Below are 144,179 nucleotides of genomic sequence, written 5' to 3' on the forward strand. Positions count from 1 at the left end.
TCTGCAGTGGCAAGGGCTTCTGTGTGCAAATACCTGACAGCCTTTACCACATGGGGGGGACTGCTCTTGAGGGTCAGGGGATGAGGCCATCCGGTGGAGGATACTGTATATCCAGCTTCTTTATCACCCCAGCAGTGGGCGATGTGTTCTGTTGTGGCCATGCCCTCTTGCCATATGGCTGCAAATCAGCTCTGTCTGGCCTTATTTTCTGAGCTTCTAGTCTTCTTTCTTCTCTATCTTCCCTCAACCTTAGGGGTAGTGGTTACTCTCTGTAGTTATTAATTTCTGATACCTTAGAATTCTCTTTTAGCCTTTTTAATAGTTAGCTACTGTTATGAAGTTGTCCTGCTAAAATTCAAATGCTGAAGCCCTAACCTGACGGGCAGCTATACTGGGGGTAAAGAAGCAATGGAGGATGAGGTCATAGGATGGAGTCTTGATCCGACAGCATTAACATCCTTAGAAGAAGAGACTTAGGAGAGCATGCCTCCTGACCCCAGTGCACACAGGTGAGGACACGGGGAAAGGAGGCCGTCTGTGGAGCCAGGAAAAGAGTCCTCACCAAAATCCAAGTCAGCCCGAATCCTGATCTTGGATTCCTGACCTCCAGAACGGTGAGAGAATAAACTTCTATTGCTTAAGGCACCCAGTGTATGGTATTTTGTTGGGGTAGCAGACAAATGCAACTACCTTTTATCTAACTAAGAAATGTCTGTGGTCTTTTTCCGTTGTTGTTAAACTTGCAGGTGGGTTTTCGAGACTCTTGAGGAGATCCTGACAGTTACAGGAGGAGGTGGCCATGGGAAGGACAGAACGGGGATTTATCTATGAGTCTTCTTCTATCTACTGTTTTCCATTGGTCAAAGTTCTCAGTGTTCAAAGTATAGCTCTCTGAGGTATCTCCTATGCCCTTCAGGAACCTTTGGGTTAGCTACGTCAGTCAGGTCTGGCAGTGATGAGAAGAAGTGGAATTCAAGGGGTTATCTTAAGAGGCAGAGCATTGCCCTGGATCAGCTGGGATGAGTTCCACTTATACTTGATAGCCCCATGATAACTGGGTGGAGTCCTTACAGGGTTGGTCACCATGGTGGTGATGGAGACGTAGCAAGAGTCCAAAGGGGACCTTAAACAGGAGAGGAGAAGAAGACATATTTTGATTTGGGTGAGAGGCACAAGTTATGTCACACATATTCAGTGTATCTGAAACTTTCAGGGAAAAGCTTATATTATATATTATATATATATATATTTTTCTCCCAGTGGTCTACTCTCTTATAACATCTGATCTGCTGTCTGTCTTGTTAGTTCTGCTTTCTTCATTCCACTGTGGATAGTCCCATGATATCAGTTATGTAGTTTTTCTCCTGACCAGGTGATCTTCGCCCCTGTTTGAAAGATCATCTTAAATTTAGATAGTGGACCAAATTATACACAAGTGGAACTGGCTTGCATAGGAATGTTGCTCTATGCTTTAAATATTTTGTCTTCTTTAATATGCCACCGCCTGAAGGACATATGATTCTGAGTCAGTCTGTTCAAGACTGAGATGTGGCTCTAGTGGAATAAACCCAAGGACCAGGCTACTTGACATGGTTCCTGTCAGGGCAAAAGAGGTCTTCCGTGTCACCCAACTTTTTAAGACTACAGAACAAATAGAAATCTAAGGCTGTATCCAAAGTTAATAAAATACAAGAAAAAGAGGAATCAAGCATAGGTACTTTGTGAATTTAACAACCTAAGAAGGAATCAGAGATTGAAACTTGTAACAAAATCTTTTCCAAAAGTAGTTATAACAAAGATCTACTTAAGTGTCACATGCAGTGCTAGGGACACTGCAAATGACAAGATACAATTCATTTTCCTTGTACTCAAGAAAATGATAGAATTGTGTATAAGTCAGAATAAAACACATGATTACAACAGCATGAAAAGGGATATAATAGCATGTTGCGGAAATGCAGCTGTAGAATACATAATTTGTTACAGACATCTGTTATTTTTTGCCTGTCCAGTCACCGTTTCCTCTTCTGTTGGTTATAGCACTCTGATTTCCTTTTGGGAATTCACACTCCTTCATTCTCATTCTCATGTGTGTTGAATGGGTAAACATGTGATCCAAGTTGTGTCAATGGTAACTCATAATAGGATATGTCTGAGCTATGTAATAGAGAGTGCTCTCTTGTTCCTCTCTGTCTGTCTCTCTGTCTCTCTGTCTCTCTCTCTCTCTCTCTCTCTCTCTGTCTCTCTCTCTCAGTAACGTTGCAAGGACTATGGAAACTGCTGGTGGACAGTTTCCTCACCATGTAGAAAGAACCTACATTCATAACCTGGCTTCCCCAGTGGAAAGCTGAGGAAATAGTTGAAGAAAGAGAAACAGACACTATGTCTTTGGAGGTCTTGGATCCAACCATGATAGAAGTTGTGTCTGTCCCTGAAATTTTCAGCTGTGAGAGCTAATAAGACATGTTGTGTTTTGTTTCCTTAATTTCTGTTTGCTTTACTTATAACATTTTAATAGAAAGTATTGTGATCAATACATGAGTCAAACGGCAAAGACATCATTTTCAAACTTACCTGTGTATTAGAGTTAGCTGGAAAGGAAAAAATAATAATAAAAGACAGATGTCTGGGTCTTATGCATGCAGATTGGTTTGAACATGGAACACCATTGTTTCTCAGTTCTAAGCCTAAACAGACCTTGTGGACCTCTTTTCTCTCGGTTGTTCCTCTGCCTTCTCTGTAAGAACATGCACAAGTTAGCCATAAGGAGAGATAAGACATCTGTAACAGACCCGAGGCACCCCAGTTATCCCTGTTGGGACCTCAGACAGTTGAGAAAGCCAAACCACGATTAGAAGATCTGCTTAGTTAACCTACAGCTGACTAAAGATGGATGAATGAGCTTTGCCAAGCTCAACTTAGATCTGTAGAACTGCAATGCTAACTCATAGATTCCTAAGTGGGGTAAAAGCCATTGTTTTTAAGCCACTGAATTCTGAGGTGTTTTCTCATGCAGCTACAGCTAACTGATATACTCACATATAGTTCCACAAGGTGGACACATGATACATCTGGGACTCATAGTCTAGTCTTACGGCATTAGAGCTCATGTTCTTTTCCAACTCACTACTGTCTTGCTTCTTTTCTGCTGAGCCTTTTACTCATGGATTTTATAAATATAATCCTTCAGTGGGGAGAGAACCCTGAGATTTCCTCATTTTCAATAGAGATTACCTAGATTTTTTTTCAAACCATTTTCTTAACCTTGTCAGCACTTGTCATCTGTGCTTAGCATAGCGAATGGTTCTGAGCTACTTTTGCGATTCAGCTGTACAGACCAGGGACTAGTTCCCCTGAAATAAATATATTGCCAGGAGAGTTTGCCTGTCAGGAGAGGTTTACGACACGTTTCCGAAATACAAGGAGACGTCTCTAGTTAGAAACAACAGGTATGCTGAGGGTCTAGGCTCAGAAATCTTGGTTGATGGAGACTGCTCTTTAGGCAACATACTCTCCTTTGTAACTACTTGCGATTCAGAGGGAAACAAAGTGGGAGGAATAAAAGGGAATTTAAAGTTTCGGAGCTCTTTTATTATGCTAGAAATATTAACCCATGATCTATTTAATCCTCACAAAACAACTTTATGAGGTCTGTATTATTCACACATCTTCAAGATAAAACAAACCAATATTTAGTTTAATAGAAGTGCAGTATCTTATGCAAAATGCTCAGCTTGTTCATAAATGAAGCTAGAATGTGAACCTAGTTTTTATATTGCATGGCAGTTTGATAATCCAATTTCTGGTATGATTAAGTCTAATAGAACAAGTAACTCATGTACAGGGGATGTGCATTTCTTTCTCAGCCCAACTAGTTTTGTGACCTTGGAGCATTCCAATCTGGTCATTTTCTTCATCTGTTAAGTAAAGAAGGAACTGGTCCCAAAGCCTTTAGGCTCAAAACTAGATTCTCTCAATTGTTTCAATAATAACTTCAAAAGATCTATTTTTACAACACCCAAGAATGTGAATCCAAATTTCATATAATTTATTTAGTCTCATAAAAAATGTCAGTCTTCTCTGGTTTCTCCTAATGATATCTCACCTTCGTTGCTCAAAACAACATGAAATGGTTGTTCAGTGTTTCCCCCAACAGCTGCGATCAGAAGAAAACCAACAGCATTGAGTCAGGACAAACCTTCAAATGCATTTACTGTCCAGAATGTATTCTGTGTTCCCGAAGGGCAGGGAATACCCGATACTCACTAAAAGGCAAGCAGGGTGCCTTTGAAGAGTTTTTGTCTTGATATAATGAGATATTTTCCCAGGCTTTATTATCAGTTAACATTGCAAAATGTCATAGTATGTGAGAAGGAATTACAAAACCATTTTTATCCGTGCTTAGCTATGTGTCCATGCTTGCTTTTCATTGCATTTTTAGCAATAACCTTCCTTTACTTTCTGTACTTGATCCGCACTGCATTTGGAACATGCGTCAAGACTCCAACACTCAGGTTTGGAGCCACACCTCCCTCATATCTACTCCCGTTACCCTGGACAAATTATTTCCTACCTAGTAGAATAGGGCTAATAATAAGACCTACTAAGAGTGTTACAGCTGATGAGGTAAATAGATACAAAAGACTTGGGATAGAGCGGATAGTACATGTTCAGTTAAGTCTATTTGTTTGTATGCTTGTTTTGGAAGTCTAGCTCTCGGATCATATTTCTGATCACTGAAGATGGTGAAGAAGAGGCTTGGGGGTCACTGTTGGTGATCCGGAGGGGATTCATGCATTGAAGAAAGCACTGGTTACTTTCTCGGATCCCCTCCAAACTTGAAATTCCAATGGGAGGGGTGTTCCCTCCAAGTAGAAATACTTTTGCATCCAAACTCTACCTTGTACTTTCCATGGCAGACTCAGCAATCATGTTTCTGCTTTGAAAGTGTCTTCATTTGTACGAGGGGGTGTTAAATTCTCTGCAGTTTTCCTGAGGATTAGAAACAATGCGTTATCATTCTGAGTTTTAGCACTTGGCTGGCCCAAAGTATGTGTTAAAAAAAATGTAGCTCTTATAATTAGGTCTCCTGGCGTGGTGATACCTTCATTTCTGAGTCTTGGGGCTACAAACCTGGAAGTTCTTCCTGTAGAGAAACTTCACAAGGCAAATCAGTGGAGCATTCGCTTTTAAATACAACAAAGCAGCATGCAGGGCTGACTGCATCCCATTAGTCTTCAAAACAATTAAGCATAAAGCTAAATCAGGGTAAACTGCATTTCTGGGTTTAACTCCAACGTGATGAGTAACATCCGCAGCTCCAGGGGAACAGTTTATACTCTTCTGAAAAGCGCAACATGCTAGTGATTGGACTCTCTCCCTTTCCTTAACTAATATTTCTTTATTGTGTGGGAAGTTTTTCTTTTTTAGCATCATAGCCCGTGCTGGTGGGAATTTTTGCCTTCTCTTGCCTGAGTACTTTGTTTCCTAAAGGGAGGCTGAGAAGCAGAGAAACCAAATCCTCACCCAGTGCTTTCTCACCCAGAAGGTGGCTGAGCTCAGAGCCTCTGGAGGCGGAGGTGTGGCTTTGAGGAACACCCCTCCCATTGGAATTTCAAGTTTGGAGGGGATCCGAGAAAGTAACCAGTGCTTTCTTCAATGCATGAATCCCCTCCGGATCACCAACAGTGACCCCCAAGCCTCTTCTTCACCATCTTCAGTGATCAGAAATATGCTCTGAGAGCAAGACTTCCAGTAGGAAGAGAACTGAGTGTGTGTTGGGGTCAGAATGTTAACCGGGACAGAAAAAACATAAATCCGAGATCCTCAGAATCCATTTCAGTAGTCTAGATTTTAATTTCCTAACTGTTGCTGTCTGCAGATTTGGTAAGAAAGCCTAAAAACAAATAGGTTTAGGGATGCAATGTTTCTAAATTAGCAGAAGCCGTGAAAAATGTTATTAAGAAAACAAATGATTTTGAGAATCTAAATACATAAATTCAGTATAAATTTAAAGGAAGGCTTTTTTTTCATTTTAGTATATTAAGACAATGTCTTTGGTGGAGTTTGGTTTGCAATTTGAATGGTTAGGTTCATCATATTTCAATTAGAATCATCGAGAATCCAATATATACGTGGCACTCTGCTAGGGACTTTACAAAGGGTATCTCATTTAAATTATTCATCTCATCCCAGAGTGGAAAGAACACATTTTTAATTGGTCCTTCTCATATCTGGGAAGATATAATAATCCAGCGGTTCTCAAACTTCAGCATGAATTGGAATCACCTGGTGGATTGTTAAAACACAGGTGTTGGGGGCCCCGACCCTGGAGTCTCTGATCCAGAGGGATATGGACAGGGCCAGAGAATTTGAATTTCTAACAAGTCCCTAGATGATGCTGGTACTGTGGGGCCTGAGTCCACTGTCTCAGAAGTATCACCATAAGCCATGAGCCCTTGACACTTTAAAAAATAAGAAAAGCTCATTTAAGTCCACTTACCAGCTCGATAATGTTAAGCAAATTAATCTCTCAGAGCCTCGTTTTTATCATCTGGAAAATAGAAAGAAATTTCAATTTGAATGTGTTCTAAATGGTTACTAGATGTTGTCACTTCCGAGACAATTATTAAAATATTTATCGTCCCCTCTCCTCTTACAAAACCTGACAAAACACATTTATGCACAAAACACAGATGAAAAAAAATCAAAAAATATTCTTGTGCTATGAAGTTCTGGAAAAAGCAAGGACTTAGAATCAGATCTGGGTTCACATACTGTTTCTACCTCTCTTATCTTGGCCTCGTTACACTGTGTCCTTAAGTACAGTTTTTCCACCTCTGAACTGAGGATAATTTAGCCCTTTTGCTTCCGCCAAATGGACCTTTCCACCTGAATGTCCCAGAGGCACCGCGAACTCAATGGAAAACCAACCTCATTACCTTTCTCTGTATACACTCTGTTTCTCTTAAAATCTTTATTTTAGTAGGTCACAACATGATCCAACCACTTACCAAATGGAGAAGTCTTTGGGGGACTTTGTCCTTGGCTCTGTGTATCCAGTTGGCCTTACAAATTTCTTTCTAAACATTTCTCCAACAATTTATACTCTCCTGGAGCCCTAGTTCAGTTTTTCTCCATCTCTCTCCAAGCCATTTCCAGAGCCATGGGAGTTGAGAGTTGTCATTGTTTTGGGGAAACACAACATTTGATCCTCCTTTTGTGTTTAGGGAACTCTCTTACTCTTTTTAAAACATTTTTTAAAATGTTTATTTATTCTTGAGGGAGAGAGAGAAAGAGCACGAATGGGAGGAGGGGCAGAGAAAGAATCCAAAGCAGGCTCTGCACTGTCAGCACAAAGCTTGACATGGGGCTCAAACTCATGAACCGTGAGATCATGACCTGAGTTGAAGTCAGACACTCAACCAACTGAGCCACCCAGGCACCCCTAGAAGTCTCTTAATCTGAAACTGAAAGATCCAGGATGCTCGTTCCTATCTTCCCTCGCTGATGGGTCCCAGGATCTACTAATTAGGTGCACCCAGTTGACCAGGAGCTTAGAATATCAGGAAACAGGGACCCTGCCACCCTAATTCCAGTGATGATGGTTGTGGCAGTGGCCTCAACCAATTCCTAGAATGATTAATTGTGGTCCTAGCAGCAGATCTTACGCCCAGCATCAGAGATGGCGCAGACTATAATTTCTGTTTCCACTGACCTACACAGTGTTGTTTTCATGGGCTCAGTTCTGCCACAAAAGTAGGGTGACCCATTCTCTGGATTTCCCTGGATTTGAGAGGGTTCCCAGGGCTTTTGACCTTGACAACGGGGACAGTTGTGGACAAATCGAAATGAGAGTGTGGGACACAGAAGGGAAGTTTTGTCCAAGCCTAAGTCTCTGAAGCCATGTGTGAGATTCTTTGGTTTCCTTCAATGCGGACATTTCCTGCTTAAATTTGCCAGAGTCCTGTCGCTTGCAGCTAACGCTGGCCAATGTCAGATCCTGTGTGATCTCCACACTCCAGTCTCAGTAAACTGAAGTATTCTCCACCCGTGCTGTCAGGAAACACACTCTTCCAGGTTGCTCCTATGCCAAATCCATGAGATGACACCCTCGCACTTACTGATTCCCCGAAACACCTCCCAGCCTTGCCTGGGCAGAGATGTGCAGAGGCAGCTTGACTTCACACTCACCTCTACGTGTGGAATGCCCTTCCTTAGTGTGCATCTTAAGTCCTGTTGATTGAGGCTTGGGAAGATTCTCTATTAAAGGGTGGAAGCTCTTACAACCAGATGTTTTTAGCTCCAGCTGATTCATGGGGGATTTTAATCCCCTGAATGTTCCTAGTTATGTTTTCATGCCTAGTACACTTTGAAAATTTTCTATCACAGCCGGTTTAGAAGTAGGCTTTCTTATGTTTACATCTGGACTCCCGGTCCTGAGAGCACAGCAAGTGTTTGTAGTATGTTAGCGATAAATAAACAAAATGACTATGTAAAACAGGGCCCAGCCTGGACTTTGCACTGTTCACAGCGTGTTCATTAGCAGAGATTCCTTCTGGGGTGCATTCCTCTACAGAAGACACACAGTGGAGGAAACGAAAAATGAGATTATAGCCTATTTGAAATTGCCAGGCGACAGAGCTCCCAAGTAAGTGAAAATAGGGGGAAGAATGGACCCTGGGAGCCATGTGACTTTTTTTTTTAGAGACAGAAGGACTCTGCAGCTGACAGTCGGCGGTGTCACAATTGCACCCCAGGGTTTTGAGTAGTTTGATAGCATCATCATTTGGAACATGGTGACTCCATTCACACATGCAGCTCAGACATTTCTAAGTCCAGGCTGACAATAACTGAATCAATAGCAACATTTCTGGAAACACCAGGCCTTCTTTTGTGCCTTCCTCTCCCAGCTAATGGGTTTCTCCCAGCTAATGGGTTTGCTGTGTGGGTTCTTGATTATCAGTCGGTTAATCAATACAATTGCTTGCTAAAGTAGATGGTCATATTATATCTCTGTTGGATATGCTCAAAGTGCTTGTGGTTGATTTTCACTTCTTAAATTTCACTTTTCTTCAGAGAAGCCTTATGGTTCTTCTTATGTAAATTGCAATATTATGGGAAAAAAATCATAGTTTGGAGTCTAGATCTAGATTCATTTCTTTTAATTTTTTTAATGTTTATTTATTTTTGAGACAGAGGGAGACAAGGCACGAGTGGGGGATGGATAGAGAGAGAGAGGGAGACACAAAGTCTGAAACAGGCTCCGGGCTCTGAGCTGTCGGTACAGAGCATGACGTGGGGCTCGAACCCACAAACCGTGAGATCATGACCTGAGTCGAAGTCGGACGCCCAATCGACTGAGCCACCCAGGCGTCCCTAGATCTAGATTCATTTCTACATCTGTGACCTACAGGGTGTATATCCTTGGACAACTTTCTTGGTTTCTGTGAGCTTCCTTCTTCCCATGTATAAATTGCTGATTATAGGGAAGATTCAATCAAAGCACTGAATTTAGATGAAGTTAGCACAGCGGTACAGAATCTAGTATATTCATCATGACTATATTTTTACCATCCCTGAGAGGATGAGAATATGTCCATGATTAGAAGGGTCTTTACCGAGCAGCGGTTATTCCATTTGATCCTGTTTTCCATCCTTTTGCTCAACTGTCTGATGTGGTTGCACAGTGCGGGTGCAGAGGTGAGTCATTCTGAGTAGGAACACACGGTCCAGTGGAAGATCCAGACAATTGAACGCCTCGGTTTGGGTGTGCAAGGAGAAAGAAGGCCCTTGTACCGGCCTTGCCTGGTGTACCCAGCCCAGGAAGCCGCCAGAAACTGAACAGCAGAAGACCATTTAATTGTGGTTATTGAAGAAGAAGAGAGGGCTCTTACAGACAGAAAAGTGGGAGGACGGCATTCTAAAAGGAGGACCTTGTGAATGGCCAGGACCAGCACCTTGGTTGTCAGAAGGCCCTGACAAAGGGTGCTGGAGGGAGTGGTGGGAGGAAGAGAGGGAAGAGATGGTTCCAGGAGTTGGGGGATGCATCGAACACAATGAATACACAATGGAAACCTTCTGGTTTTCAGTCCAGGAGCTTTCTTTTTCTTTTCTTTCAGGGAATGACCCCCCCCCCCTTCTTTTAGGAAATGTTTCTTGTTACTGGCCCCACGTGTGCTCATAATCTACATAACATCTGTTTAGGAGGTAGGACTGCATGTGACCTATGTCTGGCCCATTAATGCCCTTTTGAAATAGTCCAGTGAGGAGGTTAGGAATATGTCACGGCAGTTAGGAATATAAGAGCACCGCACCTGAAAAACAAATAATCCAGTGAAGAAATGGGCAGAAGACATGAACAGACACTTCTGCAAAGAAGACATCCAGATGGCCAACAGACACATGAAAAGATGCTCAACGCCACTTCTCAGCAGGGAAATACAAATCAAAACCACACTCAGATACCACCCCACACTGGTCAGAGTGGCTAAAATGAACAAATCAGGAGACTCTAGATGCTGGCGAGGATATAGAGAAACGGGAACCCTCTTGCACTGTTGGTAGGAAGGCAAACTGGTGCAGCCGCTCTGAAAAACAGTGTGGAGGTTCCTCAAAAAATGAAAAATAGATCTACCCTATGACCCAGCAAAAGCACTGCTAGGAATTCACCCAAGGGATACAGGAGTGCTGACACATAGGGGCACATGTACCCCAAAGTTTATAGCAGCACTTTCAACAACAATAGCCAAATTATGGAAAGAGCCTAAATGTTCATCAGCTGACGAATGGATAAAGATGTGGTTTATACACACAATGGAATACTACCTGGCAATGAGAGAGAATGAAATCATGCCATTTGCAGCAACATGGATGGAACTGGAGGGTGTTATGCTAAGTGAAATAAGTCAGTCAGAGAAAGAGAGACACCATATGTTTTCACTCAATATGTGGATCCTGAGAAACTTAACAGAACACCATGGGGGAGGGGAAGGGGGGAAAAAAGTTACAGAGAGGGAGGGAGGCAAACTGTAACAGACTCTTAAATATTGAGAACAAAATGAGGGTTGATGGGGGGTGGGGGAGAGGGGAAAGTGGGTGATGGGCATTGAGGAGGGCACCTGCTGGGATGAGCACTGGGTATTGTATGGAAACCAATTTGACAATAAATAATATTTAATATTAAAAAACAAAATAGGGGCGCCTGGGTGGCGCAGTCGGTTAAGCGTCCGACTTCAGCCAGGTCACGATCTCGCGGTCCGTGAGTTCGAGCCCCGCGTCAGGCTCTGGGCTGATGGCTCGGAGCCTGGAGCCTGTTTCCGATTCTGTGTCTCCCTCTCTCTCTGCCCCTCCCCCGTTCATGCTCTGTCTCTCTCTGTCCCAAAAATAAATAAAAAACGTTGAAAAAAAAATTTAAAAAAAAATATAAATGTAAATGTAAATAAATAAATATTTTTTAAAAAGGAATACAAGAACCCAGTTGTTAGCAAATTGAGCAAGTCATGTAACCTCTATATACGTCAGTTTCCCCATCAGTAAACAGAGGATAATATTATCTGCCTTTTAAGACTATAGTATGCATTACATGAATAAACAAAAAAATCTTAAAGTTAAAAACTTTAGACAAAAAAAAATTAAAACAGTGGCAAGCATTTAAATAGTGCTCTATGAGGTTGATATTATTATTTACTGGATGTTTATCATAATTAAAGAAATGAGGTAAAGGGCCCCTTTTCTCTGCTTCTGGAGCTGTGTTCCAGGTGCTTCTGGGGCTCAAGTGCACTTGTCCTGAGGAAGAAGCCAGTCTTCTCCACCAGGGCAGACTGGAGGATGGACAGAGAAAGCACTCGGTCTGGTCCATGGACACATGTGGACTTGAAGGCGATCTAGCTCCCTTCTCTAGACCTTGAGATCCTTGAGCTACATTATTTTCCATCTTTTGATGCTTAATTACTCAGCAACTTTTTGTTCAGTGAGTTACTCAGTAATCCTTACAATGAACTCCCCTCCTGTGTTGGACCAAGTGAGATCTACTTAAACTAATACCACTTGTTACCAATAGTCTGTTACCCAGATAACACAGAAGATTTGGAGGCACTTCACGAAGAGTGTGACATAATCACAATCATGTGGCAGGAAATTCACTCTGAAAGTGGATAGGCAGGGGCCAGAGGCAAGAAGACAAGACAGAAAGTTACTGTAGGGCGAGCGAGACGTGGCTTGGCCTGTGGCCCTTGAGGGAGAACAGAAAGCAAGGGACACGTTGGAGATAGGATTGACAGAATGTGACAAATAACAGAGGATGATGGGAGGATTTGGTAGAAATTCACCATTTGTAAACGCTGAAATCTATGAACCCCCTTTCGTGTTTCAGTAAGCCAGCCTTGTGAACTCTATGCTCCCAACGCATATACACACACAGACAGTCCTCACTCTTGCCAGGTGGGGTGTTAATGAAAACTCACATATTTTGGAGCCATGTCTTTGATTTGCCTGGTTTCATGTGATGATCAGGGAAGTGGGCAATGTGAAGACACTGTTCTGATACATGCACAAGTTTCAGTTAACGCGGAGTTAACCCTGTGCAAAGTGGGAACTACGTGTGTGTGTGTGTATGTGTGTGTGTGTGTGTGTGTGTGTGTGTGTGTGAGAGAGAGAGAGAGAGAGAGAGAGATTCCTCAGCTTTGTGCAGACATAAGACTTACACTGTCCTTGTTTAATTTCTCCAAGAGGCTTTGGTTTAGAGGTGAGCTCCATGAAGATGGGGATTGGGCATTGGACACAGGATCCTCTAACATGTAGCATATCTGATATGACACAGAGGGTCTCTGGGGTTAGAGGTGGTAGGTGGCATGGCTCGCTTTCCTACTTTAGCAGAGAACATCTATGATAGGGTTTTGGCAATAATTGTACCTTTATGGACCAGATGATGATGGTTGTTGCTCTTGGAAGCTCAGGTTCAAAATATCCCTGTGGCCACCAGAGATACTCTGTGATCTATCAGATATCCATTAGTAGCATATCTTCCGTGGGTGGAGACGTGGGAGCAGTTTGCCCCAGGTTTAGGCATCAAGGGGGTACATTTTTTGCAGAGAATTTTAAATCAGTGGGATGCCTGGGTGGCTCAGTCAGTTGAGCGTCCGACTTTGGCTCATGTCATGATCTCGTGGTTCGTGGGTTGGAGCCCCGCACCAGGCTCTGTGCTGACAGCTCAGAGCCTGAATCCTGTTTCAGATTCTGTGTCTCCCTCTCTCTTTGTCCCTCCCCCACTCACACTCTGTCTCTTTCCATCTCTCAAAAATGAATAAATATTTAAAAAATTTTAAAAAAGAATTGTAAATCCATAATAAAATTAACAAAACATTAGTTGACCTTTGATTATCACCATGTAGCAGTAATTTTAAATGATCTCAGTGATGAAATACTCCCCCCCTGGGCCCAACCATTCTCACAGAGGTCCCCTCACCTCATGGTGTCACTGTTCCCTGCAACTAAGGACTTTGGCCGACAGAGAGGTTGGATGTTAACAAATCTTGGCTGCTGAGTCTGAGTGGTCAGGAGAGTGATTATAGCATTATCTAGTTGGGGGCAGCTGTTTTGGAACAAAAATGATGAGTATAGTTTTGGAAATGTTAAATTTGAGGTCATTATGAGCTATGCACAGAAATGTGCGCACATTTCTGTGTGCTGTGCCACTGCTACGGGAATTTGCAGCAGATTAATCATTTCAGCGGTGGGTTCCAATTGTTACGTAAACGCCTACTCTGTGCTGACCATTATACTATTGATACCTTTGTGCTTTTAAATATTTGTATTCCATACATGATACAGGTATATCTGTCCTTTTCTTTTTTCCCTACTCTTCTCTTTCTTTCATTTCTTCTTCCCCCCCCCACCCCGCCCACCATTTAGAAAAACTATAAAAAGAGAAAAGGGGGAGAATCTTTGTCTAAGGCTATTTGGCAAGAACTGGCCAGGCCAGATTTTAATTACCATCCGCTTGGCTCCTGGGCCTCTCTTCACGGGAAGATAGACTGTGGACTGGATTTCTAAGAAGCAGGCGGGTTTCAGAATGAAAAGAGGAGATAGGAAAGGGGACAGCCATCTGGGTTGAAAAATTAGCTTGGGAGAGAAGATGAAAAGAGTAAGCTTGGGAGAGTGAGAGGTCAGGCTTCTGTGAAGGAAGATTCATGCACATGTTTGACGTTTATCGATGAGAAACGCCTGCATGCCCATCCAGTATCAGTCCCTGGAGCTGTGAAGGAAGCACAATTATTATTTTTTTTTTTTTTGCCCTTGGCGAGATTACAGTCTACAGGTGGACACCGAGTCTCTTGCAGAGAATCGCTTAAGATACTGTGTGCTGAGTGTCATGGAAGAGAAAATCCCCACATTCCACGGGGACCTCAAAGGAGGTCTATGTAAAGGTTTGCCGACGGATACTCTCATCCAGCCTTAACAGCCAGGAGGGAGTTAGCCTCCAGACAAAGGAGGATGAGAAGCACTGAGATGACAGGAGATCAGGAGCAAAGGCAAGAAGGATGTAGCAGTAGAGGGCATATGATGGGAACGGAAGTCATCTGGTGTTGCAGGAGTGTTTAACACCAGGTATAGATAGCCAGGAAAATTAATACTGAAAACCAAGGGAGAGAAATTGGCGTTTAAGGAGTTCCTATTATGTACCTGTCAGAAACAACTTCCCCAGTCTGATTTAAGTAGTAATAATAGTTAACACTTTGTGAACACTTAATATTTGCAATTTTGTATCCAGACTTGTCCTATGCTTCATTTGGTATTACATCTATGTACTCACTTAACCTGTAATCTTTCCAAAGGAGTCTGGAGTGGATGAATGATAGCGCATTGAATGAATAGACATTTGTTAGCGTAACAACTATTTATCGAGCGCTTACCATATGCCCGGTACTATTCTAAGTGGTTTATCTAGATTTGCTCCTTTAATGGCCATAAAACACCTAGGACATAAAATACCTAGGACATAAAATACCTAAGCCACAACAATAGGCTTTGTTATGATTTCCATTTTGCAGGTGAAGGTGCTCTGACAAAGAAGTAAAGTCACTTGCCTGCGTTCACTTAGACGAAAGGAGTCCGAGCCATCTTTCAGGGAGAAGAGTCCGGCTTATGGTGTGTTCGCCATACGTCTGCTCTGCAATGCCTTACGTGACCTGTTTTCACTTTCCCAGAAGAGTCTACACGTACTTGCTTCTATCACTTCTCTCAAGTGGGCTCCTGAGAGCCGGGGCTCGCTGTTCCTAGGGCGCCATTGGTACCTTGTGCAAGTCTACACTGGGCAAACGTTCAGAGGAGTCTGCATGAAGACCACTAAAAGAAAAAAGATCAAGACCAGCCGTGTGCATCCGAACATGTCCCCACCAAACCCTGGGCTCTGCAGTTCTCTTTGAACCCCCAGGGGAGCACACCCTCACTTTTGTGACTTAAAACAGTGGCCAGTCCCAGGGCCATCTCTGAGAAGCCTCCACACCTAAACTTGCAGATCTTGACTCCTGGGATCCTTCCTGATAAAGAATTCACTCCTTCACCGGCATCTATATCTGGTGCCGGACTTTCAACTCCAGATACCTGCTGAAACTCGTTTCTTGAGGGACCCTCTCTCCCTTGACTGGAAAATAAACTCAACTTTGTTTTTAGATCTTTGTTTTATTCCTTCACAGGAGAAAACGTAAAAAGGAATGCTGTTATCACTTCATCCTCACCCCCAACCACCTGGGACTATTTTTATACTTGAAAATGTCGAGGCACAAAAAAGACGAAATAGAATTAATTCGTTGAAAGCCCCACGGCCATCTGTGTGTGTCAAGGCCAGGTACGGAATTCTAATCATCGGGTCATTTGTCAAGGAGCAAAGCGTGGATTCAGTACTTCAGACTCACCTGGACATTGTTGAAATGCAGAGCTCCGGGTCCACTCCCAATGTGCTAACTCAGTGTGGATGGGATTGAAGTCTAGGGTTCACACTTCTAGCGAGCTCCTCCAGAGTTTCTCACGCAGTCTACAATTTGTTAGCAATCTTTAATTAGGTCTCGGCCCGGCATGGCTTCCAGGAACTCTGATTCTCTGATGAGCCATGGTTCTTAATCTCCCTCCTTTTGGTTCCTGGCATAGACTTCCGTGTTCCTCAGACCCTGCGGTAGAAGACAAACCACCGGGATACCTCGTTAAACTGGAGATTCTGGCACAGGGTGTCTCCAACGGGGCTCAAGATCCAGCATTTCTGATAAGCTCCCAGGTGATGCTGAGGCTGCTGGGCCCCTGTGGCAGGATCAGAGGAGTGTTCCACAGATTCTCCTGCAAGGAAGGACTCACTGCCCAGCTGCGAACCATGTAGTTAAGTGGCAGCCTCACGTCAGCTCTTCGGCGTCTGCCCTAATCGTGAAACTGAAGTGATGGTCTTCGCAGAGCACCCTTCTCCCACCAATGACCAAGCTTGGTGTTGGTCCAAGGGTCTGGCATGTCCACCCACAATGAGACTCCTCTGCTCGGCAGTCTTCGCCCTGGACTCCCACTGAGTTGACAGAGACACTGCCCCGTGGGCATTTCACTCTGGCATTTCCTCGTCTTTCACATTCTGGACTTCAGGTCAGCAGTTGCTTTCCAGAGAACTCAGGAGACACATCTACAGTTCACACTTTGAGTAGCAAGGAGGTACGAGAAACCTTTCTCTCTACGTCTTGGCTTCCAAGCTCTGAAGCAGTGGTTGTTCTACTCAGTGCGGAATCTACTTTGACCTCATCTCTAGACTCAGGTACGAACTGAGACGAGCTCGAGAGACCGGGAGGGTGCCTGACCCACCACCATGCTCAACTGTCAGGGCCCCTCTGAAGCCTGCTCTGACTTAGGTCTGGTCCCACATTCTTGGAACACAAACTCTTTCTCATGCCTTTTGCAGGGGCTCACATTAGCAACAAAAGCTTTTTTACAAACGAAACCTCTTGATGAAAGACAGAAACACAATGGGTTCATGTAGAGCAGGTTGGCCTAAAGTGAGGAGAGCCACAGAGCTCAACCTCTGCCTACCTTCAATCCTGAGGTCTGCCTTTAGGACCTCAGGCTCAATTGGGTGCCATTTAGAAAACAATTCTTTTCCCACACTGGCTCCCAGGATAACAGGCAAGAACCATTTTTTACAGCCTCCTAATAGATACCTTGCTTGAAACTGCTGTTTAAGTCAAAACCACCAGTTTCCTTTCAATGAATTGGAAGGTAATGCAGTTTTAATTTTAAGTCCAATTATATCTTGAGAGATGAATGGTACAGGGCAAATCCTTGCTAGGGCCAAACGGGAGTGATAAATCATTCACTTACATGATCAGATTGCTTCCAAGCTCCTCTGGGCCTCTCAGAAAACAGAAAAGAATAGTTAAAACCAGCCTTTCCAGTGAAAACTAAAATGGAAGGAAAGGTCAAGGTAGACTTTGCTTGTATTGGTCAGGATATTTAAGTTATGCCATGATTAAACAAAATCTCAGTGGCTCATCAAACAATAGCCTTGTTGTTGGTCAGACTTCACATCAACCCAGTTCGTCCAGGGATCCTGCCCACAGCAGTGATTCAAGCATCTGCTCTCAGAGATTCCAATACAATACACACTGCGAGGTCACCACTACAGAGGGAAGGGGAGGTGGCGAATGGGGTGTAAAACTTCCACGTATAATTGATAGACTGCCAGCAGTCATATGGCCAAGGTTAACTTCCGGAGACAAGGAGGAACAATGCTACACCACGTGTTCAGAAGGAGACCTGGAAATAATAGGTTCAGATCACCAAGGGCTCCAATGACTACTGACTGCCTTTATGTCTGTGTTCCTGCTCTCCATATAAGAATGGGGCTGAGAGCAGAAACCACATATATTAACTGCCTACAATACATCACATTTTCGGTAGATACTTCGGGATTTAAACCTCTGAACAATGTTGTGGAATAGCGATGATTTCCCATGTTACAATTTGCTATGATCTGGAGAAGTTCAAGGCTCTTCCGAACACCAGACAGACAGCTGGTGAACGCAGTCCGGATGCTCACTCAGAGAGGTCTGACCCCGAAGCCCACATCCTTCTCATTATTCAGTGCTGCACTCTGCACGTGGAGATGTCCACGCTACATTGAATAAATCACATTTCCTATAGTTTCAGGTGCCAGGAGGTTGGGCATAGAGAAAAAGAGAAGGAAATAACCAAGCGGGAGAGGCTTGAGTAATGTAACGTAGCCTCTGTGGACACACCTACCATAATAACAATGGCCAATTACTGAGTTCCTACTATGTAGGTATCTAGCTAACAAAATGTGTTTCTAGGCACTATCTCAGTTCATCTTCCCTGTAACTCTGTGAGGCAAGTTCAAATTTTTGTTCTGCCATCTGATAGTGTTATGGCCTGGACCCATTTGTTAAACTCTTGGAAGCTTATCTCCTCTACCTATAAAATGTGGAATTTTTATATTTCCAGCATATTTTTCTTTTGAGAATGAAATTAACATTAAAAGGAAATGGGGTGTTCTATCTAAACTACCCCGAATGTACTAGGTACTAAGTAAAGATAGGCAGGGATTGGGATTGTATGGCAAGCAAACAGCTCAGGCTTTGGGATAAGAGAGAGTCTCAGTTCAAATTCCAGCCTTTTCACTTGGCTACTTAGGTAAATGGCTTAAGTCTTCTGGCCCTCCTGACTTAGGGTGAAGTCTTTGTAAAATGCAGATAATAATTTCAGTGTGAAGGAATGTTATGTGCATTGCACGAGATACCATAAGTGGTATTTCTTAGGGAATAATGGTACCCGATAAATGGTGCTACCCTTTACTCTGCTTTGTAATCATAGAGTCATAATGATTTTGAGAGAACATTCCACTGAGTTCAGTTCTTTGAAGTCTTTAAGAGAGGTTCCTGTCTTAAAGCAGAAAATACTTCGGTATTAACCAAGTAGCTCACGGCCCCCACACTCAATGTCTTGTTCACCTGGGCAAATCCTGACCCCACCCGGCAAAGTATATGCCTCTAAACCTTGTTTTCTGAGCTCAGCAACCACCTGTCTGAGGTGTTTCCGTGGGTAGCCATTTTTTTACTGTGAAAACCTGCCACTAACTCACCTTCTGTTCTGGAAGTCTGTAACCATCCTGCCATCCTCGTGAGGAGGAATATGAGAGAGAGTGTTCCTCCACTTCGGGATCCTTTGCAACCTTAGATTTCTAAAAAGGGATTTCCTATTGAGTAGAAAGAAGGAAAGCAACCAAAAAAAAAAAAAAAAAGATCACCATTGAGGGGCATGGGAGGAGGAGGAAAGATGTGGGCAAGCTCTTTGTCAATTCCAGAGCTCCAGAAGAGTCCGTCAAGGCAACAAGAACCACAGAGGTGGCAGCAACCAGAAGACAGCAGAAGTAAAGTTATGGTAACCAAAGGAGAGACTCATTCCTATAGACATGAGCTTCTGGAGATCAAAGGGGTCATGGAGTGTGAGGGGCCATTGTCTTAAAGGAGATCATCACAGATAAATATGTACCTGCTCCTGTGGACATGGTGACAATAGATTGGGATATTTAGAGAAGTATGGAGAACAGACCTTCAGAGACCTTTTGAGTGATGAAGGACATGAGTTCTTGACTTTAATTTTTTTACTGTTTATTTATGTTTGAGAGAGAAAGACAGAGTGTGAGCAGGGAAGGAGCACAGAGAGGGAGACACAGAATCTGAAGCAGTCTGTCTCCAGGGTCTGTAGCTGTCAGCACAGAGTCAGACGCAGGGCTCAAACTCACAAACTGCGGGACCATGATCTGAGCTGAAGTCAGAGGCTCAACCAACTAAGACACCCAGGTGCCTTGGGTTCTTGATTTTTAATGGTTTGTCCAACTATACTCATAGAGCCAGCTCTTCCCTCCAGTGGCTCAGCAAGTGGTATCGATGAGTTATGCCAGTACATAGTTCAGACACTGACATACCTCTGCACCAACAAATAACAAATCCATGTACCGTATGAGAACTCACTCATGCAAGACTTGTATATCCAAAGAAGGGAAAAGCATCATTCTGTTTTTGAATTTAAAACCTTTGAAAGTTTTTCTCATATTTGTCCTACTTATGATCTCCTGTATAGTATACCTGTGCCGAACTGCCTGAGCTAATGTCAAATTCGTCCCTTAGATGTGTTCTCCACCGAAATATAAGTACACCAGAACAAGAACCAAATCTATCTTGTCCACCATTATGTCCCACACCTACACTCCACTGGCATGTGAGAGATGGTTAACTGATCTTTTGGTGTGGACCAAGTGACTGAAAGACTAACTTAATGAATGATGAATGATGAATGATGAATGATGAATGAATGAATGAACTAACATAGGAAGATGGTTGGTCTAGGAAAGAAATACTCTAGCATTTTTTAAATGTATAACATTTTGAAGACTGGCAGTTAATTGTCTACCAACAGAGCCCTTGAAAACAAAATCTGATTTAGTCCTCAAGAGTGAAAATCAGGGCTGTCCTCAACTCTCAGCTCCTGGGCCCAATGAAGCGCCCCATATCAGCCACATTGGACTCCCTCACTCACGAGGAAAATGATCTGCCCTCTACATTTGATGTCTTAGCTTATCTGGCTCCCATCCCATCAACAAAGAAGCCCAGGGAAGGCTCTGCAAATGGACACAACAGAACTGAGATGGTATTTAAGTTGGAAGATGGGTCATTGATGCCAGAATAATTGTAAATCTATGGTAATAAAACTTCCAGGGGCGTTTTCTTTCTTCCTCTGGGTCCTGCTTCATTTTACCCACCCCTCTCCCAGAAATGAAATGGGGCAATTGCCACACATCTCTGGGTGATCTGGAGGTTAAGGATATAGGTTCCCCCTATCCCAAGCATGATACACAGTTCTATCTCAGATCACCAGGAGCTGGAGGGAATCGCATCTAATCTGGAGTCTGATGGATATGAGGTATGATTTATGTAGAGAGAGAGTAATAGGCAGGGATTTTAAAATTTGATGGAGAGCTGACGAAATTCAATAAAAATGGGCTTATTCGATAAAAATAAAAATTCTATAAAAGGCAAGTTTTACTATGTGTGAATGTTTTCATAAACATCTCTGAAGAGATAATGCTATACAGGTGAGCTTAATAAAAAAGGATTTTCCTTTTCATTCCTGCCAATCTGGCCCTTTCACAAAATCTCTGATGAGAGAGAAATACAGGCTTTGGGGGACTGTTCTTTCTTGCTTATCTACTTTCCTTTCTCAACCTTTCTAATCTTGCTCCCCCGCCTTTCAGTTGTTATTGAATTTTTTTCCAGGGGAAAGAATTTTGCTAGAAAGGATTTTACTCGAAAGAGCAAGTTAACTCGAATTGCTGACAAATGCATGGCACTCAACTGCGTAACAAGTCACCTGAGGCTAAAGGTGCCGCATCCTAATGAACCCAGGTATCCCTGGAGAGGCAGGAGGAGGAGGAGGTTGAGGAAAAAGCTGGAGAAGAAGCAATCACCCCGGAAAAAGTCCTGCAGTACAGGGTCTTGGTGAATGCACTGGCTTCGGAGCCGGGAATGCCTGGACTTCAGTCCTGAAGTCAGCTTCTGAGGATCTCTGTGATCACCGATGAGTCGCTCAATTCCTGAGTCTTAATTTCATCCTTTTGGAAGATGAACATGATTTGTTTCCTGCAGCCTGGCCGGAGGAATGAATCATGTGATGTACATAAAGCTCTGTGCTCAGAGTTCAGATGCAACAGTTCCCTATTCCAACAGGGAAAAGGTCAAACACCTCCAATTCCATCTCTGTTGTCAGAGCCAGAAAAGATGCTTGAAGGAAGTGGAGGGACACATCCTCTGCTCTAAGCTTGCTTTGGACAAGAACGAACCCTTAGCACACAAGAGAACTGAAACGTGCTGGAGTTATGAACTTGAAGTTTCCTTTGGATCCACGTGTCCCTTAGCTTGAGAAGTATAATCTGAAAAGGATTTGGATTCCCCGGTCTTGGCCTCCCCCTGAGGCTGTCCTGGGGGGTGACAGGGAGCCATTGATGGGGGAGAGGAGAAAGAAAACGGCTCAGGATGCCTAAGGGTTCTACCTGGGAAGCAGCATAGATGTTGATGCCTCCAGCTGATGGGGGGCCCAGGGGAGGAGCAGAGTTTGCTGAGAGATGATGAGCTTCAGTTCCGTCAGGCTGAGCCCTCACCCTGCAAATTCACATTATCTGGTACACTTCCCCACCTCCAAGGACAATCCCTACCGCAGCACACGCACGTTGTTTATAAAAGCAGTTCGTGGGGCGCCTGGGTGGCTCGGTCGGTTGAGCACCCAACTTCAGCTCAGGTCATGATCTCACGGTTTGTGGGTTCGAGCCCCACGCGGGGCCCTCTGCTGTCGGTGCAGAGCCCACTTCAGATACGCTATCTCCCTCTCTCTATGATCCTTCCCTACGTGCACTTCTCTCTCTCCAAAATAAATAACCATTTTTAAAAATAATAAAATAAAAGCAGTTCCTCTGCTGCCATGTGGTGGGCCCACACCTCAGTATCAGTCTTTGTGCCCGTTGCTCCTATCACCTTCCTTTTTCAGATGACTGTGTACTTGTCCTCCAAGTCAGTGACTAGAGGAGCATTTGTCCCATCCCTGAGTTTACTCTCTTCACTTTGCTCCACAGTCAATCAATCCATCGCCTTTTGGGCCAGGCACAACTTCTGCTCAGGGGATTATCCAAGAACACAGTTTCTCACCAAAGGTATCCTGTGTCAAAGAAAAATGGCACCAGAGAAGTCAAACAAAGGACACTTTACTCAAGACTACTGGGGTAGAGGAGAGACTGAAGACAACCTCACGGAAACAAAAGGGGGTCTGAAGTACTGGTATGAGCTGGCGGGAACGTACTGGAAGATGTTAGGAAAGGTTGGTCTATGTGACCAAGCCATGTGCGTTTGCTAGTTGGTGCCCATCCACTTCCAGTAAACTGAAAGGGGGGCTCTACCTCCTTCAGTTACTGCGTTTCGGAGGGTTGGCTCCCAGGCTCTTGAGAAAGACTTCACCCAGTGTAGTAATGCGGGCAGGAGGCTAGGAGAAGACTTACATCTCAAGGATCAGGAACGAATTTAGAACCGAATGTCTTCTAAAGCAAATGCTCTCAGAAAAGGAGGGCGAGGAGTCTAGCGTCACAAAGAAGCCCGTGTACAGTTCAGTCGGGCTGAGGGGAAGGGCGAGGCAATCTTAAACCCCTGCTCACCTTCTGGGAACTTCCCACATGAATGGTGTGCCGGGCACACTTGGCGGCTTTGCACCTTCCCCATCCAGTGACCCAGCACAGGGGTCTGGACCACCTTGAGATAGAACCGAAAATGCAAACATACACGGTAGAACCAACTGGCCATAATAAGTCTACTTTTCCCTTAGCGGAACATTCTCACCACTCCTCATGACATACTATTTTGCCATCCTTTATGGTCATCCTGGAGACCCCAACTTCCCAATGAGCTTGCCTCCTGTTTCCCTCAATAGACACTTCTGATTTTCACAGGCAGGTGCAACTCCCAGCTCCACCCCCCAGTTATAGCTGGTAATCATCAAACCAAGAGAATGTATGTAAAAATATGTAGTAGTGGGACGCCTGGGTGGCTCAGTCAGTTAAGCGGCTGACCTCGGCTCAGGTCATGATCTCGCAGTTTGTGAGTTCGAGCCCCGCATCAGGCTCTGAGCTGACAGCTCGGAGCCTGGATCCTGCTTCGGATTCTGTGTCTCCCTCTCTCTCTTCCCCTCCCCCGCTCATTCTTTCTATCTCTCTCTCTCTCTCAAAAATAAAGAAACATTCAAAAGAAAAATTTAAAAAATAATTAGTAGAGGGAATTTTTGAAAAGGTCATGGGACTTTTTGGTCATGAGGTGTAGGAGAGAGGAAATGCCAAGTAGAGTTCCCAGATTTCCATTTGGAGGAATAAAGACTTGTACGTCTAGTCTCCCACTATGAGTTATGGAACACAGGAAGGGAAGTTAAGTTTCAGGTGGAGAACTCAGAGATTCAATTTTTTTTTTTTAATTTTTTTTTTTCAACGTTTATTTATTTTTGGGACAGAGAGAGACAGAGCATGAACGGGGGAGGGGCAGAGAGAGAGGGAGACACAGAATCGGAAGCAGGCTCCAGGCTCTGAGCCATCAGCCCAGAGCCCGACGCGGGGCTCGAACTCACGGACCGCGAGATCGTGACCTGGCTGAAGTCGGACGCTTAACCGACTGCGCCACCCAGGCGCCCCAGAGATTCAATTTTCAACAAGACGAACTGGAATTTTCATTGAGTACATTTTTACCTTACTTTACCCAGACAAATATTTACTGTTATATCCTACGTCATGGCCTAATGACAGTTGGTAAAATCTCGGTGAGGTCCTGCTCTCTCCTCTGTGCTCTTAAGGACATTGCTTACCACTGCTGTTCTTACTGACATAACAGCCCACTCTCTTTTCTAATTGTTTCTCATGGGCACAGCCTACATGCCCACCTTTGATCTGTGGGTTTAAGAAAGGACCTTCTGGGCACCTGGGTGGCTCAGTCAGTTAAGTGTCTGACTCTTGATTTTCAGCTCGGGTCACGATCTCTCAGTTCATGAGTTCTAGCCCTGCATCAGGCTCCACGCTGACAGTGCGGAGCCTGCTTGGGATTCTCTTTCTCTCTGTCCCTCTCCCCTGCTCACACACTCTTTCTCCAAATAAACAAACATTAAAAAAAGAGAGAGGATCTTCATCTCCCATCTTCTATGGAAGTTTAAACAGTGATCAGTAAAAGAAAATGGAGCATGCCACGAATCTATAAAAACTTAGATTTCTGATGGCATTAATTTCCCTTGAATAGTTTCCAGGTTCCCTGCCAACAAATCAGAAGGGGTTTAACTTGCTCTTATAAAGCTTTCATTTAACATTGTACAGTCTACTCCTGAGTTCTCTGATTATCAAGCAAATATGTTATTTAGATCCCTTCTTATATAAGTCAAACACATTGGAGGTTTTCTCTCTATTTTATTATCAATTAGCACCTGTATCAGCTAGAAAAATTCTATCTTTCAATTTTATCCAATAATGTTGCTCATTAGTCACTTTAAAAGGGAAGCTGCTTTAGGAAAAGTTTGGGACTCTAGTAAATTGGTTTTTCATTCATTTTCTCAACAAATATATCTGTCAAACACAAAGGCTGCAGTAGTGAGTAAGACCCACTTTCTACCCTTATGAAATTCTAATTAAGAGGTAATCAATGTTTTACTATAGTTTATTAATCCACCCGCTTTTCTATCAGCTCAAGAATGACAGCACTTTAATTTATACGGTGTCTAATATTAGGAGAGAAGTGAGGTTCAGGCATGATAAAGTGGTATAATCCTCGACAACTAAGTAATACCCGAATCCCTCCTCTGGTAGATTCTTATTGTATCCAATGCTTCACACCCCGCAGCGTCCTGGCTTTCTGCCCTGCGACTTTGCAATTCCTCTCACTAGAGGCCACCCCACTGATGCTGGGTTTGCATGGGATTTGGGTCAAAAGTCCCAAGACTAGGCCTGAAGAAGTATGTAGCATCTCTGCTCACCTCTCTTGCACTTCTGCCATTATCACGAGAACACACAGCAGGGTAGCTGTTGGCCCAAGAGGAGAGCAGACATGTGGAGTAGATCTGGCCTGAATCTGAAGCTAGGCACCAACCCAACCAGCAAAGACATGATCGGCAATAACTAGTTTCTGTTTCAGGCCATTGACTTCGATCTGTTGTGTTATGGAACATTGTTGTGGCAACACTCTTCTGGTTTCCTACCTTCTTTCAAGGCTCTTGAGAGAGTCATGGGTGCGAGAAATGGTAGCAAGAAAGAAATTAAAGGGTTGCTGTCCCGTAGAGGAAGGGGCACCCATGAGCTCCGTTGGCCGGGTTGGCCTCTGGGGTTTAAAGTCTGAGAAGAGCTTCCTGCTTCCTCTGAATCCAGTTCAATAGCCTCATCAATTCAGCTTAGCCTGGATCAAGGAAGAATTAAGGGTAGACAATAAGAGGGGCAGGGAGAAGGCCAGCTCTGGAGGTGAGGGCCGCCTACGTCTGTGAAGGCAGTTGCCGATCTGACCCCTGGACAGCAGGCTGGGATGGCAATACAAGCATCTGCTTCCTCTCCCCTCCCCCTGCCTCTTCCTCTCTCCTCACAAGGACAGTCATCTCTGTCGACAGATACACGGATCAAAGGTCGAATGGTTTTCTGCCCGCGACGAGATGCCCGTTACCTTCTTGAGGCTAGCGCGCCTGCTTCTTTCTTATCTGGGGCCGACAGCAAAGAACACAGAAAGACGATGTGAAGATCTGTCAACCATCACCTTCCAACGTCTTCTCAGGCACAGACACGACATCCTTTACCTCTGGTTTCAGGCCACCTTTACCTCTGGTTTCAGGCTTCTTGAATCCGTTTTAAGGAAACATTAAGGAAAATGTCTAAATAGGACACGGGCTCTCTTTTGAGTCTTGTTGTCACAACACTGGCACTTGGTTTACTCAGCACAGATCCAAACCATCCATCCATCCCACTCAAAGGGGCCCGTTCCCACCCCTGCCAAAGCTTCTGACCGTGTGTCTTTGTCAGCACTCAGTGCTGGGTACTCAATAAATATGTGTTGAGTGTGAAACAGAAAGATATCCCCATTTTAACCATCACGGAGGGAGTAAATTCCATGACAGAAACTGAGGAGCATCTTTGGCTGAGGTGAGGGTTTGCTTTCGGGGCTCCGGGCAGGGGTACACATAGCATTCAGGTGGTGGCAGGCAAGGTGCTCCAAAGAAGAACACAGAGGGCAATTGAAGTGGACCTTGGCCAGGAATTGGGTGGGAATGCATGTCATTGGCTACTCCCTGAGCATGGGCTTCTGCCTGTGGCTTTGTGTTCAGAGCAAGGACCAAGCAGCTGCACTAGTCAGGCCACAGTGGGTGCAGTCCAGGGTCTGGAGCCGCGTGGGCCAAGTTCATGCCTTCTTCCTTGTCTGCTGTTGCTTGGTGAGCCAGTCTGTCTAATTCAGGAGTTCGGTGCAGGAAGGTCCACTGTCTTGTAGAAATAAGCATAGTTTTTAATCAGATGTACTAGCATCGAGGTATATTTTGATCTCCAGAGTCTTACTTCTCTATACTTCAATTAGAATTTTGGCAACACAGAAGACTGCTAGTCATAAGCACCATCAAACCTTCCAGGAAAGGATACCTTCCCGAGAGTGTTATTGCAAATATTCGATGGACACCTCTCCAGTCTATCCTGACACACAGAAGAAGTGAATACGTGTGAGCTGCTGCTTTCGGTGTTTTGTTAGAATTTCTGATATTTTTGTCACATTATTTCTGGTCTTGTCATCCATATGGGTAAATCAGGGAAACAGAAGCCTAGGTCATTCCCCTAAACTGTAACTCCAAGGAGGAGAAGGATCTGTTCCGGGAAGTGCTCTTGGGGATGTGAGACTTGTTCACTCGTTTTTTTTTTTTTTTTTTTTTTTTTTTTTTTTTAATTTCGAGTTAGTTAACATATGGTGTCGTATTACTTTCAGGAGTAGAAGTTAGTGATTCATCACTTCCATAGAACACCCAGTGTTCATCTCAGCAAGTGCCCTCCTTAATGCCCATCACCCTTTTAGCCCATCCTCCCACCCACCTCTCTCCATCAACCCTCAGTTTGTTCCCTGTATTGAAGAGTCTCTCATGGTTTGTCTCCCTCTCTGTTTTTACCTTATTTTATTTTTCCTTCCCTTCCCCTATGAACATCTGTTCTTTTTCTTAAATTCCACACATGAACAAAATCATATGATATTTGTCTTTCTCTGACTGACTTATTTTGCTTAGCATAATACTCTCTAGCTCCATCCATGTTGTTGCAAACAGCAAGATTTCATTCTTTTTGATGGCTGAGTAATATATATATATATATATATATACCCCACATCTTCTTTATCCATTTCTCAGTCAATGGACGTTTGGACTCTCCCCATAATTCGGCTATTCTTGATAGTGCTGCTATAAACATTGGGGTGTGTGTGCCCCTTTGAATACCATTTTTGTATCCTTTGGATAAATACCTAGTAATGCAATTGCTGGCTCATAGAAGAGTTCTGTTTTTAATTGTTTAATGAATCTCCATACTGTTTTCCAGAGTGGCTGCACCAATTTGCATTCCCACCAACAGTTCATTCTTAACATCTCTTCATGGAAAGAGACCACCATGTAGATTCAGGAAGATTCATACTTGGATCGCAGTTCTGACATTATCCAGCTTTAAGAACTGAGCCAAATTGCCCAGAAGTGCTGAGAGCTGACACTGATCAGGAAGTTATGGCCAGATATTGATCTAATGTATGAACAATTAATTTTCACCAACAATCTTTCAGATAAATTCTGTTTTTATTTCCATTTCTTAGATAATGAAAACCAACCAGAAAGTTATGGTTGCTCCCTGTTCTCTAAGGTGGCCCAGCCTCCAGAGACTGTAACTTTCATGTCTAAGTAACATATCCTCCCAACTTCCAATTTTTTTTCCCATGCAGTGGGGACAAGGTCCGCTTTACAGGGTTATTTGTGAGGACCAAATGCAAAAAAAGACACTGCCATACTGGTTGCCACATTCTGATTCCATTTAACAAATGGCTTGTATCATTAATTTCTTGGTTGCAAGCAAGAGAAGGCAACTCTGGCTGAGTCGAAAAGCTGTTTAGAAGAAAGATTTCTAGTAGCTGATAGAATTACTGGAAATCTGATAAGCAGGATACTCAAACAAGCAGGAAGCAGAGGAATTTGGAGTCCTGAAGGACAACCAGAAGACTACATTTAGGAAATGTTCATTTGGGAAGCTGGGAGAGACACCATCATCACTGTTTTCCAAAACACAGCCATGGCCAGAGACCACACTAGGCACCAGCACTCACAGCTGTGTGGAATCCAAAATTGTCTCTCCCGTCCTGTACCAACTGCCCTTAGGTAAGTCTTGAGTATGAAGCATCTGGCTATCAAGCTTAGAACCTGTGATCATGCTCTTGCTTTGAGGAGGGGAGGGGCTATTTTCTTCCATTTGTCTTCTGTAGTGAAGGTCACAGTTCTTTGTTTTTTGTTTTTTTTTTTTTAAATTTCCGACCAAGACTTAAGCGATGAAGGACTTCACCAAACAAGAAAATTCAAATACATCTGCTGACCCACCAAAAAATAAAAGCAGACATCTGCTACACAATGAGGTTGATGGTCAAGGTCATAGTGATCGGCCACAGCGTTGGCTCCTCAAGGCCGCCTTTCTCGGTGCCATTCTTGGTAAACCGCTCCTACAGCATTTCAGAGTCACCCTGCACTTGTCCGCAGTCACTTGAGTTTGGAGATCCCAGTGTCTGGAAACGATCTGTTGAACTCTCAGATTCCACCAGTGAAGTGTAAATCCCTTAGAAGCAAGAACTATCCCTTATTTTTTCTTGTTTGTAGTAAGCACCCAATGCCTGGCTCATGGTCAAAATTGAATGTTTATCAAATTAAACTGAATGTCAGGGATAAGAAAGGACATTTTTAGGTTAATTAATTAATTTATTTTTTAGTTTTGACATAAATGTCATAATGCACTAAAAAGATGACATTTGGTTTAGCCAAATGATACTGCTAATATTTGACTATTTTGACCTATATAAATGCAATTTTAAATGGTTCAACTATATATTTAATATTCACAGTGTAGGTCACACTGAGAAGCTGCCGTTGAAGCTTTGCTGTAATTATAAGAAAGTAGTCAGAGAAGGGGAAAGAGTCCTTATTGAACCTGTCTCTCCAGACAGCCTTATCTATCAATCTATCTATCTATCTATCCATCTATCCATCCATATCTCTTTATATCTCTGTTTCTATATATCTATATGTACTTATAGATACGTAGATATCTATGTAAGTAGTATATGGGTAAATATATCTATACACACTTCACTCTCCATATAGATATAGATTGATATCTCTGTATCTCTATCTCTCTCCATATCTGTATCCATTTAGGGGAAAAAAGCATTTTAGCAATTAATATCTCTTTTTCACAAAATAACTCATTCAATAAAAAGAGCATATTGTATGAGATGTTTTGAAATATTTCCATCATGGTGTGATTTTGTTGCCAAAAATAACGAAAATTGTGTCATCTGTAAGAAGTCTCATATTTTCACACTTTAACCCATTTAAAATATACATTCTATAAAATGAAATTGCAAGTATTAATTCTGTGTCCTTCCATTTCCCCTGCGGACTCAGCCTGGTCTCTCGAACACCTGCTGGCCCATCACTCTCTCCAGGGCAGTGCGAGCCCTCTTTTGGGACCAAAGACTGCCCACGTGCAGCCCTGCCTCTCTCCTTGGATTTTCTTTTGCCCAACTACCAGCCATGCCTCCCTGATCTATGCTCTTGTACCACGTGACCCTTTGTGACCACCTACTTCCACTGGCTATGTTGTTCCACACTCAAAGTGATCCCTTTGTATCTGACTCAGTCTCAGATTCAACTCAGTGGTTAAGTGGTATCTCTTCTGCACTGCTCAAATTTTCTGCTTCCCTCAGCCGGAAAGGGGGCTCCTTTCCTGGGTCCACAGAGCTCTACATCTGTAGTGCAAAAACTGTATCTTTTCACAACTGTTTGTTTCTGCTTCTCCCTACTGGCTCCATGTAGTAATACCTTTAGAGACAGGGACCTGCTCTTTTCTCATGTGTCAATTTGTCCCCTACAAAAGGGGCTTTATAAAAGGTTGATACTGGGCTCTGCTACTTAAAATGATCAAGAAACTATACTTTCTAGTTCTGCACCTCTACCCTACTCTCTCTTCAGCTTCTGCGTTTCAGAGTGTTCCATGAGCAGCCTCATTCTTGGCTTCCCCTTTAGGGTTTCGTTATGGACCACACCTCTGGTCCCTCAACTTTTGACTGTGTCCACTTCGACTCATCCTTTCCCAGAGGCATGACTTTCCCTCCGAGGACCCTCGCTGAGGCTCTGAAAATACCTGTTACTACATAGCACGTGTCCCCCAACAGCCAAGAGCTGTGGGTGGGAGCATGCTGAGTATTCTTCACACGGATTCCTGACCTTGTCCCTTGAGCTCTCTCCCAGGAGGAGCGGGAGGGAGCATCCCCCCGCTGCCACACACCTCTCAGGTCCTTTAAGACCCAGCACTGACCTTCCTGTGCCGTCCAATTTTCCACATTTGCGGTAATTTCTCTGACAGACGTACATAATAGTGTCTGTTTGTGTTCCTACGTGCTGTTTCCATTAAGCGGGGGCAGCGATGTCAAAAAAGCGTGCTACATTATTCAATTTTTATTGAATAGCCCGTGTCTGTTCTGTGGCAAAGATGATTACAACCGGCAGCATTATCATCATAATCAAATAAGTGAGGTCTCTGCTTCAACTGGGCCACTTGACATTTTGCACGTGTCTGTCTCTTTAACGTCACTTGAGAGAAGACGACTCAGTCTGCCGTGGTACCCAACTGATGGTTTAAAATAGCCCTGGATCTTTCAAGGAGCGGGGTGTCTGGTGTTGGCAGGGATAAGGTCATTCTCCGTGATGTCTTTCTCCGGGCTTCCATCCATGTTTCCATTTTTTCAAAATATGCTCCCATTTAGTTCAGCAATTCATAATTTACCAGGCGCTCCCAGGAGGATAGGTTTCATTGACATTTTGCTCTTACACATGCCTGCCCGGACTCATTGCACATGCTTCTCCTAGGGTTCTTGATAAAATTCAGTGTAACTATCCTTGGGAATTCTTAGCAACCTCAGTTCTCAGAGACACGCAATGACAAGTTTCAGCCTCGGGCAAGGAAGTTTATTTGGCAGAAAGAATGTGAGATTTGGTGTTCTGTTTACCATTGCCCACCAGATTCCACTTCCAGAAAACAGGGACAACCATGCCTGTACTATGTGTAATGACAAGCCTTCAGATGCACTGGCCTCAAGTGCACAGCCTCGGTTCAAATCTCCTCTCCACCAATTACTAGGAAAGTCTCCTTAGGCAACTAACTTCACCTCTCTGAACTTCAGCTCCCTCATTTCTAAAACAAAATAAAAATCGTAGTGCCTATTCCAAAAGACTTCTGGAATGAATCAATGGTGACTTAGATAATGTACTTTGGCATGGCCAACGTGGCCAAGTTCATGAAAGAAAAATAGGAATAAACAATCTTAACATAGTCTTTATCATTGTAAACATTTTAATGGATATGTTTATATACTGAGTACTTTTTAATGTTGAGTTAGTAAACTGTCAGGTTATGAATTAAACAAGTTTCTACTCCTGAGAAGCTTACTTCTAGTGAGAGAAGTAGTGAATCAAGAATTATACGGCTGCTTGGGTAGTGATGATAAATAAGGATCCAGACATACCAGAGATATCTTCTAGTGGGGAGAGCAAGAATTTGGTGGAAGATGAGTCGATAAAGGCAGACTCTGGCCAAACTGTGAGAACTTGAGCTTTCCGTTCTGGAGACAGGAACCATTTTTGTTTCACTTGTGAAAATAGAAAAAAAAAAAAAGACTTTTTGTTTATTTTTATATTGTTTTAAGTGTTCATTACTCTCTTTCCATAAATATTTATTTAACACCCACAAAATACCAGGCATTGTGCTAGATTTGCGATAGTCACAAATCACTTAGAGTAATTTAGCTGATATTCAGTGTAGCAGATAGAATATTAACAACTAAATAATTAAATGGATACAGATTGTGATACGAGGTATGAAAGAATGGAGAGGGGTTGTGATACTGAAATGCGGGCTCACGATGGACTTTACTCAGGACATTCAGGCTCAGCTCCTCTCTGAAAGATAAGAAGATGCCAGAAGAATCTGGAAGGTGGAGGTGCCTGGGGACCTACATGAGAAAGTTACACAGATAAGAATCAGGGTGATGTGGTGCTTGAAATGAACTTCTGTGGCGGCTGGAATGTTACTCCTGTCCCTCCTTGAATATCACTCCCTTGGCATTTCATCTTTCAGAACTTTTGTGTGCTTATCTCTCAAATGGACCTGCTATTACTAACTCACAGACTTGTTGAGAAACACAAATTGCTTAGTTCAGGGCCTGTGCCTCGGTGCAATTAGGCCTCCATAACGGAAGGCCATAGACTGGGTGACTTAAACAACAAAAACTTATTTCTTCCAGCTCTGGAGGCTGGAAAGTCCAAGATAAATGTGCCAGTTGACTTGGCTCCTGGTAAAGGCCTGCTTCCTGGTTTGCATACGGTTGCCTTCTTGCTGGTTCCTCATACGGCAGAGAGACAGCTCTGGTCCCTTCACCTTCTTACAGGGCATTCATCCCATTATGGGCACCCCAACCTCATGACCTCACCTGAACTAACCACCTCCCAAAGACCCCGCCTCCCAATGCCATCGCAGTGGGGATTAGATCTTCAATATGTGAATTTGAGGGGGGCACAAACATTCAGTCCACAGCAGCCTGGCACCAGTGAGTTCTCATTAGAAAATATCGGTCAGCTCACATAAGTCCTCTACTCCAAAATCTTTTAATGGTTCCCTATTTTACTCAAAGCAAATGCCAGAGTCCTCATGTCTTGCAGAGCCCTCTGTCTGGTCACCGTGGCCTCCTAGTGGATTCTCCAACACTCGATGCCTTTGCTGTTGCCCTTCCTCTACCAGAGTTGCCCCTCCTTGCTTCTCTGGGGGTCTAAATTGTTTCCCGGTCCCCTTCAAGTCTTTGCTCCAGCGCCCCCTGTCAATCAGACTCCCCCGACCACGCTTCTTACTACTGTAAGCTGCTGCACACCCCAGCCTTTGACGTCTCTTACCCTGATCCACATATTCCAGCATGGTCTGTAATCCACACGTTTATCATTGCTCATTGAGAGTGAACTGTCTGCCTCCTCTGCTCGTATCTAGGTTCCAAAAGGAAAGGATCATGTCTGTCTGGCTCACTGATTTATCCTGAACACTTCGAACAGTGCCTGGCACAGTAAGTAGTCAGGATTTATTTATCGACTAGATGAACAGATGAGTGAATAGACGGTAATTTGTTGTTAAAGTTGCTCTTGTCGGAAGATGATTATTTTAGACTCTTGATCTGGCACCATGAAAGAGACTGGCAAGAATGTAGCTATCACCTAGGGGCCCGGACTAGACGATCCAAAGAAGTAATTGAATATTATTTTAGAAAGTGAGGATTTTCTCTCCGTTGCCTTTTCTTGAGCCTCTTCATCCACAGCAACTATTCAAAATCCAAAAATAAACTATATATTAAAAATAATCAATTCCATTTAACATACTGAACTGGGCTCATGGGAAGATGAAGTGTAGTTGTCTAATTAGAGAATTAATGTAGGAGGTAAATATTGCAGCAAAGATCTCCTTTAGGCCCTGCCTGACTATGGTATTTCATTATGCTTTAATTACTCCGGGTGATTTGTGGTTGGAGATGGATCCCATACATCATGGAAGCTTTAACTGCTGTGATTTTCCATTATGCAGAGTTTTTGTGCGGGAGAGAATTCAGCAAGGGGGATGTTTTCTAACACTGGGATACGGAGGGTGCCCCAACTCTAGGGAGGGCGGTACACATTGTGGAGAAAATGAATCTTCTATGTGGTGGTCATATTGCCACCTGATATGAATCACAGGGACCGGCCTGGTCAGAATCAGAAGGAAGTCAAATGCAGCAGAAAGTGCCTTTGGGATGAAGAAAGGGCATAGCGCAGCATTGCATTTGGGTAGAGCAGGGGGCTTCTAAAGAGACGGACTGGCTTCAAATACTGACCAGGTTGCATACTGCATGTATGAACAAGGGCATATGATTTCATGTCTCTGAGCCTCCCTTTCTCCATCTACAGAAGGATTTATTTCAGATGGTGCTGTGAGGCCTGACACGGGATGCGTGCTGCACTTAACGTGTAAGAACAGATATCAGGGTTTACCTTCCTTCTTTATCAGCAAAGGGGGAGAATTGCGCACTCTCTCTCCTTTTTTTCCAGTGTTTATCATGCTGCTGTGCTATATAAAACGTGCTAATTTCCATTATCTCACAAAATCCTCATAATTCATGGGAAAGCTAGCATTTCTTATGCTTTCCAGACTATGAATTTGAGCTACAGAAAAATATAGGGATTGAACCACAAAGTTATCTAGCTGCATTTAGAACATGGGTAGAACCACTTTTGCCCATGTTCTAAATGCAGCTAGATAATTTTGTGGATCAATCCCTAGAAATAAGTCGTAAGAGAAAGACAGATACCGTATGTTTTCATTCTTATGTGGATCCTGAGAAACTTAACAGAAGACCCTGGGGGAGGGGAAGGAAAACAAAGAAAGTTAGAGAGGGAGGGAGGCAAACCATAAGAGACTCAAAAACTGAGAACAATCTGAGGGCTGATGGGGAGTGGGAGGGAGGGGGGGTGGGTGATGGGTACTGAGGAGGGCACCTGTTGGGATGAGCACTGGGTGTTGTATGGAAATCAACTTGACAATAAATTTCATATTAAAAAAATAAAAATAAAAAATGTAAAAATAAAATAATTTGAAGTCTTAAAAAAAAAGAACCGCTTTTATATAACCCTTCATACCATCTCATCTCTCCACTGAGAAATGGTGGTTTTTTTCCTAAAACAAATCTATCCAGATCCCACCTTCTAGGTGGTTACTAAGCAAATAACCAGATTCACAGAATTTGCCATCTAAAGAGTTAATCATGATTGATAGAAGGAACATGAGTATTTGGATAAGTAGGTATAATCCCCACAAATGTTTACACTCCTGTCTCAAAGAAAAAACACATCTAAGGTGTATTAGAGGAAAACTAATTCTCTTCCTTTTCTCCTGGCCATGGTCAAGGGCAATTTTAAAGATAAAAGTCTAAGAAATCCAATGAATGACCTTTTACATATCCATAGCCTTACTGAAACAGACATTGCTTAATTTGTGCTTTAAACTCAATACTCTACGAGAGCATGGATTCTGCTGTCATTATGCCTGGCTTAAATCTTACTGAGTTCTGTGGCTGTGTGACTTTAAAAAGGAAGTCAACCTCTCTGAGACACATTTTCTGAAGTCATAAATCCGAAATAACACTACTTACTGTGGGAATTACATCTGGAGATTTGATAGCTAGCTAGCTAGCTAGCTAGCCAAGATAGATGATAGACAGCTAGATAGATAGATAGACCAGATAGATGATAGATACATAGGTATAGATCTATAGATATATAGTCCTTAGTACGGTGCCTGCATGTAATAAACAGTACAAATTAGCTATCATTAGTATTATCATTAGTAAGAAAAATGGTAACAGTGAACATTTCTCTTCTCTGAATCAGCAATCTTCATTTTTCTAATAGCAATCCACCATCACCAAAACGAAACTTTTAAGGGAAAATGGAATTTTAAGAGTGGTAGGATTCAAATAGGAAACCTGATAGACTCAACTGAACTGAAAGACACTTTTCCAAACCTGAATATGTCTTTGCTAGTTAGTAATTCACCCTGTGGTGAAATTATTCAGGAACTTGGGTCAGGGAAACATTATGCTGTACTATAAGGCTCAAAGCTTGACTTTTCCAATATGAAATTATTTCTTGCTTGATGGACTATGGGGGAAGGTACAGAACAAATGCAGAAGTTTCAGAAAGCAATTTGACAAAACAAATGTTATACAATAAAATTAATTTCTCAGAGAATTACTTACTGTAGTGAGCAAAGTAAATTCATCACAGCAATCTTAGAAAGCATATTTTGTTAGTGAATTTCTTCTTTTATTAAATTTAAAAACATGTGTACAAAATTCAAAAGTCACAATAGGATATTTTGAAGATATTAAGTGTAGAAAGTATTTTTTATGGGATCGCAAAATATTTGCCCTTTAGTATTAAGTCAGAACAAAATCAGGTGGCTACACGGGTGATGCAAAATCTCAACTATATAAAACTATTTATAGGGAAATGTTATGGCAGCAATTAATTCTGACAGTGGATTGTGGATGAGAGTTTATTTTATATTTCATTCATTTTTATTTTATATTTTACTTTTATTTTCTTCTAAAAGGAAAACTATGCCATTTACAGCCAGAAAATAATATTTTATTATATATAATATTATTTTAAAATAAGTCATCATTAGAGGATAGAAAATAAGAGGGCATACATTTTTCTCCCCATGGAGTAAAAGGTAACCTCAGCGTGGCTGGTTTTAGTACTTTGTGATCTGACTTTACCGACCCTGAACCACTGTGGCAGCAAAATCCCCTACACGAAAAAAGAAAGAGGCTGTTCACATCTGTCTTATCTTTTAATAATTGTATTTTAAATTATAGCTATTTGTCAAAAACTCTTAAACTTGTAGCTGTGGATCTATAAGTCCCATGACCTGTCTTCTCTGGAAAGGGCTGATGTGATTAGAAATGTTCCATTATCAATCATTCAACTCAGGCACTCCTCCTGTGCTAGCTCTCTCTCTCTCTCTCTCTCTCTCTCTCTCTCTCCCCCTTCCTCCCTCCCTCCCTCCCTCCCTCCCTCCCTCTTGTCAATTACTCTAAATATTTTAGACAAAACATCAGACCAATTCTACCTCTTCTCGGCTATGGTTATCACTCAGGGAGTTTTATTTTAAATCTTTCCTTAGAAGGAAGTTTCCTGGGGAGAATTCTTTTCCAGTGCTGTGAAGGGAAGGCTAACTCCTACACTTTCCATGGACTCAGCAACAGATGGTAACAAATGTGGTTAAAAGCAGCCCCTTTGGAACAAAGTGACTTTCTGCCATGGTGGGTTTTTATTCCTCAGGTCCTAGGGACTAGCACATTCCAAAGTGACACTTACCTGTGAAAGTAGCCTGCAAGGGAGCTATTCCCTGCTCTCCTTACCCTGGGAGGGACTTCTTTAGAAAAAGGAGAGAGATGGAGAGTTGGATATTGTTCCTGTGTATTTGCGTTTCTTCTCTTAGGCATAAATATGGTATTTAGTGTGTGCTTTTCATCTCTCCATCTAGCTTTTTTGCCTGACCTCAGAGGAGGTCTTTGCCCCAGGAATTACCATGGGAGAGAATTACGGGGCCCTACCCACCTTTCTATCTGGAAATTTACAGTTAGAGAGTTCCTTACTCAGCTCTCCCTGTGCCCCTTACAAGTTGACGAATCTTATTTCACCTTCTTAAGTGGTAATTAACTGTATATGTGTCTTTTTTCTAACTTATTCTCTAGGGATTTTTGTGGTCTAGGAAAATGTCTTATTTTTCTTTGAGTAGATGGTAACATTTTGTCTTACAGTTTTTAGATCCATGGAGACTCACTCTATTTGTTTTCAATCAAATTGAATCTGAGCACCCACTGACCAAGGTGGTGACTAATTCAATCCATTACATTATTGGGGTCCCCCTGTCTTCCTTGGGAACTAAGACCACGCATACAAAATAGGAAAGGAGGTGGTCTCCAGTGAGTGGTGGGCACCGTCCTTCCTTAGCTCCATCCTCCACAGGGCACCATAATTAAGCCCTCAGCTCTCAGACTGCTGGTACAGAGATGCCCACGAAGCTCTCAGAGGCCACAAGTCCTCATGTAAAGCCACTGCTGATGCTGTCGAGCCATTCCACAACCAAGGGGCGGCAGGCAAGCAGGAAACAGATCTCTGCAGTTCCTGAGTCTTGGACCTGACATTGCTTTCCATTCTCCCACCTCCCTCCCTCCCAGACAGGACTCCTCAATGAGGTTCTTTCATCCCTGCTTTGATGAGCCCTCACCTCCCAAATACACCTTGAGTAGACATACCTCTGTGATGTTTGACCCTGCAATGTCTTTCAAGCCTTGAAAACACAAAATGTTGAGAGACTACCAGGTGAAACCCTTATCACAGAGGCGATCTTGCATTGGGCTTACACTTTTTCACCTGAACTGGGTAAAGAGATCTACATTTAATGGATAAAAGAAACTGAGAGCTAGAGAGTTGAGGCAACATAACAAACATGGAAGTCTTAGACCAGAACTGCTAATTGGGCCCAATCATCCCATTTATTTCTCAACCTTCCTCTCTTACATACACTGGCCAGCAGTCCCAGTTTGCATAGGATTGGGAATTTCCCAGAATATGAGCTTTGAGGGCTAAACCTGGAACAGTTCCAGTTAAACCAGGGTGAGTTGGTCACCCTATTACTATGTATACCATGGTTTCTATCTTGGAGGCTCCAAGAAAGGTCACAGAGTTTGTACAATACTCGGAGTATTACAAAAGCTTAATAAAATCATTTTTATTCACTCAGTGTGTTTAAGTCACTATTTCTACTTATCCCCCATTTTATTTTGCCCCCTCCCACTCTTCTTGCGGTTGTGGATATTTAATCTGATATGTTACCTGGTACCCAGCAAAAGGCCCATGTGCTTCTCATCATGCAGTCTTTGGGAAAAGGGTCTCCCTCCTTCTGATTCCATTGTCCATTTTAACACATATTTAAGAGACACATTAAGTTAGACATGGTTTCAAATTCAGGCACTATCCCTTCTAAATAACATTGTCTTGAGTGAGTCATTTAAGCTCCTATCTTTTGTAGTCCATATACCATTCATCTCATTCCACTCTGAAGTTCAAGTTTGGTGTTCTGATTAAAGTAATTAAAAACTTTAAGTGAATATACTTGCCATGAAACGATGTTTTTTCTCTTTACCGAGAGAGGATGATGACCCTGGTTTTTGTGGGGTCTTGCTAAGAGGAATAAATATCTGTTGACAAAATACATTTCTGGAATAGAGTTTTTTTTTGATCAGTTGTTGATTAATTATACATAGCACAAGGGGCACACGTCCACTTGGGACTTCCTAGGAGATATCCGGATGTGATCATGTGATTCCTGGTATAAATCTACTCTGGACTTACTGGTTCTTGGTATAAATGTACTCTTGATTTAAGTGGTTCTTGAAGAATCATCAAAAGTTTATCTGAGTGACTTTGCTGGTCTTGGTCTCTTGTGCCAACTTGGACTGGGGGCCTGGATCCCCCGGGGTGCGGTGATGAACCACTCACTTTGATCTCTACCATCGCCAAGTTGCTGCAGTGTCCAAAAAGCTCATTTTAAGAGAGGAAAGAGTCCGTTGATGATTATATCAGGCATATGAATGCTGCTATTTAGCCCAGAATGAGTGCATGTGTAAGGTTTTTAATTAAAGCCACGCTTCTGCCATAGGAAGGAGCCAAAGGTACCCAGTCTTCTCAGGAAAGCCCTGGGATGCCATGTGTGAAAAAGCGAAGTAGAGAAGAAAGACAATGGAATCCAGAAATCTACTGGAAACTCTGCATGTCTAGAAAGATGATCTGAAGTGAAAAATAACAGGGGAAAATGTAAAGTTCTGAAGTTTAGTCTGAAAAATAAAAAGTCAACCATAAGAAAAATGTCTTGTGTCAGAAGATTCTTAAATTTTCCTCACCCGTCTCCTACACCTCTACCTATTTAGTGCTAACTAATTATCTCATTGCCTTGGGGCATGACATTTGTGGGACCATACTTCATCAGAAAGCAGAATCTTGACCCACTGGGAATCAGCATTCTTTTCAGAGGGGCTGGGACAAGGTCACCTAGGCACAGACACAGCCACCTCACTTCTCCATGTTGTGTACATACACGTAAGCTGAGTGGAGTGTTAGACCAGAGTCCATGTTGCACCTCAGTCTCTCCTTCCTTCCACTCGTGTGCCTGAGGATGCCCGAGATTCAGCTACAGTAGGGGTAGGAAGCATAGCTTAGGTCTACAAACTAACTTAAAGATGTGCTCCAATCCAGTTCATATCAGAGCTCCTTGTTTGGAAAATTATTTGGTTAAGATGTTACTAAAGTGTTTCTTTGATTCCCATTCTGCTATTGTCCTTTCATCTTTAAAGACACAGAATTGTAGAATGGATTAAAACACATGACCTAACAATATGTTGTCTACAAGACACATGCTTCTTTTTTTATTTAAGTTTATTTCTTTATTTTGAGAGAGACAGAGACAGAGAGAGCATGCCAGGGGGAGGGGCAGAAAGAGGGACAGAGAGAATCCCAAGCAGGTTCCATGTTGTCAGCACAGAGCCTGATGCCGAGATTCATCACACAAACTGTGAGATCGTGACCTGAGCCAAAATCAAGAGACAGACGCTTACCCAACTGAGCCACCCAGGCACCCTGAAACTCACTTCAAATATAACAACATAAAAAGATTGAAAGTAAAAAAAAAAAAAAAACAAAACAGGAACAGATATATTATGATAATATTACGTGAAAAAAAAAGCAGGACTGGCCATATTAATATCAAATAAACCAGATGTCAGGGTAAAGCAAATCACCAGAGACAGAGAGGAATATTATATAATGATACAAGAGTCAAACTCTCAAGGGATATAGCAATCCTAAGGTAGATGCATCAAATCACATAGCTTCAAAATATGTGAAGCAAAAGCAGATAAAACTGAAAGGATAAAGAGACAAGCCACAATTATACTTGGAGATTTCAACATCTGTTTCTGAACAACCGATAGAACTGGGCAAAAAGTCAACAAGAACATAGAAAAACTCATAAACACCACCAACCAGCAAGATGTGCATTACATTTATAGACCACTTCACACAACAGCAGAAAACACATTATTTTCAGGTGCACAAGGAACATGTACCCCAATAGAGCATATCCTGGGACATAAAACAAATCCTGATAAATTTAAAAGAATTGAAATCATACAGAATGTCTTCTCTGACCATATTGAAGTCAAACTACAGAATTAATCACATAAAGTTAAAAGGAAAATGCCAAACAGTTGGAGACTAAATAACACACTTCTAAATATTTCAGGAAATGAAGATGAAGTCTCAAGGGAAATTTTAAAAACGCATTGAGCTGAATGACAATGAAAATACAAAATTTTGACAACTTAGCTGAAATGAACTAATTTATTAAAAAACAGAAACTACCATAATTCACCCAATATGAAATAGAAAACTTAAAGAGTCTTATAGTTTTTAAGGATATCATATTTGTAATTTCAAAAGTCTACAGAAAGAAATTTTCAGACCCAGATATTTTCATGGGAGAATTTTACCAACATTTATGAAAAAGAGCACCAATCTGATAAAATCTCTGACAGAAATAGATAAATCGTACTTTATCAACATTAAAAAATGTTTGCCCTGAAGCGCCTGGGTTGCTCAGTGGGTTAACCATCCGACTTTGGCTCAGGTCATGATCTCACAGTGTGAGTTCAGCCTTGCGACTGGTTCTGTGCTGACAGCTCAGAGCCTGGAGCCTGCTTTGGATTCTGTCTCTCTCTCTCTCTCTCTCTCTCTCTCTCTGCCCTTCCCCCACTCATGCTTTGTCTCTCAAAAATGAAAAAAAACATTAAAAAAATGTTTTTAAATGTTTGCCCTACAAAAGACCCTGTAAAAAGCGGAGAAAACTTAGTTACAGAGTGGAAAAAAATATTTGCAAGCTATATATCTGGAGAAGATATATAGTATCTGGAATATATAAAGAACTCTCAAGTATCAAATAGTTAAAAAAAAGAGAGAGAATTAATGAAAAAATCTTTTAATCCCAAATATACAGAGGGGTACAAAACATGAACAGAAATTTCACCAAAATGCATGTACCAGGGGTAATAAGCACATGAAAAGATTTTCAATATCATTAGCCATTAGGGAAATGCAAATTAAAACCGCAATCAGATATCACAGCAAACCTATCAGAAAACCTAAAATTAAAAATAGTGACCACATCAAATGCTGGGAAGAACGTGAAAAAAATTTTGATCACTCACACGTGGCTGGTGGCTGGTAGGAATGTTGACAGAGGACAGCCTCCCCAGAGTACATTTTGGCAGTTTTTTTTAGAAACTAAGGAGGTAAACACCATATAATCCATCAGTTGCATCCACAGGCAGTTATCCCATATATAAAGCAAAAAACAAAAAACTTACATTCATTTTAAAACCTGTACACAAATGGTTTTAACAACTTAATTTGTAATAGCCCCGAACGAAGACCAATCCAGATGTCCTCACATAGTGACACAAACTGCAGTGTGTCTGTGCCATGGAGCACCACTCAGCAATAAAATGGAATAAAGTATTAATAAAGGCAGCAACCCGTGTAACTCTCCAGAGAATTATGCTGAGTGAAAGAAGCCAGCCTTAAAAGGTTACTTACCATATTATTGTATTTCTAGAACGTTATCCAAATGAAATAATTATACAAATGGAAAACAAATTAATTGTTGCCAAGTGTTAAGGAGAGGGTAGGAGGGGAGGTAAGTAGTGTGGCTAAAAGCAGGTAACATGATCACTCCGTGGTGATAGGAATGTCCTGCAATTTGACCGTATGGATGTCAATAACCTTGTTGTGATATTGTGCCATAGTTTGACAAAATGTTGCCATGGGGTGAAACTGGGTAAAAGGTGCATGGGGTCTCCCTGCATTACTTCTTACAGATGAACATGAATTTGAAATAATCTCTAAATTAAAAAAAAAAGTTTAATTAAAAATGCATGCCGACTTGTTTCTGATTGAGGTGATCTTTAAATGAAAACAAACAGAAGGAAGAAAGGGAGGAAGGGAGGGAGGAAAGAAGGAAAGAAGGAAAAGAAATGTACACTGCCTTAAAGACACAGTTCATCCCTATGGTTTAAAAAGAAGATGTATTGGGCAAAGTAATATTGAAGAAGCACACCAAAGCAGGAGGCATCACAATCCCAGACTTTAGCCTCTACTACAAAGCTGTAATCATCAAGACAGCATGGTATTGGCACAAAAACAGACACATAGACCAATGGAAACCCCAGAACTAGAACCACAAACGTATGGCCAACTAATCTTTGACAAAGCAGGAAACAACATCCAATGGAAAAAAGACAGTCTCTTTAACAAATGGTGCTGGGAGAACTGGACAGCAACATGCAGAAGGTTGAAACTAGACCACTTTTTCACACCATTCACAAAAATAAACTCAAAATGGATAAAGGACCTGAATGTGAGATAGGAAACCATCAAAACCCTAGAGGAGAAAGCAGGAAAAGACGTCTCTGATCTCAGCCGTAGCAATTTCTTACTTGACACATCCCCAAAGGCAAGGGAATTAAAAGCCAAAATGAACTACTAGGACCTTATGAAGATAAAAACCTTCTGCACTGCAAAGGAAACAATCAACAAAACTAAAAGGCAACCGACGGAATGGAAAAAGATATTTGCAAATGACATATCAGACAAAGGGCTAGTATCCAAAATCTATAAAGAACTCACCAAACTCCACACCCGAAAAACAAATAATCCAGTGAAGAAATGGGAAGAAAACATGGATAGACACTTCTCTAAAGAAGACATCCAGATGGCCAACAGACACATGAAAAGATGCTCAACGTCGCTCCTTATCAGGGAAATACAAATCAAAACCACACTCAGATACCACCTCACGCCAGTCAGAGTGGCTAAAATGAACACATCAGGAGACTATAGATGCTGGCGAGGATGTGGAGAAACGGGAACCCTCTTGCACTGTTGGTGGGAATGCAAACTGGTGCAGCCGCTCTGGAAAACAGTGTGGAGGTTCCTCAAAAAATTAAAAATAGATCTACCCTACGACCCAGCAATAGCACTGCTAGGAATTTGCCCAAGGGATACAGGAGGGCTGATGCATAGGGGCACTTGCACCCCAGTGTTTACAGCAGCACTTTCAACAATAGCCAAATTATGGAAAGAGCCTAAATGTCCAACAACTGATGAATGGATAAAGAAATTGTGGTTTATATACAATGGAATACTACGTGACAATGAGAAAGAATGAAATATGGCCTTTTGTAACAACGTGGATGGAACTGGAAAGTGTTATGCTAAGTGAAATAAGTCACACAGAGAAAGACAGATACCATATGTTTTCACTCTTATGTGGATCCTGAGAAACTTAACAGAAACCCATGGGGGAGGGGAAGGAAAATAAAAAGAGGTTAGAGTGGAAGAGAGCCAAAGCATAAGAGACTCTTAAAAACTGAGAACAAACTGAGGGTTGATGGGTGGTGGGAGGGAGGGGTGGGTGGGTGATGGGTACTGAGGAGGGCACCTGTTGGGATGAGCCCTGGGTGTTGTATGGAAACCAATTGGACAATAAATTTCATATTAAAAAAATAAAAGAAAAAAATAAAAGAATTGTCAAAGAAGTAAAAATAAATTAATAAAAATAAATTTAAAAAAAACGAAAAAGAAAATGTATTGGGGCGCCTGGGTGGTTCAGTCAGTTAAGTGCCCGACTCTTGATCTCGACTCAGGTCATGACCTCGGCTCAGGTCATGATCTCCCAGTTCCATGAGCTCAAGCCCCACATCTGACTCTGTGCTGACAGTGTGGAACCTTCTTGGGATTCTCTCTCCCTCTCTCTCTACCCTTACCCCACTCGTGCTGGCTCTCTCTCTCTCTCTCAAAATAAATAAATAAACTTAAAAAAAATAAACAGGAGATGTGTTACGATGAAAGCACATTGAATGATTAGGTTAAATATATTCAGTAGAGGTCTTCTAAAATAAGATGCCTTGAAATACACATAAATCATAAAGGTTATTTATTTCACACACTGTTTTAACGCAATGGGAATATTGATGGGAATGTCTAAATTTTATATTGCACTTTATTCTTACGATGGATTTCCACAAATCTATCAGTCAGATCACACATTTTTTTATTCAATACATTATATTCTTTACTATATGAGCAATTGTCATTATTGACTAAAGAAAGAAATAAAATAATACAGTTTCAATAGTTTTTATTTTTACAGTCAGATTTGTCCCATAACCTTATTAGACAGAAAATAAAGAGAGTAAGATTCAGAGCCAAAAAAGTGAAGACAGCCTTTCTGAAGCTTGAAATCCCAATGATGGAAATAATAAACTTCCCTTTTTTTTCTGGTAGATAAGTGACTTTTGAAATAGATTAGCATTACTAAGTATTCTGTACAACCCACCACCTCAAAATTACTGACTTAAGCAATAATTTTGTTATCTCTCACACTTTCACTGGGTCAGGAACTCAGACGAGGCACTGCATGTATGGCTTATATCTGCCCTATAATATCTAGAATCATCTGGGAAGACTCAAAAGCTGGGAGGCGAGTCATCTGAACGAGTCCTCACTCACATGCTTGGTGACTGATCTGGGCTATCCGCTCAGATGTCAACTAGGGCTCTTGGCCGGAAGCTCTATTTTTGGTGTGGTCTGTCTTTGTGGGCTAGTTTGGGCTTTTTCACAACATGGAAGTTGGACTCTTAGTGTGAAGTGTTCCCAGAGGCCTGGGTCCCCAACATGGAAGGGTATAACTTCTACTGTATTCTGCTGGTAAATCAGTCATGGAGCCCAGGTTCAAGGGGACGGGAACCATAATCCATGTGTTCCAAGTGAATCCTCAAAGAATTTTGAGACCATCATTTAAAACTGCCACAGTCATCCCACTGGCCACACATTATTTACATATGTGTAAATAATGCAGTATAAATTATTGCAATGATTGATAGGATGAAATCCTATCAATCAAATCCAGGACAGAGGAAGCTCCTCAGGTACCAATTTTCAAAGGATGTGAGGGTCATATTTAAAACCACCACAGGGAGGTCGAGATGAGAAACTCCATGTTTCTTTTTTTTTTTTTTTTTAATTTTTTTTTTCAACGTTTATTTATTTTGGGGACAGAGAGAGACAGAGCATGAACGGGGGAGGGGCAGAGAGAGAGGGAGACACAGAATCGGAAACAGGCTCCAGGCTCTGAGCCATCAGCCCAGAGCCCGACGCGGGGCTCGAACTCACGGACCGCGAGATCGTGACCTGGCTGAAGTCGGACGCTTAACCGACTGCGCCACCCAGGCGCCCCGAGAAACTCCATGTTTCAAGGAACAGAAATGTAAGGTGGAAATAATGTGGACATTATGTGTCTCATTATATCCCCGTGGAAGATATTTCACAGCATTTCGTAGTTATGGAAGGATGTGGCTGAATATGAGACAGCATTAGTTGAAAACAGGATTCACAGGATATGTGAAATTTTTCAGCCTTTTTTTCATTGAGGCATTTTGGAACATGTTATACAGAAGGGAGGTATTTAATATTTAAAGGTCCTATTAAATCTTTATTTATATCTCAAGAAAGGATTTTTTTTAAACCTCCAAAATAAAAATGGAGTATGTGAATGATACAGAACCCAAATCTTTTGTTGAACTAGCATCCACCATGGTTTGACTGATTTTCTCAGAGTAGCACTTTTAAAAATGTCCATGTCACCAGAGGTTACAGGAATAACATACCTGTGTCGACTTGGCTTCAGTGAAGCAGGACCACATGTGAGTTTAACCTGCGGACCAGGGATTCTAGAGAACCCACCATCTGCCTTTAGGTTTCAGCCCCAGTTCCTCATGCCCAGAGATTTCCCTGACAGCTGTAACAGAAAAGGAAAGCCATAATTTCATCATATCATTGTGATATTGATAATAGAATTGACATACAACCATAATATACAAGGATACTTCTATTGTTGCTGAATGTTATAGTAGGCATTAATGGAGAAGGAGCCCAGGGAACATGGAATCCAGATTGTAAAATATCTGGATGAGAGATGACATGAAACAAATACAGTGAATTTCTTATAGGGTCTGTGGTCCAGCAAGAGAATCTGCTGGTGATCTCTTTAAATGAGGGCCCAAAATCCTCTGGGGAAAGCCAGCGGCTGATTAAGCGAGGGTTACAACTGGACTAAGGCCTTAATGTAAGCAGTCGTCAGAGGCCTCTCCTACATCCTATCATAGTAAGAAGTGGATAGGTAAGGATATTACCCTGAGAGAAGAGTAGTTTAAAGTACTCCAACGTCATCAAATTATAACACTAGGGTCATAGGAAACACACACACACACACACACACACACACACGCACGCACACACACACACACACACACACACACCACATTTTGAATAAGCTATGTGGCTCTTACATTATGTACCTACCGAACCAAAAAAATCTATCCTAGGTTCCTAAAGAGTGATGCTGTCTCATATGGAGTCCAATGACTCACAACTGTTCCTGCATATCTATTTTGTGGGGACAGTGCCAGTTTATATCTATTGTCCTGCTGTGGTCATTAATATCTCTTTTCTTTCTTACAAGCCCAGTTTGGAAGATTTTTGAACTGAATGTGTGTGCCTCCCTCCAGATTTATGTTGAAATCTGAGCCCCCCCAAAATGATGGCGTTAGGTAGGAGGTGAGGCCTCTGGGAGGCAATTTTAGTGAACACCTCATAAACGGGATTAGCGCCCTATATGAAGAGACAGGAGAGAGCTCCCTCCCGGCCCATCCCCCACCACGTGGGGCCATCCTGAAAAGGCACCATCTGCAAAGCAGGAACCGGACACTCACCGAAACTTGACTGTGCTGGCACCGTGATCTCTGACTTCCAGCCTCCAGAACTATGAGAAATAGGTTTTTGTGGTTGATAACCCCCCGGTTTATGGTGTTCTCTTACAGCAGCACAAGCTGAGTGAAACGGATGATAAATGCTATGGCCACCCCATTGAGTAGGATCCCTGAAATTCTATTTCAAAATTTTGGCAGAATTGTTTCCTTTACTTCTCAAAGAGAATTGTAAGGGCCAAATCAGAGGCCATATGCAATCCTTCCCTGGTTTCCTCAAATATCCTTACTCTTTTGATGTTAACTATTGTATCATTTACTAAGTTTAATACACAGGCTTAGAGTCAACTTGGTCGCTGCGTCTTGAGGCCAGGGGGGTGTGCGTCATTCACTTCTATACACACAGCGCTTGTTACTGTGTTTGTCTGAGCCTAAAATCAATAAGTAGTTGTTCAGCGAATGGCTTCTGCTCGTCACTCTTTTCGAGGGTCCAATTAAGTCTCAGGAAGTAAATGGCTGTGCCACGTGTAGCCATCTGCTCAGGCAATAAATGTGCTTCTTCGGATCAGAACCCTCAACAGCCAAAAGTAACAGATTCCCTTTAAGGAAGGGACGGAGTGTCTCCGAGAAAGTGGAATGCGGCTGGGTTTTTTTTTTTTGTTTTTTGTTTTTCTTTTTTTCCACCTCACGGCAGGGGCAGCCCTTGCCTCAGATTTCCTTTTTAAGGATTTATTAACGCAGTCCCATCTGACAGCTCGAGTATTTTAATTCTGCTTGATCTGAATGCCACTTTTGACACTGTTGATTATTAGCATCCTCCAGGATCACTTTGAATATTATGTCAGCTCAGCCGCATTGACTTTGAGTGGGTCTCAGTCACGTTTGCGTCAACAGCAATCACCTTCCCCGGTGAGAGGCCTCTTTCCTTCCCGGCTCTCACTGCAGAGGCCCGGTGCCCGGCAAGGCCGCAGCCCCCTCTAAAGAAGAAGGAAATTGGCGGAAGGAGAAGGCAGCAAGCTTTGACCACAGGCGACAGGCATCTGGGCTCCGCCTCTCTGTGACAAGTGACTTTACCCGCCAGCTCCTCGGAGTCCTCCTCTCTAAGTGCAGGCAGTTCTGCCTAGGTCACACCACCTTTGTGAAAATTCCCACAGTACCTCCCAGAGTGCATCGCCGCCACCCTTACTGGTGGCCATCCTCCTGGAATGACTTTTAACAAGGAGCCCTGGTACAAAGGATCATCTACCGACTCAGCATCCCGGGAGCAGTGCCCACGAAGCCAGGACAGGAATTAAAAGCGTCTTTTGACTTAGGAATCCTGACGTGTTTTATTCATGTTTTTCTTCAATCTGGAAATATATATATTTAATTTTATTCAACTAGGTCTGCCTCCGGGGCACCTGGGTGGCTCAGTCGGTTAAGCATATGATTTCGGCTCAGGTCATGATTCTCACGGTTCGGTTCGTGGGTTCGAGCCCCACGTCGGGCTCTGTGCTGACAGCTTGGAGCCTGGAGCCTGCTTTGGATTCTGAGTCTCCTCTCTCTCTGCCCCTCCCCTGCTCACGCTCCGTCTGTGTCTCCCAAACATAAATAAACATTAACAAGCATGTCTGCCTCCTATACCAGATTATAAATCCCTGTTGAGGCTGAAAGTTCTCCGTTCTTTAGTTTTGCATTCCCTTATAACTTAGGAACCATATAATAATGATGCAAACCAGGATTTTAGTGAAGAGAAAGAGGTGAGATTAATAATTATTCCAGGGTAATAAATCAAAACCCAGCACTGTCTTAACCAAGCTGATATGGTTGCCCTACATATCAACCTTTGCACAAACATATTCACCTAGAAAAGCAGTTAATAAGTGAGTAACAAGTTAAAATTTAAAATTTACAGATCCCGTGCCTCACAGGTCAAAAGTAGCTTTTCCAAATTCAGACTTCTGTACCACTGACCTATTTCTAATCTTTTGTTCTCTATACACACCACTGGCAAACAGATTCCACCTTCCAAAACAGACATATCACTGTATCTTTGGTTTTGTTCTCTCTCTTAATAACCGTGTCCCTGGGCTGCCAAGTTTCTTTGACCCTCCGTCCCAAATACTCTTAAAATCTGCTTCCTTTCTGTCTTCCTCACTGAAGCCGCGTCATCCCGGTTCCAATTACGAATATCGCAAAAAGTTTTCAAAGTGATATTCTTGATTCTGCTCTGCCCACCCATCCCCAAAAAGGTACCAATCTTATTTAATTAATTATGATGCATGAATTAAATTAAGAATTGAATCCAAGGTAATTAGCTCCAATATGATCATTTGACTTCCATATTCCCAAATCCTCTGATATCCCCTCATTGACTGGATTATAAAACTCCATCCCCAAACCTCGCTGGTGGCCAATCTGACCTCCACAAGCAGTTGATTCCCCACAGTCTGTTTCCTGCTCCCTGTACAGTGTTGTTAACCCTCCCCATATCTCATGCCTCCCTGAATAGTGATTTTTCCAACCACTACAATTGCTTCTATCTTCCTACAATTGCCTTTCTGTCTCCTTTACTTGAAGAATTCCTAATTTTCATTCCAACTGCAATTCATTTGGTGCCTACTCTGTGAAAGCATTCTGCCCCCCTTAGGAAGAATTGGGAATTACTCCCTTTAAGATTCCACAGCTCTCTCTCCACATCTCTGTAACAGCAGGGAGAGTTTTAAATGCCTCTGTCTGCAGCGGAATGTGAACTTTGTAGACAAGGACTCTGGTTTATTCATCTCCGTATTTCCAGCTTCTTGAAACTACCTTGTAGATATTGGGTATCTGTGTGTGGAGAAGAAAGAAAATACGAAACACAAGAGATAGTGGAGTTCTTGATTTCTGGGCATCTTTTCAAAGTCCTGACATTCAGAATTGTTAATGTTGCTGATGATAAATAGTGGTATTATTATCTTTTAGTAGTAGTACCGACAGCAGCAAGCACACAAGTCCATTGCCGAACACTGATTGTGGTCCAAGCACTATGCTAATACATATGTGTGCAGTACCTTCTGTGTGCCTATCACCCCGTAGACGGGAGGATGACACTAACAATTATAACAATACCATGAATGGAAAATACTATGTACTAGGCAATGTGCTAAATTAGGTGCTTGATAACTAACTTTTTTAGAGCAGAGATACAGGTTAAACAAATTAACCACAGCCATACAAACTATTAAGAAGTGAAATCAGGAATCCGTTGAGGGAAGTCCACTTCTAGCCTCTATATTCTAAACATCTCTGCTATCCTGGAACAGGCTAAAGTCTCTTTCCACATGAAGCTGACCTACACATGAGGGAAAAAGAAATAAATCATGTAAATATGTAAATAAGAGAGCTTAGAGAGGGGAAACCTGATTTGCAGTTTTAAATTGCTCTGGCCAGAGATACTGGTTAGGATTCCATTGCAGAGGCCCAGCATTGCAACGATGGTGGCCTGAACCAGGGCTGAAGCAGTAGGAACAGAGATAAATACATGCGTGATACTAAGATCATCATTCACATCTTGCACTCACTATAACTTTAGGAGATAGCATGATTTTGCCCATATTAGCTAGGAGGCAATTGAGGCTCAGAGTGATTTAATATTTTAACCAGGAAAAATTCCCAATCAGTATCTATCATATGATTTGAGTAGGGATTTGAACCTACATCATGTGCCTGGTTCCAAAGCTCCTGGCTTTGACATTCAGAAATTTCTGGAAGAAGACGAAAATCTCCCAGGAATTCAGAAGATTCTGAGGTTGCTACGGCTGATGATAACACTGAAAGTGGAAATCTGGGGTATAGAGCAGTGGGCAGAGAGTGCAGAAAATTTAAACACAGCTCAGGAAATCCCTGATGGAGGAAGCACCTGCATGTGGTGGTGATGGTAGGTGGGCTATGGCTATGATGACGACGATGTAGCCTGGGCTGGAATGGTGACTTCCTGTGTCTGGATTCATTGAGAACTGGAATGGCCTCAGTGATGGCAGACACAAGTAGAAGATGCAGACATCAGACCTGGCAAAAACTAGAAAGTAGCATCTTAACAGAGAAGATGATCTCATGAACTGTAACCAGGGTTAAAAGGTCATTGGGACCATTGTTAGAACATAGGATAAAGGGGTCCAGTGGTCATTAAGGAACTCAATACAGCTACTAGACTCCACGTCTGAAACCAACCAACATCTGCAATAAAGTCTTATAGGTACCACGGTAGGGGTGTTATTTTGGGTTTCTGGATCCAATTTCAAAATGAGAGAAGTACTCTCAAACCACCAAGCAATTCTTGAAACCAACTGAGTGTACTATAATTCAACCTAATTCAGACACCATCTACTTGGACGTAGCATCATATTCCATAGGTCAAGGGTTGAAGTCTTACAAGACTGCCCCCTTCCACCTTCCACTTTAGACACCAGTCTGTCATCACCTGTGCTTCTGACTGACCAACTATAGATTGGGGTTTCCAGTGACCTCTCCCTAGACTTCAGACACCAGTTGCAAGTCTAGGTTGTTACCTGTGCAGCTGACCAACAGTCTATAAATCAGAGATTCTCAGGACCTCCTCCTTAGGTTTGGCTAATTTGCTAAAGCAGCTCACAGTACTCAAACATTTTACTTACTACACCACCAGTTTACTGCAAAATGATCTAATTCAGGAGCAGATAGATGGAGGAGATACATAGAGCAAGGATGTGGGAAGGGGCACAGAGCTTCCATGACCTCTAGGAGTGTGTCTTTCTGCCCAAATCTCCACATGTTCACCAACTTGAAAGCTCTCCAAACTCTATTGTTTTTGGCTTTTACAGAAGCTTCATTACATAGGCATGATAGATTAAATCATTGGCCATTGGTGATTAATTCAACCTCCAGTCTCTCTCCCCTTCTCAGGAGGTGAGGGAGTGGGGATGAAAGTTCCAACCCTCTAATCACAAGAGTGGTTGCTGTAGCAACTAGCCCTTATCCATGAATATGGGCCAAAAGTCACCTCATTAACATAACAAAAGATACCTTAATGGCTTTCACAATTTAGGAAATTCCAAGGGTTTTAGGAGCTCTGTGCCAGAAATGGGGATGAAGACCAAATATATATTTCTTATTAAAAAGCACAATATCACAAGTATAGAGGGTAATGCAGGGCACACAGAAAGAAGGATTAACTTAAACTTGGGGATTCAATAGCAACAACCAAATCTTATGACAGGTTACTAAATAACTGATAAGAGTTAAGGTCAGAGAATGGGGATTTACATGTTCCAAAGCTCATGTCATTTCACATACATTGTTTCAGTGGCACTCCCCAAGAGGTGTGTGCCTTGATGACTCCCGTTCTAGAGGGAAGGAGACTAAGAGTAGTAGAGTGCCTTGCCCAAAGTCATCCCTGGGGAGTTAAGCTTCCATCTAGTCAACCTCACGGCCTACATCTTGAACACTCTGTAAGCAACTTCCTGTAGCTAAAGTCCAGAGAAGCAAGGCTTGTCTCTGAAGAGCAATACTGCAGGTCACAGCAAAAGACAGCTCTCAGTGGTGCTTTGGGGCACCACTGTCCATTGCCTTCTGTCCATTTGCCTTCTGTCCATTAACAGATTTTGAACTGGAGGAAATCACACAACATATGTTTGGGATTTTTCTGGCTCTCTTCAAAATTGGTTCAAGGACTGAGAAAATACCTGGAGAAGACTTCATGAACAGTTTGGGTTTCAGAGTGTTGGGACAGAGGTGAAGAAAGAAGTAAACAATCAGGAATAGGATTGATCTTTAATTGACATTGGATTTGTAGATAAATTAGCCAAGTAATCAGTTTGGTGATTTTTAGGAGTTTTGGAAGGTGGAAATATTTTTCTCTCTGTGATCCTTGCTTTGCTTATCTGTAAGATGACACTGATGGAATATGATGGCCAATTTCCCTTTAAGTCACTAATTCCTTTATACAACAAAGGCAAAACCCCAGTAATTTAGAACCAAATGATTTCATATGTAGATAAGATACGGTGTGATTTGCTTCAACGAAATTCATATGCAACTAAAATCAGTATCATACAGCACTTTTCAGATAAAATCTGTGATCTGATCTCAATGATCCAAACCCACCCCATATTATATTTCACAATGGTAGAAACATTCATCTAGCTGTCCAATTCCAAGCCTTGCTGAACATCACCACATTTGATGAATGTTCAGACCAGGCAGCATCCATTTCCTTAACACATCGATCCCTCTATTGAGAGGCTTACCATTTCCAACTTGAGTTGCTATACTATCATCTCCATCTGGTTCCTGCCTCTCACCTGGAACTCCCCAATTCTCCCTCCTCACATTTGTCAAACTAATAATTTCAAGAAAATATCCAATACCAACTCATATCTGTTGAAAATCCTTCAATGAATGCTCCCGATAACTTACTAGAAAAAAATTCCAACTCCCTATCTTAATATGGGAAGCCCTTCATAATTTACATGACTTGATCTTCATTACATTAAGTATCACCTTTTACCACTCTTTACTTTACATGTATAATTCCAACCAGTACAAGCATTGGAAATTCGCTGGAAAGAGCATATTCATACATCTTGCCTTCCAAATTTTTCTTCATCTTGCTTAAAATAAGCTTTCTTTTTCCCACTACCTTCCCATGATCAGTCCTGATATTTCTAATATTTATCTAGATTCAGCCCAAATACTTTCTTCTTTTAAAAAATTTTTTTAACGTTTATTTATTTTTGAGACAGAGAGAGACAGAGCATGAATGGGGGAGGGCCAGAGAGAGGGAGACACAGAATCTGAAACAGGCTCCAGGCTCTGAGCTGTCAGCACAGAGCCCGACGCAGGGCTCGAACTCACGGACCGCGAGATCATGACCTGAGCCGAAGTTGGACGCTTAACCGACTGAGCCACTCAGGCGCCCCACTTTCTTCTTTTTAAAATCTCCTCTTCCTCAATCCCCCACTCACCCAAGACCTTTGGGCTCCTCTATTATGTTGAGGACATTTCAGTGTTCTTACACAATACTTCTATCACAGAAATTATCACATTTTACTATTATCTATTTTATGGAGTAAACTTTATGATTATTGCTAATAAAATGACTTATTTATCTCTGCATATTGAATCTGTGTTTGGCACATAGTAGATACGTAAAAATGTTTTGAATAAATGAGTTACTGATTTCATGTTCTTTTCATCAGTTAAGAAGGTTCATGAAATGTATTCAAGTAATAACAGTTTGTTATTTTAAGTTGCAATATACATGGAAACTTTGAGGCAAATAATGCATTACCTATTTTTTCATTCAAAATTTCCACAATTCTAGTGGATGTTCTCTCCAGTTACATCTTAATGAATGAGATGATTCTGTGTTTTATATAGTTGTCTCAAGGAAGGAAATATATTCAAGAAGTCAACAATGTCCCAGTAAATAATGGATAGAAAGATTATTGCCCGTAGAAACAAATAATTTAGGTTTTGGTTAGTTGTGAACCACACACACACAAAAAATAAAAAGTAATATTTATGATAACAAAATAACAAACATAATACTAGTCTTTAAACTATAATTATAACTCTCTTTCCTGCTTTATTGTGTTCAAGATGCTCATCTAAACACCTGGAGTATGAAAATACCACTCCTGGCTATGAAAACCACTGCCTGGGATGTCTTTCAGTTCTCTCTTATTTCCATTTTATCCTTTAAATTATTTTAAGTCATCAAGCCAATCAATGTCAACAGACTGAAAAGGATGCTATTTAATTTCATGAGCAATCACAACATTTTTATCTATGCAGAGTAAGATAGTAAGGAGGATAATTGGGACTTATGCCTGATGGCTCAAAGCAATTCTCTGTGACTGGCAGGAAGGACATTCTCCCATCCTTCATTTCTACCTAAATGCACAGCATATCATGGAAAGCTTCAGCATTTCAAGGAACAAGCATTTCAGCTCCAACCTCATTCTGTAATAGAATGGACATGTGGATTAAAATCGGTCCACTTAGGGGCGCCTGGGTAGCTTGGTCGGTTAAGCGTCCGACTTCGGCTCAGGTCATGATCTCATGGTCTGTGAGTTCGAGCCCCGCGTCGGGCTCTGTGCTGACCACTCAGAGCCTGGAGCCTGTTTCAGATTCTGTGTCTCCCTCTCTCTCTGCCCCTCCCCTGTTCATTCTCTGTCTCTCTCTGTCTCAAAAATAAATAAACGTTAAAAAAAAATTTTAAAAAAAATGGGTCCACTTAAAATGTTTTAAGTGTATTTTGTAATTTTTATACGGAATTATCTTCACATTCTCATATAAGAAGAGATATGAAGAGGGAAATTAATGGACACTCCTCTGATAAGTAGTATATAAGTGTTTCAATCCACACAATTTTACCTGGTGTCTACTATTGTCTCTACTACTCATATGAAGAAATGATGCCCTGAGAAGTTACCCAAGTCCTATCTCCCCCCTTTTTAAGTTACAAGAAAAGCAGATACAATACTAACCTTTCCATGTAAAAAGTTTTGTCTGGTAGCCATTGAAATATATCTCTTCTCAGGTGTGACAAAGACTGGCTCAGATAGAACTAGAATATCCCACGTAAGTGTTTTGGGATGTGAGGTTAGAACACCTCAAACTTGTGGTTTTATGCTTCTCACACACACTTATTTAGGAATCACACAGCAGGTACGGGGCTGGATGAACAAGGTAGATGGTTTCTTTATCCTCAAAAGGAAAACAGCATACGTGTGTGATACCTGTTAGGGTAGAGGGAAGATAGAGTACACCAACAACAGCGAATGTGGATGAGGAAAATGGGTTATGTAAATGAAGTTGGAAGACCTAATTTGAAGGGATATCTTGGAGGGAAGGTAAAGCTGAGATGACAAGCCCCTAACAGACAGATTAAAGGCAGGTTGAGAGCCAAGGTTTGTACTGGCTAGAGAGTGCAAGTGGTGGGTGAGGGATGGGATACAGAGAAAGAGAAAATGATGGGAGTGTGTGTGTGAAGTAACAAAAGGGATTTCTTGGAAAAATACAAATCTTGGCTCCTGAAGAAGTTTTCTACACCATGTCAGTCTAGGCTTCTTACGTGTAGTTACGCACACATCATGGAACCAGAGTAGGGAACACAACAAAGAGCGCCGCTGGAGAAATTTCTTGTGAGGGTGAGATTATCTGAAACTAGTGAAATAAGGAACTCATATTTTTTATTTATTTTTATGATAATGAATCAACCATAGTATGAACTAACTAATCAATGGTTAGTTCAATAAATGAATTTAATGTATATTCATCTATGTTCTTTACTGATACTTTCCTCATCTGATTTTCCCAAGCAAGTGCCTTCAGAATATACTATTGTTCCACTCTACAAATCAGGAAAAGAGGCCTGAAAAGTTTAGGGACTTTGTCTAAAATCATAAGGGTAGTAAGTGAAAGAGGCACCATTAAAATATTTCTCTAATATTAATTTATGTAACACATTTTATTTTGTAGAACCAACTGAGATTTACAACATATTGTCCTTTACTCCTCCCAACAAAATGAAGTAATTAGTTGTCTCACAGATAATAAAATTTAGGCTAACATTAGTAGAATGTCTGTCTAACATTACAAAAATAGTAAGAACTAAAATTCAATCTGAATTAATTCAAAGAATATTTGTTGAGTCACTATTACTATATGCCATCCACTGCTAGGTGCTGAGTCAAGATTTTTCAACAAAGTAGTCATGGTGTTTGCTCTTTTATTTTTTTTTTAAGTTTATTTATTTATTTTCAGAGAGAGAGCACAAGAGGGGGAGGAGCAGAGAGAGGGAAAGAGAGAGAATCTCAAGCAGGCTCTGCACTGTCAGTGCAGAGCCCGATGTAGGGCCCGAACCCACGGAACCATGAGATCAAGACCTGAGTTGAAATCGAGAGCCAGACGCTTACCCGACTGAGCCACCCAGGTGCCCCTGATGTTTGCTCGTATAGATACAACCTATTAGTTTGTGTAGAGAAATAGTGACATGATCAAGATGGTCTAAGAGAGGTAAGATCAGTTCATAGAAAAATGTTAGCCTATCTTTATGGATTTTGGATTTTAGCCTTAAGTACAGTCGAAGTAGTCTTCCAAAGTAGTAATATGGTATGATTATTCTTTCAGAAGCCCACACTGCCTATGGAGGGTGAACAGTATAAAAGACCGCAAAGAAGATTTTGAATGGAAATCAGGTAAAGAATGTTAACCGCTTGGATCCGTTTAGTGGCAGTGAAGATGGAAAGGAGTAGGTCAGGACTGGGGGTAAAATTTCCAGTACTTGTTAGGACTTGGATGTACGGGAGAGAGGGGAACAAGGTGACTCTAAACCTTCCATTTTTATAATTTAAATAAACAGCCAGCATTACAGTCAAGTAGGTCAAGTGATTACTTCCTTTTGAGACTGACTATATGTGAGTCACTACTATATATGGACCCAGTAGAATTTGGTTGAGCCAGGTACAACAAGAAAAGCTGCTGTTCCTTACTGGCCGTAGCCAAAAAGACACCAGGATCCCATGAAAACGAACAAGTTGAAAATTCAGTTACTTCCAAACTCTACAGCTCCAGTGGAAGAGTGCTGATCTGATTTTCTGAGATGTCAATATGTTTCATTAGCTATGAAACAGTTGAGTCTTTAAGACATCTTCATTAAGATAAGTCAAGGTGCTAATACACCATAATGCAGATTGCAAGGATTTTTTGCAAGTCCCTAGGAGATAAGATGGCATTTGCATGGGGTGGTAATTTGGCCGTGTGCCAAGCCATTCTACAGCTAGGGCTCTGTTAGCATTTCTTCTTGAAACCATATTTTCTGCGTTGACTATCTGGCAGTTTTGGATTGCCTCAGGCTGATAATTGGCAACTGAGCTGTTAGGCCAGATGGCATTTATTTATTTATTTTATAAAGGAAAGGAAGGAAAAAAAGCATGATGTAAATTGGAAGGTCCATTTTTAGTTATAGAACAGAAAAATAAAGGAGAAAAGAAATTGATTTTAAGCAGTTCCAGATGTTACATGCTTTTTTATTTGTGAAGTCACATCTAAAAGGAGAGTGCCATTAAAAACAGAAAAGAAAACAAAACAAAAAAAATAAAAATAAAAGACAAAAAAAGAGAAAGTTTAAGAGAGAATCTACAGAATAATGTTCAGTTGGATTTATTTGTTAGAGTTTGTGTTTATAATGAATAAGACCATTTTTTTTAAATGGGAGAAAATCACAATTTACATATGAATAATTACTTTCATACTGTGTCTACATGAGGAACAGAAGAGACTCAGCTGCAAAAAGCTCCACAGTGTTCTGTCTTAATCACCAAGCCCTTTCCATGCCACCTTGCTTATTCCAGGAGCCATCTGCGAGGTGCTATTGTGTTATGCCTTCTTCAGCAGCTTTCTTTTGTCCAAAGCAAGACTTTTATTAGCATCCACTAATAGAGTGCCAATGGCACCGTCCATCAGCCTTTTATCTCAATTTAGGTGGAGAAGAAACGAAGGAAATTAGAATTCCTGTGATAAATTGTGTCTTGTCCTGAAACTGTATGCCAAAATTTTCCAACCTTATATTTTGATGTGTTGAATCTCTTCATTGGGCCTCTTAGGTTTAGACTAGTAAAGTTCTAAGGAATTAGCACAACTGATTGTAGAAAACAGGTTTAGGACAAGTCTGTTACTTGGTGATTCTTGTCATATGTGATCTATGTTGGGAAGGTTGGGGGGGAATTTTTCTGTATACTTTAAGGTTCTTCTAGCTGGTCTAATAATTAAATTTACATGAGGCAGATTAACAGGAGAAAAAGACACACAGAGGCCCAATAATGAAATTGAGACCCAAAGAAATGACCAAGGTAGGCAGTTTATACTTTTTAGACAAAGAAATAGCAAACCTATGAGGAATTGTCAGGACAATTCAATTGTTTGGGAGCTTCAAGTAGTAAGGAATTATTTTTTATTTTATTTTATTTTTATTTATTTTACAGGGAGAGAGAGAGAGAGTGGGGAGAGAGAGAGAGAGAGAGAGGGAGAGAATCTTAAGCAGGCTCCACACTTAGCTGGGATCATGACCTGAGCTGAAATCAAGAGTTGGGCACTTAACCAATTGAGCACCCAGGAGCCCCAAAGTAGTAAGGAATTCTCAAAAGAATTTGGGCTGGAGTATTAAAAGTCAAAGTACAAAGACTGTTTACACAGATTTCTTGGCTCTGGATTCTCTATGTCTGGTGATAAGGATGTCTGTTTACCTCCAGGTATAGAGAGGTTACCTTTCACATGGTAGATTTATTTCCTCCTTTCTGGAGACAAAGTGGGGTCAGAGTGTTGTTTTGTTGCACTGGCTGTTTCATTTCTTAAGTAACTTTAAAGAAAAATTTTTTTAGTTTATTTATTTATTTTGAGAGAGAGAGACAGAGACAGAGAGAGAGAGAATCTCAAACCAGCTCCACACTGTCAGCACAGAGCCCAATGTGAGGCTCAAACCTACAAATCACAAGATCTGACCTGAGCCGAAGTTGGACACTTAACCAACTGAACCACTCAGGCACCCCACGTAAGTAACTTTTAATTCAGAACAACCAGTATGCCAAAGTGGAACATTCTTGGGTAGCCTGGCTTTGGCCCCTACAGTTGTTTGTCATCTTCCATTCGATCCACATTATTCAGGTATCTCACTCTCAAAAGAGGTTCTTGGAAGACAAATTACCAGGAAAATTCTAGAACACCTAGAGTGAGGACTCAGACTTGGCATATCCAATAAGGTACCAGATGTTGCTTGTGCTGATGGCTTAGCAAGGTCTGAGAAACAGGACTCTAGCTTTGCCATGAAAGATCTTTATTAGGAGTCAGTGTTCAATTACATGCCTACTACATAACTCTGGAGAGGTTATTTTTCCTGGCCTGGTCTCAATTTCTGTTTTAGCAAACTGATGTGTGCTATTATAGGGTTGTTATGTTGATCAAATGAGAAACCTAGGATGAAAAACCTTCACACGTCAAGAAAAATGATTTTGTATTCTGACTCTACTCTGCCATTTATAATTTATAAAACTTTGGAGTACTTACCTAACAAACTAAATTAATGTTTTCTCGTTTCTAAATATGATTTATCTACTGGGTAGTTATGAGAATTCAATTACACATTATAGATAACTATAATATGTTTATCACAGTGTCTGAAATTTAAGGGCACAAAATAAATAATAGGTCTTTTTGCTATCTTGTTTTCTTTTTCTGGGCAAATTGTTGTTCTCCTTGTTTATGTTTAGGAAACAACATTAATGTAATTGCTCATTTAAGTAAAGTTGAAACATATACTTATTCATTGTTAAACACCTACCATATGCTGGACACTGTTCTAGGCACGAAGAAATAGAAAAATGAAAAAGAAAACCAGGGGGTGTCGGTAGTCATGGGAAAGAAAGACAAAACATATGAATGTGTACAAATAACGTAATTCAAATAAAATATCTAGTCTGCCCCAAACTAAATTCTACATCACAAAATCTGGAAATTGGTACAGCACAGAAACATGCTCCTTATATAGGAAAAGAAAATGGAATAAAATAAGCTGGTAATCTATAAGGTTTTCTTTGTTGAACTGGAAGATGCTAGAATCCATGAATCTTACCACCTGCTACCACAGGAAAGATAAAAAATGAAAGAACTTTCCTCTGCTCTAGTAAGTATTAATGTGGTGGGAATGACTCAAAGACCTTTGTCTGTTACACATAAGCCAGTGCAAAAGCACCAACTTTCTTATGCTGAGAATCCAGTCCTTTACAGCTCTTGTGCTCAAACTCAATTCTGGGCATTATTTTGCAATCTGTAGTAGAAGAATGAAGAGGAGTAAAAAGAAGACAATCACACAGAATGACAATCCAGCAGAAAGAGGAAACTCCAAATCTGCATAAATTTCAGCTACAACACTGAAACTCACACAAGGTATAGGATGGAAATTCAGCTGATCTTCCTGTAGAGCTCAAATGACAGGAAGCACAAGGGATACATGGGGTAGACGGAATGACGTGATGATTCCCACGCACGATGGTAATACTGAGCTATCATGAGAAGATTAGAACAGTCTAGTTTGTTGAAAATCCTCAGAACTGCTTGATATATCTCTGGAATATGTACAAATGTTTAAAATGAAAAAAAAACGTCTTATCAAGCAATTGGCTTTTAATAGTTAAATGATATCCACTAAAAAGGCTTTCTCTGTTGATTCTTGATGATAATTACAGCCTTCTGAAAAAACACTTGAGGTAGATATGACCACTGTTCCACATACAGAACTAGGGAACATTTTGGAGGAAGAAGAACTGAGAAATATGTTTAGCATTTACTGCTGCCCCTTAGTGTGTGGTGCTTGAACTTCCTGGTTATATGAATGATATTTCTTACATCAGGTTATTGTATGTTTGAATAGGAAAATGTTCTAGAAAGATGCCTCCCAAAATAAAATGAAATGAAATACTTTGGAAAATGTTAGATTTATAGTTATTGAATACTCCATTGGCAAACAAGGTATCTACATGAAAAGAAATTCCTTATGCAGAAATTAGGACATGAGAATTTTGTATACTACTAAAGTCTTTGCCTTTTTCTTATTTGTTGAATACCTAATTTATCTGTAAGTTAGAGAAGTTTTGGGGCAGCTGGGTGGCTCAGTTGGTTAAGTGTCCCGACTCTGACTCAGGTCATGATCTCACCGCTTGTGAGTTTGAACCCTGTGCATTGCGCTCTGTGTGGACAGCTCAGAGCCTGGAGCCTGCTTCAGATTCTGTGTCTCTGTCTCTCTCTGCCACTTCCTCTCTCCCTCTCTCTCTCTCAAAATTAAATAAACATTAAAAAAATTTTTTAAAAAAAGAGAAAAATTTATACTAAGAATAAAAATGTGGGAATGTAAATGAAACAAAATACTTATCCATTAAGACACATAGTGCATCATTAAAAGAAGTAAACATTTTAAGCTTTTCACTTGAGAAAAGAAAAATTAGAGCAAATATAGTAAAGCCAGCCAATAAGAAGACAGACTTACCTAATGGGGAAATGCATCGAGCTGCATACAGAGTGCTTTTAAAAATTAGGCCTTAAGAAAAATAACAATAAAGCAATCTGGTTAATTAGAGAACACTGAAGATGTGGCAACAACAGCCAAGTCCAAAATTGGCTTAAGGTCATGCGATCCTTGAAAGGTAGAACTACATCCAGATTATCATGAACAAATGGAAATAAAGCATTTTATGGAGTAATTGAGGGAAATGGTAAATCTCATTTTCGGCGACTTTTAAAGAACCATACTACAATTGGTGTATGATACAAACGAAAAAAAAATAGGAAGAAAGTTAAATCTTCATTCAAAATGTGAATTTAATAAACGTCCATCCTGGATATTTTTGTTTTATGTAGTTTTAATCAAGATCTGACATTAACATACTATGTGATGTTGAAAAAGTCACCCAGCCTTCCTGGACCTGTTTCCACTAAAAGAAAATGGATTTGAAGTTCCCTTGCAGATATAATAATGTATTATTCTGCAGAAAACCTTTCATTTAGGAAGCCTCAGGAACCAGTTTTCCAGGTGGCTGAAAACGTACTCATTTCAGTGCTAAAATTTGTCATTCAGCCATTTTTTACTAGATTTGGGTTTAGCAGCACCTTGGTTGAACCCATTTCTACTTTCTTATGTAAATGATACCAAGTGCCAGTTCACTCAATGAATTTGACTTTCTTGGAGGAATTCATGCTGTCTGATTGTGATTCTAGATGGCAGTCTTGTGCTTAAAATTCCTCTTTCCCCCTTTGCTCAGATTTCACCTGTGTCCAGTAGCCCCCCGCCCCGTCCCCATTAACAGTTAACATGATGTAGTTAACAGTTAACTCCCCCATTATCTCCAAATCACTGAGTACTTCTTAAGCCTGTAGAGGGATGACCACATGGGGGGACTTGGCCCGGGTGAGGAGGTGGTTGCAAGTCAAACACACAAGCTGTCCCAAGTAGATTTACACAACACTGCTTGGATCTTGGAAAGATCCAAGAGTGGATCTTGGATCCACTCCTTTTCAGGAATGTGGATCACCGTGGAGGTGGTAGGGTAACTTGCAACTGAGCTCTAAGAGACGATACATGTTCTTACTGTTATCGAGAAAAAAGAAAGTGTGATTGATCTTAATGCATTACCTCTGGCTCACAATATTTCATCTTCAAAGCTTGAGAGTGAACTGAGCTTATCACCAAAATCAAACACCCCCGAAAAGCCACCCAAAAACAAACAAAAGGAAATTCTGGGAAAGTGATTTTTGCTGGGCTACTTTCACAGGTGGGACCTTAACTCCAGAGAGTTCAATGAGGTAGAAATAAGATCCAAACAAATCCACTTAAATATCCATGAGAATGGTAGCTCTGTCAGAGGGGAGAATGTGAAAAAGATTTCAGAATCACATCGGGCAATAAAGAGATAAATCGTGTCTTATTAAATGGTTTTAAAAACATACACGCAAAAAAACATTGACAATAATTAGTTTAGATATAAGTTGAATCCACGGGATGTGGACTGAAAGACTCCATTTGAAGGACATGGCCTTAGAGATCTTTTCTATATTCCTCGCAAGAACAGCGTGAGGAAAAAATCACTCCTACTATCTGAAGATTCATGTCTCCTGTTCCACAGGACTTGTTGCTTAATATGTAATTTCATTTCACTTGGTAAATAGGCAGTCCCATCGCTTCATACAGAAGTGTTTTGTCCAGGCTTACAGATCTAACTTGGCATCTCCACGCGATGTTTAACACAATTCCCGAACTTAACCCACACATGAATGTCCACGTTTCCCTTCTCCTGTGGGCTCCCCCCATCTCATCCTGCCAGTAGCTCAAGCCAAATTATCTCGAGGTCATGCTTCACTTTCATCTCTAATCTATCAGCAAATTCTTTGGGTCTCCTTCCTAATCTAGCTAGAATCTGGCCCCCTCCCACCACCTCTCACTTCCGCCCTGGTCAAAATCGCCATTGCCATTCACCTGGAGTATTGCTATGGGCCTCCTCTGTCTCCTTTCATTTGCCCTTGTGCCCCACCCCCTGCTGCCCCCCACACACATCTCTTCTCAGTACAGCAGCTAGAGTCATCCTGTTAAATGTTCCATGACATCACAGCACATCATGACTCTCCTATTCACAGAGTGCTGCACTGAGTTTCCTTCTCATTCAGAGTAAATGACCAGGAGGGCTCTCAGAGCCTGGACCCCTTTCCCTGTCTGACCTATGCCTTCCTTCTTTTCTCTTGCTTCCCCCTGCTCCAGCCACTCTGGCCTTTGGCTGCTCCTCTATAACATGCCAGCCGCCAGCCGCATTCCCTTCTCAGAGTCTTCGCATTTGCTCTTTCCTGTGCCTGGAATGCTCCCGCAGATTCCACAAGGCAAATCTCTTCATTTCCCCTAGGCGTCTTCCCAGCTGTTACCTTTTCCAGGAGTCTTTTCCCTGATAATGCTGTTTAGACTTCCACCTAGTAACTCAGGAACTCCCTATCCAATATTCATTCTCCATGGCAATCTTCTGAAATATCATGTGATTTAATTAATTGTTTCTTGTTATTCTGTCTGCCTTGGTACTCCCCTTGCATTTATGTTTCATGACTTAACGACATCAATCTCTTTTTTCCACTCTTTTAGATGCAGCATCTTAAATGGTGCCTGGCACATAGTAGGTGTTGAAGGTTGCACGAATGAATTGAGCATGAGTGAGTAGTTTAACCATAGGAAATGACAGACTTAGTTCTGAACTTGAGGAAGCAAATTATAACTCATGGTGTTAATATTTTCGTGTTAAGTTTGGAAATAACCTGAGCTTGTTTGACATTTTAATCACTTATAACTTAGGAGCATTTGGCATATTAAAGTATAATTTGACATTGCAGAGTATCTAACAGATTAAATTGATTCCAATTTAAAATGTGGAATTGAAAATTTGATTTTGCTTGTCATTCTAAGTTGAATAGTCTGAGAAAATTTTACCACATCTGTGAGAAGTGTTAGAACATCTTATAATTTTGACTTATTAGGTTTATGGAAGTTGGTTAAGTGCTTGGGAAGCTTAGCTTATTGGAGAATGGAAGTACTTAAAATAAAAAGAACACATTAGATTTATAAATAAAGTTGAAAACATCTAATGGCCTTTCATTTAAGCTGTAAAGGTTGACTTAAAAGTTTTGTTAATATTTTCTGGATTTATAAATAGAAAATAAGATGATTTGAAATTAGAAAGCACAAGAACAGAATTTCAATTGTATAATTTAATGCGTTAAAATTAAATTTCTAAGGCCAAATTAACCTTTCAATCTTCTTTCTGTGCATGAAATGTACTTTCAAATACATAAAAAAAACACGTACTGCTGGTGAGATTGAAGGCATTAGTAGAATGATATTTCTTTTTTGGATAATGATGATACTAGAAGAGAAACATAACTTTATACCTCTGTAAAAACAACAACAACAACAGCAACAACAACAACAACAACAATTACAGGCTCACCTGGTGGCTCAGTTGGGTAAGTGTCTGACTCTTGGTCTCAGCTCAGGTCATGATCTCATGTTTCCTGAGTTCGAGCCCTGCATCAGGTTCTGCATTGGCAGCATGGAGCCTGCTTAGGATTCTCTCTCTCCCCCTCTTTGCCCCTCCCCTGCTCGCATGCTGTCTCTAAGGAAATAAATAAACTTAAAAAAATAAAAATGAAACAATCCTACAAGAATATCAATCATTATGATAGGTACACCTATATCCACATCCACATCCATGTCTGCATCATATCTCTATCTATTGACCAACGTCCCCCACCCCCATCATCATCCTCAATCACTTCTCATTCTCAAGAACCAGATTCGCTCAGGTATATTGAAAAACATGGGGGCTTTATAAAAACCATTTTTTTGAAGTTCACATCCTTTATTAGAAACGTAATCATAAGTGATTTATGAATGTGTCTTCCCTTTTGTATGGCTGTGCATCACCGACGAGAAGTACACGGACATTTAGTCCTCTCTCTCCTTACCTCTTTAGGGAGAGACATCCAAAGCAGGGATCTTGCAGATTCCATTCATTTCTGTTTTGACCAACTCGCAATCGTAATGGGAACTGGCTAACATCAATGTCCTTGCTACTCTTCTAGAATTTTTTGTGTGTTATCTCATTGAGCAATGAAGGACAGAAGTTTGGATTAATTGAGAGAACGTGTGTCATTCTAACCATGTGTTTCAGAGACCAAGTGGTGGTAGCAGAAGAGTAGCTGGTGGGTTATTTCATCAAAAAGGAATGGGACCGGAGCCAGGAGGTATGTTCAGCTCATTTCTTACCTCTTTAAAGACGTCTTATAATTTCAGGATGGAGTGTGCTTTCACGTACAATGTTTTACGATATCCTGACAAAACCTCAGCCACACAAGAGTCTGCAGAAATATGTTTAAAATGTATAATAATCTGTTCAAGGCCAATGAACTTGAAATTGATGGCCTTCACTGTCTTTTTCCGGGCACGATCCGCCTGACACATTCTGCTTCAGCCACACCAGTTTTCTTGCTTTCCTGCATTAATACCACATCCCTTTCTGTCCTGGCGTTTGCACTGGTTTTCACTGTCTTGGAATGCTTTTACTTCAGATTCAGCACATTTCCTTCTCACACATCATTTGTATATTTTTACATCATCAGTTTATCGGGACTTCCTCCATGGTACATATTACATGTGATTGTACAGAATGTTTGATATATTGCTTTGGTTTCTGATTGCTTTTTGTTAAAACAAGAATTTTGCCTACCTTGTGTTTTGTATTCCCAGCACCCAAAATAGTTAATAATGTGTGATGAATGAAGTGACTGAATAATGCTGTAGTAAGTAGCAAAATCCTGCCTTGGCTATGGGTCTACTGACATTGATTGCCTTCAGAGCTGTCCCCAGGGTGTGGGTTACTGCTGGCACCTACCCTTCCTCCCAGTAGAACATTGTTCTTGAGTCTCACCATGAAATAAATGAATTGCTAGGAAATTGGAAGAATTTTTTTTCTCACATCAACCTTGTAAGATAAGAGCTCTTTTTTTTTTTTTAATTATTTTTTCCCAACATTTATTTATTTTTGGGACAGAGAGAGACACAGCATGAACGGGGGAGGGGCAGAGAGAGAGGGAGACACAGAACCGGAAACAGGCTCCAGGCTCTGAGCCATCAGCCCAGAGCCCGACGCGGGGCTAGAACTCACGGACCGCGAGATCGTGACCTGGCTGAAGTCGGACGCTTAACCGACTGCACCACCCAGGCGCCCCAAGAGCTCTTATTAATAAGATTTAGCAGCTTTTAGCACCCAAGTTCAGAGAGGCTAAGTGATTTAGCCAAGGTCATAAGGACTTGTCAGTGCAGGGCTGCTTCTGACCTGAGTCCACCAGCAGTCTTCACTGATAGATGGCCTGTGTGGAATCTCTGCCGTGTGTCTTCTGCCCACAGGATGCTAATTCAGTTTAAACAACAAAGCTTGGCAAGAGTACTTCCAAGTAGGGCCACTTCAGCCCCTTCATCTATGGCATGATCACTGATCACGTTACCTTAATGTCACTAGCACTCCTTAATAAGCAGTGATCGTGGACTGAGCAGATGGCCAAAGCTGGGAAGATGGAAATTTCAGGGGGAGAACAAGAGACTCCAAAACACTATTGACAGTCAGTCTTTTTACTTACATAACTATTGCATAGGTTGCAAAGCAATTTTTAGGACGTTATCATATTTGTTTCTTAGTTCCTCCCTATAAGCTTACAAGGTGGGATAGAGAGTCTGATGTCCATCTTACAGAAGATAAGATTGAGACTCAGAGAAGGGGAAGTTATATGTTGGTTGTATTAGTCAACTTAGGCTGTCGTAGCAAAACAACATAGATTTGGGTGGTTTAAACAACAAGAAGGTATATCTCACAGTTTCCATTTGTGGCTGGAAGGTTAGTATTGAGGAAGTCCAAGCTGACAGATTCATTTTTCTGGTGAAAGCTTTCTTCCTAGCTTGGGGATGGCTGTCTTCATACTGTGTCCTCCAATAGCTGAGAGAGAGAGAGAAGACCAATCCCTCTGGTGTCTCTTCCTCTTCTTATAAGGGCACTAATCCCATCATGAGGACCCCATTCTCATGACTGCATCTAAACCTAATTATCTCTCAAAGACAATATCTCTAAATAGCATCACACTGGGGTAGAGCTTCACCATATGAATTTGGGGAGGGGTGCAATTCAATCCAGAGGACAGGCCTTTATAACCAATGAGCAGGAATCAAAGGCAGGAAGGTAGACTTTCTTCTGAATCTAAGCTCAATGTTTCTTCTATTATCCATCACCCTATCATCTCAAATGAGGCTCACTAGACAAATGAAGCTCAATAAGGCATTGATGCATTCACTTGTTACTAGGTAAGTTCTCAACAGAAAGGGGACCTTGCAGGGACCCAATTCCAGTCTTTCCTCATTGCTTCGTATGATTTCCTCAAGCCATTCAGCTGAGGGGTAACAGGTATTGTAACATGCTTTCCCCTCTGCCACATGTGCTTGCCGGTCATTAATATGTGCACCAAATTTGTCCAGGTTGTTGCTCATTCTGGGCTCATGAGAGAATGTACTTATCATCTCTTTAATGTTGGGTATAGCCATGTGACTTGCTTTGGACAATGTCATTCGAGCAGAAGTGGAGCTTGTCACTTCTAAGCAGAAGCTTTAAGAGCCAGTGGGCAGAATGATTTCCCTTGCTTCAGTGATGGTAAAAGCACATAGACCCGTCCACTCCTCAACCCCGCCAACTCACTGTGACACGCATGGCATGCACACAACTAGAAATAAATACAAGCCATGTTAGTTCCCTGAGACGTGGGGGTGGTGCAAAGGCCCTTTTCCTCTGAGTAGGTTGAGAACTACTGAACTAGGTGAATTGGGAAAGGACTGATGCCCTGGGCAGACACAACAATTGGAATAGCAACATAAAGCAAGGTGTTGGGGCAACTGGAAACTGTCTAAAATTGCTAGGATATGAAGTAGGAGATGTGGAATTCAGGAAATTATTGGCGTTACAGGAAGAATTTGTATACCTTGCTCACATTTCCATTAAAAACTGGAAACTTCTATTTTCTGGAAGGGAAATTGTGATTTATCTGCCACATGAGACTGGGATAAAGAGCTAGACATTGCAGCTCAGTCCCTGCTGGGTTCATTCTCCTCCACTACACAGAGCTCAGGCCAGGGATGCTCACCTCTGCCATTCAGGGAGTGGTCTGCTCCCACATATCAAAGAAAAAATTATATTAGGTAATAGTAAAGCTAATATTAGATCTCCATCTGACTTCCTCCTTAGTTGATTTCAAGATTGGGAGAGAAAGAAAGATATATGTTTGGCCCCCCCCAAATCTCATTAGTTAGCAAAAGGAGACTCAATCAAATGGTCCAGATATGGAAGTGAAGGATTGCAGGGCGCATCTGGAAAATGACCAAGAGAGAAAGCAAATTGTTACTATAAGTAGTGTACAATTTGTTCAAGAGACATTTCTCCTGGACCATCTGTTTCATCATGTTACAGTAACAAACAGTAACAATGATGATGGCAATAATGACAATGACACAAACATAGCACTTTTTTCTTTCAACTAACTTAGTGATAAAACACTAGTATGTAAGATTTAGTCTAAAAGGCACAGGCTGAGAGGTAGTATTGAGCAGGTTACTAGCATATTGCTAGCTTTATTCCACTGCCCAAGATCACAGTGTTTAGAGGGAACTGTGGCTGGTTTGGAAGTTTCTGTGGGATCCATAAAGAAATCTCAACACTAGGTGCTGGTGACACCAACAGGAGGAAAAAGAAAGGAAGCAGGTGGTAACAATTAGGTAAGATCTTTATTTTCAAAACTTGCTCCATCAGTTGGTCATCAGATTTCTTAACACTGTATGTGTTGGAACAGGAAACAAAAGGAATCATGCTCGATAGACTGGTGACTTCTAAACTTAGTCTTTCATTAACATTTGTCTGGAATACAGTCACTTACTGCTTATACACGAGTTTGGAAATACACTGCCAGTAATGCTAACTTGTTTATTACAACACTGGAAGGGGGAAAAAAGTCCTTAAGTCAAGAAACAAGAGAGAAAGTGACATAGCTTTGTTTATCACTATGGAAAATAATTAGCTTTTCTTCGTATTTGAAGTTCTTCTTCATTCACTTTACAGTAAATGTGATTTCAAACTTCTAGAGCTACACCATCCAATCTGGGCAGACACACATGTGGGCAGTGAGTGTTTGAAATGTGGCCGGTCCAAATGGAGAGGTATTGTAAGTGTAAAATACACACTGAGTTTTAAAGACTTCCTATGGTGAAATATTTAAATATTTGAAAGATTTAATTCTGATGGCAGTCGGTAGGTGTTTGTCGTTCGTATTGTCTCCGTTTTCCTGGGCTCCCATGGCAACCCCAAATTGCACTTGTATCTCTGCTTGCTTGCTTTTTCTATTTCTTTTTCTCACCCAGCTCTCACCAACATGTCCCCATCAATGCATGAAAAGCAGTGGTAATGTTTCTTGTCTTTACATTCTCAGCAACTGGCAGGTAGCCTGGAATATATTCAGTGCTCAGTGAAGTTTTCTTGATTACATCCTGGGTGCCAAAAACCTAAGATTAATTCTACAGGTCGACCAGGTCCACAAATAAATACCCATACATTTTTTTCTACAAAATTTCTAGAATTATATATCGTAAAATTTTAGTATTTAAAGAAACTTTTGTGTCATTTTATTTCACAAATCAGGACTTGAAATCCCATAGAAATAGCAGGAGAAAGTGGAAACTTGACAGATTATTCCTGTTGTTAGTCTGATTTATTATATACATTTTATCACCAGAGAAATCACGTTGATAATAAAGCTCATTCGATTTTGTTAGCGGCGAGCTGATAGGGTGGCTTAAAGTGGCATATTGGATTTCAGGTTTTGACGGTCTGACTCTACACTATTGCTGCATGTAATGAAGGACTTAGATCTTTGAAATCATTTCACTCATCTGTGAAATGAAAACGACAATATTCAAATCATCAATTCCTTATTGAGCTCTGCTACATATCAAGAAAGATAAAAGGTGGAGAACACCTGTCTTCAGTAATGTTTTCATTACTGCCCCTCTACCGTCCTTGGCCCTATATGTTTCTCACTCCCTCCCTTTATCTAACTTGCCAGCCTTTCCCACACCGGCAAAGGTCATTACACAGAAGTATTGAGATTATGAAAAGAAAACAAAACCTCTAAAAATCCCGTCCCGCTCTAGTAAGTGACTTATTCAACAGATGCTAGGATTCAAGTAAAATATTCCACTTGATAAATGCAAAGGGAGGAAATTCAATATTGAGGTCAGTAAATTCTGCTTTGAAAAATAAAAAGGTGAACTGAAAAACCCATTTAATCTTAGCAAAATGTGTTTCTAAAAGATTCAAATTCTTCTGCACGAGAGTTGAGGAATATGCATTTCCCGTTTTGACAAGAAAGCAAAACTATAAGAAAATGTGTACAATAAAGTATAAAATGGCTGTTGCTGTTTCTGAACTTAAGCATCAAGGGATACCGTCAACCTAGAGACTACATCAAGTATGTATATGATTCGTGGGCATCCAGTATCTTGTAGAGAACCAGAGAAGGAGGGGTGTGTGTGTGTGTGTGTGTGTGTGTGTGCGCGCGCGCGCCCGCCCGTGCGCACGTGTGTGGGTGTATGCAGGTACATGCACATACACATATGCATATGTTTGCTACACTCATTCTTACTCCTGTTTTCTTCTTTTTGGGCAGTGTCTAGCTATACCCCATGCTTCCCAAGGAGCTTTAAATGACTCTGCAATTTCATTAACCTGTTCCCTTAATCGCTCCACTGAGGGCTTGTCATCTGGCTGTCCTCATCTGAATACGTTCTCATTTTTCAAGGACATGTTGCTTAATCCAATTTCTGACACAGCTATTTTTGTAAGATTCTCATCACTTCTTAATTAACCACATTTCTTTTCTCTTTGCTTTTTCTCCCCACATCTCCTGCTCTTAAAGATCTCGTCAAGTGAGAAAAAGGAAGCTTTGAGTTTGCTGCCAGATACTGGTTCTGCAAACCAGGGTCCTCCTAGAGGTCCTCAGTCTTGTCTCTTCTCTTTGGTCACACCCTTCAGGGCCACTTCCAAATTTCTTCTCCTTTATAAAGCCTTTGCCTTTCCTTTTTTTTTTTTAATACTAAAACCTACTTATTATATATATTTTTCAGAACTCACCAATTACAGAAAATGTTAAAAATATACAAAGTAGAGAAAACTACCATGTACCTCATCCAGATTCAAGAACTATCAACTAGTGACCAACCAAGTTTTATATCAATCTCCTCCCATTTCCCACCTCATATCGCTTTGAAGCAAACTGGAGATATTTCATTTTAAAATATTTTAATAGGTATTTCTAAAAAATAATACTTCTTATTTTTATTCATTAGACCACTCTATTGAGTTATGTTTGACATATAAAAAGCTGTACCTATTTAATGTATATAACTCAATGCATTTGGTGAAAATATACATCCCTGAAACTGTCATCGACATCAAGGCCACAAACACACTATTACCTCTCAAAGTTGGTTGAGTGAGAAAGCACCAAGCGAAGGAGAGGAGGAGGAAGAGGGGGAAGGAGGAGGAGGAGAAGGGGTCACCTCAGCAGAAAATAGAAGTTTCTCTCAGAAAAGAAAAACTCAAAACAAGACAAACACCTAACATTTTGTTCCAAAGAAAACCAGGAGATTAAGAAATGTATCGCACTTTTGGTGGCATAAGGCCAGTTTTAATCCATTTTCTCAAGCTTGCTAAAATATTTGCATTTTCACTGGCTTTTTTTTTAATTGCTAATGTTAATTTGTCCATTAGCAGCTGTTTTCTGTTTTTAGGACATGCAGCAAAAAAAGGAGCAAAGAAAGCAAGTAAAGACAGTCTTTCCGACATTAAAATTGTGTTGTCTGAAGTTCTAAGGTGTCAAGGAAATGTGAAGGGTACTCAGCACAGACCTAGAGAAGGTACTCAGGGATACAGAGGAGTGGCATCACGAGGTCATATGCTCAATGTATGCTTAACTTCGTAGAAAACTGCCAATCAACCTTCCAGCATTATCCTACTTAACCCAAAGCAGTGTGTATGAATTACAATTCTTCTCCATCTTCAGCAGAACTTTAAAATTTTTTAAATTTTAGTCATTCTGGTAGCTTCATAGTGGTTTTTCATGATGGTTTCCATGTGAATTTCCCTGATAACTAATAATGCTAAGCATTTTTTTCATAAATATGCAATGATTACTGGCCATTAGACATGTTTTGGTGAAGTGTCTGTTTGAAAGTTCTGCCCACTTTTTCACTGGATTATTTGTCTTCTAACTGAATTAAAGGAGTTCTTATTTCTGGATACAAATCTTTTATTAGACACGGGGACTGAGATTACATTCTTGCATTCTGAAGATTGTCTTGCATCACCTTACCATGGCCTAACAAGGGCTGAAGTTTTCAATTTTGAGGAAATCCAATTTGTCCATTTTTGTAAGGTTTATGCTTTTGTTGTTCTATCCAAGAAAGTATTATTTGCCACAATACTGCAGATTTCCTCCCATTTCTGCATCCAGGACTTTTATAAGTATATCTTTCATCTTTAGGTATATGATCCATTTAAGACAATATTTTCTACACGTCATGAGTTAAGAGTTGAATATTATTCTTCTCCTGTGGATATACGGTTGCTGAAGAAACATTTATTGAGAAGACTATTGCTTCCTCTATTGAATTTACATGGAACTTTTGTCAAAAATAATGGACCACGTATGTGTTGGCCTGGTTCTGAAATTTCTATTCTATTCTATCGATCTATATACATAAGACATCAGGCCAAGAACTACATAACATTGCTGAAAATAAATAAGTCCCAAACACATGGAAAATAAATCATGTGGTTTTTGTTTGTTTGTTTGTTTGTTTGTTTTGCTGGAGGGCTCAAAATTGTTAAAATGTTAATTGTCTTCAATTTTAGATATGGATTCAATGCAATACCAATCAAGATTATTACGATGCTTTGTAAAAATTACAATGCTGATTTTCAAATTTATGTAGAAATGCGAAGAATGTAGATTAATAAAATAGTTTTGAAAAGGAAGGGAAAGCTTAGAAGACTCTACCTGGTTTGAAGGCTTACCGTACAGCTAAGTTATAAAAATAGTGTTTTGTTGCCAATAATGCAATCTGCCATGATGCATATGGTGTTGCAGAGACAAAGAACCGGAATTTAGCTCTCTCAACTTTATTGTCTCCAGTGTTGCACAAGTGGGTCGCAAAATGCTCCCCATATTCCCAGTAGATGTGGGAAAGAAACTTTATGTGCCAAGAAAATTTTCCAGGAAAATGAGGGGATTTGCTGTGGAGAAGAGGCTTGCAGGAGTGGATTGGAGCAAGGGTGAGAAGGGAAAGCGCTCTGCACGAACAAAGAAGTGAAAGGCAGCTCTTCACGTCGCAGCATCTGCCGAACTGAAAAGAGCTGAGGTCGTCTTCGGGATGCTACCAGCGGGATGAGGTAGCATCCTGCAGATTTGTATAACGTTACCTTTTGGACCGCCATTTTCTGCTCTTCGGAGGTGTAACATTTATTGTATATCGGGAGGGAAATTTGCCTTAAACGTAAGGGTGATTATGAATGTTAATGACAAGTAATTTGGCTGATATCATATCAGTAAATTGCAGAGTTGGGACTTGAATCCAGTTCTTGCCACCAGTGGTATTTTTGTCCCTTTACATCACGATTTTCTTGGTATTCATCTGCAGAATAAGATAGGGTACTACAGATCCTATTCTCTGTGTCTGTATTATTCTATTAACCTAATAACAAACCTGGAACATATCTGTGAAGTCTTACTTGACTCATCAAAGTCGTATAAAGCTTTTTTTTTTTAAATTTATTTATTTTGAGAGCGAGAGTGAAAACACAAGTCAGGAAGGGGCAGAGGGAGAGGGAGGGAGAGAGAGAGAATCCCAAGCAGGCACTGCACTGTCAGCATTGAGCCCGACACAGGGCTCAAACCTATGAACCAAGAGATCATGACCTGAGCCAGAGTCATTTGCTTAATGGACTAAGCCACCCAGGCACTCCCAACTCATCAAAGTACTACAGATAAGGAATCCCTTTGTTATTGTATAAGAGGGCATATGCCTTTCTTTATGCATAAATGGCATGAGCATGGGATTACTTTTACATAATACTTCTAATAGGGTTTTATTTATTTGCAAGCAGTGATAGTGACACATTAATAATGAAGACATAGGACAGTACCTGGCTCATAGTGTCTATTCCATTGAAAATAAATGTGTAAAGATATAAAAAGTAGAAATAAAAGAAAATACAGAAAAATATAAATAAAAAAAATGTTCGTGACTCTTCCTCAGTATTAAACCAGAATTGATACAAATGAAGAAGCTGTTCTCAGATTTCTTTTGTATCTGATCCCCCTCCCCCTAAAAATACTAAAAGTTCTATTGGGGATGACACTTCTCACAAGACTGGTGTTCAGTTTCATAGATTCAACCGGCTAATATAAATTCTGGATGGAATTCTATAGGCCTTACAGGAAGAACATAGTTTCAGAGCTAGGTTCAGCCAATACAATATCTGAAGAAAAGGAAAAAGAAAAGAATACATATATATATGTATATGTATGTGTGTGTGTGTATATTCTTATTTTATATACATATAAATACATACATATACATATATATACATATGTCTCTTTATATATTGATATATATGTATATAAGTGTGTGTATATATATATATATAGAGAGAGAGAGAGAGAGAGAAAGACAGAGAGTCTCTATTGATATAGGCTAAATATTATTGGTTTTAAGGTTTTAGGTGATTTTTTTATGATTATCATTATCAGAGCCATTTTGTTATTTTTTATTTTTTTCATGTTATTTATTTTTGAGAGAGAGAGAGAGAGAGAGAGAGCGCACAAACGGGGGAGGGGCAAATAGAGAGGGAGACACAGAATCTGAAGTAGGCTCCAGGCTCCAAGCTGTCAGCACAGAGCCCGGTGCGAGGCTCGAACTCATGAACTGTGGAATCATGACCTGTGCCAAAGTCGGACACTCAACTGACTGAGCCACTCAGGCGCCCCTATCAGAGCTGTTTTAATGAACACTTCTGAAGGGTTTTTAGCAATGACCTGTTAACAACGTGATCTCTGTATTCATTTGCTGATGCTCTATACAAAAGTACCACGGACTGGGCAGATTCAACAGCAGAAACTTATTCTCACAATGTCGGAGGCTAGAACTCTGAGCTCAGGATGTGAGCCGTGTCCGTTTCTTCTGAGGTCTCACTTCTCACCTTGCGAATGGCTTTCTTATTGCTTTCTCTTCACGTGATCTTTTCTTTGCATGTTTCTGTGCCTTAATCACTTTGTCTTACAAAGATACCAATCAGCTTGGATTAGGGCCCATCCTAGTGACCTCATTTTCACTTAATTACCTATTTAGATGTCTTGTCTCCAAATACAGTGACATTCTGGGTTAAGACTTCAACCTATAAATTTTGGGAGGACACAAATCAGCCATAGCTTTTTCTATTAAAAAAAAAAGCTATGATTTGCTGCATTTTCTGGCTTCTTTAGGGGTAAATGCTACCTCTATGACCAATTTTAAACCACCAACATGACATGACTGAACAGAGTCAGAAAGATCTGCACATTTGACTCTTCTGAGTCAGTGTGAGCTGTGGCTCCAGCAACATGTCACTGATATTCAGTCTTTTTGCCTTCAAACTAAACCATACTGTCTGATATTCTGCTGTTATAAAAGCATCATTTTAAACAGAATCGCATTTCCAAGCCCTGTATGAGCTGAAAAAAAAGCATCACTCAAGGGGTCTCTATTAAAGTGAAGCATCCTGGAAACTGGCTTATATTGAAAGGTAATGTTCTTTTGGGGGCCCAGGGCAGTAGATATATAAGCATAATGGAAACTGTGCTCATATTGGGGAATTTGACTTAAGCCAGGAAACCAGGATGGTGGGAGAGCATCTAGTCTAAAAGACCAAGCCATGTGTCAAATGTGAATCCCTCCCTCATTTTTAGGACACTCTACTTTCTTTTTTCCCATGCCACCGATCTCTGATGTTGTTTCTCCTAGAGCTCTGGTTTCAACTTTAATTTGAATGTTGGAGTTCCCTGATGATCAGGTCCAAGGTTCTTCTCATTATATCTCATGTTCTCTCCTTAAAATTTCATCCTACCATAGCTTACAATGTCATTGTATGGGGCCACAGGTATACCTCCAGCCCTACACTCTCTTCCATACTTAACACCATGCCTAAAGTTAGAGGGTCACATATTCATCTCCAACGATAGATAGATAGATAGATAGATAGATATAGATATACATATATCTCCCAAACTGTGCACATGATCATTCCACCATTGAACTTTGTCTTAGAAAATAGCTTCATAATATCTCTAATTGCTCATTGAAAACAAACCAGTTGAAACTATCTGATTGGGAAAAAAGGGGGGCAGGGGAGGACTAAAGGGAAAAAATGAGCAGAGTATCATAGTCCTATGAGGCGATACCAAACCTCGAAACTTGGGGTCTAGAAAGAAAAAATATATATTTTCTGATAGGGTTTTTCACATATGGAGATGAAATGCATATGATAACTATAATGGGAGAGGAAAAGGTACCCATATAGTAATAATTGTTCTATTCTATTCAAAATAGTAAAATATTAATTATAAGTAGACTGTAAAAAATTAAATGCTTAATGTCTACCCTGGAAGTCCCACTAAAATGTCCATAAAAATATATAGTCAAAACTTCAATAGGTAGATGAAAACAGAATACTAATAATCATCCACGAGATAATAGGAGAAGGGACTGTGAGGAATTAACATCAGAGGAAACATACAGAAAGCAAATAGTCAAGTCTCAGGCATGAATGCAGCATGTAGACACCCGCATTCAAGATAAATGGTTAGATGCTTCAATTAAAATTCAGTAAGTGTCAGGGCGCCTGGGTGGCTCAGTCCGTTGGGTGTCCAACTTTGAGACCCGCATCGGGCTCTGTGCTGAGAGCTAGGAGCCTGGAGCCTGCTTCCGATTCTGTGTCTCCCTCTCTCTCCCCCTCCCCTGCTCACACTTTGTCTCTCTCTCAAAAATAAATAAGCATTAAAAACACTTAAAAAATTTTTAAAAATTCAGTGTCAAAGTAAATTTTACTTTTTAGTTATTTTTAAGTTTATTTATTTATTTTGATAGAGAGAGTGTGAGCAGGGGACAGGGATAGAGAGAGGGAGAGAAGGAGAATCCCAAGCAGGCTCTGCCCTGTCAGCACAGAGCCTGAGGCAGGGCTCGAACTCATGAACCAGGAGATCATGACCTGAGCTGAAATCAAGAGTCAGATGCTTAACTGACTGAGCCACGCAGGCACCCCTCAAATTAAATTAAAAAAAAATAAGATGCAGGATATGCTGTCTATAAGAAATACACTTCATATATAATTGTATATGAAGAGTAGAAGAAAAAGATGGGAGAAATACAGACATAATTCACTTAGTGAATCATTTATTCAATAATTCATTAGTCATTCAATAATCATTTGCTGAGCTCCTGCTCAGTAATAATCATCAATAATGATTCAATAATCATTTATTCAATAATCATTCAATAATCATGTACTGAGCTCCTGCTAGGAGCTAAGGAAGCAGTCAGAAAAAAAAGAACAAACTGGATTTTAGATTAAAGAATTTTGTGGTTGTTGCTGTTGTTTTGTTTTGCAACCAGGAAGGACTGCTTATGCTCCCCAAGGGTCGCACTTTCGTACATTGAAACCCCCAGGATATCGACTCTGAGATCCGTATTCACAAGGTATAAAGACAAATGTTCCAGGAAGGCATGATTCAATGGACAGAAGTCGACTGAGAAAACAATTACAATGATGGACTCAGCTGATCCCACAGGCAGCTTTGGAGCTGGGACGTCCCTTCAGAGAAGTCTTAGTTTCATGTAAAAAAAATCTAGGCTTTTGTATCCTTGCATCTCCCAGTCATTAGATGTGGGCAGCCCCTTAGTCCCTCAAAGTGTTCATGCACGACTCAGGCAAAGTGGCTGTCTTTGGTTCAAGGCAAGTTTTCAGGAGGGATTCAGCTGAGTTTCAGTGTCTTCCAATGCTCTGAGAAGGTGGGGGAATGAACGTCTCAATTCTGAAACAGAGACGGTATGTCTGAGTAGCGTGACAGCATCCACTATGTACAGCACTTCGTGTCTTTAGGATTTATCAGGATCCTAGCATACACAGGTAGTTAATACATAATGGTCACCTGACAGTGTCTGCCACCAAATGTCACTGTCGAAAGAGAGAAGGAGAGAGGGAGAGAGTTGCAAGCCATTCAAAGTTATATAACAAAAGTTGCAGTGAATGTATGAGGGGGACACTATCTCATGTAATCCTCACAAATCTCTAGGGAACAGCGTTGCTAGATTTAGTAATTAAAATAAAGGACACCAAATCAAACTTGAATTTCACATAAATAATCAACACTTATTAGTATAAATGTTTTATACAATATTTGAAATTTGTCTGTCTGTATGTGTGTGTGTGTGTGTGTGTGTGTGTGTGTACGTGTATATGTTTGCATGTATGTGTAATGCCATACTTCACGGGGCATATTTCATGGAAACTACTTATACCAAAACATTATTCGATGTTTATCTGATGTTGAAATTCAATGCATCATCCTGTATTTTTTTTCTAGAAACCTAGACCAAGGATCTGGGTATATTTTTTAAAATAGTAATAATATCAAAAATTAGAATGGTGCAAGGAATTTGACTAGCTCTGTTGAATGATTGTGATGATTAGTCTGTGATCATTAGCTCTTTTTCATCTCCCTATGGTTTCTGAATTCCAAGGAGCTAGAAGACTTTAAATATATTTGCCAGGCTTTGCCCATGGGAGGAACTGGCAGGAAGATAGAAGGCAGAGAAGGGATTTTCTTTTCTTTCCAGCTTCTGGTTGCGTCTTTGGCATCAGTGGCAACAACAACATAAGGCAACTCTGGGCTGTTTCAGTAACTCTGGCATCAGCCCCAGCTTCGCTGATCGTGGTTTCAGGAGCACTAACATCCCTGTGAGCTCCTGGGATTCCGCCCAGCGGGAGTGTCATGGGACCAGTAGCAGGAGCACAGGCAGACAGGCCTGAAGTGCGGGGTTCGTGAGTTCCAGCAGTGAGTATGCAAAGACAGGATTCTGGGACTGATTATTTGACCAGATCTGGGATCTTGGAGTTATTTTGAAATGCGGTAAGCAGCAAGGCTGGAGTGAAACAGGATGCCTGCCTTAAAATCAGAAGAAAGTAAGCCAAAAGAAAAGCTTCCCAACAGACCCTAACAAGTAAGATAGGTACACAGGACACCCCATTGCTGATGCCTCATGGGAAGGTACCAGGGAGTCGCCAACAACAGTACTAGTAATTTCTTCTGTCTTTCTCAGGTTCTGATGAAGATCTGTTTTTACAAGTCTGAATGATCACAGGGCTTATACCGTTCCTCACACATTCTTGGTCCTTGAACTTCATTTGTTCTAGTATCAGTTACGGTCCGGGCCGCATGTGGTCTTCATGGTTCTACACTCGATCTGTCTGTGAGCCTCTCCAGAGAGCTGCTGCTCATATATGCCCACTCAACCACCTGGGTGCCAGCTCTCATACATTGACATCTTTCAAATTCCCTAATCCCTTTTGTGTCCTGAATGTCTAGACTTGAGAGAATTCTAAGATGGAAATGATAACTCTATACAATTGCAAGCTAAGAACTCTGAGGTTGCAAATCTTGACTGTACTACAACTGTGATTTGAGTAAACTCTGAGACTCTAGATGTTCTCACATAGAACCAATGAAAAGCCTAACATGACTTCATTAATTCTCCATGAGCATTTAGCAAAAAAGAATTTGTTAAAAATAGGTAGCTTAGCTCTTGGAACATAATAGAGCGTCAACAATTTTTTTTTGCAGTAATTTGTGCTAAAAATTAGTCTGGGACTCTTGGGTGTGTCAGTCCATTAAGCGTCTGGCTCTTGATTTCGGCGCAGGTCATGATCTCACAGTTCGTGGGATACAGCCCTGCATTGGGCTCTGTGCTGACAGGGCAGAGCCTGCTTGGGATTCTCTTTCTCTCCCTCTCTCTCTGCCTTTCCTCTGCTTGTGCTCTTGGTCTCGCTCTCAAAATAAATAAATAAACATGAAAAAATTATAAATAAATAAATATTAGTCCAATTATAGATGACTTCATTTCTGATTTCTAAAAAATATTCACAACCACACCAGTGGAGATGAGAGTTTAATGAGATAATAAATGTAAAATGCTCTGGAAATTATTAAATAGTAATAAATATTGGAGTTTATTTAAAAAAATTTTTAAGTTTATTAATTTATTTTTGAGAGAGGGAGAGAGAGAGATCATGAACACACAAGAGGGAAATGGTAGAGAGACAGGGGGAGGGAGAGAATCGCAAGCAGGTTCCGCATTGTCAGTGCAGAGCCCAACGCAGGGCTCCATCTCGTGAACTATGAGATCGCAACCTGAGCCCAAATCAAGAGTGGAACGTTGAACCAACTGAGCCACCCAAGTGCCCCAGGATTTATTATTGATGAGTTCACAAGACTACTTTTGTCACTTCCTACTGAAGTGACACTGATGCACATCCACTCAGCTGTTTTAATCACATACATTTTCCAGCTCCATTTGTCAACTAAAAAAGAGGAAGAAAGGACCAGGAAAAAGGGACAAATAGTAAAGACATACAACTCTCTAGAAAATATACACTAAATGTTACTGAAAGAAAGCTGCTCGGTAGTTTCATGAGGACAGGAGGGGGAGTGATAACAAAGGGGCATGAGTCAACTTTTGGGAGTGATGAAGGTATGTTCATTATGATGATTGTTCTAATGCTTTCAAGGGTATGTAGATAGATAGATAGATGAAAACATCAAAATATGTATCTTATATGTATGCAGTTTTTTATGTAAATTATACCACAATAAATCTGCAAAAAAATGTACTGATAGGAATACAAAGGAAATAAAGACCTGAATCTGGAGAGTTAGATAATTCTGATCCTTCCGCAATAAGATTACAAAAAAAAAAAAACATATATCTTATTCTAGAGAGGACATAGGCCTTTGAAAGTTTTTAAAGTAGAGAAGTAACATAGTTCTATAACCTTGCCCAAAAGACCACCAGACAGCAGTATGGAGGCAGCACGGGAGAAGGTTGAATCAAGGACCCACACATCAGTCCCATTTGTGCTACTTGGATATTTGGTCCTTGTTACCATGAGTTCCCAGAGAGAAAAATGTAAAAAATTCCAGCAGACTTGAGTTATGAATATTAATGCGTGCTCCACAGGCTGGCTCTTTGTTGCATGTCTAATGAGCAGATCAAGGCTCCTGCAGGGGAGAAAAGGGCACCAGGTGCAGGTGGAAAGCTGGCATGGTGAGGAGGGCAGCCCTGCTCCAGCTCCTTGCCTAAGCAAATGCCATTTCTCAGTAAATATTGTACCTGTAAATGATACACCATCCCTTGTTTCATAAAACACTGTGGATTGACAGTCAATCGCTTAGCCCTACCTAATAGGAAACAAAAACACATTACACATTCAACGTTGGAGAAAGAGTCTTTGGAATTCTTTTTTTTAAGTTTCAGGTTTATCAGGTGATCAACTATGATTACTTGCAAGAAATACATGCTTTGAAAGTCAAAATTTGGAGATTACTTTGTTCATTAATCTTGGTTCTTGCCAATTTTCTCCAATGGAAACTACATTTTGTGCTCAAAGCCGTGCATGGGCTCATGCTTTGTACCTCCGTCAGTCTTTGATGGAAACGCCTTTTTACTCCTTAACCTACATTTCTTCTGTAAACTTTCATCTTTGTTAGCCTCAGTAATAAATACAATTGTCTTTCTTTTTTACCGTCAATAAATTGTACATCTATTATTCAATTAACAAGTATTTCTTGGACATCTACTACTTGCCTAACATGTTTCCAGCCATTAAGGGAAAACAACTTAAAAAGAAGTAAAAATGCCTGACCTCATGAAGTGTAACAGTCTTTAAGGAAAGAGAAAATAGATATGATAGATTAATAAGTAGCATATGTAGTATGTTGTTGGGTGGTGCTAAGTGCATGCAGAAAAAAATGGAACAGGGATGGACAATGGTTGACGATATCAAGACCGAGAAAACGTGAAGATTAAGTCTAGGTGACCGGAAGTAGTCAAGACGAAAGCGATACAGTGGAAGCAGATGTGAAAAGCACAGGTGATAAAATCTCTACCGTTTGCTAGCTTTGTGAATTCAAGTAAGTCATTCCCCATCCTCTTATCTGATTTTCCTCTGCCGTAAAATGCAAAAACAGTGAAAACAGATTCCATTTATGGACCCCTGATTTTGTACATCAGGCATATATAATCCTCCAATGATATGCATATCAGTTTACCCGCCCCTTTTTTGGGTAAGAAAATTGTGGCTCAAATGTCATGTATCCTTCCTAAGGGTACACAGCCAGCACACGGCAGAGCTGAAATTGCGCCCGTAGCATTCAGCATCCACGTAACTGTGGGACCTCTACAGTGCTTCTATTTGACCAGCATCTCTGCCACTTCCGTACCTGAATTATACGTCCCTGCCCCCGACCAGCTTCTTAGGGTTCATCTGTCCCCTTCCAGCTACCTAAACTCCTCGACTGTGGTGCCCTCCTCTTGGCCTGATACTACATTAATATGATCGCGTTATATCGAGGAGAACTTCGTGGAACATAGGAAGAAAGTTCAGCAGAATCTGGGTAAGGAGAGATCCAGGTGGGCCCTCCCTTATGGCTGGTCTGTTAACCGTCCTGGCTATTCCACCACACATCCTTTACAGAAGGTTAACTCTGTTGAGATAGAGCGATATACTTGCCCCCGGAATATACCCTTCTCAGGAGAAATGATGCATGAAACCCAGTGACCAAAATTAAAAAAGTATCTAAGATTATTTTTGTTGCAGTAACTGAAATAATTAAAGATGACAAAAGAGCTAAAAATAAGCACTGCGCACACATATTACATGTTTGGATACATGTGTGTATTGGCTGGAGAAGCAAAGACACTTTTGATTAAATGTCAACCCCGTCATCTGGGTATTTGCTTTTGGGAAAGACATCCATCCTCTCTGAGTGTCGATATCAATATCTGTCAGATTGGAGTCGGTGAAAACTACTTTCCAGACTGGGATGGTGTTAATGACAGCATATATGTGGAAATAATAATTGTACTTGCCAGCTCTTAAAAGGTGCTTCATATGTAAAATGCCAAGTGAGGACAATGTCCAAAATATTTAATTTGAATTTGAATGAGGTAGTCTACATATTATGGACAATATGCATATTCTACCATTGTGTTGGACCATGATGAGTTGATAAATCAAAATTCCTCTCTTTACTGACAAGACATTTTCCCCTTAAACCTTCACATTCAGCCATGCTCCAAACCAGGCAAACGGCCAGGTAAACGGCTGGTTAAAAAAACAATGAGTGCCAGAAGCAGTTAGAGCAGGGGGCACAAGACAAAGGTTGCTGACATAAATGAGCACTTACTCTACCAGGCACTTTTTAATACTTGTACATTAAATCTCCACAAAGGTCTCAATAGCCACAGAGCCAGTGAAACGCTGAAGGTAGGAGAGCTGGTTAAGCGGTAAAACCATCAATGCAGTCTCCTGCTGGACCTCCAGATCCACCCTGTGCCAGCTCTGAAACTCCTCTGTGTGCTTCCTGCACATGCCCAAGACTCATTCATTCATGGGGTCCCCAGATGTGTCCTTATGTTTGGGAATTCATATATAAATATAATATGACCTCCCCTTTCAAATCAGTCAGTCTATTTGGAGCAGAATACAATGTCCTCATCTGTAAAATGGGGAAGATACACCCTGCCAATCTTACTAGGCTGTTGTGGGAGCTGAATTTATGCATTTGAATGTCTTTGTGGGTTGCAAATTACTCAAGTAGCAGGAAGCATTACTGCTGTGGCTGAAATTCTTGGGCGAGACATCGAGATCTGTGTATTTGTTATGGGAAAAAAACAATGTCTTTGCCAAAGCCCAAAGGAACTCACAGCTTTCAAAACAAAAGAAGGGAGGGAAGAGGGCATCGATCATCCCTCCTTCCCACAGGAAGATGCCACTCGGAATGCCAACCTTGCAGAGAGCTAGCCACCATGCCCATGTGTTTTTAATGACTTTGCTAATGAGGAGGCAAACTAAAATCAGAGGCAGCTCCATTGTATTCCCTTTTTAAAAAAATACTCTCCACTTCCCTTTCTTGCATCTTAATTGCACCCTGCTGTTGCCAGACACCTCCCACAAGGACCCAAGAGGTGTTCCAGGACTCTAGAACAGGGGCTGGGTTTGAGGACCCCGCAAGGTGGAGGTGAAAGAAGGTTAGTGAAAGTCAGAGGTATAAATCACAAAAGCTGAACATGGAAAGATACAGCAAAATCGAGACAACGAATATTATTGGAGTGGACACTATTCCTTCGTAGGTAGCATTGATTGAGCACATGCTATGCAGCACAACACTACAGTGACTACAAATGCCTGTAATTCACACAACAGCACCATGGGGAAGATGTTATTATCATGCCCAGTTTTCTGATGCGGGAGCAAGTGAGAGGAGTAGTTTGCCTAACTTGCCTTAATATTTATAGTTACAACATTATGAAATAGAGAATCAATTTTGGAGAATCCAGTTCCATAGCACATGCCCTAAGTCCTTAACTATGTTACACAACAATCAGGCAGGCTTGCTTGGTCCTCATTCCTGTTTTGGAGAAGGAAACAAGTCCCAGGTTCACACATGTCTCTTGTGGTCACTGCACGTGTTAATCAGCTTGGGCTGATGCCAGAGACCAGGGGGCTTAAACAACAGAAATTTCTTTCCTGCAGCTCTGGAGGGTAGACATCAGAGAACAACACTGTGTGCTCACATGACCTCTGCTCTGTGTGGGTACAGGGAGATCACAGGAGCAAGCTCTTTGGTGTCTCTTCTTGTAACCCCATCCTGAGGTCCCTATCCTCATGACTTCACCAAACCCTAATCACCCGTCAAGGCTCCATCTCCAAATACCATCACATACGCATTTTGAGGTGACACACACATTCAGTCCACGACATTCTGCCCCTGGCCTTCGACAATTCATATCCTCTCACTGGCAACATGCATTCAATCCATCCCGACAGCCTCCAAAGTCTTAACTCATCCCAGCATGAATCCTAACGTCTAAAGTCCAAGTCTTATCTAATTATCATTTGAATGAGAAATGGGTGAGGCATGAGGTAGGACTCTCCTTGAGTGGATAAAGGGGACATCCTTGCCTTATTCTTGATCTTAGTGGGAAAGATTCAAGTTTCTCAGCATTAAGCATGATGTTGGATGCAGGGTTTTTTTGTAGGTAGTCTTTATCAAGAATAGGCACTTCCCTCTCTGTTCCTAGTTTAATGGGAGCTTTTATCACGAATGTGTGCCGGATTTTGTCAAATTCTTTTTCTGCATCCATTGATATGAACTTGTAATTTTTAATTGTAGCCTGTTATGTGTTTGAGCCTGTTGACTTTTGAATGTTGAAAGAGCCTTGCATACACAGGATAAATCCCACTTGGTTGCAGTGGATAGTTCTTCTCACACAATTCAAGTTTTATTTATTTTTGAGAAAGAGGCAGAAGGAGAGAGAGAGAGAGCAGAGGAGGGGCAGAGAGAGAGGAAGACAGAGAATCCCAAGTAGGCTCTGCACTGTTAGCACAGAGCCCAATGTGGGACTCAATCCCATGAACCATGAGATCATGACCTGAGCTGAAATCAAGAGTCAGACACTTAACGTACTGACACTGAGCCACCCAAGCACCCCATAAGTTCCACATTTTTAAATTCGGTTTGCATCTGTGCTCATGAAAGATACTGATCTGTAGTTTTCTTATGACATCTTTTTCTCAGTTTGATATTAGGGTAATGGTAGGGCCACATTTTGGTGGGGGGGGAGGTAGGGAGGGCGTATTCTTAACTTCTGCTATGGTTGCCATTTTACAGTGAGCCTTTATGCTTGTTCAACGTTTCTATGGAAAAGCAATTTTCTCCAACCCTGCAATGTGACCAAATACAAGCCACACACACAGCACGTCCCTTAGCACTGTGATATTTCTTTCCATTCATTCTGTGGAGCGCCAGGGGATGAATTTATCTCCATCTTGTATAAGGTGAACATATATACCATTTCACCTGATGTGATCCTGACTTACACTCCTTGTCCAGACAGATTTATTAACAGTTCCCCTTTTCACTGTGAAAGAGTCTGAGTTTGGAAGATAAATTATGTTTATCTTTCTTTTGACAGACTTCACCAGATGGATCAAGAAGGAACTATATACACTCCACTATTTTAAGTGTTTTCTATAATTTTGCCTAAGACTCCAGCCTTGGTCATTGCATGATGTGAGTCTGGAGATGAAGCAAACAATAGTTAAGCAAAATGGCTTGGCTGCTTAACAGCAGTCACGAACTTTCCAGATTGCAATGGGCAGACACCCTGCGTCTTACTACACCCTTTCCACTAAGCTAATGGCACATTTTATATTCTCTTGGCAATCGCGTTATCTTTTTTATTTATTTTATTTTTTTGTTTGTTTATTTTTGAGAGAGAGAGAGAGAGGCAAAGCTTGAACAGGGGAGGGGCTGAGAGCGAGGGAGACACAGGCTCCAGGCTCCGAGCCTGTCAGCACAGAGCCCGACGTCGGGCTAGAACTCACGGACAGTGAGATCATGACCTGAGCTGAAGTCGGACGCTCAACCGACTGAGCCACCCAGGCCCCACGTTATCTTTTTTAATACTAAATTCTATACGAACTAGTGATTGAGCTTGGCTATGCTTAATTGAATAGCTAATGAATGGTGGCTTACACAAGCATATTACATGTTTCAACATGGGGAGAATAACTGATATTGTCATTCCATTCCAGGACTGCAATTATTTTTTAAGTAGGTCCCATTCCCTACATGAAGCTTGAACTCATGGCCCTGGAATCAAGAGTCACACACTCTACCCACTGAGCCAGCCAGACACCCAGAGGTAGGACTGCAATTTTCAAAGTGTGCCTGGGGACACAGAGACTCCCCCAGAACCCTTCCAGGGGTTTATGAGCCTGCACCATTTTCCCAATGATACTGGGAGATTACTTGCTTAATTTCATTGTGTGGACACTTACACTAATCACACACACACACACACACACACACACACACACACACACAGACGCACACATAGACGTGTCTGAAATTGTTGACATCTTGGTAAAAATCAGAGTAGCACAGTCATTTATGCTAGTGAACATGTGTGTCTTTATGCTTAACAAGAGAAGAAACAAGCCCATTTCACTTTCAAATGTTCTCGACGAAATAAAACTATGAATTTTGTCAAAATTTTGAGCTTGAATACTTATGATATTCTGGATGACAAAATGGAAAACACATACAAATTGCTTCTGATGCATACGGAAGCTCAACGGTCATCTCCAGAGATTCCTGCTTTTGCTCTGCACGCTGCACTAGCCGCCGTTTTCCACAGGACGCAAGTTTTCCTTGAACAAAATGAGAGACCAGCGGTCTACACGCAGACTTGGGTGTAGAGCATGGATTTCCTCAGGAACAAGCTCAATAAACATGTCTCTTTCGAGAGGACAATTGGCATCATTGCCAATGATGATATTGGAGCTCACAATTGAAAATCAAATTTTGGAAAAATTGTTAGCTCCCTCCATGAGATGGGCCATTTCTCAAAACTTCAAGACTTTTCTTAAGAAAATATTGGCCACATCAACAAATTAGTTTTTTGTGTTTTATAATTAAATATGCTGGTAGTTGGCAGAGCTACAAAACTCAGTGAACTGATGTTTGTAAAGGATTAGTGCGTGATGTTCCATGGTAACACCATGGGTCAAAGACCCACTCAAAGTGCAGGGCAGACCAGTGCGTATTGATGTAACACAGCACAGATCATGTGCCCTGCACTTTAGATTCTGCACAGCAATTAATCTCTAAGAAACTTCCCGCTAATCAAGTTTCGTTTAGTATCAAAGTATCCACAATTATGTAAAAAGGTTATTAAAGTACACTTTTCTTTCCCAACTGTACGCGTGTGGTGCCAGATACTCTTTACGATATTTAAAAAGTAAAATAAAAGCTCACAAAAGATTGAATGCAACAGCAGAGATGTGACTCAAGCTATCATTGAGCTAGAATTACAATTTTTCCCCCAAAAATCTAAAGTAATGCTACTATTCTCTCTAAACACTTTGGTTTTTGAAAAATATAAATATGTAAAGCTCTTTTTGAAAAATATAAGCACATAAAAACATGCCATTTATGGTAACATATAATGTGATTACTGTAGTCATTTTTAAATGAATAAACAGCGAATTAAATAAGTAAATTATGGATGATGGATAAATAAATAATAAATTAGTGTTATTAAAACTATAAATAATTATTTCTTAATTTAAATTTTCTATGCTAATTATCAATAGATAAAACCGATTTAAGCATAAGCTCTCTTGAGTATTCATTAGATGAATCTTGAAATGAAAATACTTGAGGAACACCATTCTGTAAGGCAAATAATTACAGCTTGAAAAATATAACCTTTCCTGTTTTTCCTACAAATACGTAAGTAGTTATGGATTATTAAAACCAAGAAGATTGGAACAGAAAGTAATATATTGGTAACTATTGCTACTTTCTTACCTAATATATTAAAAGAATAAAGAGGAAAAGAATTTTATTATTTTGTTAGAGTGAGAATGTTAGAGGTTAGAATGTTAAGGAATTTAAGCAAAGTGTCATCAGCTTGGTCCGTTTTCACAGAAGTGTATTCTTCTAAAATAGAAAAAAGTAATAATTGTGCAAAATTCTATATCTCATATTGCTGATGATAATAAAATTGTTATAATACTTTTTCAAAAATTCAAGGTGTCAAAAGAGTTTTAAAAAATTCATACCTTGGACTCAATAATCTCAATTGTAAGATTCCAGAGTGATCAAACTAGGACTTGCAAGTACATCAAACTTAAGCAAATTAAAAAAAAATTGTAAATGCAAATGTTATCATAATATCGCTTACAACAGTAACATGCTGGAAACAATGTATATATCTGAGAGTATTAACAATGGAATACTCTGTAGCCAGAAATGTTCATTTATTTAATTTGAGAGAGAGTAAGTGCAAGCAGGGGAGGGGCAGATAGAGAGAGAGAATCAGAAGCAGGCTCCATGCACCGTCAGCAGGGAGCCCTATGTGGGGCTCGATCTTACATACCATGAGATCATGACCGGAGCTGAAATCAAGAGTCTGCAGCTTAACTGACTGACCTGCTCAGGCACCCCACCTAGGGCCCTCCTTAGTCCCCATCACCCATGTAGTCCATCCCCCACCCACATCCCTCCATCAACCCTCAGTTTGTTCTCTATCATTAAGTAAGAGTCTCTTGTGGTTTCTCTTCTCTTTCCTCCCCACTTCCCATATGTTCATCTGTTTTGTTTCTTAAATTCTACATGAGTGAAATCATATGATACTTGTGTTTCTCTGATGGACTTATTTCACTTAGCATAATACATTCTAGCTCCACCCGCATCATTGCAAATGGCAAGATTTCATATATTTTAGATGGCTGAGTAATATTCCAGTGTGTGTGTGTGTGTATACACACACACACACACACACACACACACACACACACACACATATATATATATATATACACATCTATTTTATCCAGCACTATGTCAGTGTGTTTCCTATCTGAGCCTATTGTTTCAAATGATCTTAAGCCACTAAAGTAAGAAAAGAATGGACCAAACAGGGAGGTTCACGGCAAAGAGGCAGAAGTTTCCGTGTTTGAAATGCGTGTTGCGGCATCTTTGGTTGTGGTTATTTCCACATGAAATAGACCAACGCACTGACAGTCCAGTAAGATTTTAGGGAATCAGCATTTCCAAATAACAGTCAAACTCAGGTCTCTCTAGCAGAAGTCTGTGCTCTTCTCTGGAAGCTAATTAGCTGGCAAGGACTCAGATTCAGACTTTAGAGAGATTCCCATGACACCGAGAGACCCTGGAGTTTGAGTTCCTTCAGTAAGTTTGATGTGAGTCTGGGTTGTATTTTGGGCTGAGTAGAGGGTGCCATCATCCGTAACCTATTGCTATTTGATTTTCCTTTCACTTGCAGCCCAAATCAGCCCCAACTTCTATAGCTTCCTGGCTGAGTTGACACTGTTGTCTGGCGAACAATCCTGCCCCACCCACATTTCTTTATATTCTGTTTTGTCCTAACTTATGTTAATTTATATATGCAAGTCTACAGCCTGGGTACCAGAGCTCCCCGAACAAGCCATTGGCTGTTCCTTTATCTTTTTAAAAATTGCCTAACTTTCTCCTCAAAATAACTGTCTCTTTTTTGATTAAGAAAATCTGTAATTTATAAGAGTACATGTGTCAAATTTTGCAAAAACTTTGACATTACCTTGGCAGGACCCCTAATTTAACACTATATGGTTGAATAAATGAATGAATGTTTGCATGCTCAATGAACTGACTATATTTAGTTGTTTCTTCCAATTTTAGCCTTCTGGAATTCTTTCTCTTTTCCCTGTCCCTACCCTACCCTCTCTCTTTTTCTCTTTCTCCTTCTCCTCAATCCTCCCTCTCCTTTCCCCTCCCTTCTTCCTTCTATTTCTTCTTCTGCTCACTTTCCCTAGGATCTAGCTATGAGGATTTCAGAAAGGGTCATGACTTAGGTGTTGAGTCTAAGAACATTGTGTCTTTTTCTACATCCTGAGAATTTTCTCTTGGGTTTTTCTGAAGGTTTAGTTTCATGATTGAAAGTTAACTCTGTGATCCGTGTTGAGTTAATTGTACAGGTTTTAATGTTTGGGTTGGCTGATGAATGTAGAAGTCTAGCCTCCTCACTGGGCCTTTGCTACATGAGTGGAGGTGAGGCACGGTTTTACAGTGGTGTTTGCCTAAAGTAGAGAGGGTACTGTGGAAAGGTCATCTACCTTGCAAGGCTGCCCCTTCTTGGTTCTTTAGGTAGAAAAACTGGGCATCTTTCTTTCCTTTCCTCCCTGCCTTCTTTTCCTTCCTTCCTTCCTTCCTTCCTTCCTTCCTTCCTTCCTTCCTTCTTTCTTTTCTTTCTTTCTTTCCTCTGTCCCCCCTCCATTTCTTTCTTTCTTTCCTTCTTCCTTCCTTCCTTCCTTCCTTCCTTCCTTCCTTCCTTCCTTCCTTCCTTCTTTTCTTCTTTCTTTCTTTCTTTCTTTCTCTCCACTTCTTCTTTCCTTTATTGTGGCATTCCTTGGGTCTTAATTTCCATAAGTTAGTAAATTTTCTTCTTTCCACTTTCCAGAGTTTTCAGTGTTTGTTTTATATACAATGTCCAAGGTTTTTTAGTTGTACTTAGCAAGGGGAATAGAGAACAGTGTGCATCTCCTCCAACTTCCCAGAAAGAGACGTCTTATCCACAGATTTTTATTGATGTATTCAAGATGTATTCTTGAAGTCCTCTTTAAAAAATTCAAGGAAATACAAACTTTCTTATATTTAAAGAGTATTATAAAGTGTACACCACTTAATCCTGGTTAAAAAAAGATTATGGCCTTGATGTGCTTGGAGTGTTGGAGAGAAGATCATGTTTCTGATTTTCAATTACCTGACTGCACAACTTGTGGGTAAGATGGGCAATGGCAGGGCCAGAAAGAACATACTCACTATAAGATACGTGGATTTTTACTTTTTCTTCTCTAACTTAACATTCTTATCTCCTTCCACAGTCTTCCTCTCTACCTTATCACTGCCCCACCGCCTCTGAGTATTTCTCTAGATGAGATTTACAGGTTTAATTCTGTGTCAATGAATGCAGATAAAAAATGTTATGCTTAGTTACAAAAATATTATTGAGCTTTTCTTTGGTGTGTAGCCCTGTTCTATTTGGATCTATGTGGTTCAAAAGGAGCTAATCATACATGCCCCAGAGAGAGAGAGAGGAAAGAGAGAAGTGCACACAAATCTTCGTGTAAAGATAAGGCATTTTCCAGAGTAAACACTCCTGTGTAACCACCACCCAACAGGTAAAGAAATAGGATATTTGGGATATCAGCAATAATTCAGAAATATGCCTACCACTATCCTGTCACTATACCACCACTTTCTTAAAAGTAATTTTACCTTAAATTTAACATCATAGATTAGTTTTCTCTGATACATAATATAATATGATATATATATATGTGTGTGTGTGTGTGTGTGTGTGTGTATATGTGTATATATATATATATGTGTGTGTATATATTAGGTCATGATCTTATTATCTCACGATCATCAGGGCATGATCTCATGGTTCCTGAGTTCAAATCCCTCCGTGGACTCTGCTGTCAGTGCAGAGCCCTCTTTGGATCCTGTGTCTCCCTCTCTCTCTGCCCCTCCTTCCCTCTCAAAAATAAACAAACATTGAAGAAAAAGGTTTGTACTTTGTTGTGTTTATGTGACTTTTTAAATAATGTGATATTCACTGATATTATTGCAGATAGCAGTGGTTTATTTGTTTACATCACTGCATAATATTCCACTGTATTATTTGTTTATCCATTCTACTGCTCACAGGCATTGTATTGTGTCCAATGTTTCAAGTATGAGATAGAAGCCAAATTCTATCTTTCTTTGTACAAATATTAATTGATTCAGAATCCCTCATTGGAAGAATATTTTCCCTGCTTATGTACATTTTACCATTGTAAACATCAAATGTTGCATAAGGGTAGATCTGTTTCTGAGCTCTCCTTTCTTTTCTATTAATCCATGTATCTACTCCGATGCCAATAAAAAACTGTCTTAATTGCTGAGGCTTTGTAAACTGATGCCTGTTAGTATATGACAAATGACTTTATTGTTATTCAAAATTGTCTTCATTTGCTTGGCCTTCATATTTCCTTGCCGAGAATTTGAATGGAACTTCATGAGTTGATAGGCCAGATTAGAGAAAACCAAGTCTTTAGAATACCAAGGCTTTTAATTCATGAAAGGAACAATTCCCTCCATTTTTGTAGATTTCACTTAAATCATTTCAATAAAGAATTCTTCTGCATTTTCATCCTTTTTTCACCTCTCTATATCTTAGTCTTCTGAATAGTCTGCTGACCTATTTTTTGGTTCAAGAATCCTCTCCTCAATCATATCAATCTCTATTAATATTTTGTATTGGGTTCTTTATTTCAATTATTTTACTTTCTGGAGTTCCAATATAATTCTGTCTTTACCATTCTTATTTTTTGTTGACACTGTCCATCAAATCATCTGTTCTCATGAACAAAAGATCATATTTATTTTATTTCTTGTGTCTCATAATTTTCATACATAGATATCCTGAGTATTTTTCTAATGTCTTCTCCTATCAATTTAAATCATTTTATTTTTGTCTCTAGTGTGTGTGCTAATTTTTAATTGAGTGCCATGAAATAGTTTAGCAATTATTTAACGTTCTAGATAGTTTTATATTCCCACATTTAGCTTTTATTTTTCCCTTTTCTAGGAGTATGTCACCTTAATCCAGTCTGAGATTGATCTGATTTGAAACTGGGGATCAATCTTTTTTTTAAATGTTTTTTAATGTTTATTTATTTTTGAGAGAGATACAGACAGAGTGCAAGTGGGGAGGGACAGAGAACCCGAACAGACACAGAATCCGAACAGGCTCCTGGCTCCAAGCTGTCAGCACAGAGCCCGATGTGGGGCTTGAACCCACAAACAGTGAGATCATGACCTGAGCCGAAGTCAGACGCTTAACCGACAGAGCCACCCAGGTGCCCCTAGGGATCAATCTTTATTAACGCTTGTTCATTTCCATTTCACCCTCTCCTCCCACATGTAGCCCTTTAGAAAGCCATGTGACTATTAGCGACCCTCTTCCTAGTTGATCCTGTCATCCAACATTCATCTTCACAGACCTGTTAGAATACTGGATTATCTTAGTTTTTCAGCTTTTCACCTAATTCTGCTCCACTTCTCAATATAGCCAGTGCTAATGAATTAGTAAATTCCCTGTGTGGAAAATTAGCATACATATTGGATTATCTTTCTATATTTCCTTTTTTTTTCTTTTTCTTTCCTTTTAGGACTTTCCCCCTTCACTCCCTGCAAGCTCAGTTAGCTATGGGGTGTCTTCAAACATGCATGCTTTCTAAAATTTTGTATCTGGCTCATCAAATTGTTCTCCTTGGGAATCTGATACAATTTAGTTCTCTGTAACCAGAAGCAGAGGTTGGTGAGTCTCTCTCAGTTTAACCCTTGTTATAACTGTCCCGGAGCCACCTTCTGTCATGGTGGAACTTTAAAACCCTGTGGTTGCAAAGAACGACATTTCTTCCTTTCTGCTACCAATTCTGGCAAACAATGTCCAATGATCATCAAAGCTGCCATTTTTCAGATGATTTAAAGAAAAGTTGTATAGTGTGTCTCTTCTTCCAGAGTAGGTAAAAAAAGCATCCTTCTATTAATATTTGCAATTGATGTGAGCCATAGCTAACATATTTTGGGATTACTAACCATGCTTTATGCATTTGTGCTATTTTGTATACCTTCTTGAAGAATTTGAATTAAAAAAAAATTCCTCTTCCCAACATAAACGTCAGTATTTTTCATTGCATTACAGTCTTCCGTTTATTAAGAGATAGTGTCTTGGTAATAATTTTTTTTCTGCTGAACTGCAGTTTTTCTTAATGAAATGATGTGGAAATTAGTAACGGGAAACTGCACAACCACTCGTAGTCAACTGCAGACCCAACAGGAAGAGACGAACTTGACCTCACAAGGACTCTGACCTTGCAGGTAGACACCACTTTACTATCCCAGGCTGCTGAAGAAATGCTTTCCTTATGTCCTTCCCATCCACCTCAGCTCAGACAGCTCAGACAATGAGAAGCCACTATAGTCCTAACTCCCAATTTACTCCAACAGATTTTTAGTTTACAACGCCCTCTGACTTCCCCCATTTTCTCCCTAAAAAAGGGTACCTCTCCTTTGTTCTCTAGGCTTCTCTATGGTTTTGCCACAACTTCTTAGTCCCAGCTTGTAGTTTTCTATATTCCCAAATAAACTCAACTTTCACTGGTAAAAATAAGTGGCCATTTTTATTTTAAGGTGTGAAAACAGTGAGACATCAGCATGTTGTATGTCCCTCTCTCAAGGGACCACTAGTAAGGTCAGAACAAAATTTGCTGACAAACAACACCAAGTTTATGGGAAACTCTGAAAACATTTTGCAGACTAGACTACTTCTGGCTTCATTTTTCTATGACTATTTTTGTCCTAATTTCTTCAGATATCTCTGATTTCTGTTGAATAATGCAGGAATCGCTTTGTTTGTCCGTCAATTCAATTTATTTTGTTTGTTTGTTTGTTTGTTTTTGTTTTGTTTTGGGGGCTGGCTACTTTAAAACCTTTATAAATGTTGATAAAGCAGTGTGAAGGTTATGCAGTAACTAAAAAGAAATTTGTGAAAAGTCTCCTAAAAACTGAATTGTAAGTGCTCAAAGAATGAAGTATTATCTTATATATTCTGAATGAAGCTAGGCAGGTAGAAAGTACTTTAAACAAAATATATGCTGAATATGGATTTCTCTCTTCCATTTTTATATATTATTTTCTGTGCAGTACATCTTGGATTTTCACACATTAGGTATTTGATAAGTGTTAAATGAACCAATCACTATTTATGAAGTAATAATATATAAATTAAGTAAGAGGGAAGTAAAGTTAAACACACCAAACTCCCTCTTACTTTGGGACACAGAGACAAAAAACATATTTAATCCACAGTAAATTAACCTAATTTGTCTCTAATTGGTATGAATTAATAAGCTTTTCAGTCCTGATACGTGTAGAAATTTGAAGGGCTGAAAGTGCTTGCTCTGTTCTTAAACAATCAGACTCTTTTGAACCTTCCCTCCAAAATGCAAATTGTTCCTGTGGACTCTGAAAGCCCTCCCTTGCTCGGGAATTTATCAAAAATTCCCTTAAGAAAATCAATAGAAGGACACTAACTGAGGGATTATGTACAGAGTGTACGTGAAGTAGTTCTACAATTTCATCATATAAAACATCATATAAAAACACACACCTGGATTTTAGTGCTTAAGAAATGTCATTTCTGAGGCCTTGAACAATTTAACTTCTCTGAGCTTCAGTTTCCTCCCAGACAAATTCACAAATAAAAGAAACTCATAATTATAGTTTTTCAGAAGCTAATGGGATCAGTAGGCAACAGGAGTGTGCAAGGGGAGGGTGGGACTGAGGTGGGGTTTCTGGCCTGGAGGGGCGTTAGTAGGCGGATTCCTATCACCTGGTGAGTTGATACAGGTAACCAGTCCCTCCTCTCCTATTTTATTTAATTTGCCTTATTTTTTTGAGATGGAATGTATGGATTTTATCTGCTTGTTAATTTCAAAGGATGAATGCACCCATGTACCCCTTACCCAAATATGATATATAATGAAACTTCCCTGAAGACCTTTTCCAGTCAATTAACTCTGCCTCCTCAATTACATCTTTTCTGACTTCTAGCACTGAAGGCTGGTTTTCTATGTGCCTGAAAGTCACATCAATGACATCAGACGTTAATTTATTTTTGTGCCTGCTTCTTTTATTCAGCATAGTATTGTTCCCCTTCATTCACGTATGTTGTCTCACATGTCAGCAGCCCATTCCTTTTCAGTGGTGAGTGCTATTCCACTCCATGAATATGGAATTTATTTATTCATTTCCGTTTGGTGGACAGATTCTTTTACTGACTCCTGGCCATATTAAGAATATTCTTGCAGAAGTCTTCTTGTGGACATATGTTACCATTTATCTGCAATAAATATTTTAAACTCTACTCAGTCCATGCACAAAAAATCAATTTGAAATGCATCATAAATTAAACTTCAAAGCTAGAACCAAGAAGTTCCTAAATGAAAATACTGAAGAGTATCTTGATAAGCTTAGGGCAGGCAACACTATCTTAGAACGTTAAAAAATCTCTAGTATTGAAATATATACCCTAGAAGGTATTATGCTATGTAAATTAAGCCAGACAAAGAAAATACTAAATGCCTTCACTTATTTGTGCAATCTAAAAAAACAAAATAAATAAACAGCAAAAAAATAAAGGGACTCTTAAATACAGAAAGCAAACTGACTACCAGAAGGGAGGGAGGTAGAATGAGTAAAATTAAAAACAAAGAAAATATATTAATTTGCCTTTGTTGTAATAAGACTTTTTGTTTATCAAAAATTCCCTTAAGAAAATCAATAGAAGAACACAAACTGAGGCATTATGTATACAGTATACGTGAAGCAGTTCTGTAATTTCATCATATAAAACTAATACAATTTGGGCAAAAGTTTGAATATATGCTAAACAAAGAAGATAAATGAGTGGTCAAGAAATCCATGGAAAGTTGCTGACCATGATTAGTCATCAGGAAAATGCCAAGTGACACTACAGTAACATGCCTTTTGCCTTTCACTAGAAGGGCTGAAATCAAAAAGGCTAAGAACACCAAATGTTGGTGAGGATATGGGCCTGACAGAAATGTCTACCAACACCTTGGAAAAATACTTGGCAGCTTCTTAAGAAGCTAGCCATATGTCTGTTCTATGATCCAGCCATACTCAAGTACATTTACTGAACATTTCCTAAATGCGAGTCAATGAACAAATCAAATTTCATGTGTATTATTCAATTTTATCCTCCCAATGATACTTTGAGGAAGGACTAATTGTATTCCTATTTTGTAGATTTTTCATCTAGTGCCCTGTGTGATTAAATTACATGGACAAGTTCAAAATGTTGGCAATGGTCATAGTGGGGATGGCTCTCTCAATGAAGAGCCATGGTCTCATTGTTGGTGACTAAGCCATTGAAAGATTTATAGCCTTTTATGGAGAAGACAAAAATGCAGAGATTTGGTGTGATAAACTTGGCCTGGGACCCCAGATTCATTTGACTTCTCAAATCTCAGTGTTGCACCTGAAAGGGGGCAGAAATGGTGGGCTATGAAGGGTGAGCAGACATCACATGCAAAGGATGAACAGAGAACTTGCACTTTGGGATTAAGACATGCACATCCCTTTCCTTTTTCCCTTCTCCTTAAACATAGTCTAGGGCTTGAACATTCCCATTTTGAAACATTGGACTCAGGTGCCTCCAGTCTTGAGAAAATGTGAGATTTCAACGTATTGCTGCAAAACTAGCATCTGCTTTTCTTAAGAAGTACTAGTTTGAGGCATGCCTGGGTGGCTTGGTCAGTTGAGCGTCCGACTTCGGCTCAGGTCATGATCTCGGGGTCCATGAGTTCGAGCCCCGCGTCAGGCTCTGTGCTGACAGCTCGGAGACTGGAGCTGCTTCGGATTCTGTGTCTCCCTCTCTCTCTGCATTTCCTCCACTTGCACTTTGTCTTTCTGTCTCTCTCGCTCTCAAAAATAAATACACATTAAAAAATTTTTTAAAGAGAAGTACTAGTTTGAGAAAATGCAGGGGCTTATTCATATATGAAGACCCTAAGGTTCACAGAACCTTTGAATCTATGTTCTAGATTCTGTGGTCTCTGATGCGCCAGCAGATTACAGGAGGGGGGGGGTCCTTTGCCATGTTACAAAGATAAAGTGTATTTCAGCCATAAATATTTCTATGCTGAAAAGGGAGAAAAATCTCCAGGCTAAAGAGAGTCTTGAGTGAGATGCAACCAAGGACCTCTTACACATCATTTATATTCTCTGCTCTTCTAAGGAGAAGGCAATAAAGTGATGAGCTCATCTTCTTACCCAGGGTTCAGCAGAGCTTGCTTCCTACCCCTTCGACCTCTACAGTCTCTTTCATGTGTCCCCTCATTTACATCTCTAATGCATGGGCACTATGACTACCACAAGCACATTTACTGTCCTACTGTGTTAGTCTGGGAAGGGACCTGGGACATCCACTTGAACAGTGAGTATGGTCTGAAACAGAGGAAGAAGGAGGTAAATACCATGCACTCACCCCTCTCTTCCTCTCTTCTTAGAACTGCACTGAGCATTTGCATCTAAAGCACTTTCTCATTTAATGACTGTTGTATGCCTAGGAGATGGACATCATTATTTTCCCTTTACAGGTAAAGAAATTGTCCAGGATCATGCAAATAGTAACTGGTAAGCCAAGATTTCAACCTTAAATCTTATCACAAAGCTTTTAAAGTTTGGCCTCCAAATAAAATTGGCCTGGTGATGGTGATTTGGGGGGGGTTGGTGGGGTTGGTGGAGAAAGGCTGATGGCAGTGTTACGGTGATGATTATTGCAGTGGTGGTAAGATAATGTGAATGAACAGTACATCCGGGGCAGGGTTATGCCTTAGGGCAGAATAGTTTTCATGCATTCAGTGAATAAATGGCTCCAAGCACCTGCAAACTACAAATACCAGGTTAATTAACGTATTTGTCTTATCTTCAATTAGTTTATGGTCTGATGGAGAATATATATTTAGGAAAACAAGTGCATTTAAATTCTTAGTATTCAATGCTATATAAGTATCTCAATTCAGTGAATATTTATTCCATATGATTTTCAGGGGCTGTGTGTGGTTCTGGAGCCTGAGGAAACAGAAGAGAAGTCTTCAGATACAGTCGAAAGAAAAGTGGAGGGAAAAGGCACCGTGTGCTGAAAAAGGGAAGCTACTAACCATGTGTTCTGAGCTAGAGTGTCCTAAGAAGAGTCCATATGGAGGCAGCAGGTAAAAAGAGCCTGGAAATGTGTAAACGTACCCCAGCTGAAAGAAATAACAAATAAAAAGCCAGAGAAACATGAAAGAGTGTGACATGTTTCAGTGACATCTATGGAATCAGTGTGTCGGGCTCTGGAGTAAGGGAAAAGTAGAGGAAATTAAGTCTTGAAGCCTAACCAGAGTGCACAAGAGCCTCTTCCGCCATGTTCTTGAGGTCAAACTTAATCTTGGGGACAACAGGGTGTCACTGCAGGGTTCTAAGAACAAGATGGACATGGAATGGTTTGCCATGTCACTCTCTAAGGACATGCCTGGTATTGTGCCTCCCCTGCATAATGGCATAGGAGAACTCCTAGCTGGGGAAGAGACCCTGACGACTATTGCCAGTATCCTCCACACCCATCAGACCCGGCAGAAAATACGTACAGTGACTCAGTCATTCAACAAACACATTATGCGGGAAATTAGTGTGTGTTTAACTTTTGGAGTTTATGCTCTACAGCAGGGAGACAAAAGCAAACATAAAACAGTTTACCTCTTTTAGAAGTCCAGAGATTTCCCCCATGACTATGCCTTTGTTTCAACCGGTCTCTCCATCTAGAATCTTAAAATATAATCCAGAGTGTGAAAACACCTGAGAGTACGGATTTTGATGGGAAACAAGTCTCATTTGAATGCTTGGCCCAAAATGCCTTCTTTGATATTTGGCCTAGAGCTTTAACTCAATCTCTCTCAGCCTTGGTTTCCTCTTTTGCAAACTACAGATTAAAACAGCATATAATGGGAAGGTGTAAAAAATACTGCATTTAAAATACTGCGTGTCACATCTACAAAGGCAAGGGAATTAAAAGCAAAAATGAACTACTGGGACCTTATGAAGATAAAAAGCTTCTGCACAGCAAAGGAAACAACCAACAAAACTAAAAGGCAACCAACGGAATGGGAAAAGATATTTACAAATGACATCGGACAAAAGGCTAGTATCCAAAATCTATAAAGAGCTCACCAAACTCCACACCCGAAAAACAAATAACCCAGTGAAGAAATGGGCAGAAAACATGAATAGACACTTCTCTAAAGAAGACATCCAGATGGCCAACAGGCACATGAAAAGATGCTCAACGTCGCTCCTCATCAGGGAAATGCAAATCAAAACCACACTCAGATATCACCTCACGCCAGTCAGAGTGGCCAAAATGAACACATCAGGAGACTCTAGATGCTGGAGAGGATGTGGAGAAACGGGAACCCTCTTGCACTGTTGGTGGGAATGCAAATTGGTGCAGCCGCTCTGGAAAACAGTGTAGAGGTTCCTCAAAAAATTAAAAATAGACCTACCCTATGACCCAGCAATAGCACTGCTAGGAATTTATCCAAGGGATACAGGAGTACTGATGCATAGGGGCACTTGTACCCCAATGTTTATAGCAGCACTCTCAACAATAGCCAAATTATGGAAAGAGACTAAATGTCCATCAACTGATGAATGGATAAAGAAATTGTGGTTTATATACACAATGGAATACCACGTGTCAATGAGAAAGAATGAAATCTGGCCTTTTGTAGCAACGTGGATGGAACTGGAAAGTGTTATGCTAAGTGAAATAAGCCATACAGAGAAAGACAGATACCATATGGTTTCACTCTTATGTGGATCCTGAGAAACTTAACAGAAACCCATGGGGGAGGGGAAGGAAAATAAAAAGAGGTTAGAGTGGAAGACAGCCAAAGCATAAGAGACTCTTAAAAACTGAGAACAAACTGAGGGTTGATGGGGGGGTGGGAGAGAGGGGAGGGTGGGTGATGGGTATTGAGGAGGGCACCTTTTGGGATGAGCACTGGGTGTTGTATGGAAACCAATTTGACAATAAACTTCATATATTGAAAAAAAATAAAACAGAATACTGCGTGTCAGTCAAATAGTAAATACTCATAATGCTAGCCATCGTCATAACTCTCCTAATTATTGCCAGCTGGGCTGCTGATGTATTCTTCCAATTGTTCTTCTTATTCCCAGTATATTTCCTGACATTTGAAATCTCTAGACCTTCCAAAACAGTTTCAATACCCATTGTTCCTGCTCTCAATACAATCCCCTTCGTTTTTAAATCAAAGCTTCAATCTATTCCATTATCCTGCATTGTACACTCTGTTAAAAAAATGAATGAACTACTATTGTATAGGTACATGCCAACTGTCCTGAACCCGCCATTTTGTTCAAGAGGTTCTTTCTGCTTGAAATTTTCCCCGTGTTCTGTTTCTTGAAATCCTATCGTACTATTTTCATGTTCTTCTCTCTCCAACCAAATGCATCGTTCTTCTGAATTATCTCAGTATCATATATATTTATGCCCCCCCATTGACATCTGTTATATGTGTTCTTGGATCCTTGCTTTCGTGAGTTCATGTTATCTGAATTACTAACCATCATGCATGCTGTTTTTGAGTACAATATGCCACATGTTTTGCAAAGTTCACAACCCATGCTATCTCTACCTTTGACAACACCTCCCTGAGATAAGTATTATGGGCTCTTTTTACTTAACATGACCATGAAGTGCAAAGATTTTAAGTCATATTCTAAGATCACGCAGCAAGTGGAAAAAGCAGGTTTCAATTCAATGTCTGACTTCAAAGCTCATCCTATTGTACTAACTTCTTTCAAATTTGCCTTCTCCTCCTGCTAAATTATAAATTCTTTGAAATCAGGAAAGTGTCATATTCACCTCCACATATTCTCAAAGCCCTAGCCTTGAGTCTATTTACAATATGGAGCTAGCTGCTGTGCTATGCATTTTTACATGTTATTTCAAACACTGCGGGCAATAACTCTCTGAGACAGCTGTTATTATCATTGCTACCCAAACTCAAACACGGAAACTGAGACAAAGAGGGGTAGAGTTATGAGTTTACCTCTTGTCTATGGCAGGGGCCAGATTTGAAGAAAGATAGGAAGCCGTGAGTACCAGCTATGTGCCGGGCACTAGCTCAGGCATGGTGGGCACTGAGAAGCAATCATAATCCCTGGCAGCAAGGCACTCTGGGTCTAGACAAAGAAAGTGTGTGAAGAAGGTTATAAAAAAATGGTTTTAAAGGCAAACAGAAGTGCCTGAGCTCCAACCAGCAAATCCCCTGTCTCAGTGATGGCTGCACCAGATTAGGCCCATACATTTTGACACATCTGCTCAGTTTTATCCATTTTTCTTCTGAAGTTTGAAATGTACAAGATTACATAGGGGATGTTATGGAAAATGTCTATTTTTACATTTGATTTGCACTTACTGAGCTGAGAATTTTTAGGAGACCTAGCTGCCTTACGGAAAATCCTCTCTCAGTCGTTTTAGGCCTTTTATTCTTAGGAACCATCTGGTGAGAAACCTGGGTTCTTAGCTGGTAACTTTAAATTTATCCTGTTTCTTTTATTTACATCCTCTTTCTTCTTTTCCTTCCTTTCCGTGTTTATGGTTCCAGAAAACTTACTTCCTCTCCTCACTTCCTCCATCAATCTACCAATGGTTTCCCCCTCTTTATTGGTGTACATGTATGTATTCATGAACCATCAGAGAACAGGTTAGTGTTGGAAGGATTCTCTGTTAAGAAAACCTATGGACCTTGGAGACTGTGATTCAAATATCAATTCTGCCACCTTACAAAAAATTAGCCTTCAGTAAGCTCTATAACACGCTGTAACATAATCTGTTAAACTACAAAATGAGAATACTGAAGTTTACATTTACAGTATCTTATAAAGGGTGGACATATTATAGGGGAGATCTTATCACGGTGTTAGGCATATGAGACAATCAGTACAGGAGATGTTCCTATCTTTATTATTTAATTGCCATCACGATGCAACTTATAAAATCCATGCACGTGCTAGATGATTCCATGTATTCCTGTTCAAGGAATAAAATGCAAAGCTACTGCTATTGAGGCTGTGAGTGACCCACAGGGAGCACATCTTCATACACGACGCATGTCTTTCTGGCCACGGGGTTTGTCTCTCAATGTTCTTCTAGGACAATGAGACAAGAACTAAGGGGATCAGTTATTTCTAGATCTGGGACTGTAACTGCTGCCCAAATATGTCTCTTGCTTTATAATTTATTAGTTGGTACTTATCATAAGACCACAAAGTGATCTTTCTGAACACCTCTTTGCTTATATTCTCTATTTTGTTTATTTTATTTTAGAGAGAAAGAAAGAGAGGGTGCAAGCAGGGGAAAGGGGCAGAGGAAGAGAGAGGAGCACGGAGCCTGATGTGGGGCTCAATCCCCAGGACTCTGGGGTCATGACCTGAGCCGAAATCAAGAATCAGACACTCAACTAACCGAGCCACACAGGCGCCCCCTGCTTGCATTCTCTAAATATAATGTAAGGTTTAAGTAGTTTTGTTTAATTTAATTTAAATTTACAGGAAATATTCTTTAGTTAATCTGCTCTCTTGGTTGTAGATATTTGGAAAGGAGAAAAATTGAATGCCACCACTTTGCTGAGCTCCTACACAGCTCCTGATCCTTTCCTTGGCCCCTGGAAGACATTTTTCCTTCTACAAGATCTGCCAACGTCTCTCCACCAGGTAATAGCAACCTGGATTTAGTCCCTTCTTACATCTTGAAAATTCTTCCCCTCCTACTCTGAAGGATGCCCAATGGAGTTTTCTGTTTAAGCTTTTCCTGATTTCATGGCAACCAACGTTATTTCTCTCTGCCAGTGACACAGAAGCAAATTTTCTCCTAAACTTACGAAGGGAAACTCAATTTTCCACCATTAAAATGATTTTTTTTAGTAGAAGCAGTTAACTTAACCTTATAAGTTTTCGTGCAGAGTACATGGAGGACCCATATCCTTCCTACCAACCTGACTGGCCTTATTCCTCACAAAACTATAACCCTGACTATTGGCATGTTGCTTCCTGCTTTCAGTCATGTGGTGTGAATAGTGCTCTGTCCAAACAGTCTGTTTCTGAACCTCACATAACTTATCAGCCCTTGATAGCAGTGATGACAGTTTCGGCTCATTCTGCTATGTCTACATAATTTAATAAGGCAATATTTATTAAACGTCCACTACATGACAAACTCTGTGCTATGAGGAGAAATCCCTGTATCAAACAACTAAATAGCTCAGACGCAGGGCGGGCACCACATGTCACAGTGCCTGGATTTTATAAAAGAAGAGAAAAAAGCACACTAGCAGTTTTAATGAAGAAGTATTCAGTTCATTGAAGGAAGGGTATAAAATATTCACAGTTGGCTGAGGAAGTGGAACCTCAAAGACCAAGCAGAACTTTCCTAGGTGGGAAAAGGAGTCAGGCAGAACAGCACAACAAACTCTGCAAAGATAATCAAAGATATAGACGTGAAAATACTAAGGAATATTCCAGCGGTGCTAATCAATTACGGTAGCTGCAGAATAGGGCTAAGGGGAGAGATGGAAGTACACAAGGTAGCCAGGAGCAATGATGAGGATTTGGTGGGTCGCACACTCAAGATTAGACCTTATTCTGTTGATACACTCATCAAAGTGTTTTAAGTTGGGGAGTGAACTTGTTGGATATGCTTCTAAAAAGTCTCATTCACATAGTACAAGACAGAATGGAGGCAGAGACCACGTGGAAGGTTCTCATGACTGCTGAGGCTGGAAACATAAGGACTATGTTTCCTTGAAACATATTTTCCTGGAAACATAAGGACTAACTCAGGGAGGGGGTGAATATTCACAAATAATGACAAGAGACTCTGGAAGCAAATACATGGGCTGGAGTTCTTGCTTGTCTCCTACAAAAAGTGCTTCTTGGCTAAGCTTCATCCTCTCTCCAGGCCTCATCTATAAGATGTGGATAATGGCGTTATTCACCTGGGAAAAATTTTGTGAGACCCAAATGTTATAATCCATTCACCAAAGTGTCTCGTGTGCAGTAAATGTTCAATAAAATTATAATTATTATCAATATTATAGGTATGTAGGTATTTGGATTGACAGTAGAAAACAAAAGATAGTCACTAGATTACTTAAGATGTACAAGAAATAAAGACAGTGATAGAGACACAGAGATTTCAACAACATCAAGTTTCATTGCTAAGATAACAATGACATTAACAGTTATTATGTACGGAAAATCACCAGTCCATATGCGTAACATTATTATTAGTTACTCAAAGCAAAAAATAGGAGTATTTGATTAAGAATCTTGAGTATAAGTAAATAATTTACTAGTCCAAATGTTATTTCTTTCATCTTATTAAGTAGATGTATCATAGAAACATTTTTAATATATGCCAGTCAACGAACATGGCATAGCTCATTTTGTATAATTCTCTTTAAGGCCCATTGACAAATATCTCATTACCCCACCAATCAGAGAAGAACAGTGCAGCCCAAGGGTCTAAATGGGCTTTCCAAAAGTCAAGAAAATAGCAATGATAATAATTTTGCTATTTATGGAGACTATTATACACCAAGCACTAGCACATTTACCTGACACACGAAATCTCTGCCTGTAATATTGTTGTCTGTATTCTCCTCAACATTATATTCTAAGGAAGATCATGTTTGTTTGGACTGATTCTTGGACTTTTGAGAGGAAGAATCAGGAGGAATGTTACAGCAGTAGAAAGCAAAAGGAGCCCAGTGGAGTTAGGGCTTAGGAGTAAGACCAGTACGTATTAAAAGGAAAAGATGTTTCTAAGAAATGTTGAGGGAACTATGGTTTCCCTTCATGGAGATTTAAATACATACACATATATATTTTGTATATATATGAAAGTGAAGGACTAAGGCCACTTAGAAGTTACTTAAATTTGCATGGATTATGTTTTATTCACCAGAATACTTCTCTGGGCAAAGCCACTTGGTGACAACAGAGTATTCCACAATAATTACCTCAGTTTTTCCATGCAACCGTGCATGGAAGGTAGGCATCTGTGCCACATTTTATGTCTGAGAACATTGAGGTTCAGAGAGCTCAAACTTTCCTCTGAGGCCATATTGCTAACCACTCGCAGAGCCAGTCAGATCCAGATCCTCTGAACATCTCCAGTGGTCAGCCTCTATCTACTCAGGACCCACTCTCTGGCCTATTCCTTTGATGACCTGAGGCTTGTCAATTCTCATGGCCATCCGTGCTTCAAATAAAGCCAGTGGTAGCTTGAGCTGTTGCCTACAAATTCTCACTTTCTCCTTTCCATTTTGAATTTTCTCACACTCTGGCCTCATTTGTTCCCCAATCTGTCTAGATTTATAACCCAGTTAGGTCTCATTTGGTTAATGTTTGGACTTAGTAATCTACCTTCAGACAAGCTTTCACAAGAGAAGACTGAGCAACTCCATCGTCTCGCCCTGCAAAAGACCCTGGTACACCACCCGGCCAGTACTTGCTGTCCCTAGAGCCCTCTTCTCTGGAAGGAGGTTGGGAGACATCTACAAACTCTTAAATATTCACTTTAAAAATCAAACACGTTTGTGTTTTATCATGACATGCTGATTTAATACTGCAAGTCCCCTGTCTTTCCCACCTCATTAAAATAATCACCATCATCACTTTTCCTTCTAGTCTGACACTATTCATTTTGTAAATTGCTTTCACATACATCAGTTATTCCAAGAGTCACAAATACCCCATGAAATATAGGGCCACGGGAAATTTGGAAAGTGGAGGGGGAAAAGCCAATCATAAACATCTACCCTAACACAACAGTGACGATAATGAGAAATCCCTCAATTGTTTATTCGTGTGCATTTATTCTGCTGATGTGCTTTTACTTACATTATGTAATGGAATTCCTTCTTGGTGATACATAAAACAGCTTGAATTATGATTTTAGCTATAATAAAAGCTATAATTTCCCAACTAACCATATTCACTGTACTAGGTAGTTTACCCACATTATCAATCCATTATTTTTTAACAAATACTATTAAACATGCAGCATTTTTCTTGTTTTATAAATCAGAAAATTAGATTTCAGAGAGATTGAATAGCTTGCTCAAGATAACTTGATAATTTTATACTCTAAAAGAAATCAATTCCTCCCTGATTTCATGTGCCCTTAATTTTTCTGCTACTGTATGCAATACTGAAATAATCTTCACGTATTGTTTCTTTTCTTCTTTTGTATTATTTCCTTAAATTAGCTTCCAAAAGTCAATAATACTATATATATGTATATACATGCATATATATACATATATATGTATATATATATATGTATATATATGTATACACACACATATATATATTATACATATATACATACATATATACATATACATACATATATATATTACACATATATATTATATATATATAAGCGTATTGACACAGGTTGAAGTATAAAATGCTCCAAAATAACCGGCCATAATTTATACTTATACCAGCTATTCATTTCACAGAACTATTGTTAGATTGGGTTGAAACATGGTTCCCCATTATTGTTCTAATTTTCACTCCTTTGAGCACATTTTTTCCCATACGCAACCAAGCATCTGTATTTTCTTTTCTCTGCATTCATCCTTTACCACGTGCCATTTGCCTTTTAGATTTCTAATGTTTTTCTTAAGCATATGCAGAGAATTTGCAATCATATTTATGGCCTAAGGGTTGTACGTGCATGTGTGTGTGTGTGCGTGTGCAGGTATGTGTACTCGTACATGAGAGAAAAGTCTGATGATCCCTTCAGAGAATGCGTTTGCCTGCTTCACATCCAATCCTCCTCTTCTGGTGACAGTACCTGGTTTGCCTTTAGTAACCATGATCCTTCCACACTAAGCCCACATGGTATAGGTGCCATCAGCATTGGATCCTAGCAATAGGATCCTCCTGGCAATAGTAATGGGCTAGTATCTGGGAACCAAATTCAAGATGGAGGCAAATGGAAGAACTGCCCAGAAATTTTGCTGGAACACTTGGGAAAGAGGTCCTCTCATTACTCTGGAATATCAAAGCCAGTAAAACACAATCTTGGAACTCACAGTCCCATTTGTTCCTCAGGGAAAGGTTTCCTGGGAATAAAGTCACCATGAGGAGAGTAAAATAAAAAGAGAGGGAGAAATACCACTGGAGATCCCCAATTCTGCTAAGTCTGAAACAAACCTTAGATGTGATCTTCTTGGTCATGTGAGACCCTAATTTAAGTCAGCTGAGCTGCATTCTGGCACTTGCTATCAAATACAGTCTGACAGATTTGGGTCTGCCTCCGGCTTCCCAATCAAGCTTCACTGGTTCAGAGAGTACAACTTGTCTAAACCAGTCTTCTCACTGGATCCCATCTACTTCCTACCATTCTTTCAATTTCCTTTGTCAAGAGTCTACACATTGGTCATAAAGCCCATCCTGAAGGTCCCCAGAAAAGAGGTCCCAGGGGACTCCCACCCCCACCCCCCAGTGATTTCTTGAATTTTTTGTTTCAGATTCCTTCCCTGGCATTTCGCCTTTTTAAATCTGAATCCTATGACTCTGCTCAGAAACTCCTATAAGTGGTGCTTGAATGCCAACACCCGATGTTCTTTACATATCTCATTGTGTATTATTGTCTACTCTTCCCCTATCCACAGCTATATTCGTATTCTAAGTGTGGAATTTCATAGCGATGGGCAGGACAGAAGTGCACATTAGCCCCCAAGTAGGTGGAAGGTACTCAAAAGTATCTTATTGACTGAATGATTGTATAGATTAGCTTAATCCATATTCCGGCATATTAAAATCATCCTAAAGAGGAAAACAACTGGTTTTTTTCTTACGCTTGACACATTCATATGATACTGTTGAGAGAGGTCATCAAGAGTATGTCATCAACCATTGGTGGACCCTTGAGCTGACTCTGGGCAAATGGAGGCTCCTCATTCCGTTCTGTGTCCTTGAATGTGCATTCTGCTCGCCTTCTCACTCCCAGAAGGGGCCCCAAACATACAGCCTTGAGATAGTGATACGTTGTAGAGACCATCTGAATGATTCACATGACTGAATCCAGTTAAGGCCTCAATATAAACTTCAATTTGGCGGGCAGTTGCTGAGATCTACTCATTTTATGCCCATGATGGAAGTTTCCATCTTAAGTATACATTTCCTTGCTTATTAAAACTGCCACCAACCTATCTGGAGTGATCTGCCTTTCTTTGGTCTCTCCATGCCCTCCACCTACGGCGACTAGTTTCAGACTATACCTCTGAACCTCCCTAGGTTACAAGCCAACAAATACTATATTATGTGAAGAATACCAGGTGTGTTTGTGCTAAACTTCATTGATGTGAATGTTATTAAAAGGTATTACTCACCCGCCTATATTTATGGCTTACACAGCTAAAGCTACGGCTGAAATTTAAACTTCCTAAAAAACCAAGATTCACATTATAAGGTCACAAGTGATCATGACAACCAGAAAAGTGCAAACAAATAAATGATTCCACCTAATTATGGTCCCAAGCATAGAAAAGGCAAACCGCAAGAGGTTTACGAAAATATATCCTCCCTTGGAAATATCCTTTGGATTGAACAGATGCTGGTTCTGGAATGGAATTGTCTTTCTGACCAAAACCTACTGGGAATTAAACACGGTCTAGAATTAATCTAATATTGTCTCCGCCTTAATCACATTGTCCTCTTTTGATGTCATTCTCTGGCTCTTTTAGGGGAAGTTTAGCTGTACTCGGGCACATGTAATTCCTTCTTAATCCTTTTTATCTGTAGACTTTCATATCTCAGATTTTGTTAATTGACAGCAGGATGTTTTTCTTTTCTGACACAAAATGAGAAAAATTGTTTCTCCCAGTGTTTCCTTCATTAATGTTTCCGGTAAACACCTGGAAAAAAAGATGACTTTGTATTTGCTCCCTGCTTCCCCTTCTCTCCTCCCTCTTGCAAAGCTGCCCAGCTCCTTCCCCCTCCTGTATAGTGGGTTCCAGACACAGGTTGACGACTCGGTTGTGCGAGCCAGTGTGTCTTTATCACACGCTTTGCACATAGTTTGATTCCCATTTTAAAATGGTGGTACGACAAGAATATATGATTTCAATCTAAAGACTTTGGGTTCAAATGTAACTTTTATGACTTTTGACTACTTTGCTTACTGGTCTCTAAATATTTCTTCATCCGGAAAAAGCTTTTACAACAATACTTAAATTATGTAATGATGTCATGTCTACCATCTACGCTGAATATCGCTGTTATACAGGCAGAGGCCATTTCTTCTTTGCATATTTGTGCCTATGCGACACACGCTCAGTCATGACCAGTAATACATAGACTTATTCTTGCCACTTGTCAATCTAACTATTGCTGTGTATAATGTGAGGACACAGAAATTCATTGAGCAGGTTTTATCACTTATTCTTTAATGGCACTGGAAATAGTTTACAAACGAAATCCGCAAAATCCCTTTTATTTGATTAAAAAGTCTATGTTTCTGAGACTCCCTCAGTTCACTCATACACACACTCACACGTATACACACCTTGCCTGAAAGTGTATTATAATTACAGATTACAGACTAATTAGAGTGTTATTTATGCCTGAAGATTACATACTAATTATACATGAAGTTATTATAGGAAACCTGGCAAAGGCTATGCGAGCAATTGCTATAAAATTACAAGTGGATGCTGTTTAATTTTATGATTATTTGTACCAAATGAAGAGCAAGTTGCCAAAAATGAAACCAGAAGGGTGCTGTGAATCTGTTATCTGTGTCCTTTTAATAATGTTGAGCCCCAGCAACGCCAAAAGCACAGCTTGCTTTTGTTTCAAGGACAGTGGCCTTGGGGGTAGGTCTAAATTTAGAACTTGTGTCTGTGATACAGGAAACACAACTGTGTGAGGTATGTTCTCGATGTCGAGTTTGGAGTTTAGAGATGAATGTGAACCTGCAGTTCGGGGGTAATCACGAGTTACTAACAAAATGTTTAACTTTCTTACAGTAACAGTAGGTATATAAACAAATACGTGAATAATATGCAATAAAACAGTAGTAGTAATAGTCTGTGTTTGCTGTTTCAAGCCAGCACTGTTGTAACCTATCACCGGACCACACTCTCACACCAGCTCTGGGAGGGCCGTCCTGGGAGGTACAGCCTTTCTGTTCTAGAGATGAGGAACCAAAGCACAGGGAGACGGAGTATGCAGCCCAGCCCGAGTCCCACACAATTTGGAGACATTCCTACCCGAGAAGTCTGCCTCTAGGACTTGGGTTCTCAACTAACCATTTCAAAAGGCAAAGGGTGCTAACTGCTCATTCTCCCTCAGTTCCTCTCCCCTGGGGCTTAAAGGCGCCCACAACCATGCAAATCTTTATTATATCCTTTCCTCCAGTCTCAAGAAGAGGAACCGTTGCATCCATTCAAATTTTGAACATTTTTGTGACCTCCTCCTTGGCGGCTCTTCTCCCTTTCTCTTTCCTTTATGTTCCCCTGTCCTCCTTCCTTTGGACACGTTCTCCTGGTTTACAGATATGAGAATTCACCCACATTGAAAAGCGTCCTTTCATTTGGCCTCCGCATAAATCTCCTAACCTGTCTTATTCAACATCAACTTCATAAGAGTGGTCTATGGTCACTTTCTCCTCATCACCCGCTACTCACACTTCAGCTCCTGATGCCACGGAAGCCTCTGCCGTTAACGTCTCCACAGACTAATGGACCGACCTCCGGCCCCCTGGGTTTGAACAGAGTCCTCTCAGCACACACGTCTATGGTTAAGGATTCAATCTCTTCACACACAGGATGCACCTGATTCCAGCTCTCCCTGCATTTTCTGAACTGCTGTGAGTTCCCTTTCTAAATTCTGTATTTTCTCACCATTTCACCTCAGCCCTTGGTTGTTTTCTGGAAGATGACAAACGCCTGATAGTAGTTAAACGAATAAAAGGTGAAGGAAAAATTCATTCCAAAGGTGGTAATCCCCTTCCATTGTCCATGCTCTGAAATGGTATTTATTTACAGACTTTTGTCTTTTCTGTCTCCTGACACTTGAATGCATCTTCCGTGAGGACAGCAACTTGTCTGACTTGTTCATAGCTTCAGTGTCTAGCACAGTGCCTGGCACTGGGTGCTTAATAATATGTGCTCCATAAATACATGAATGAACATATGCACCTTGCGTAGCGGAAAAAAACAGGAACAACAGTAAGAGCGGTGTGTGAAGATGAGGAAGCCTTTGAGGAAGCATGGGAGGGGCATGCAGAGAGAGAAGAATGAGGACAGAGTGGCATCCTCTGTTGAGGAGCTATATATGAGTATTAATTTTTTTTAATGTTTATTTTTGAGAGAGAGGTAGACAGACAGAGTGTGAGCCAGGGAGGGGCAGAGAGAGAGAGAGAGAGACAGAATCTGAAGCAGGCTCCAGGCTCCGAGCTGTCAGCACAGAGCCCGATGCAGGGCTCAAACCCACAAACTGGGAGATTGTGACCTGAGCCAAAGTTGGGTGCTTAACCCACCGAGCCACCCAGGTGCCCCGAGGAGCTATATATATTTGACACTATGTGTGGGTGTGATTCTGTAGTCATGCGGTGATGTGTTAGTGTGTGTGTGTTTGCATGAAGGAACTAGTGTGCGTTAAACTGTGCGTGTGTGTAAGTCACATGCTGGACCGTGTTTAGGTGTTCATATCTGTGTTAAGATATCAAAATTAATGCTTGGTAGTTTCCACTCTCAAGATACAGAGAAGGAAAGGTGGAAGGGGTATTGTGCTTTAACATCTATCGTGTGCAAGTAACAGCAGTGGGGATAAGTATAAACATCCGATTGTATTCCACATCCACATTTTAAAGTTTGTGATAATGTCGAGGAATCAAACCTTAGAACGCATGTTTTTTGCCTTTTGCACATTTATTGGAGCTGAGAGGAAGAGCCCAGTAGACCACAGTTTCATATACTTTCAGTGTGTGATGTGTCTTAGGGGTCATCTAAAGAGTTGGTGACTCTTTAACAGATCAAGGTGTTGGTGTCACAGATGTGAATCATTCTCAGCAGTAGCTGTTCCAGCCTCTACCCGATAGCTATTCCATGACGATGATGGAAGAGAGAAAAAGGACCACCAGTGTTCCATTTGATGCAACGGAAAGTCACGGGCCAGTGTTGCAGCATCCGGTCCTTGCTACTGACAGGAATACGTATCAGTGATGAGTCCTCTTAGACCCAGAGGAAGACAAGGGCAGGACGTGTGTCTACCAGGACAGGTTTGTTCAGAGAGTTCATGAACCCTGTTTGACGACAGGCATTTAAATGGTAGGAGCTCTTCATCTGGGCCGCCCTCCTGCGCAGACCCTTGGGACAGACCGTCGCACCGGTTAGGACTCGAGTGGCCGCGCAGCTTAGTAGTTGTGACCTTGAGCTTTGGCGTCAGTTCCTGGATTCAAAACTTGGCTCTGCCACTTACCAGTTGTGTGACAGAGACAAATTATCCAGGTTCTCTCTGGGCCTTCATGGAGATAGGAAGCATCTGCCCCTCACAGGGCTGTAGCAAGGATGTGCTAGTGCTACGCTTTTGGAGAAATAGAGGAGACGAATGTGTAAAACACACTGCTTGGCGCATAACAAAAACTATCTTTAAAAACTATTAATACAATCGTTTGTATCCATTAGTTTGTTTGATGCTTATAGTCTAGGTTGGCCAGTGCCATGTTTTCATCTTCTCCGTGAGAAAACTGGGGTTCAGGGGACTGAATTGCTCACAGTTATGCAGGGTCTATCCTGTCTCTTCGCCTTTGAACCTGAGCAGTGGTCTAGTACCCCACGCATACAAGCCCGGTGTCCTCCACGTTTCCTTCCGCATGCGCATCCTCTGTGCGGATACCTCCCCTTTCTGAAAGGCTCAGTGCTTCCGATTCTGCTGACCTCGGCTGTAGGTTCTTTGTTGCCAACCTGTGTGTGCCTCCCTGTACTGGCTCTCAGCACTTGACACTCCGGACAGTCCCTGTGATCGCTGTGCCCAACTGTCTTCAGGAAGGGACCTTCCATTACCGTTTGTCCCAAGTCCTTCCGCTCCCCTGCAGCTCCCTGCAATTCCTGCCTGAGTCCTCCCGCCGGGACATGCATCAGTCTAATCTGGAGCCCGGATCTCCTTGGGAAGAAAACACAGCGTCTGAAGGGGACCAGACTGTTCTACCCCACTTTGATTGATCACAGTCTACAGCATAAGCTGCTAGCTTTGTCCTCTACCTGTCCTCAGACACCCTGATCCATGAACTCATTTCTTGTCTTCTAAGGAACAGCTGCACCTCAGACTAATGCTTCATTTTGTCCCTTCTCCCCACAAATGACTCAGGGGGGCTCCTGGATTCTGTTGTGTCTCTAGTCATGAGGGGAAAAAAATACCTACTTGGTCCATACACATCCACCACCTGCTAGAATTGTTTAACCTCATAATTAGTAAATGGTGTGCTAAGACCTGAGCCTTTTTATTTTTCCATTCCACTGCGGTTTCCATTCCTGGCACACATTGTGGAACATGCAGACCCACAAGGGAAGGCCGGGTGGCTCACAGACACTGCAGGGAAACAGTGCAAACACAGCACAATGTCCGCTCATGATCAGCTGATAAACTGTATGTTATCAAGAACAAGGATACTTTCAAAGACGTGTGGAGGGACCCCAAATGGGGACACAGAGATATTTTCTCTCTCTCTCATCTGGATCTGTCTTGACGCCAAAGCTTTGGATTTCTTTGTTTCTTTGTTCGTTTCTTTGTTTGTTTCCTTCTTTCTTTGTTCCTTCCTTCCTTCCTTCCTTCCTTCCTTCCTTCCTTCCTTCCTTCCGTTGTTGTTGTTTTTAGTCTGACCCTCTCACTTAGGAGCAGAGTGGCCAGATGGCGCCAGACAGGGATGTAACAATGTTACACAAAACACATCCTCTGGGGACATCTCCATAAACACCACACCCAATGAGTGTGCCACTGAACTTCTCTCACGGGCTCCACCATTGTCACCATTTTGATGTGACAATTGGCTGAGTGGGATTAGCAACATATCAGAGGAGAGGGATTTGGGATGGGGAAGGATGTTGGCCTGGCCCACATTTTTCTCCCCCCACCTCACTAGTTAAACCTAAGGGACGCTTTTACTCAGAGCCTACTGTCATTTTGCCTTGACCATGGTGTGACCTTCATTTCTAGGAGCTGACTCTCAGACGAAAGACTCAGGACTGGCGTTCGAGTCTGTGGGTCTTTTGCCCTCGCCTGCTTCCTTACCAACGCTGTGGAATTTATCTTTGGTATCTTTATCCAACTCATAAAGCTGTCTATATCAATCCAATGAGACAGCTCAGGGGTGACAGGGAGACCTGACATGATTCGCTGTGAGGGACGCTCTGAAAAGCATCCTCCGTTCGTTGTTCCCATGCCAGCCATGACCCTTAAGCCGGCTCACGTAGAATGGAGAGGAAGCAATCAGGCATCCCCTACATATATTTAGAACGTGTCTGGTCTTGATGATGATGGGGTAAGAAGGAGAGGTTTGAAATCACCACGGTCCCATTACTTGCCAAGGACAAGAGTAAGTTTATTCTGGTCCAAGGAACAAAATTAAAGCAAGGCTGCCCTTGTTTTAACAACCCTACTGTACTCCCACCTCCTCCCATTATCTCCACAGAAAGCACACGCAGCAAAGCAGGAATGAGACAGAGAGAGAGAGAGAGAGAGAGAGGGACGGAGAGGTTAAACAGTTTCTATATACTTTGGTTATTTCAATACACGATATCATGTGTTATTCGAGGGGAAAGCATGTGCAAAGGTGGCTCATTCTCGCCTCCACACTGCAAGAAACTGTAACGGACAATCATCTTGTTCTATACACGCAGATGTGTGGTTTGAGATCCAAAGAACAGTGAATGATTTGCCTAAAGCTCCTCAGAGGATTAGCACAAAGAAACAGTGTTGCATCGTAAAAAGAGGCAGAGGGCTTTGATGTTAGACCAGCAAAGGGTCTGATACTGGCACTTGCCCTTTGATGCAAGTGATTTTAGCGAGTTTCGTAACCTTTCTAAGCTTCAACGGGTTCTATTTTTAAAGTGGAGGTGAAAATATCTACCTCATTGTGTAAGGCTGAGAATTAAAAAAGAAACAGAAGGAATTAAAGACATGAAAGACACAGAGTTACTACAGCAGTGCCTAGCATATAGTAGTTTTACAGTAATTTCAATTGTTCACTTTTCGTCCTTACAATGCCCAGGTGACCATGATATATAGCATAGTCTCCACAGTCTCTGTATCTAGCTGTACAGTCCCAGATCTGGGTGCTCGTGTATGCCCAGCTCAGTGATTCAATGACAGGTACACTGAAAGAATCACCCTTCCCTTATTTCAGTGTTTATTTGCCTTAAAGTTTTTAAGCTTATTTATTTTGAGAGAGAGCGAGAGCGAGAGAGAGAGAGAGAGGAGGGAGGAGCAGAGGGAGAGGGAAAGAGAGAATCCCAAGCAGGCTCGGTGCTGTCAGCACAGAGCCCACTGTGGGGCTGAAACTCACAAACTGTGACATTATGACCTGAGCTGAAGTCGAGAGTTGGACCCTTAAGCTACTGAGCCCCCCAGGTTCCCCTCATTTGCTTTAATTTTAAGTTGCCCTGTGATCAGTCCAACTTACTAATTGCATCCCAATTTCCATATGTTAAAATGGGTTTACTAACATTTGTTCTCTTTTTGCTGTTATTCTGGAATCTCATAACCTGCAATGTGTTTTCCAAGTATCAAGTATCAAATCTACTTCCATTTCTTAAGCCCTTTTTTTAGGGGTGGGGAAGAGAGAGAGAGAGAGAGGGAGAGAGAGAGAGAGGGAGAGAGAGAGAGGGAGAGAGAGAGAGGGAGAGAGAGAGAGGGAGAGAGAGAGAGGGAGAGAGAAAGAGAGAGAGAGGGAGAGAGAGAGAGAGACAGAGAGAGACAGAGAGAGACAGAATCTTCAGCAGGCTTCATACTAGTGTGGAGCCTGACATGGAGCTTGATCCCACATCCTTGAAACCACGATCCGAGCCGAAACCAAGAGTCAGATGCTCAGCCTACAGAGCCACCCAGGTGCCCCTCCTGAGTCTTTTTAATATGCCACATTTCTGGTCCTAGTACACTAAATACAAAGTTCTAGTGCCCAGTATAGCATTTAGAGTGATGTGAGTTTAAGTCCATTTCCACCACTTATGAGTTGTGTAAATTCAAGCATGATTGACTTGTCTAAACCCCAGTTTCTACATATTTAAAATTGGGTTAATTATATAATTATAGCTACCATCTGTTCATTGAAGATTAAACAAATTTACATATATATATATGTATGTGTGTGTATCTGTGCATGTCTGGAACATAAAAGATAAAGTACTTTCAGTCAAAAGCATCCCATTGTATGCAGGTATATAAAATACAAAGTACAAGATACTAACAGAAATGCCTCTAAAGTTAAATCACTACTATTAATATATTAATTATATTTTCATTGTTTCCTCAGTAACCCAATTTCACAGCACAACACAGTAATATGCTACGTGAGATAAAAACGTGACACATCCTTGCATCCCTGAAAGCATTTCTAAGCCATCTTTGGTCCTTCCCATAAGGCAGTTCACCATATGCACATTCATGTCTGGATGACGGGCAGAGGAGAAACTGTCTATGCTTCAGAACCGTTCAATCCCTCAGCCTGATCCAGAAATATAAGTGAAAAGACAGTGACAAATCTTTGAGATAATAGCAGCAGGCGGGATCATGGAGGTGAAGAATCTGTTATCTGATGTAAACTGCTCATCCATGTGAGGTGGAGGAACTCTTTAAGGGGTGCTGTTTAGTTCACGGGCAAAGATAATTTACTGAGCACTGCCCCGTGCCCGAAGCTGCCGAATTGGCTCCATGTGGCTAAGCAGACCTCTCTGGAGCCTTGTTTATGCCTCCCAGGTCATCTAGCACTGGGTCTAATGCATTAATAAGAAATGAAAGATGATTTATTCACTCTCTACGTATCGGACAACTCTAATAACGACCACTCCTCATCCCCGGGTCTTGTTTGGTGCAAGTTTTGGTTTTGTTTCTTTGGCTGCATTTCCAGATGGGACAAGCGTCTTCCTGGCAGTGACAGAAAACCAGTGTTTGGAACGCCCCCATCTCTGATTTGCCTCTGGCACAGCCACTCTTTCTAGCGTGACCTCAAGACAGTATCTTCTTGACCTCAGGAAAGGAGGACATGCTGTATAACACACGGCGTGTGCCATCTATCTGCAGAGGGAAAGGTTGATAGCCTTGCCTTCGACAAATTAAAAGCTTACGCAGGGTGCCTGGGTGGCTCAGTCGGTTAAACATCTGACTTTGGCTCAGGGCATGATCTTGCAGTCCATGAGTTCTAGCCCTCTGTGAGGGCTCTGTGCTGACAGCTCAGAGCCTGGAGCTTCCTTCAGATTCTGTGTCTCCCTCTCTCTCTGTCCCTCCCCCGCTCACACTCTGTTCTCTCAAAAATAAATAAACACACAAAAAAATTTTAAGCTTATGCACATCAGAAGATACCATTAAGAGTCACAGTAGCTCTTCTAGAGACTATATAAATGACTTTTACAAGCCAATAATGAAACAATGGACAACATACCAGAAAAGAGGGTGCTCTTCAACATGGAAGATACATATGGTAAATAAACCTGTGAGAAAGTGGTCGATCTCATTAGCAATCAGAGAAATACAATTCAGTAACACTACATATTAAGCAAACTGGCTAAGATGAATGAATGAAGAATGAATGAGTAAACCCGCCAATGCCAAGAGCAACAGAGATGTGGAGTAATGATATTATTGCTCAGCGACTTCTGGGGGCAGGATGATTTCGTATAATTATTCTAGAAAGCAATGGAACCACCTAATAAGTCTGCCATTCCAACACTTCTAGGAAACCAATATGAAAAAGTGCATGTACGTGTTGGGAGACGTGCAAAATCTGTTCACAGCATCACTATTCACGTTAGCGCAAAACTGGAAACAACTCACATGGCCATCAATAGTAAAACTGTGGTATGACCACACAACTGACACTTAGAGCAAAACAAATCACCAATTCACAGTTCCATGGAACATGGATGAATTTTACAAACATGACATCGAGTCAAAGAAACAAAGTAAGGCCCGCTAGAAAGTCAGAATGTTGGGACCCCATGAGGGACTTACCAAGAGTCGCACTGAGATGAATAACTTCTGGACTTGAGTGGTATTATGTTAATTCTTAAATTATAACAGTTTTTAACTTGCCTATTTATGCTGCATACATTTTTTGAATCTGTAGTATTTTTTATAAAGAAAAGGTTTAGATTAAAAAAGAAATAGAGTCATTTTCAGAGTGTTAAACATTGTCCATCTCTATAGGTGCTAAATAAATATTTAAGAAGCAAAGAGCACAGAGTAAGGATCAGAAGCGTTGGAACTGGCAAGGGAACTTTTACTTTATGGGTTTTGCTACGGTTTGCTAGTATTGCCCTTTCTGTTTATGTGTATACCTAAGTCCCTCTTTTCCTCCATGGTCCAGAATTGAGAGGAAGCTAGGGATTCCTTGTGTTCTCAAAGGGCTTTGCCCTTCTCTAGGATTCATTATTATTAATGGAAGTGAAGATGTAACTCTAGGATCATTTTATCAAGGGCCCATTTACTCCATCTTCCAATACTGACAACCTCACTACATGGATTTTCCTTGAGATCATCAGAACTAAACTCTGTAAGTTCATATTACATGTTTCCATGAGTCATCAAGATACTCATGACATGTTTCCATGAGTCATCTCTCAGAGTCTGCACCGCACATTTTTGTGAGTGCACTGAGGCCAACCTTGGGACTCCCTATCTGTCATCCCTGATTGTTTTTCTTTATTAAATGGGTATAATCACATTATGTAGTACATGATTTACTAGTTGGTGTTTACCTTGTACCACGAGAATACAAGTGTTGTGACATCAGGGACTTAATTTTTTTACTTTTTGTTTTCCTTTGATATGTGTATGGCATAAAATAGACACTCAATAAATATGTGTTGAATGAATGAATGAAATACAAACAAATAAAAAGCTGTTGTGGCTATATTAACACCAAGGAAAATAGAGTGCAAAGCAAAAATCATTACTAGAGCTCAAGAGGATCAGTAAGTAATTTAGGAAAAAAAAACCTTCAGTTCACCTGAAACATATAAAATGTATGAATTTGTATGTATGCAATGATGTAATTTCCACGAGTATAAAACAAAACTTGACACAAATACAAGAAAACTGACAAATCCACAATCACAGGGCAGGTTTGACATTCTTTCTCACTAACAGATCAAGTAGACAAAAATGACAATGTGTAAGATGAAGACAAAAACATTAACAGGATTGACCTAATTAGGTTTGCCAGACTGAGCAAGAGAAGAAAAAAAATAGAATGCCTCCTCAAATTTGAATTCAGGTAAACAACAAATATTTTGGAACATAAAATAAAAATATTTGTTGCTCCCCTAAAATTCAAAAAAATGTTAAATGTTTATTTTGAGAGAGAGACAGAGAGAGAGAGCCCACATCTACACGCAAGCATGCAAGTGAGGGAGGGGAAGAGAGAGAGGGAGAGAGAGAATTCCAAGGAGGTTCCATGCTGTCAGCATGGAGCCCAATGCAGGGATTGATCCCATGAACCATGAGATCATGACCTGAGCCAAGACCAAGAGTCTGATGCTTAACCAACAGAGCCACCCAGACACCCCCCTAAAATTCAAATTTAATATGGCATCCTGTATTTTATCTAAAAATCCTGCATCTAATGGTAAAATATATAACATCTAACAATCGCATATTACATATTCTTCTCAAGCACAGAAAGATCATTAACAAAAATTAACCAATATTAGTCATATAGCTAGTCTGAAAAATGTGAAATAATCAGTATCTTAGAGAATACATTTCCTGTGCATATGTAATTTTGGTGAAAATCCATCGCACAAAAATTAATTTCAAAAATATGCTTTTGAATAGCCCACTCATCAAATAATCAATTATAACATAAATGGGAAAATATTGAGAACTCAACTATAATGTATTGTATTAAAAAAATCTGAGTTGGAGCTAAAGCAGTATTATCAAGCAAGTTTGTAGTTTTATGTATGCAGTATTTATATTAGAGAAGGAAGTTTTAAATTAATGATCTATGCATCTGGCTTAAGGAATTTATGTGAAGAGTAGAATAAATTCAACACAGGAAGGTAGAATAAAACAATGAAGATACAAACAAAAATTAATACTATATAAATAAAACAGAAAATTGAAAGAATATGCAAATGCAAAAGTTGTTTCCTTCAAAAGACAAATTCACAAAGAGAAAAAAAGTCATATCAATTGAATAGATAAAGTAAAAGCAGTTAATAAAATTTAACCACCCTTGATTGAAAGCGAAATGAAACAAAACAAATAAATAAAGCTGAACAAAATTCTGGCTATTTTAGGAAGAGAATATAACTTCATTAATCTGATGAATAATATCTACAAAAGTAAGTACAAATCTTATATTTAATGGTAAAATAGTGAACACACCCCCCTAAAATTAGAAAAAAAAGGCCCAGATGCATGCCATATCCACATCTGTTTATCACTACATTGGATATCATGGCAAGTTTTACAGGAAAATAAAAACAAATACAATGTATATGAAAAAAAAAAGAGAGAAATCTCTATTCCTAAATAATGGTATGGTTGCTTGAAACAATATAATCCCCAGACACACAGGTAGAATTAATGAAAGATTAACCACTTAAAAAAAAACACTTAAAATTTATATATATATATATGTATATGTGTATATATATATATTAATTAATAATGTATTCTTAGCAGAAAATATCTTTTAAAGTTTGACTTAAAATGATAACTTTTGGGGTGCCTGAGTAGCTCAGTTGGTTAAGCATCTGACTTCAGCTCAGGTCATGATCTCGCGGTTTGTGGATTCGAGCCCCACGTTAGGCACTATGCTAACAGCTCAGAGCCTGGAGCCTACTTTAGATTCTGTGTCTTTCTCTCTCTGCCCCTCTACCACTCATGCTCTCTCTCTCTCTCTCTCAAAAATAAACATTAAAAAATGATAACTTTTACACAAAATTAAAATATACAGAATTTGGGGGTAAATACAATAAAACGTTTTCATGGTTGTCAAAAAATTATAAATATTATTGGATACATTTTAAAAACTTTAGTATGGAGAGCAATATTAATACTCCTGGATTGGAAAATTTAATATTATAAAGTAACTAAATTTTTCCAAATTCAATAATAATTTCAAAAATATTGCCAACAAATCCCAACAAAATATTTTTTTGACAAGATGACTACAAAATGTTGATAAAAATGAAAAAGGTCAAGAATAATAAAGATGATTTTATAGAAGATGAAGAATAGGAGAAAGTGCCTTCTCAGATAATGAATACTATTATTAACCTAGATAAATTAATACATTAAATCTTTGACATAACATAGAGATAAAACTTCATAGGACAAATAAAAATCAGGGTCCTCATTTATGAAATAACTGGCATATCAGACTAGTAAGAGAAAGAACATTTGTATAAATGGTTCTGGGAAAGTTGGTATTCTGTACTAAAATAAAATGCATTATGCAAAATGATTTATTCTTGGCAGATTAAGTATCTAAAGGGAAGAGCAAAATTATTCAATTTATAGACGGTAATATAAAAACTATTTTTTAACCTCAGGCTAGGAAAAAACTTTTTAATCAAGCCAAAATATTCTAAAAGCAAAGGAAAATATTAATAATCCCCATGGCAACAAATTAAATACATTTGCTCATCAAAAAACATAAAAAGAGAAAACAGGTGCAAACTGTCAGGATAGATTTATAAAATATAAATCTGAAAACATACATACCTGAAATTTATACAGAACGATCTCAATTCTATTAGAAAAAAATTAACAAGTAGATAAAGAGATAAACACCGTCAACAGACCTTTCACACAGGAAGTCCTAAATGGCTCCCAAAAGTGTGAAAAAGTGGTCAACCTCACTGTTGTTCAAGGAAATGGAGAATGAAATCACACTGAGATACTGCGTGATACCTACCAGACTGGTAAATTTAAAAAGCACAGAGTCTGAGAGTATTATGTTTTGTCAAAGACAGGACATCCTAAGCACTGCTGGGGAGAGTGTAAGTAGATACAAGAACTTCTGAAAACGGTCAGCATTGCCTGGCAGAGTTGGAGTTACACACCAGGTGGGTGTGTTGGCCTGAGTCAAGGGCACGCCTGCAAGAAGATATACTGAGCGGTGAGCAGGCTCCTGCCGGTGCTTCCCACTGATTCTTCAGAAAAACTCCGGGGCGGGACATGAGAGATACACGATACATCCCTTTGTTAGCACAAAGCAGGTCAGTTTTCAAGATATTGTTCATTAGAGCCACTTCTGGAGTCATAGGTGACACCAAGAGTTTGTGCAACATTGCACAAGGTGTCCAATACAACTGTGGCCCTACCATTCCCCTCCCAGAAGTCCACCCAGGAGAAACTCTTGCACAAAAGCACCAGGGACCATGTGTATGATGCTCTGAGCTATACTTTCTTCAATACTTCTGGATGGTGGATAAATAGTGGCCTATACAGCAATTAAAAAAAAAGGATGAATATAGGCAAATGAAAAGCATGGATGATTGGGGTGCCTGGGTAGCTCAGTAGGTAAAGTGTCCAACTCTTGGTTTTGGTCAGTTTGTGAGTCTGAGCCCTGCATAGGGCTCTATGCTGGCAATGTGGAGCCTGCTTGGGATTCCCTCTGGCTTTCCCTGCTCGCTCAGCCCCTCTCTCTCTCTCTCTCTCTCTCTCTCTCAAAATAAATAAATAAACTTTAAAACAAATTTTTTTTAAAAAGCATGGATGATTATCAGGAGCATAATGCTAAGCAGACAAAGGATACTATAAAATAGCACATGAAGTATGCTACCATTTATGGAAAGTTTAAAAACATTAAAAACCAAAAAAGATATTGCTGGTGAATGCAAATCAAGGATGTGCTAAACACAAATCTCAGCACGGTGGCTATTTCTGAGGAGGGGAGAAATGATCGGATTTAAGAGAAGTTCAGGTGAGACTTTCATGTCAAAGTTTACATTGGTATTAAACTGAAGGGCTTATTTTATAATTTCTAAATCTGAAATGCATTATTACACCCATTCCTTTATATACACATGGCAATTAATAAAAATATAATTAGGGGTGCCTGGGTGGCTCACTGGGTTGGGCGTCTGACTTCGGCTCAGGTCATGATCTCACGGTTAGTAGGTTCAAGCCCCACGGTGGGCTCTGGGCTGACAGCTCAGAGCCTGGAGCCTGCTTCGGAATCTGTGTGTCTCTCTCTCTGCCCCTCGCCCACTTGTGTTCTTTCTCTTGAAAATAAATAATTAAAAAAATAAAAACATAAATATATAATTAACAGGCAAAAAGAAAAATGACAGAATTTGCACTTAGGTTTAATTTGTTATATGGTCCTATTTATCTATTTCCTTTTGTTGGCTCACTGTGGCTCTGGATTCAGTTCTTGATAGAGACGCTTCTTTAACTCATTTTCATCACTTTAGACCGCTATGATATCTTTTCCTTCTTATTTTAGAGTTTATAGAATATTTTAGGTAGACCAATTAGTCTTTCGTTGCAATATAATGGTCCAGGGGATGTACTTGACAATTAATATACTTGGTTTAGCCCACACAGTGTTTAAAAATTGAACGGCGTGCCATCAGGAAGGCCACACACCCTCCGTTAGCCACAACCCACACATACCCTCTTGTTCCTCTTGTTTTGCTCCAGGGGCTTGGCTTCCCTCGTTTACTTTACTCTACGGGCGGTTCCAGACATTTGTGACTGTGACTCTACTTTAAGCAAACGTGAAGGTCGTGAGTCAGCAGTTCACGGCCGTGGAAAGGCAAGACTCCTTGCCTCAAAATAAAACAAGGGGCTTCAACTTAGTCCCCACCTTATGACTCCACGCACGTGCTGCGCCTGGTTTTTAACAGTATTCACGGACTTCCCACTCACACCTTCTCAAAACATGATTCTAAGCACTAAGCATGCTTTATAATTCCTCCGAGGCCAGTGACCTCCAACGCGGGAGTCTGAAGAGAAGAGGGGTACAAAGCCAGCCGAGGCGGCAGGGATGGGAGCGGAAATGAAAGATTCAGAGAATATGAGCAAGGGCTTCGGGCTGCGTGTCTGGAATCCGCAATGAGGTAAGAGTTTGTGTGGTTTATGTGTGCCCGCCTCCCTCGGGGTTGGCAGAACCACCTGCAGACACATTATAGAATTCTTAATGGAAACCCGGGCACGGTGTGCCTGTGGGCAATTTGTTGCATATTAGCCATTTGGACACTATCCTGTGAAGAAATCACACATTAGCCTGATGTTTATCAATGAAGAGGGGAACCGATGGCTACTTCTAACTCATTACCATGGCTGAAATGGTTCCATTAAGAGGCAGGGGAAAACACGGTATCATTATCCAGGGCACGTTGGATCATCACAACCTGGGAACCCAGCCCCTATCAGCCGGCGCTAGGGCTTTATTAGGAACACACGAGACAGCTCCTGCCCTCAAAGAGCACACGACAAAATGAGAAAGGCAAAGGCTTGCTCACAATCAAACACCTGTGAGAGGGGGGTGAAGTGTGGCATCAGGATCACAGAGAATCCAACCATTTTGGTTTAGAGGTAGAGTCCATTTCTTTGTGGAACCTTATAGTGGAGAGAGAAGAGACGGTGAGATCCTTCAAAGGTGATGTCGGAGCAATTAGTTGAAGGGACATGCGGAGATTGACAAAGAAGAGACCCCTCCTGGCTAAAGAAATAGGAGGAACAGATACAGAATACTCAATGCTGATGGTAAGTTTGGGACCTACAAGGATTTGCACAGATGTGAGTGTGTGGACGGGCAATGTAAGAAGAAGGAGGGGAATGTTACATTTTAAAAATGTGTGGAGGGAAACCCACTGAGACATTTTTTAAATGTTTATTTGTTTTTTGGAAAGAGAGGGGGGGAGAGAGAGAGAGAGAGAGAGAGAGAGAGCGAGCGCACGCGCACACGCCTGAGTGGGGGAGGGGCAGAGAGAGGGAGACACAGAATCTAAGGCAGGCTCCAGGCTCTGAGCTGTCAGCACAGAGCCCAAGGCAGGGCTTAAACTCAGGAACTATGAGACCATGACCTGAAGTCTAAGTCCCACTCTTAACCGTCTGAGCCACCCAGGTACCCCTCTACCGAGACATTTTAACATGAAATATACGTGGTTTTCCTGTCTTTTTGTGAAAGTTTAAAATTCATTTACCACCTGTAAATGTTGTATTTAAAGAGCTAAATTTGACTGAGAATGCTAAGCCTTCTTTAGCTTTAAAGTTAATACTGGGGTGTGCCAAGGCACAACCCCCGCAAGCTTAAAACATTCGGCATTGAAAACATTGCAATCAGGGGTGCCTGGATGGCTCAGCCGGTTAAGTGTCCAGCTTCAGCTCAGGTTGATCTCACGGTTCGGGAGTTTGAGCCCCAAGCTGGGCTCTGTGCTGACAGCTCGGAGCCTAGAGCCTGCTTTGGATTCTGTGTGTGTGTCTCTCTCTCTCAAAAACAAAAAAACATTACAAAAATTTTTTTAAAGGAAACATTGCGATCAGATCCTAAAGAATGGATTGTAGCACGATGTCTGTCGGTAGAGTTAATAAACTCCAAAGCCCAGTCAGTTTTATAAAGGACCAACTGAATAGCTCGAAATCTGTCATTTATCCTTCTCGCACTTTGCAAGTATCCCTACAAGCCCGCCAACAAGTTTCCTTTTTACTGGTGATAGACAGATACACAACATTGAACTGAAATTACTAAAGATGTTTCAATACTCCCGTTCTTTCCCATTCTCTGTCTCACCCCTATCTTCCTTTTCCCCTACTGTAGGTAGAGAGCCAGATGTCAGAGCTGAAATTATATTCTGGATTCACCCCATGGCACTGTGCAGCCAGGAGATGTCACCTGACTTCACTGAGACTCAGTTTTCACATCTATCACATGGGAATGATAACAGTACCTGCCCTATATGGTTTCCAAGGCTCTACAAGAGACCAAGATGTGGTAAACATTAGAGAAAAGTGTCTTTTATGGTCATAAAAAATAAATAGGACTACAGATACTGGGATCATTATTATCGTCCTGTTCAGACCCTTTCTCTCTTCATTGGCTTTTGTTTCTTACACCCTGATAAATAAATCTCACCCTGAAGTTAATAATTATTTGTGCCTAATGGAATACCTTTCCCTTACAAGTGCATTTTAACAGGTGTATCCTGAGTTTTCTTACAACCACCTTGGTACACAGACTAGGTATTACAACGAATAATTGTAAGGAAGAGGCAACATCATATTTTGGGTTAGAGCAATTATTACAGAACTTGGCAGCTTGGGTTCCAACCCCATCTTTTTCACTATTAACTACACAACCTTGGAAAAGGTCTTCAACCTCTCCTCGCATAGAGTGTCTCACTGCTAAGATAGAGCTAATACCATGACTTATTTCATGTAGATTTTACAAATTTTAAAGTAACTAGTAGTACATGTAAGTAGTTAGAACAGTGCCTATTAATACACATTGGAAACATTAGCTATTCATTTTCTGTAATGATTAAGCCATTGCTTTGTCAAGGCCACTGCTGAGGAATGCAGATCCAGTAATCCTGGGTGAACATCAGTAATTTGCATTACAAACAAGTTTTTCCTGGTGATTCTGTTGCAAGTGCCACATTGTTTGTGTTTTGACAAATAAGCATTAGTTAGCAGAGCCTAATAGACGTGAGCTTCATTCACTTCTGGAATTGACTGCATGCCAACTATATGCCAGATACTATATCAGGCTTGGGATAGGTCTTTTCTTGCACTTGTCTTTGTGTTCATGTGTAGTTCTTTCCAGATACGCCTTGGTGGCCTGTCCTGAGCTTTCCTGGGCTGAAGTCATTGCTTCCTTGTCTCGGAATCCTTACTCTCAATGTTAACTGAAGACCTTGTACAAAGAACATCATTTTTCAACTGACTTCTATGGAAGTTTCACTTTCCTCCAATTTGCTTGTAAAATGCTAGCTACTACCGCTTTCCTTATTAAGGCCTTTGGATTGACTTTACACATCTCTGTTTAAAGTAAAAAATATTAAGGTTTATTTATTTTTGTGCGTGAGAGAGAGAGAGAGAGAGAGACAGAGTGTGAGCAGGAGAGGAGCGAAGAGAGAGGGAAACAGAATTTGAAGCAGGCTCCAGGCTCTGAGCAGACAGCACAGAGCCCGACGTGGGGTTCAAACTCACGAACTGTGAGATCGTGACCTGAGCCAAAGTCGGACGCTTAACCCACTGAGCCACCCAGGCACCCCTACACGTCTCTCTTTAATCTGAGCATGTGCTCAACCCTGTCATATATTCTCTTGAATAATGAATTATTTCCTGCACATTATGGCAATAAGAGAGGTATTTCAGAATACTCTTGATCAGAAGAGTCAGTTCCTGTTTGAAGTTTGAACTCACAACAGATTCCCCATTACCTGGCATCATGACACCTTCCTACCAAACTCCATAAGTAAGATCCTGGGAAGTCAGCTCAGTGTAAGTGATATTTATCAGTCCATGATGACAGCCATGTGGGCTAAGAATAACAAATTGTTCCAGAGAGGGTTCTCCCAGAAGCAGGTCCCTGGGCAAAAATTTTAGTGGAAGCAATTATTAGGTAAAGGGACTTGAAAAGCTCTGGTGTGGAAGTGGGGAGTTAGAGAGGTGAGACGGAAGAAGGAGTGAGCCAGACTCTTACACCAATACAGAGTGGACTAGTGAGTAGATTATTGCTTTGGAAAGTAGGGGCCCAATCCCTCTGCTGACCTCCAGAGACCGCATAAAACATTCTCGAACATTGTTCCCACTAAAGGGAGAGGAGACTGAGGTATTAACGTAGCGACTCCACATTTATGATGACTTAGAGCCACTCCCGCAGGATCCATCGCCTGGTCATGGCTACTCTATGTTGTTATGACCTAAGAAAGGCATCTGGGAGAGAACTGTAGGAACTTGCAGTAGGAAGCCAGTGATGCGTGTGGGACACTGAATGTTGAGATATGAATGCACACCAACAGTATCTGTTACACAAGCACAAAATATCAGATTGGGTGCTTCTCATGGGAATGAATTATTTATAGATATTTGTTGAATGACCAGCCCTATCCTGTGCCAGGCAGAAACCCACACAGAGAATACAAAAGTGAGTAAGTTGTGGTATTGCCACAAAGGATATTAGATGTTGATGGGTTTCAGTATGCACAATTGCAAAACATGGGACTTTGGCATACTGAATATTTTAGGCTGAAGGAATTTGAGAAAATGGCAGAAGCAGGAACGTCACCCTGACCTTCCCCCACACTTCTTCCCTGAAATAGGTCATGCAACCTTCATGTGAGAGATGCCCACCCTATACCCAGCGAAAAGAATCATCCTTATCTCCGCAGACAAAGGGACACTGAGAAGAATCCAAGTGAACAGGCTTTGCTAAGTTTCCCTCAATTTTCTACTCTCAGGTCATACCCTTTGACCTCTTATTTCTCTAAGACTGCCCATGCTTCATCAAATTTAGTATTAGAATACTCAGTTTTAAACCCTTCTTTGGGTCCTTATTTCTTTATTAAGGCTCCCATGTCAGATAAAACTTATATTAAATACATTTCTCTGCTTTTTAATCTGTGTTTGTCAGTTTACATTTCAGACCAAGCCAGGAACCCTAAAAGGGTCAAGGGAAACTTCTTCCTCCCCAACAAGCTAAATAGGGAAGCTCATTATGCAAAACTACAAGTAATAAAAAAAAATAAATGCCTGGACAAAAATACACACACACACACACACACACACACACACACACACACCGCGGTACAAGTGAGATGATCTCCACTACTGAGATGATCTACAAACAAAGAGTATTAAATCTGAACAATGGCTTGCCAGACAAAGGAGCAAACGGTAGGAAAGCACCTAGCAGGCTGAGGAAATGATGGTCCCCAAATCACAGAGGGGTGGAAGGTTCTGCTTGTGTCTGGAGAAGAACAGAAAGTTTAACGCGATAGGAATCTATGAAGCAGTATATGTAGCAAATAATAAATAGTAGTTTAAGTGGAATCAGTGATCATCTAGAGTGGAATGTCAACTGATGTGGACAGAAAGTTATGCTAAGGCCACTTTAGTTAGGGTAGCTCTGTCCCAAGCAAAAGTGTTTTCCACCTACCGTCTCTGCAAAAAGATCAAGCAATGATTGTGGTGATGATATTCCTATATCCAAACTCACCAAATTTTATATATTAATGACATGCAGTTTTGGCATATCAATTATATACCTCAATAAAGTTGGGGGGGAAAAGACACTGGGTGGGCAATTTAGGGCACATGAATATGGAATGAATATTAGATAATATGGCATCATTATTGCCTTTCTTTGGTGTGATAGAGGTTTTACGGGTATGTAGGAACATGTCCTTATTGCTAGGAGATGTGTGCTGAATTATTTAGGAGAGAAATACCCTGTTGTCTGCAATTTCCTTTCACATAGTTCAGCCAAATACATTTTATTTAATAAAAAGAAATGATTTTCAGTACAAAGAACATTTTTTTTAACTCTTTGGCTGTAGTTGAAAACAGTATTGGCAAAGGGAGACACTGGGGCACGGGAATCAGGCAGGGAGCTGTTGCGGTGGTCCAGGGGAAGGCACAAGCATCTCACTGATTCCGCAGGGAATGAAAGCGTTTCCAAGACTGAGTTGAAGCAGAATCAACTTGAAATCAACCTCGAATCAAGACTGCACTTGAAAATTGACTCTGAAGGCTTGGGTTCACCTAACAGAGATTCCTTCACTGCTACTCTACTTCCTGTCTTTGAGGAAGCAGATTGCCACCTTTCTACAAAGCCATCGCTTTCTCACTTCCTCCCTGCTGCTATTTCTTCTAGCATCATTTCACAGCCTGGTGTGGTGTGTACAGAAACTGAGCCTTTAAATATGAAGCTCTTGGAGAAATCACACCTTCCTTCCTAAGCTTCTCGTTCCAAGCACAGAGAGTTCCAGTTGCAGGAGCAAAGCAGAATGGAAAGTTGGGGTGTCCAGTGGGACTGTGTCTCTGCTTTTTAAATACAGCTTCAGTCTTTCTCTTTCCCTGTTTATGCCTCTGCTTCCCCAGCTGTAAGTAGGTTCTAGCAGCCTCAAAGGGGCGTTGGAAGAATGAATGCCTTTTCTTGGGGATGGCTCTGCATTCTTGGATGAAAGGTACTCTGTCAGCAAAACTTATAATTCACATCAAAGTACTCAATCTTTCATCCTCACGTGACTTTACGGTTTGGACCCCTTGTGTGGATTCCAAATACAGTAAGAAAGTACCTCTAAAATGCCAAAAAGTTTCTAAAAGCAAAACATGGGGAAGGGATATTCATCCTTGTTTCCAAAATAAGGCTTAAATAACTGTATTTCCTAAAATCTCCATATACTCAACTCTTGGATTTTTAAATTTTTTTTTAAGTTTACATGATTATTTTGAGAGACAGAGCACAAGTGGTGGAGGGGCAGACCAAGAGGGAGAGAGAGAGAATCCCAAGCAGGCTCTGCACTGTCAGCGCAGAGCTGGATATGGGGCTTGAGCTCACAAACTGTGAGATCATGACTTGAGCCAATGTCAGACACCTAACTGACTGAGCCACTCAGGTGTCCCATCAACTCTTACGTCTTTAATATCCTCACAGAGGGAAAACACGGGCTGGAAATGCCTGGTTTTCCCACCATACGTTACTTGAGACAATGGATTTTCTTAAGTTATATATTCTGATACAAAAAGATAAGTTATAACTATGACTAGGTGAAAATCCGTAAGTATATTAAAATGTCTACTTTGTGAAGGAGTGCCCTCATGGAATCCCATTCTGGATGGGGAAATGTGAGCCTCCGGAGATGTCCTCTTAAATTGTAGGGACAAATTTAAACATTTGTAATTTCACAGTCACTACAGACAGAGGACTGCCTTTGAATCCTGGTTAAACCACTTCATAGCTGTGGGGAAAGAGGGAATTTATTATTTTTCTCTCTCAGTCTTAGGCTTCTCATTTCTAAATGGGGGAAAAATGTGTATTAATAGCTGTGAAGTGGTGCCTGCCCCCCTGCTGACCCCGGTGCACCAGTCCTGCATGTTCCTGAGACGGTTTATACAACAAAACAAAACTTGGGAAAAAAATCATACTTTTTACACCATTGAGTGTGGCCTCATAACCCTGAGAGACCACAACAGTGAGACCCTAACTGAACTATTGATGAAATTTCTCATAAAGGACCACCACGGTGTCAGAATTCTATCCAAATCAATCTCATGAAGAGAAGAGATAAGCGTAAAGACCCACTATGTTAATAGTTCTTACTGGGAAGTCTGTGGCCCGAGACTCCCTTCAGAGCTCCAGTAATTGAAGCTATTTCATCCTGAGCTGGATGCGCAGGAATGCCCTGGAACAAAAGCAGCTGTAAATCTGGCTCTGCAGGTTTCTCATGACCCAAGTCAGGTAGCATGCACTTTTCACTCCAATGAAAGGGAAACACACGCACACAGCAGGAAACAGAAATTCAGGAAAGACGGAAAGTTGCTTGCCTTCTGAGATCTTACCAGGCCAGGACAGCTGCCCTGTGGCCTAGAGGGCTGTATGAAGTTCAAAGAAACCAGGCCTGGCCTCCTCTGTTACACAGACTCATTCCCTGGCCCTTATCACTCTGACCACTACAAAGAAAAGACAGGAGGAAGGACCTTTTTCACTGTCTGCTATGATATGTGTGCCCTCTCAGCATTCAATTTCTACAAAAGAGTGGCCCAGTATGTCTTTTTGAACTTAAGGTAGAAATGTGGTATTTCTTATCATCCTTTGTTCAATATTAAAAAAGGGGTTAATCCACCCTGCTCACCCACCCTGTCTCTTCCACCAAGCGGTCAATAGCCTTGAGCAGATTGGACAGGAATAAAATAGTATAAACGCTGGAATTCTCCCAAATCAGAACCTACTTTGTCCAAGAGTTCTTGTCATTCATATGATTAAAGGGGGTCGGTGGGTAGATGGGAGCAAAGTTAGAGAAAATATTTATTTTCCCTTAAATCCTAGAGGGACAGAGTCCTTAAGGTTTACTTGATAGAAATTAGTGTTCTACTGGAAAAGCTTTCCTTTTCTACCACCATCTCCCCTGCTTGTTCATAGGCTCATTTTATTACACTGAGTACATGGATATTGAGTAGTACCGATAAATATGACAAGGTGACACAAGAGAGAAAAATCAAACAGAATATTCACCTCAAAGTGATATTTATTCCCTCTAATACTTGGTCAAATATTGCACTCATCTTTACCCATAAAAGTAATCCTCCTCCTTCTCTGAGTGCATGGAAGGGTCATAAATATAGAGAGAAAGCCTTATCATTCAGGATAAAGTAAGAGAAATATGAAATGTTAACTGAGGCAACCTTAGGTAAGTTCTTTCACTTTGCGGATAAGACTGCGTTACGTCGACCTAAGACTGGGACCTACGTTTCCTTGATGCCCCTTCTCTGTAGGCATAATCTAGTTTAGAATTGGCCAAAAAAGAAATGTACTCTTGTTTCGGAGGGAAGAAGTAAGGCAGATGTCATTATTCTCCAAGGTTGTAAAGATGAGACACAGGTACGGAAAGACGCAGATGTGCCCTGTGGCTCCCAGCTGAGCATGGCTTCCCTCAACTTCATGTCCAGCTCATCTTCCCAGAAGCTGCACCTGCGGAAACTAGCAGTCTCAGGGCAACCATCAGGTTCTGGCTGCTCGCTCAAAAAGGCAGTGAGTCCCCTTGTCGTACCACTGATTGTAAGAACACCACGCACTTCGGGAAATTTTAACCTGGGAAGAAGTTTATAAGATTCTTTGACATGTAGATGATGCTAAAAATGTTATGGAAGAAATTATTCCAGTTCTCCACAATCTCTTCCAGGAAACAGAGGCAGAGGAAACACTTCCTAATTTATTCTACAAAGCCAGAATTACTCTAAATCAAAGAGTAAGTAAAGAAAATGCAAGCAAAACAAAGACCAAAAAGCCATAGACCAATATTGCTCATCAACATGGATTAAAAATCTTCAATAAATAATAGCAAGTTGAATTCAATAATTATGGCATTTATGGCATATTATGACCAAGTGAGATTTATTCTAGGTGTGCACGAATAATTCCACATTTGAAAACCAATTAATGTAATCCATCATGTCAACAAGCTAAAGGGGAAAAAAAATCATACGGTCACATCAATAGAGGCAAAATTCCATTCGACATAATCTAACAACTAGTCATGAAAAAAACTCTCAGCAAACTAGAAATGAAAATTTCCTTCATGTTATAAGAAACCTACAAAAACCCTATAGCTAACACCATTCTTAATGAGAAACTAGATACTCTTCCCCTAAAACTGGAAAAAAGGCACTCTCACCACTCCTACTTAATATTATGAAGAATATTACATTATATATAATATAGATAATATTATTATATTCTAACATATGTTATACTATGAAGAAGGTCCTAGCTAGTGTAACCAGATAAGAAAAGGAAATGCAAGATGTACATATTGAGAAGGAAGAAATAAAATGATCTTGTTCACAGATAATATGATTTTCTATGTAGAAAATCCAAAACAGTTAACAACAACAATTCCTGGAACCAATAAGTGAATATAGTAAGATCACAGAATTCAAGGTTAATATTAACAAAAGTAGATCCCATTCTTACATATTATCAATGAATAATTGGTGTGCAAACATTTTTTAAAATACCACATACAGCGGGGCACCTGGGTGGCTCAGTCGGTTGAGCGTCCGACTTCGGCTCAGGTCATGATCTCACGGTTGGTGAGTTCAAGCTCTGCATCGGGCTCTGTGCTGACAGCTCAGAGCCTGGAGCCTGTTTTGGATTCTGTGTCTCCCTCTCTCTCTGCTCCTCCCCCGCTCGTGCTCTCTCTCTCTCAAAAATAAATAAACATTAAAAAATTTTTTTAAAATACCATGTATAACAGCACTAAAAGAGAAAATTAAAAGAAAAAATACTTGGGTAAAAGTAAGACACAGGATTGCCAGGACCCCTGAATGGTCAGGTCCTTTCCTGCTGGGAACAGAAGTGGTTCCTCTGTTGGTCCCGGCAATGACTGTACCCAAATCTCAGGGACCAGATGTAGACACAAGTTCTTAGAGGCAATAATGCATAAAATGGTGGGGACTTCCCTCCGCAAAAGGAAGAAAGAGTTTTAGAACGGGAAGCCTAAAACCACCATGTCTCAGTCACAGGTCTGTGTCTCCAGAAAAGTGTATAGAGATGAAGATGAGATTTGGAAAACTCACCTTGTGAGGGTGAGGAAAGACGAGGAGTGAATAAATAAGTCATATCATATCTCTGCTCAGTCAACAAGTGGCCGAGTGACTTTAATAATATTCTAATATACATATATGTCATGGTTGATTTCATCATTCTCCTATTGATGGACATCTGAGTTATTTCATGTTTGGGGCTATTATGAATAACGTTGCTAAGGGCAAAAAAAAGAATAAAATAAAATGAATTCAACAAATCAGAAGAGACTGTGGATTACAGTTCATCTTTAACTCCTACAAATAGGCTAAAATCCCAGTTATAACTTTACATAATTGTGATTCAAAAGCAAGTCAGGATCTCATTATAGCTTGGCAACTTGATCATTTTCAATCGACTTATCCAGTAAATAAAAAAGAGAATTTCTCCTTTGCATTTTTCTTCGACTATTTTCCCAAGAGAAATTGAATTACTGCCTGACAATATATCCAAATAGAAGGAAATCTATTTTCTGGTTAAGTGGCATGGCCATAGCAGGAGGTATCATTTCTTACTTCATGATTTATGCTATTAGATGGGGTCAGTATTGTCTGATAAGGTCAACAGATGATCAGTGTGTCCCACTATGGTGCATCTCCTTAAAACGTTTTTCTCGACCTTTTGCTCAGTCTCTGGAATTATTCCTTCTAAATGCATACTTGAGTCTTTTCTATTATGAGACTTTGTATCTAGTGTCATTTTCTTATTTGCATATTTCTGAAAACCCTAATTATAGATAATTTTCTTTAAACTGTTAACCTCAAAACCAGAAATTGTACTCTAATCAAAATTGGATTGGTGTTTTCAGATTGCTTTCATCTGAGGGACAGGGTGTTCTTATTAAATGCCATTCTTTATTGTTCCTCGTCATTAATATCAGTCTTATTGGGTGTTAATTTATTTTTCTCAAGTTCCAAAGCACGAAGGAGATGCTTAAAAGTCTATGGAATGAGGCCATTTGCATGGACAAATTAGGTTTCTTCTTTATTATAGTACATCTTGACATAGGCCAATGTGAATGTCCCCTCAATGCCTTCTTGTTTTGATTTGAGTCCACAACACAAGAGAGGTTAAAGAAGTTGTACGGCATTTACATAACTTGTAGTCAGTTCAGATAACTGTACCAGTGGATATTAGAAAATTTACTCTTTGAACTTCAAAACCAAGTAATTTGAGAGTTTATTGCAATATCTAAGAAATATTCTAAGACTACTTCATGATTTCTAATAATGCAGATAAAGGGTTGGTGAGGCTGAAGTAAAGTTATTTATTTTGATAAGCTTCCAAGTTTGGCAGTTAATAAAATGTATTTTTCAGAATATGAATTCAATTTAAATCTTAAAACACACTTTAAATGTATAACTATATCTATTTCCAAGATTTGTTGTAGGTAGTGCAAAGGCACAAACCTTCAGGGAAATCACATATCAACTGAGGAGTCTGGTCAAGACCTTATATTTTCTGGGCCTTCAACTCCCAAATGTAAAAGCAGCATATGGATTAAAATTGTCTGTCTATGGGGGCACCTGGGTGGCTCAGTCAGTTAAGCATCTGACTTCGGCTCAGGTCATGACCTCGAGTTTGTGGGTTCAAGTCCTGTGTCAGGCTCTGTGCTGACAGCTCAGAGCCCAGAGCATGCTTCAGATTCTGTGTCTGTCTATCTGCCCCTTTCCTGCTCTCTCGCTCTCTCAAACATAAACTTTAAGAAATTAAAAAAAAAAATCTATGTATCTAGAATCTATGTATTTATATACGTATGCATATATGTATGTATGTATGCATGTGTCTATGTATCTAGCATATAATTGAGGCTCTCAATAAACATAGATATTCTTCATCTCACCCAAGGGTGGCTGATGCGGAGGTGGGGCAGAGTGATAGCACATACTTACAGTCATAAAAGTTCTGGAGTGCCCAAAGTGTTAGCAAGGAAAACCTATAAAAACCATTTCTCTTCTCAGTTATTCCTTCATCCTTATTTCCCCAGTTTACTCCGAATTTTCCATCATGTGCCATAGTCAAAACGACCTCCTCTGGGAAGTTTTTCCTAATCACTCCACTTGAGACAACTACCCCCTCTGCCATATTGTATTAATTTGTGCTTAGTTCCTTGTTCTCTCCTATCAGTTTGTGCACATACCATACTATGATGAAATCATCTGCCTTCTTTTTAAATTTATGATATTTAAATTCCAGCAGAGTTAACATACAGTGTTACATTAATAGCAGGTGTACAATATAGTGGTTTAGCAATTTGGTATTTTACTCAGTGCTCATCATGACAAATGCAATCTTAACCCCCTTTACCTATTTCACCCATTCTCCCACCTCCCTTCTGGTAACCATCAGTTTGTTCTCTATAGTTAAATGTCTATATTTTTGTTTTGTTTTGTTTTGGCTTTCCTCTTTTTTGTTTCTAAAATTCTGCATATGAGTCAAATCATACAGTATTTGTCTTCCTCTAACTTATTTCATTTAGCATTATACTCTCCAGATCCATCCATGTTGTTGCAAATGGCAATATTTCATTCTTGTTTATGGCTGAGTAATATTCCTGTGTGTGTGTGTGTGTGTGTGTATACCACTTCTTTACCCCTTCATCTATTCATAGCCACTTGGGTTGCTGCCATAATTTGGCTATTATAAATAATGCTACAATAAACATAGGAGTGCATATATATTTTTAAATTAGTGTTTTTGTATTCTTTGGGTAAATACCCAGTAGTGGAATTCCTGGATCCTATGGTAGTTCAATTTTTAATTTTTTGAGGAACCTCCATACTGTCTTCCACAGTGGCTGCATCAGTTTGCATTCCTAAATGGTGCATGAGGGTTCCTTTTCCTCTACATCCTTGTCAACACTTGTGGTTTTGACTATAGGCATCCCAAGGTCTATTCATGTGTTCTGCCCATTTTGAGAGACAGAGACAGAGTGCTAGCAGGTGAAAAGCAGAAAGAGGGAGACACTGAATCCAAAGCAGGCTCCAGGCTCTGAGCTGTCAGCACAGAGCCCGATGAGGGGCTCAGACCCATGAACGCGAAATCATAACCTGAGCCAAGGTTGGACGCTCAACCAACTGAGACACCCAGGTGCCCCTGCCCATTTTAAATTGGATTATTTGGGGTTTTCTTTGGTATTGAGCTATATACCTCCTTTATAGATTTTGAATACTAGTCCTTTATCAGATGTGTCATTTTCAAATATGTTCCCCCATTCAGTAGGTTGTCTTTAGTTTTGTTGGTTCCTTTGAGGTGGAGAAGTTTTATACTTTGATGAAGTCCTGGTAGTTCATTTTTCCTTTTGTTTTGCTTGCCTCAGAAGACATATCTAGAAAAATACTGCTGTGAACAATGTCAGAGAAAACACTTGCCTGTACTCTCTTCTATGATTTTTATGGTTTAAGGTCTTGTATTTAGGTCCCTAATCCATTTTGAGTTTATTTTTGTGTATGGTGTAAGGAAGTGGTTCAGTTTCATTCTTTTGCATGTAGCTGTCCAGTTTACCCAACACCATTTGTTGAAGAATTGTTTTTCCTATTGCATATTCTTCCTCCTTTGTTGAAGAATAACTGACCATATAATTGTGGGTTTATATTGGGGCTTTCTACTTTGTTCCGTTGATCTATGCATCTATTTTTGTGACAGTACCATATTGTTTTTATTACTAAAGCTTTATAATATAACTGGAGCTCTGGAATTCTCCAGTTGTGTTTTTCTTTTTCACTTTGCTTTGGCTATTCAGGATCTTTGTGGTTCCATACAAGTTTTAGGATTGTTTGCTCTAGCTCTGTGAAAAATGCTGTTGGTATTTTTGATAGGGATTGCATTAAATCTGTAATTTGGGTAGTATGGGCATTTAAACAATATTTGTTCTTCAAATCCATGAGCATGGATGTCTTTCCATTTATTTGTGTTGTCTTCGATTTCCTTCACCAATGTTTTATGGTTTTTGGAATACAGGTCTTTCACCATCTTAATTTTATTCCTAGGTATTTTATTATTTTTGGTGCAATTGCAAATGGGATTGTTTTCTTAATTTCTCTTCTGGTACTTCATCATTAGTGTATAGAAAAGGAATGGATTTCTGTATATTGATCTTATCTTATATCCTATGACTTTACTGAATTCATATTTCAATTTCAATAATTCTTTGCTGGAGTGCTTAGAGTTTTCTATATATAGTATCATGTCATCTGCAGATAGTGAAAGTCTTACTTCTTCCTTACCAATCTGTATGCCTTTTATTTCTTTTTCTTGTCTGATTACTGTGGTAGGACTACCAGTACTGTGTTGAATGAAAGTGGTGACAGTGGACATTCTTGCTTTGTTCTTGATCTTTTTTACCATTGAATATGATGTTAGCTGTGGGTTTTTCACATATGGCCTTTATTATGTTGAGGTATGTTACCTTTAGACCTACTTTGTTGAGGGGTTTTATCATGAATGGATGTTATAATTTGTCAAATGCTTTTTTGCATCTTTTGAAACCATTTTTTATCCCTTTTCTTATTGATGTGATATATCATATTGATGGATCTGTGAATACCAAACCACCCTTGAATCCCAGGAGTAAATCCCACGCGATCATGGTAAATGATTTTTTTTTAATGTATGGTTGGATTCAGTTTGGTAATCATCTGCCTTCTGGGATAGGCAATTAACCACCTGAACAGCATCTACTTCTCTTAATCATTCATTCATTCATTCATTCATTCATCTTTATATGTCATTCAAATAATATTTCTTTACCATAACTGGTTTCAGATAGTTTTCTTAGCATTGGGAATAAAAATAAATCAGACAAAGATACTGCCCTCATGTACTTATAGTACCTTAGAAAGATCCAATATTATAATCATGTAGTGATTTTTGAGCTGGGTCTTGAATGGTAAGTGTTTGCTTATTTGAGAGAGAACAGGAATTGTCTTCATAGAAAGAGCAGAAGAGGGGCGCCTGGGTGGCGCAGTCGGTTAAGTGGCCGACTTCAGCCAGGTCACGATCTCGCGGTCCGTGAGTTCGAGCCCCGCGTCAGGCTCTGGGCGGATGGCTCGGAGCCTGGAGCCTGTTTCCGATTCTGTGTCTCCCTCTCTCTCTGCCCCTCCCCTGTTCATGCTCTGTCTCTCTCTGTCCCAAAAATAAATAAACGTTGAAAAAAAAAATTAAAAAAAAAAAAAAAAAAGAAACAGCAGAAGAACAAAAGCATCAAGGAATAACACATGTGGCCATTCCCTTTTGTATCCCTAGGATCATACATAACGTCTACAATATTGAAAGTAATCAAGTTATTTAATCAATGAATGAAGGCAAGAATGATCTCTGTAAAAAAGCACTTATCAGAGTGCCAAGATTTTATAAGACTTCAATAAATTAAATAAATTCCACATATCAATTAGAACCAAGCTGAGAGTCAAGGAAGGTGAAAAAATTTTTTAAATTAGAGTATTAAAAATACAAGCTGGTGGGGGAGCTTGGGTGGC

The sequence above is a fragment of the Lynx rufus genome, unplaced genomic scaffold (genome assembly GCF_022079265.1).
Source record: "Lynx rufus isolate CCGP_SWC_20201006 ecotype Redwood Valley unplaced genomic scaffold, mLynRuf1.p SCAF_12, whole genome shotgun sequence".
Taxonomy (NCBI): domain Eukaryota; kingdom Metazoa; phylum Chordata; class Mammalia; order Carnivora; family Felidae; genus Lynx; species Lynx rufus.